Source organism: Carettochelys insculpta, chromosome 1 (assembly GCF_033958435.1).
Source record: "Carettochelys insculpta isolate YL-2023 chromosome 1, ASM3395843v1, whole genome shotgun sequence".
In the NCBI taxonomy this organism is placed as follows: domain Eukaryota; kingdom Metazoa; phylum Chordata; order Testudines; family Carettochelyidae; genus Carettochelys; species Carettochelys insculpta.
The window spans coordinates 64731313-64875491 of NC_134137.1; the positions used below are offsets into that span (position 1 = coordinate 64731313).

The following is a 144179-nucleotide window of genomic DNA, read 5'->3' on the forward strand; positions in this document are numbered from 1 at the left end:
AAGTTGGTTCTAGAGAGGCAATTGCTGCAGCTGGAATTGCATATCTGCAATTGTCTTTAAGGTCTGGTGTAGACCTGACTTGTGTCACATCACCAGAGTGGTACTAAGGTTGCTCTTCATTGATATTGTCCCAATGCGGATATGTGGGCAGTAGCCAGAGCAGGCTGGCTTGCCAAGTATCACAGCTGGTGCACATATACCACACATTTCTCTGCTGTACTGAGGGACCAGATCACCTGCTTGTTTCTTCCTTCACAGGAGGGAAATCTTTAATATCCTGGTATTAATATCCTCGTATTATAAGTCAGTGTTTGTATCTGTAGAGCACTGTCTGTGATCCATCAAAGCAGAGTAAGAATTTTGGTTAGAGCTCCATAGCCTGAGTGTGAGGGCAGCGAATTGGGAAGGGCGTATTGTCAATAGCCCCTGCACATCATGGGAAATCCCAGCGTCATTCAGAACCCTTCATTATTTCAGAAGCATTGCCTGGGTCAGCATCACTTGCTTCATTCTAATGGCCACATCCAATATATCTCAGGCTGATGCTACAAACTCCGCTCTGTTCTCAGGCCTCACCATTCAGAAAATGGAAGATGAAGCCCCCTAAAAGGCTGGTAAAGTTTCAGTGGTGCAAAATAGCCACTATAGCCCTTGAGTACTATTAGTTATTTAACATTGTCATTGTGGTAACACCTAGGCTGCATCTAAACAGCAGCGTTATTTCAAAATAAGCTATCGTGGAAGGGATTGTGTGGAAGTGCTTATTTCAAAATAACACTGCTGCACACAAAACGCATTTCAAAATCGCCGAGTTCTATTTCAAAATAAAGCCTCTAGACACATGGAGCCTATTTCGAAATACAGCCATTGGAGGCACTATGGCTTATTTCGAAATAGTCCCTATTCCTTGTCTACACAGCCCCTATTTCAACACAGCTATTTGCTCTGTAGACACACCTCTAGAGGCCTCATTTAGGGTGAGGAGGGGTTATACAGCTACACAGTAAAATAGCTGACTTTGGAAGCGGAAGATTATAAATTTCCTCTAAGCAGTCCCACCTGAAGAAGGAACTGCAAAAATACCAGTAGTCCTTGCATTGGCAGTTGCTACTGTGCCCAGCAGAATAGCTGTCCAGAATATAGTCTTAAATAATATGATTTAGGCAAAGAGCGAGGTGTTGAAGCAAAAGCATATTTATGATGGCATAAAAGCTGGTGTGTTGACACCAATGAAATCCTGTAACCTGTTGCAGGAAAACTGGCCACATGCCTAACCGGTTATAAAAACTTGGCTTTCACTTTCATATGACTTTGGATTTATACCCATATTGTAGTCACACAAATCATAAGGCCTGGCTGTGTTTAAAAACCTATAAAACAGTGTTCCCCAGAACTGGCCATGCCACCCTCAGGGGCACACCAAGAGACTCTTTTCATTTCATTTTGCTTTGGTGACATGCAATGGTGGTGTGTCTCTTTAAGATTACCTCTTAAACTGCCAACCCAAGCACTGCTGGAAGGATCAATCACCAGGGCTTTTAGAAGATTATGAAGCAGGCTGCTGGAGCTCTGCTAATAAAACACTGCTGCGCACATGCCTTTGTGTAGGTGTTTGTGTGAAGACTTACTTCCCACAAGACTATACATTATGTAACTAATCAGCAAAGAAACACCAGCTGGATGTTTTAATTTACACCTTGTACTGCCATGTTGTCAAATAATATCTTCATGTGAGCATGACTCTAATACTACTGAGTGCTTTACTCATTCAAGCCTCCAACTGGTATTACCTAATCATCTCATTTCTGCTGGGTACTAAACTATTACTATCCTTCTTTTACATTTAGCTAAACTATTTAAGGACTGGGACAATATATGTCAGGGATAGTGCTTGGTCCTGCCAAGAGGGCAGGGGGCTGGACTCGGTGACCTCCTGAGGTCCCTTCCAGTTCTAGGAGATGTGTATCTCCAATTTTAAGGGGAAGGTAGCTCAGTGGTTTGAGCATTGCCCTGCTAAACCCTAAGTTGTGAGTTCAATCCTTAAGGAGGTTGTTTAGGGATCTGAGAGAAAGAAGAGGGGTGGTTGGTCCTGCCAAGAGGGCACGTGACAGGACTGAATGACCTCCTAAGGTCCTCTCTAGCTCTATGAGATGTGTGTCTCTGTATATGTTATGGGTGGGAGGGATAGCTCAGTGGATGAGCATTGGTCTGCTAATTGCAGGGTTGTGAGCTCAATCCTTGAGGAGGCCATTTAGGGATTGAGGCAAATAGATGCCAAGGATGTTGCTTGGTCCTGCCAAGAGGGCAGAAGACTGGACTAGATGGACCTCCCCAGGTCCCTTCCAGTTCTAGGGTATGTATGTGTAAAGCACAGAAAGGTGAAGAGATTTGCTAGCAGCTGCATAAAAAGTTGGTGGCAAAACTAGGATTAGAACTTGAAAACTCTTAACTCCACACACACAGTGCTTCTTCTGCTAAAGGCTGCTGCCTTTCACTTGAGACATACAGTAAGCCTTTGAGAAGCACAAGTTAAGTGCAAATCAAACCTGCTCCCCCAGCTGGGAGAGCCCTGCAGGCACACAGCTGCTTGCAGAGCAGTTTCTCCCAGCTGGGAGAAGCCAGGGAGCAGCAGAACTCTGCAGAGGCTCCAGCCAGCTGCCTGCTCCCCCCAGGCAGGGGAAGTCTGGGGATCTCCCCCTGAGTTTATGTAAGATTTGATTTGTGTGGAGGTTGACCAGGATGCAACCTCCACGTACGTCAAGGGGTTACTGTACACAAAGGCTACATCTACACTATAGCGATCTATCGACAGAAGTTACTGTCAGAAGAGATCTTCCAGCAAAACTTCTGTCAACAGATCACGTCCACACACAAAAGTGGTTCGAAAGAGCAATCCACTTAATTGACAGAGAGTGCCCAGACTGCCTGGCCGCTTTCTTGACTGAGCGGCCAACTGGAAGCTCAGCAAACAGGGCTGCCCAGGGAACTGGAAGCCCTGTCTGTCAACAGACACCTCCCCGCCCCCCCGGGACAGCTACACGGCCTTTTTTGTTGAAAAAAACTGTCATCAAAGGCATTCATCTTCATCACAGCAGAAGTGCCGAGTTTTGTCAACCGACTGTTGACAAAACGCGTTTTGTGTGTAGATGCTATGCAAATTTTGTCAACAAAACCCCTGTTTTGTCGACAAAACTCTCTAGTGCAGAGGTAGCCAAACTGTTTAAATTTGTGCCTCATTTTAAATCAAACAGGGCTGTTATTTTTCTATTTTACTAGCTAGTTCATTACATTTTTTATTGTTCATATAATCTACTTTGTATTTTTTTTGTCATGAACAGTAATGCAATGACTACATTAAATGAACAACAGAGTCTATGGGTTTTTTTTAGTTGGAAACAGTGTGCATGAAAGATGTACACTACATTTATGAAAGCAAAGAAAGAAATAATTAAACTAAATACATCACAGCCACCTTTTCAAACCACTTGAACTGTGATGTTATGCACATAAAATGCTGATAGTCCTTCTGGCAAACTTTTAATACAATCATCTGGCTTGCACTTTAAATGTGGGGCATATTTCAACCTTGGAGGTAAATTAATCTCAGTGGGATTGCTGAATAATTAAGACAAAAAAGTGTCTTTAATGGCCTGGCTTCATGGGTGGTTGGGGATAACACCAGGTTATTCAGATGATAATCCAACATCCTTGCATTTAAAAAAAAATTGCAAACCTCAAGGCATGTCACTATTATACTACGTAGCATGCACTGGATTTAAAATAACTCAGTATTTCAGTGTTACCCATTTCATGATTTTATGAATTTCCCGTAAAATACAGTAAATTCTCAGATTAACTCTCTAGCTATCCACAGAGCCCAAGTTTGATGGCCTACAGACTGCAGGTCAAAACTCATCTGTTTCATCTGTTTTTTTGTGAATTGAGGTCAATAGCTGGATGGGGATATCTTGATGGCTGTGGGTAACCATGATGAGAAGTTTATTCTGTAGCCAGCTGTTGCCAATAGATATTGATGGGTTTAATTTTTTTTAAGATGGGCTCAGATATTATCACAATGAGCTGGATATAAATTATTGAAGTAGTTTATAAAATTGTCTATAAATGATAGTTCACTACATACTGGTTGGCCAGGGACTATGGGGATGAACCTCATATAAAAACGAAATAGATAACCAGGAAAAAACAAACAAACAAAGAAACATATTAATTTCAGCAAGAATGACTACTTTATGTGGTAATGTCAGTTTCTCTGCAGTTTAAACCTAGCTGTGGCTTAACTGCTCTGGAACCCAAGCTACTAAACTAGTGAGATTAAAGCTAGCTTGGGTTTGTCATCTCAAGCAGCAGTCACACCCTGTGACTGCATTGTAGACTTTTTTTTTTTTTGCAGTGAAGATGAGAGTATTTATACACCAAAATAGCTATCTCAAATTAACTATCTTGATTTAAAATCCTAGGAGAGGCCCGGTAGTTTTTACCTTATTGGAGCTAATTGAGTTAAACCCCACACAGGTGGCATAGTGTTGACCTCAACTAGCTACATCAAGGCAAAAATTAGAGTACAGTACCATGTTTCCATTAGGATTTTAACTCACAATATACCTCGTTTAGCAGTGCAGACACAGCTTGTAGCAATGGGATGCCAGAGCATTAAATAAAGGTCTGGATATTCCACGACCAACACAGTCATATCACAGAGACAGAATAGGTCACACTTTCAAGAGCAGTCAGTCATTTTCTGGGGCACAAACCTTTGATTGAGAGTTTAACAACACATTAGAATTCCCTTGCCTTTAAATGACTATTTTAAACTACTCCAGCTATTGTTGGGCAAAGGATGAGTACAGGAGTGGCTGATTGTATATCAAGTATTTTAAAGAACTGTCAAGAGCTAAAGATAGAAGTTCCTTTTTACTGGTAGGATATTGTCACTCCCCCCCCCCACCGCCACTCCCAACCCCAAGCTTTAGGTAAATTAGCATATGAACATGTTAACTTGAAGATGCTTTATGCAAAACAGGTCTTGTAACCTATCATTCAAGAGCCTGTGATCCCCTGAATCTGTATACACTATTTTTATTCATGTATCATTCTTATACGTAAAGTTAGAAATATTGGGGAAACCTGTTTTATTAGCTCATGTATTATAGTAAAAGCCATTAGTGATACTTTAGAAGCTTAATGGCTAGGTGATCAAGTCAACAAATGCTTTTTTTCCCTATAACCCCAAACTGTGGTTGGCCCTACAAAGACATGTGGCCAGGCCACCTGCTGCTGGGACCCATTTTGGATCTGGTGAGAGAAATCTGAATGGAATACAAAGAATTCCTAAGTTGGGCAAAAGAGATATAAAGGAGGGAAACCAAACAATAGGGGAAGTGGCCAGACACCAAAAGCCCTCTGACTTCCCACCCCAGAGGCCTGCTGGAAACATCCAAGACTGAATGGGGGAAGATTGGACCCCATCTAGGAGGCTGCCCAGCTTGTGAAAGAGATAATTAAAGCAACTAATATAGCAAGAATGTTTCTTCGTGTATTAGCTGGAGTGTTTTGTTCATTTTGGCTTAGTCTGCTTGTTTTCACTTATACTCAGTCACTTAAATCCTACTTCTTATACTTCATAAGGGCAATTTTGTTTGCAAAAAGCCCACTGTAAATAATTGTTACCGGGAAGGGATGGGAAGGGGAGAGCAATCAAGCGCCTATCTCTCTTTCATTGATGAAGAGGATGAACTGATAAGCTTTCTCCTTGTAAAACTTTTACGCGGAGTGAGATGGAGTTATCTGAGGGATTCAGCCCTCTTTGGGCTATGTTCCTGGGTGCTGTCATTTACTTTAGAGCTGACCCCTCCCAGAGGTGAACTGAGTCTGTGTCTGTGTTGCTGTGCTGGGGGGTGATTATGCCAACTCTGTGTGTTGGTTGAGGGTGACCAGAACATCTGGCCCAGGAGGACAGGATAGTGGGGAGCCTGAGACAGCAGGAAGGTGGACATCGATGGCTTGATCAGCACACTGGTGACAGTCCCATGGGGATTTCTGTGACCCTACCTGTCACTGGGAGAGAGGGAAAAGCAACAGAGTTTTTCCCATAGCCCTGCACCAGGCAAAGTCTCTATCATACCATCCAAACAGATCTCCTCTGTGAAATCCAGGCCATAATATGGTGTTAAGTGATTATTCTTATGTTATCACCTGTAACACATTATATTTTGAATGTATCAAAGCTAGTTTCAACAAGCCTTATGTTAGTGAGCAGATACCTGCATGAACAGTTCTACTGAGTTACGTGTTCAACAAGGCAAGTAAAGATTATGCAGTCTGGCCCTTAGGCCATATTGAGTGAGTGAAAACAAGGGGCTTATAACTCAGGTTTGCAAAGCAAAGAACTTAAAGACAGGGCAGGATCCGTTGTATTAATTTAGCTAGAATAGAAGGGTCAAAGGTGTCAGCATAATCCAGTCACTATGCAACATTGAACAGTTAACCAAGGCCTGCAGCTGGTATACAGAGACCTCAGCATGCTAACTACTGCAAACACACCATTAAAAATCCTTTAACCTCTTATTAATGGCTCAGAAAAGAAAAAAGCAAAACAAAATTGGCTAACGTGTGAAATGTGAAGTATTGAGTCAGGCTTTCATTTGAACAATGTCCCTTCTTCCCTTTCCCTATAGCTGGAAAGACATTTAGAAGAAAAACCCTTTTGTAGACAGTCTTCTAGGTGAATTCAAAGAATGGCAGTAATCTTCTTTTTGAGGAAAAGAGAAGTGACCTGAGATAAGCTGGAGCTGTTGTTGCTGCTGTTACAGGTTCGATCACATTTCATCTCAGGTGCTGTTTGGGATTCATCTGGAACTGGTGGGGGGGTGGTGTCATCATCTGAGTCCCACTTTCAGCTTGATTTGGTCAGGACATCTGCTCAGATTAGGACAAAGGCCTACTGTCCTAGGAGATGGTAGAGGTGGTAGGTGTGATGGTGAGGCTCACTTCAGTAGCTTCCATCTGCTCTTCTGTATTTCCTCATAAATCTCTTTCTTTAGGGACCCAAAAAGGGAATTCTGGTAGAATAACCTCATTATTTTATCCACCAGTCAGGCCAAACATCCCACATAGCAACTTTAGATCATTAATTTCCAGTTCCATAACTTCTATTTTTACCAACCCTGATTTTAACCCAGTCCTGGAGTTACATCAGGAGACTTTTTTGTTTAGACCAATTTAGTTTTTCTTTCTCCCTTTCCCACCTTTCTCCATCAACCTTTGTTCTTATAAGTTACTGTGACATTTTATGAACCTTTATTATACATTTCACAGTTGATCCCACAGTGAAGGTAAATTTGTAGGCCCAGTTATTACGACAGCTCTTGTGGATTCCTCAGAGGCAATCTTTGCTTTTTCTCTGTCCCTTACCTAACACGTCCAGATCCTTGCCTCATGATTCCTCCGCTATAGCTTCTCAGAAAGCCTACTGTCCACACAGCTAAAACTCACGGTCAGACCTTCTCCTCCTCCTGTCATGATTACTACATCCTCCTTCCCTCTGGCCTCCCTGACATCTACATCATTTCTCACCACCCAAGTTCATGCAACACTCAGCTGCTAAGATTCTTTGCTGCTCTGATAATATGTGAAGCCTTGTTTTTTTCCATTTAAAATGCAAAGACAGTGTAAACAGACTGGAGCAGAGATAACACTAAGACCACCCTCTATCGATTGTCTGACCTTGGCATTTGTGCACTAAGCTGGCTGTGGCAAAATATCTAAAATATCTAGGCATCATGACCTATTTCTAGGACACAAGAAACCAGATGTCAAGAGACCAGTTCTCACATGGAGCTAACAAAGCAGGGTAGGTGCAGGGCATAAGGCTGAGCAAGCTAAACATCCTTCTCTAAAATTGGCAGGCCTGTGAATGCAGTATCAATCAGTTTCCTCCATACCAACATCAACATAAGGTAGATCAGTGTAAAACAAAGCCCACAAATTAATTTTGCAATGTACTGGTCTTGTCTCCTTTCATGATCTTCATCAGGTGAAATAAGAGCTTTGGTGTCAAACTCTGGCACCAGAAACCTGTGTACAAATCCCATTGACCTAAAGGGAAGCTGCACATGTGTGCCTGAGAGCTCTTAAAGCAGCGCCATCCAGCTCAGTTTCTGTGTGGAAGCCATGCCACATGGTTACAGCAGAAATACAGCTAACAGTTAACAATGAGCAGTGATGAGCAACAAGTCACTGAGAAAACTGAGGGAAAAATAATACCACTTCAAGCTTAAATAGCCTCATTCTCGTTTAATCGATAACGTGTTTATGCCACTGTGACTCCATTGACTTCCGTGGACAGAGTTCCGATTGTTATTGTATAACTGAGATCAGAATCAGGCTCTGTGTCAAAGAGTCATGGGAATATAAACTGAGTCAGAGGAGCATGAATGTCCTGGAGGAGGAAGGGGATTGGTGCTTTGATTACAAGTTATCTTTTCTCATGGACAAGAATTGCTTTTGTGTTGTTTCTGGCATAGCTGTGATTAACTTGAACTTGCTGGAGGATTAATTATTTGAAAAATACCATTGGCAGCTAACCTGCATTTGGTGCATATTGATGGAAAGGGGAACAATCAATCAACTGGTGCAGCTTTGGCTATCTGGAGGCCTCTGGTACTACTGAAAGACATGTTAATTATGATAACACTTGGCACAGCAATAATGCCTCCGATTCAAGAGTCTGATTGCTTGGCAGTAATTTATTAATTAAGCTTCAACAACACCTCTGCAAAATAGATATTATGTCCATTTTGCAAATGGGTAAATTGAGGCACAGAAAAAGGGTAAATGACTTACTCCAGCTCAGCAGCAGAGACTAGAACCTAGGAGTCCTGATCATAATATAATATAATCCGGAGAGTTCTTCACATGCAGAATAAATGCAGAGGGGTGTAAATTTCTTCCGACAGCACTAGTGGGGCTGCTGGACCTACAAGCATGTGTTGCCACTCAGATACACCTAGTGGTGTTCGCAGCCAGGCCCACCAACAGGGGAGGCAAATGGGGCAACTGCCCTGGAGCACTGGTGATTCAAAGGCACTAGGAGCTCCCAGCTGCCACCGCCACTACCGCAGGAGCAGCAGCGGCTAGAGCCCCAGGCCCTTTAAATCACCGCGCGAGCGCCATGTGGCGTGCTCCAGGAGGCTCTGAGGGCTAGCCGGGGAGAGGGGCTGCAGTGCCACCAGCCCCACCCCTTCAGCCCAAGGCCCGCCTCTTCCAATGGCTCAGAGCTATCCCCTCGGACCTTGCCCAGGGGCCCAGCAAGTCTGTTGGCCCCTCTGCTTGGCATCAGTGCCCTTTCCTGGGGCTTCAGCCAGGGAAGAATTGCTCCAAGGGGCCTTTCTGGCAGAGGTGCCCTGGGCTTTGTGCTGAACCAGTGCAAGAGCCATCCGAGCTCTCCTTGCCCACAGCAGCCCATTCTGCAGCTGTGCTAACTGGTTGTGGGCCCCACGGCAGAGGGGTTGCAGACACCTGGCTCTATTGGAGTCTCCCAGCCCCTTAGAATTTCTGCCCTCCAATGGGATTCACCCACAGAAGCCAGGGTAACTCAGGGCTTACGCTGGCTCAGGTGTTTTGACCCAAGAAAGCTAAGGACAAGGAGGAGTGCAGCTGCAGAACAGTGTCGTCTTTGGCCCAGCAATGTCCTTGAGTGCATCCTATAAAGCAGAAAGCTCCTGGGATGCATTCACAGCCGATGAGTACTTCCTCCCTACAGCAGTGGAGGGCCTTGCCAAATACTGTCCTTGCATGTGCTTTAGTTTTTCCCCAAGAGGTTCAGCTTCTTGCATACTAGGGAACTTATACTTCACACCAGTGGGGTGGACGCAGACTACTTACAGCACAGCACCTAGACATCACGCCCTGAAACATTCATCGCAGCTCCCTGTGGCAACCCTGTTAAGGACATCACCTCTGTGCGCTGGAGAAAGGAGCGACGTGGTCAGATACAGTCACTGCTTAGTTTGTAATGAAAGCACAAAACCACAGCTCAAGCAGTTGTTTACATTCATAACTGATGCAGCAAGGCCCGAGGTGCCACGGCTGTGAACTGCCACCTCTAGGGGCGTGGGGGCACAGATTAAACACCAGATGTAGTGCTGACTGCTAGTGCTTCCTGAATCTGCTTAGGCTTTGCCGTCATCAGGCCGCGTTTGCTTCTGAAAGTCATGCACGGTTCCTCCAGGGTTTATGGTTTTTCTGCCCGCTGCCATAGTGACAGACAACCATCGGTCAGTTTGGGGTGGTCTTCGTGCTTGTTAGGTGAGAGAACTCAAGTCTGAGAACAAGTCACACTGGGGAGAAAAGCACAGTCCTAAAATTACACGGTGACACTAGTGCTGTCTCCAGTTTGCCATGCTGGCTGTTGTTTACTCAGGCTAAGTATAGCACTCGGTACCAAATGCCAGAGCACGAACAAAAAGGAGAGGCAGCCTTTCAAAATGAGGTGTGCTGTCAATTGAAGCAACTCAGCCCCTAAAACCTGTTAAAAATTAGAGCGACGCTGCATTGCACAAGCTACAGGTCATGCAGAAACAACCTGATTTTGAGGTACTTTCTTTCCCTCTGACCCCAGGTGATATGTGCTAATAGGTTACATTAGCTTTCTGAGCTGATGGAGCCCACTGCAGCATGACACAGATGTGGGCACTATATTACAGTGGCAATTTAACTAGGCAGTTACCACAAAGAGGAAATCATGGCGGTTACTTTACCTAATACCAGCATGAAAGTGTGATGTGTCTTTATCAAGCTGACACTCTCTCTCTAGCATAACATTCCCAGGTAGAAGAGGCATGCGATATTGCCATAATCTGCCCTGTTAATAAACCTGCAGCAGGTCATAAAGAATGGAGCAGTTTGATGGGAACAAATTAAGAAGATGGAGGCAACTGCTTTCCCTGGGCACCAGACATCCCTCAAGGAGAAATGCAGAATTTCCCTCTTGACCTAGTGGCTAGAATAGGCCTTACTAATAACGATCACATTGGAGAGGTGAATTTTTTAATGCCTGATAGCATTAATGTCCTTCCGTGCCAGAGGGAGGTGTACATTTCTGCTGAATGAAGGTTAACAAGAAAAGTCCTGCTCAGCAGGTCTGTATGGAGTAAGTTGCACAGGCAGCCACAATGACTTTCACCATGTGACTGAGGAGACAGCCATGAGCCAAGTTAATGGATGGTGTGTGAGGAGGGGTTAGTTACACTTTGAGAAGAGGGACCCTTAAAGGATGGTGTTGGTAGCCTGCAGTGGTAAAAACTCCCTGCTATGAAGGTGACTAACCAGCCTTATATAGTAAATCAGGGGAGGAGGCATTCTTTATTATTGATATGATCATAGTGCTTAGGAACCCAGGCACAGCCCAGAACCTCATTGTGCTAACTGCTGTCCAACCACAGACCAGTAAGACCCTTCTCACCCAAAGAGCTCACAACCTAAGTACAAGACAAGACACAGAGATCCATATGGACTGACCAGGAAGTACAAGGGAACAGAGATACAAAACGGTCCTCTTGGTAGGCTGTGGTTTAAGCCCACTAGCATCCTAGCCATTGTCAACGTTTGTGTTGTCCTCACAATAAAGAAAAGTTGTTTGGAGTGTTCTGAAGCAGTGGCAGCCCTTGCTCAGGAGTGGTGGTTGGTAGGGAAATGTTGCCTAGTGGTTAGGGCCAGGGCCCCATAACTGGCAAAGGGATTACTGGTAGGGGAACCTGGGCCTCCCACTTCACTGGGTTGCCACCCAGGGCCTGCTGATCGCTACCAGTAATCTGACAACCAGGGTGCTTGAGGCTGTGCTCCCTCAGCTGCTTCATACCACCTCCTTGCAGTGGTCCCAGGGTTGGCTTCTGGTTTAAAGCATCATGAAGGTAGTGCACACATCACGAGGCACCAGCTGGTGGCTGTGCATAGCATAATAGCTCCCTTTGTCACAGGGCAGCAACTGCCTCTTCTCTGGCTGGCATGGCTCCATCCCCAGGCCAGGACATCTCCAAGACTTTCTCCTGATGGGTAGTCAAAACAAAACAGAGGGAGTTAATGAAGCCCAGAGTTCACGTGAGAGAGGGAGAGGGGAAAGCTTCCCTCTCAGGCTGTGTCTGTGGCAGGTCCTCCCTTCCCACAAAGAGAGGCCTTTGGGCAGTTGTTTAGGAAGAGATTCTGCCTTTCTTTCAGCTCTTCTTGCCTGGAGCTGTAGCAGGATGCAGGTCTGCCCCTCCCGGGGTCTGTCAGCAAAAGAGCCACTCCCCTGCCTTTTAACTCCTTCTCCAGATGATGCATTCACTGCAGGTGGTGGCAAGGTGGGGATGGCTGAGACCAGTGCAGATCCTTAACCCCTGGTTATCCAGTAACAGAGAGGTAGCCGTGTTAGTCTGTACTCCAACAAAAGAAAGCAGCAGAAATGTAGCACTTTAAAGACCAGCAAAAAGATTTATTCGGTGATGAGCTTTCGTGGGACAGACCCACGAAATCTGAAGAAGTGGGTCTGTCCCATGAAAGCTCATTACCAAATAAATCATTTTGTTCGCCTTTAAAGTGCTATGTTTCTGCTGCTTTGTTTCCCTGGTTGTCCACTGTGATGTATGCACACTCCATCCCAGAAGAGAATGAATGACTTTTGCAGGTGTTTATAGGGTGCTTTCTTCAGGCATGAGGAGCGGCATGGGGGGAAAGCATGAAGGTGCTTGTTTGAAAATTTACCAAGTGGATGACTGAGGTTGGCATGACAGGCTGAATGGAGGTGGAAGTCAACCTTTTGATAATGCATGGAGTTAAAGGTCTGACAGTGATAGGCTGTGAAGGGCCTTGTAAGTGAAGACAAGTAGCATTTGATATGCTAGAGAAGAGGGACCCAGTGAAAGGATTCAAAGAGAAAGATGACATGGTTAAAGTCACAGGCTAGGAAAAGATCTTGGCAGCAGGATGCTGAATGCTCGCGAGTGGGGCAAGACTGCATTTGTTAGGGCCAGAGGAAAGAATGATTCAAAAACTTAATAAGCAGCACATTTAAAACTAACCAATGAAATTGTTTCTTCACACATCATCAATCTGTGGAAGTCCTAGCCAGAGGATTTTGTGAAGGCCGAGAGAGTAACACAGTTCAAAAGAGAACTAGATACACTAATGGGTGATAGGCCCATGGGTGATAGCTCCATTACCAAGAAGGACTGGGATGGTGTCCCTAGCCTTTGTTTGCCAGAAGCAGAGAACTGGATCACTTGATGTTTACTCATTCTGTTCATTCCCTCTGGGGCACCTGGCATTGATCGCTGTCACAGGATACAGGGTTAGATGGCTCTTTGTTCTGACCGAGTATAACCATTCTTACGTTCTTATGATTTAACAGGGCTGTCTCTTAGTGATATTATGCAGAAAGAATTGGCTAGATTTAGATACAGACTCAAAGTGAGAAGAGATGGCTGGCTCAAAGATGATTGGTAGACTGGTCCAGACCTGTGCTGTTATGCAGATTTGGCCACTAGACTGCTCTAGGATGCAACCAGAAGCCCCATTAAGACAGGAGCAAGCAGAGCACAGTTGGTATAGTCCCTGCGTAGATCCCAGAAGCGAATGGAATGTTTCATAAAAATGACATAGCTAAGGCAACTTAACTTATGTTTGGTGTGTGCACGGCTCGGGTAGGTATGATGCACATTGGCCTGTACAATCTCTGAGGAACAGGAGCCAGGGGCCAAGAAAACATTTGCTGAGCTCGGTATGGCCACAGATATTGCTTTCACGTAGACAGCCAGGAAGCAGATGTCCAGAGCTAAGATCTGAGCAGAGAAGGCCAAGGTATGCCGTTCTCATACCAGAGGAACTTTAAGAAGACAGGCACACAGAGAAACACAAAGCCACAGTAGTTTTGAATTCCCATCAACGCAAGCACAGCTAGTTCAGTCAGTAACACCACACTCCTCCACTGGCAGTCCACGCTCCAGGCCTCTAAGAACCTACTTCAGACAGCAGAAAGAGTGACATCAGTGGGGTTACTTTGGCATAAAATTGGAGTAAAGAGTGGAGAACTGGGCTCCATGTTTCCAGAGATTGACACTGGAAACTGATTTTAACAGCAGATCATCAAAATTTACTCTGATGCAATATTGTTCCTTGTAACGCACTCTTCAAACGCTTCACTGGAGCATCACTGAAAAGCAGCCACCTCTGAAATAGAGGCTAGCACTTGGGCAGCTCCCAGGGGTTTACTTCTGCTTCCATAAAGTGAGTGGGATTCATTCTATTCTCCCTTTCACATCTATATGCTTATAGTGTCAGGTGTTTGTCTCAGAACTGCACAATACTCTAACTGCAACATTAACATGATAGAAAATTAAACTGTCTAACTTATAGGTTCCGGAATGTAATTACATTAATGGGAAATTATCAAGTGGAGATTGTTCTGAGCAACTGGTTCTCAACACACTTTCCCGTATCATCATTCATGATCTGAAAGAAAATGTGAAACCACTTCTAATAAAGTCAGAAGAGAGAAATAAATATTGGAGTGCTAAATAATGGTGGGGACAGGTTACTGGTACTAAGCAATATGCCTGTGGTCATACTTGATAAACTGGGTGCAATCAAGCAATGCATATTTGAATACAACCAAAGATAAGCATATGTGCCTGGGAACAAAGCATTTAGACTACCTTTAAAGGTTGGAGGTCTATATTATGCAAAGCAGTGACTCGGGCTCTCAAAAAGTTGGGGGCAAGGATGGAGACAGCTGAAAAAAGGATTAACAACTCCTTTGGAAAATTTCAGACTTTTTTCCCCATTTCACAGTATTAATTTTTCCCCATTTTTGTAATATTTTCCATGCCATTTTCACTTTATATTTTATCGATATTTTATCTAAATCATCTTCCAAATGGTTAATGACTTTTTTTTTGTTGCTGAAAACTGGTTTTTTAGAGATGAAAAAATGCTGAGCTATTTTTAAAAAATCTGAGTAACTATTCAGTAAAATATTGGTTAAAATGGGGAGAATTTAATGAAAAATGGAACATTTTGGGACCAATAATTTTCCACAATAAGTTATTTTTAAAAAATATTCTTTTTTTTAAAAAAATAGGTTCTGCGTGGAAAAATCTTAACTAACTTTTATCATGGTAGCCAGTGAAATGAACATGACCTTCCACCTGTGATGCTCTGGACAAAAGAGCTAACATGCTATGTGTACATACATAATCTGGGAAATATCAGCTAGTAAGCAGGTCATTTTATTTCTGCATGCACCATCGGTGATACCACATTTCTGGTGCCCACCTTTTTAAAAAAAGATTTTGGAGAATTGAAGAGAGTGCACAAATAAGCTACTAATACGAGGCAAGATCAGACAATGTGCCTCACAATGACTGGCTCTACACTTGCCCCCAACTTAGAAGGTGAATATGCAGCACTTCATTAGGTTAATTCTTCCCTGCAGCAACTTCAAAGTGCTGGCATGCGCATCAAAGTTCTAAGTGCCAGTATGTGTGTAGCTGCGGGCATGTCATTAGTATTCACCGCAGCACTTCATTAGTAATCTCCCGTCGCCCTGATTAACATGCCCCCTTTGAAGTTGGGAGCAAGTGTAGACAAACCCAATGAGATTCTAAAGGAGATTAGTGTATTTAGTTGATTGAAGAGAATGTTAGGATGTGACTTGGTCATGGTCTATAGCTACCTACATGGGGAGAACATACTTGATACTACAGGGTTTTTAATTTAGCTGACAAAGGTATGAGATTCACTGGCTCGAAGCTGAAGATAGGCAAGTAGTTGGAAACTGAAAATAAGGTGTACTTTTTGGATAGGAAGGCCAGGTCTACATACTAGGTGATATGTTTGAATTAAGATATGCAACTCCAGCTACATTTATTGCCTACCTGGAATCAACATACATTGATTTAGGGGAATAAGTATAACCCAGGAAACTGCAGGCCAGTCAGCTTAATTTCTGTGCCAGGAAAGATAAAGGAGCAGGTAATTAAAGAAATCATCTGCAAGCACTTGGAAGGTGATAAGCTGATAGGGAACAGCCAGCATGGATTTGTAAAGAACAAATCATGTCAAACTAATCTGATAGCTTTCTTTGACAGAATAACGAGCCTTGTGGATAGGGGAGAAGCAGTAGATGTGGTATACCTAGACTTTAGTAAAGCATTTGATACGGTCTTAGATGATATTCTTACCAAAAAACTAGGCAACTACAATTTAGATGAGGCTACTATAAGGTGGGTGCATAACTGGCTGGATAACCATACTCAGAGTGTAGTTCTTAATGGTTCTCAATCCTGCTGGAAAAGTATAACACATGGGGTTCCACAGGGATCTGTTTTAGGACCGGTTCTGTTCAATATCTTCATCAAGGATTTAGATATTGGCATAGGAAGTGCGTTTATTATGTTTGCAGATGATACCACCTGGGAGGGGTTGCAACTGCTTTGGAGGATAGGGTCATAATTCAAAATGATCTGGCTGAATTGGAGAAGTGGTGTGAGGTAAACAAGATGATGTTTAATAAGGACAAATGCAAAGTGCTCCACTTGGGAAGGAACAATCAGTTTCACACATACAGAATGGGGAGAGACTGTCCAGGAATGACTACAGGAGAAAGGGATCTAGGGGTTCTAGCGGACCACAAGCTAAATATGAGTCAACAGTGTGATGCTGTTGCAAAAAAAGACAAACATGATTCTAGGATGCATTAACAGGTGTGTTGTGAACAAGATACAAGAAGTCATTCTTCTGCTCTGCTCTGTGCTAGTTAGGCCTCACTGGAGCATTATGTCCAGTTCTGGGCACCGCAGTTCAAGAAAGATGTGGAAAAATTAGAGAGGGTCCAGAAAAGAGCAACAAGAATGATTAAAGGACTAGAGAATGTGACTATGAAGAAAGGCTGCAAGAATTGGGCTTGTTTAGTTTGGAAAAGAGAAGATTGAGGGGTGACATGATAGTGGTTTTCAGGTATCTAAAAAGGCATCATAAGGAGGAGGGAGAAATCTTGTTCTCTTTGGTCTCTGAGGATAGAACAAGAGACATTGGACTTAAACTGCAGCAAGGGAGGTTTAGGTTGGATATTAGGAAAAAGTTGCTAACTGTCAGGGTAGTCAAACAGTGGAATAAATTGCCAAGGGAGGTTGTGGAATCTCCATTGCTGGAGATATTTAAGAACAGGTTAGGCAGATGTTTATCAGGGATGATTTAGACAATACTTGGTCCTGCCATTAGTGCAGGGGGCTGGACTCGATGGCCTCTCGAGGTCCCTTCCAGTCCTAGTATTCTGTGATTCTCTAATTCTATGATTTGTACTTTGATGCCATCCCCTTGGCGGGAGGTCAACAGGAAGAACGATCCCGATGACTTCCCTTACTCCTTGAAAGCAAGGAGTACTGGGGTTGATGGGGATGCTCTGAATATTCAATTTAGTGCATCCCTACTAGACACATTAAATTGAACCCTGGAAGATCAACCTCCACAGCATAAATTTGCACTTAAATATAGATGTGCCCTGAGGATAAATAACCATTGGGACAATTAGCCAAGAAATGTGATAGATAGTCTATCATTTAAAGTCTTTAAGCCAAGATTTTCTAAAAATAAATGCTCTAATTCAGTGGTTTTCAGCCAGAGGTAAAAGTACAAAGAGGTCTTCCAGAGGGTACGTGAACTCATCCAGGTATTTACCTAGCTTTATGGCTACACAAAAAGCACTAGCAAAGTCAGCAAAACTAAAATTTTGTAAGGCAATGACTTGTTTATACTGCCAGCTCTCTGTACTGTACACTGAAATCTACGTACATTTATATTCCAATTGATTTATTTTATAATTATATGGTAAAAATGAGGAAGTAAGCATTGTTTAAAGTAATAATGCTCTGTGACACTTTTGTGTTATGTCTGATTTCATAAGCAAATAGGTTTTAACTGAGGTGAATCTTGGGGGATACACAAGACAAATCAGACTCCTGAAAGGCGTACAGCAGTCTGGGAGGGTTGAGAATCAGTGCTGTAATTTAGTCATATATTATTTGGATTGATGCAGTAATTATTGAATGCTAATAAATTACTATGTTATGCAGGAGATCACGATATATGACCCTAATAGTCCATCTGGATTTAATATCTATGGACCTGATTCTCCTCTCCCTTATACTGCTTTTACGCTTCATTGACTTCAGTGGCATTACTTCTGATTTATGCTGAGAGTGAGCAGAAAAATCTGGCCTAGTGATTGTTTTGCCTCTGACATCAATGAGAACAGGTTCTGTGTGTACAGTGTGGTGCCCTGTAAAAGGGGAGAGTGACAATTTTGACTAAGGACATAGGCACAAATCCTCATCCTCATAAAATAGGACATGAAATCTTTAAATTCCAGATATAGGGCCACAGGTTTGATGACTGCATTCCAAAGACACAGGCATGACACCTATCCTTGGAAAAAGTTAGGGATAAGTAAAACCTGACAGGTTTAGGCATCTGAAACCTGCAGGTTAGATTAATTAACCAAACCACTGACTGAGCCATCTCCTACCTTTCTAGTTTATTGCTATTTTCTGCAGTCTGTACTGCTTGATTTCTGTATCTGGTGCCTTCCAAATTACTTGGTGATTGGACAAATGATGCCTCTTGCCAGGCAAAAAAGGGAAGCACAGCTTGGCATAGGTAGTGATGTTGCAATGCATTAGAACCAGTGTCAGGATAAAGAACAAATTGGTGGCTATAAAGGTCAGTGCAGAGAATCTACAAGGGGTCATTCCCCAAAGTAGAATGTAGAATACCCTAATTCAGACTGTACCTGCCAGAGGGTAACAGCATAGCTGATTGACCTGTGTATTTCAAAGTACCATAAATCTGCAGTTCCTGGGCCATATGTATCTTGGTGGTCACTCAAGAACAAGTAGGACGTCTTCATGTCACCCTTTTATTTGTGAGTCCATTGATAGCTGATCAGCCCAGTTCTGGAGCCATAGGTCTTATCACAGAAGGAGCAGGTGTTGATAGCTGTTGGAGGGACATGGTGCAGTTTTTGACACTGTTTTTCTTCTTCTCCACCTCTCCTCCTCTGCACTTCAGCAGAACCTCTCAGAATGTGTCACCCTCTCACAGATTACTGTTCTCCACTGGGAATGGTCTTGGGCAAGGTTCTCCCAGGTGTCAACACCAATGTTGCACTTTTTCATGTGTGCCTTCAGCATGTCCTTATATTGCTTCCACTGGCCCCCAACGCTCCTCTGTCCTTCCTCCAATTTGGAAAACAGAAGCTGTTCTGGGAGGTGCTGATCAGGTATCTGAACCGTAGGACTGGACCAATGAAGTTGCTGATGAATGATAATGGCTTCAGTGCCGGTCATGTTCAGCTCTTCCAGGATGCTAGTGTCCATCCACCTATCCTCCCATGGGATATTTAGGATTCACCTGAGGCAATGTTTATGATATTTTTCAAGTACCTTCAAATCACACTTGTATGTTGTCCAGGTTTCACACGCGTACAGTAGCACTGGAACAACCACTGCATGGCATACAAGGACTTTGTCTTGGGATAGATGTCCTGGTTCTTCGAGATCCTTTGTCTCAGGTGGGAGAAAGCAGAGCTTGTACGGCTCAGACGATGCTGGATTTCCACGTTAATGTTGACTTTAGCAGAAAGATGACTTTCAAGGTGTGGGAAGTGCTCCACATTTTCCAGCAGTTCTCCATGGACTTCAATAGAAGGTATAGGAGATTGTGCCATCGGTGAGGGTTGGTGGAGCACCTTGGTCTTTTTGATGTTCAGTGTGAGGCTGAGATTCTCGTATGCATCACTGAAGGTATTTAAGATAGTCTGAAGGGCTGCAGGAGAAAGAGCAACAACAATGTTGTTGTCCATGTACTAGAAGGCCCATGTCCAATGGCATGAGATCAATGACAACTGGGAGTCTCCTGTCCATTGCAGCCTTCATAGCCATTGTAGCATTACCTTTGCTATCCTCCACCTGTTCTGCCGTTGAAGACTTTTAGGATCATCTGGATCCTCTCCCTTGACCATGCCCTCATGGGTGACCCTGCTAGGAGTACAGACTCCCTATGGCATTGCTCTTGGGTTCCTTGGAACACACAAGCCCATTCACCGCAACAAGGTGACGATCTGGAGAGTGAGCCGTATGCATATGGGGATGTCCTATGTCAAGCAGCCTTGCCTGTAGTATTACAGGGACTCAGCAACACGGTCATGCAAACAGGCTAATAAACCACCTGAATAGATACTAATAAAGCCCTGGATCCTTCAGTCAGTTTCTGCCTCATCTTTCCTCAGGATACAGACTCTCACATATGCTGTCTAAAACACATTTAATTCTCTCCCGCCAGAGCTTAATGGGACAGATTCCAATCTCAGTTACACAGAAGTAAATCTAGAGCAGTTGATGTGACTACAACAGAGTTAATGCAGATTTACAGAGAGATAAGTGAGAACAGAATTTGGACCCACTGACTGACAGCCTGTTACCTTTTCGAGTGATGCCGAGTGAGAAAGGCTATGGAAAGGAAGAAGAGAAGGCAGAATTTAAATAAGGTCATCCCAAAGGAGTCTAAGAAAAAAATCAAACTGAAACCTTTCAATTTAACATTTTGCAATCTTTCTTCCTCCTGCCTGGACACCTGCAGTTCTCAAATAGAGTCTCAATTTCACCTCAGAAACTCCAGCTAAAAACAAAGCAAGCAAAATGGATATCTAGCCTCAGGAGCTTAGCCACCGAAGTGATGAGCATGTTAGTAGTAACTAGATAGCTCCAGGGTCCCAGACTCTTTGCAGCCTCATCTAATGGCTGCCAAAATTCTGACTCCTCCGCTGCTTTGTTCTCTGCCCTGTTCATATCCATAATTTATGTGGACACTTTGCAAAAATGTGGTACCTGTGGGAGACTTTAAAAATATCCATGCAGATATACCTCTCTAGGAACCTAAGTCTTGTGCTGGTCCATGCAAGTCCAGGGAAATCTGACGGAAGCTCCTAACTTTGAAGGTCCAATATTCACAGTGTGACATCCTCTCAAATATCCTGACACTTCTATGTCACCTGGATTGCCAACTGCCAGTAAATTAATGGATAGTCCACCAAAAAATCAGCCAAAATTGGACATGTCTGTAAAGGCTGTAAAAAAAAAAAATCGGTGTCTGTAAATTTTGCAAAAATGCAGTAAAATTTCAAAAAACAGCAGTTATTCTATAGCAATTACATTCCTTCTGTGCTGCTTCAGCCTCTTTACTGCAGAGCAGTGAAAACTGGATATTTTAGTTATTTATCTCAATGGTTGAGGTGACGTAATGTGAATCGTGATCCACGTGATGTCATCATCTACATTATCCTGCTGAGTTAGCGTCAGCACATTGGCAACATAACTAACTCCATGAAAGTGAGTTAAGTAGCATATTGTGATGTACGAATGACAATGATTACTTTTCACTTTTGGCCATTTATATTGTCTTAATATAGTATGAAAATGATGTCCATAAAAAAATTTGTCTGTAAATTTTTCCCATTTTGTCCATACATTAAATTTCTGTGGGTTGGTAACCCTGTATGTCACACAAAATGGGGTTGGTTTGGAGTTCCCTGGGAGCACATGCCTTGGACGTGACTCATCTCTGCCTTCCGCTTTGCACGGTCACATGGGCACAGTGATAGCCTTTGACACCACCTGCATTCACCATGCACAGGTGTAAGTGATTACACAGTGGGCCACAGCTGTGGAGAAACAGGTCTTCTAACTCCCTGGGGGCTCTATCTCTCCGCAGAGCTCTTGGCCAGCAGGTACTCCACATGACTCAGCGTAGGGACACCAGACACAAAACCTCACATTAGTGTTTTCATCTGCCTCAGATGGCATCAGACCTGTGGGACTCCTGCAGCGGCAGTGCCTGAACCATCCCAGTCAAGTTCTGACAGCGTCATCGTTTGCTTCCCCCTGCAGGCAATGGGGATGGATGTTGACAAATTACCAAGTGTTCGCAGCTTGTACATGAATTTTAGAAGTAGCAAATCAAGAGGCGAGGGAAATAAAGGTCCAGCAGAGACACAAGAAACATTTTACCTCTTCCATTACAGACCCGTTGTGGTTTTTTCACACGATTAACCCTTTAATCACATTATGGCCTTGCAGCAAAAGCATGATGTCACAAATTATGCAATTCTAAACACACGCCTACTGCTCTGATGTCACTGGAGCTGTGGTCACTTACCAGATCCCGATTCCACTGAGGATCTAGCCTATGGTCAGATTATGTGGAATTAAATTACATTTGGCTTTAGTGCTCATGAGATATAAAAACATGGAATTCATAATTAAATTGGATTGATCAAGAACATTCAGTGTCTGGGCTGGATTCTCCTCTCACTTACACTGGTGTGAATTGAATGCGATGAAGTTATACCGCTGTAAAGCCTATGTGAAAGGAGAATCAGGCCCTTTACTGTTAACACAGAAATAAAGGGTATGGGAATTACAAGGTACTTATGCCATATAATTTACAGCCAGGTCCAATTCTGACAAAAGGCTATGGATGAAAATGAATACAGGTTGAACCTCTCTAGTATGGCAACCCTCAGGACCTGACCAGTTCCAAATAAGAGAATTTGCCAGACCACAGGAGATGAATATTGTCTAGCAGCATTACAAGCACTTCCACTGCTTACTGGGCTCTTAGAAGACATTGGCCGTGTCTACATGAGCCCCAAACTTTGAAATGGCCACGCAAATGGCCATTTCGAAGTTTACTAATGAAGTGCTGAAATGCATATTCGGTGCTTCATTAGCATGCGGGCGGACACGGCACTTCGAAATTGACGTGCCTCGCCGCCACGCGTCTCATCCCGACGGGGCTCCTTTTTGAAAGGACCCCGCCTACTTCGAAGTCGCCTTATTCCCATCTGCTCATAAGAATAAGGGGACTTTGAAGTAGGTGGGGTCCTTTCGAAAAGGAGCCCCGTCGGGACGAGACGTGCAGCGGCGAGGCATGTCAATTTCGAAGTGCCTCGGCCGCCCGCATGCTAATGAAGTGCTGAATATGCATTTCAGCACTTCATTAGTAAACTTCGAAATGGCCATTTGCGTGGCCATTTCGAAGTTTGGCGCTCGTGTAGACATAGCCATTTAGGGGTAAATTCGACCTAAATAACAGCACAGAACACTGAGAGCCAGGACTGGTGGCTGTAAACAAACTGTACGGGACCACAGAAAACTTGACCACACCTATGGTAAGTGGTCATCCAGCTAATTAAAATCATGCTGCACTATGGATGTTGCCAGATGAGAGAGTACCAGACTAGAGAAGTTCCACCTGTACAAATAACAGCAAGAAATCCTGTGGCACCTTATAGATATAGACTAACAGATATTTTGGAGCATAAGCTTTTGTGGATAAAGACCCACTTCATGCATCTGACGAAGAGGGTGTTTGCCCACAAAAGCTTATGCTCCAAAATATCTGTTAGTCTATAAGGTGCCACCAGACTTCTTCTTGTTTTTGAAGATACAGACTAACTCAGCTACCCCTCTGATACTTGCACAAATAATGACCACACGACACCTTCAGTTGTATTCACACACTTTGGCACTGGCAGGTCCTTGAAAGTGAATAGTTATTTGGAAAATTACTTGTGCAACATGAAAGAATCACGAAAATGTCAGTATATTGCTCTCATGAAATATCTTTGATTGTCCATTTACAGCCAACTTTAGTCACCACGGCTCTTTTGAAAATTCCACGACTCCCCCCCGACTCATCTGCAATTTTAATCACCTAATACATTCAAAAATCTGGTCCCTACTGTTTATAAACATTTCAGCCATACAATCACAGAAACAGAAATAATTCCATGTAATTTGAGTGATAAATCACACTTCACAAGTAATGAGCAACAGTCATTAGTACAAGACATTATTTGTGAAATATGTACTTCAACAACTCCTAGGTTGAAATATGTTCACATAAAGAGTGTGAACAATTTCAAATAACAAATACATTTAAAAAGTTAGTCTGAAGATAATTCATATGGAGGAAAAAGGCTAAACATGTCACCATATAATTTAATTATAATATTTGCTCAGGTCTCCTTCACATTTACTTGAAAAATATTCTCAAGACATATTCCCAGGACTGCAAGGAATATCTTTTATTCTAATTTTAAAGCAAACTTTTTCTCTTTACATCACCTTCTGTACCAGAAAGTCACAATTGCCCACACATTTATTTATTCAAGTTTTTTGCAAAGGTTCTCTGCAGCCTGTCAGAGACCGTATTGATTTAGGAACTGGCAGTTGTGACAATTCTGTCACAGATTGGAGCTGTCTCCATATGTGGGCTTATCTGTCCTGAGAAGAATTCTGATCCAAGCTGGTCTCACATTAAAACAACAACAGCAGCAGAGAGCTACTTTTATCTGTTACGGTCTTAAGGGAAAAGGATTACAAAGGCTAACTAAGCCATCTGAGTACTTAGCCAACAATCCTAAACAGCACCCTCATAGGAAGTACTAGCAGCCAGCTAATTAAATTAGCCCTCTTTGATTTATTAACAAGCAGAGCCACATATCACGCAGGATTGTCCCACAAAATGAATGAGCATTTTGAGCCTCACATTGGCTGTGGAACTTCCACCCCTATAAACGTATGGCAGCTGGCTCAGGTTTAACAAGTTTTGATGGTTTGGGCAATGTCCCTTCCTAACCCCAAGCATTACTATCTTGGCAATAATATAGAAAAGCATTATTTTGCATGCATGATCTTAATCCCATTTTTAATGTCTAGGACAATCTAGTGGTTAATTAGCAATTTGCTGCCCGCCAGTATGCAAATGTATAACAAGTGAAAGCCTTCTGCATCTGTAATTATTCCATTGATTTACAAGCCACTTTTCCTTCAGCTTTAGTTTCTCTGTGTGGGTGCATTCATGCATCATGTATTTCATTATTTTTAGAAGCACATTCTGTGCCTTTTTGTGCTCTCCTAGTTCCAGCATACAATAATTACTATGTTTTGGACTCCCTGGAACCAATCCTCAGCATGGTGTAAATCAAAATAGCTCCACTGACTTTAATGGAGTTGTGCCAATGGACGCCAGCTAAAGACCTGGTCTTACATTTTTAAGAAAGATGTGTTAGGGCAGTTGGAATTTTGTTGCTGAAAAGTAGTTGAAAATAAGATTCAGAAAATGTCAGACTGCTATCTGAATCCTAATTGCAGCTTGCAAACACAAACAGAGAGAAATCTGCTTCTGCTTAATCCTTGCAAGGAAGTGTAATACTCCCCTAATATGTGATTTTTCTCCCAAGCTGTTTTGCAAGTAAACCACGAGTATACTTCGTCCATTTGGCTTCTTTTAGTTTTAGTGGGTTTTTTTAAATGTTTTACATTAACCTTGGTATTAGAGAGCTCTTGTATTAAATTAAGCCAATTAATAAATGGAGACATTAAACAATCAATTTTGTCTGCATATCTCCACAGTATTATGTATGGCTGGCTGTAATCACAAGATAAATGCAATGTGCTGATGTATGGTAATGTTCAATAATGCATTCTCCACCAGGCTCAATTCATCAGGGAGGTTTTTTTCATTTTTTTCTTCTTCTTCTTTTTTTTTTTTTTTTTTTTTTTTTTTTGAAGGGGGGGTATTTGTTATTGGCTGTCTCTGTACCTCAAGGATAACATTCCGGTCTTTTTGATTGGCTGACCCACTGCTGCAAGATTCTAACCGTCTTATTTTGATGATGAATATGAAGGCATGCTAAGCCGTGCAGTTCTCACAGGCTGCACTCTTTCCCCAGTCTCAAGGACTGCCAGTCTCCTTCGCGGCTTTCCGCACCAAACAACAACAAAAGTTGTGATGCTTTTCTTCACCCAGTGCTTTGGGGCTGTTTTAGATCTTATTCACCTGAGATTTCAACATTACAAGGCAAAGAGGGTTTTTTCAGCTGCTGGGCAACTTGTCTGTGTTGTGAACCCAACACACAACCTAAAGGTGAGTTAAAAATATGTTTCTATTTCAGTGGCTTATGCTTCTCAGTTGTTTCTCAATAGGCAGTGAAACAAGGCTACCGCACAATGGGACAGACCGCTGTTAACACATTCCTAGCAAAGAGGCTGTGTCATGTGGTCTTTTGGATTGGTTTACTTTAAAGCTAAAGGCAAGCAATCAGCGTCTACAGGAAATAGTGTGAAGTTGTTGCTTCTCTCTCTAGAAGCCCTGCTTCCTCCGTTTTTTCTTTTGTGTGTCAAGTATTCAAGAGGCAAATGTTTGGCAAAATTATTGGAAAAGTTAGTGTAATGAAAATCTGTTTCCTTTTGTGAAACGTTGCTAACACAGATCCTAGAAATCCTTCCGGACTGTCTGATACTAAAGGGCAACATGCTGCTGATTGTCAGGCTGAACAAGGAGACAGGGAAGAGAGAGAGACAGAAGTTTTCTTTGAGTGTTTGTCCATGTCGTCTAAAGGGAATTTGAGCAATTTCATGTGGCATATGAAGTGCCAATCGTCATTTTTGTTAGTGCTGAGTTTAAATTTACCTTAATAAAGTAAAACTATTTATAGTCACCATAAAAATGACTCTATGTGGACCAAGTAAGTTTCTAGATTTCCATTGACGACGTGGCAATAGCTGAGCCTATGCCAAAACCTACTAGTTGTGATCTCTCTCACCAAGCGAGGATGCAAGCAGCTAGGGAGGCAAACAGACTTGTGGGAGTCTTTAATTGGTTTATTATGGTAACAAATTAGCAGTCTTTATCAGTGCCCCTGTTGGCTTGCTGAGGGTCCTTGCCAGGGACCTCACTTGAACAGAAAGTCCAGTCTGGACATGCACTCTCCTTATTGAAAATCACAGATGGGCATTTCAGGTGGACTCTTCTTGGGCAGGTCCAAAGTCCTAGTCAAGAACTCAAAAGGAACCTCCTCCCAGTGTAAGCCTTTTGGGGATCCTTTGACAGAGTGGGTCCCACCTCAGAATTTGGAGCCAATGGGACTTAGGCACCTTAATGCCATTAAAAATGCCACTGGTTATTGCCACATGGCTCTTGTCTTTCATTACACCGGGAAGTAGCACTCCAAAAACGTAGGCTGCTGGGCTTGCTCTTGGCAGGGAGGGATAGCTCAGTGGCTTGAGCATTGCTCTGCTAAATATAGAGTTGTGGGTTCAATCCTCAAGGAGGCCATTCAGGGATGGGGGTAAATAGATGGCAGGGATGGTGCTTAAGCTCATCAAGAAGGCAAGGGGACTGGACTAGATGACCTCCTAAGGTCCCTTCCAGCTCTAGGAGATGTGCATCTGCAATTATAAATATACATGCATCTACTTACAGCATCAGACAATGCTAACTTAGCACCTCACACTGATGGGAAAAGGTTGCTTTTAGAAGTAAAGCCTCCACTGGAGGGTATGTTTCTAAGCATGCTGCAAGCACATTGGATGCCCCCAGCAGTGAGGATGAAGTAGGGCAGGCATGCCAGCACCGCATCACACAGAAAATGACCCATCCCCCCACAAATATAACCTATTTTTTAAAAAATACCTACTTATCTTAAGGTATCATGTGACTGTTCAGAATAGGAAGAAATTACATAGAAATATTCAGACACTAAAAGTGGCTTGAAAATATTTTAACAAAATGGATAATTCTATCCTAACCCTGTTGATGTATCACAGTAAGCAGGAGACCATCAAGCTACTACCATCTACTCATAATAAGAAGCAAGAAGTGAGGGACCTAGGCTACTTCCAGTTCAGGCAAGGTGAAGCCTAGACAGGTGCCGATCCTGTGGCATGTAGATGGCCCACTGAAGGCAGAAGAAGTTCAGGGTGCTCAGCAGATTGGGCCTGCAGTGAATCAGAGCAGTTTCTGTCAGATTAGGGCTGCAGTTTGCATGTTGTAACTTTTTGGTGCTTCTCTTCTTTATCCCTGGAAATAAATATTGTCTCACTATTTGAATCCATAGTGGCTGAGCCCTGATCCAAAGCCTTTTACCATCAGGTGTCTTTCCAGTGACTTCGCTGGGCTTTGGATCCAGCAACACAGGCAGAAGTCCCACTGAAGCAAATCGGTGTTTCAGATGTGGTGGAATGGTAGGATTGGACCTATAATGAAAACTGCCCTCTTTTCAACAGAGCAGCTCATATGGGCCATGTCCACACAGCCCCAGAGCACAGTGCTGCTGCTGGCAGTGCTATCAAATGAGGTTTTTAGAAATTCCAAATGGTTCTCCATCTGCATACTCATGCAGCTAATTAGCATAGCCAAGCAAGATTTAGCTGTCAGCAGAGGGGGCTGCTGACAGTAAAGAGGCCGTGTGGACGTGTCTTATCAGGGCCTGGTGACAGAGGTGGGGGTTTAGCCGGCAGAGGCACAGCCACTCAGCCTCTTTACTGCTGGCAGCCACCTCTGCCGAGTGCAAAATCTCACGCGGTTATGCTAATTAGCCACATGAGTATGCAAATGAGGAACCATTTGCAATTTCTAGAAACCTCATTAGCATAGTGCTGCTGGCAGCAGCACTGTGCTCGGGGGTCTTGTGGACATGGCCGTGGAGGGCTGGCAGGCTCAGGCCCAATGAGCATGCTTCCCTGCATATGATCTAACGCTAAGGGCACCTGAGAGTGCTTAAGAAAGCATTTCAATATGAAAAAAACCAGTGATCTGTAAAGTGAAGTGTGCTACAAAGTTATTAATGTTGAAATTATTTCTCTCTTACTCGAAGCTGGACACAGAGCGCTCTGTTGGAAATCTTTGAAAATATTTCACCCTATTTAGTAATAAGAACAATAATAACCCTTGCAGTGCTAGCACCCATAGCAGTAGCATCCAAAAGAAATTCCACAGTCGCCACAGCCCTCGTCCAGCCTCATGCTGCCCCCCAGCCAGGTGCCTGTCCCCTCACCAAGTGCTGCTCCCCCTCCAAAGCCAGGCACCCACCCCAGAGCTTATTCACCAGAGCCACACCGCCGTGAGCCGCCATCGGAGCTGCCACCACACATGTGCAAGAGTGAGCTGCAGCTGGAGTTGCTGCCACGTGCACAAGTGAGATGCACCCGGAGCTGTGCAGTGGCCTGCTGGGGCCAGAGCAGCCTGCGGCTCAGAGCTGCAGGAGGAGCCACTTCTGCCGCTACTGCCACATGTTTGTCCCACCAAGCGGTGGGGCGAGGAGTGGGTGGAGGGCGCTCCATTTCCCTACACCACGATTTCCTGTTCGCCACATGTAGCAAATAGGAAGCATATCGGACACTGCGGACCTATAGACTACAAACAGATTGGGACGCGCATGGTACTAGGCGCTGTACGAATGTATACTAACTTTAGACAAATTAGGAAGTTTAGAAATGTCTCAATATATTAAAATACAGGTGACGTAATACTTCAAAACAAAAAGCCAAGTGTGTTCCTCAGGTGACTTACAGTATTATGACAAACTTTGATGCCCCCTATTTTACTACCTATGATTTAGTTATTACAACCATATATTTCTGGAGAACCCTAAAATATAAATCAAGTCAAAGTAGCGATGAAATGCCAGAGATAACAATAACAGTCGAAATCTGACAGAGAGCAAGGGCCACGAGCACGGACACTTCCTGAGCTCAAATGGTGAAGACTGGTGCTTACAATAAACTTGTAATCTTTTTGGTTAGGGGTTGCTGTCACAGGAGCAACCAGATCTCTGCATCACCAAGTGCCATGCAGCAATGATCTGATGGCTACTGGAATATGAATAATAAATGGAAGACTTACTGCGTTTCTTTATACAACTAATAATCTTGACACATCCCATATGGGCAGAGACTCTGTCGGTCTACAGCTCTGCAAGTCACTTTGCCACCCGGGCCCTCGTCCTGCACCGTTAAAGTCAATGGGGACTTTCAATGCAGGTAGGATCAAGCCCAGTCTTGGTTATACATCATGTACATTTTACATGCTGCAGTGATCTCGTATTTAGCAAGCTGTTTACTGACCAATGTGACGCAGGGAAATGCTATTATTTTACACAGATGGTGCTCAGTCTTTCTAACACTGTGGTAAATCCGGAGGAATTCCAGTGAAGTCAATGCAGTTGCTCCAGATTCATTCCAGTGTACTGTGACTGAGATCAGAATTCATGGGAGTGCTACTTACCAGTTCCTTTAGTGCTAGTCTCTATGTTGGCAGTAAAATACACACTTACACTTTTATTCTTCCTCAGGCAGAAAATATTTCACTAGGGAGGCTTATGACCAATTTAGTGTATTTAAAAAAAGTTAAAATATCACTTCAGATAGCTGTATTGATCCACTGTTATTTTCTCTTCGCACGACAGACTAACAGAGGCAGCTGCAAACAAGGACAGACAAGATTGCCACAATCGCCCTCAATTTTCTTTATTTGATGTGGGTATAAATAGGTTTTTTGAAGCCTATTTCTGTTTCTAGCAGCTCTTTGTACTTTCTCCTTCCATCAGGTCTCACAAGAATGCCACAAGCATCTTAAAACCATAGGCATGTGCTGAGTTGTAATCAAAATTCACTTGCTGAGCAGAGAAAATCATGTATTTACCATGCTTCTATAGGTCACCTTCATTCTCAATCATATTATATCCATTACTTAGCAACCTGGGATTCCTTCAAGCATGCAGACAATGTGATGCCTTCCTTTTGAAATAAAAGGCTAAAGCATTATTATCTGGCTAGGCACTCTAGCTAAATGACTGCACTCTTTAAGACCATGACAATTAAAGGGCGTTGCTTAAAGAAGCAATGCTGGTAGTGCCTGGATAAAGGCCGTTTACCTTACTGTGAAGTTTGAAGTATGCTCGCTGTGTGAAATATAGGGATGTATGCTGGTTCATGTGTAAGGAAGGTTCAGTGGATTTCCTTTTTTTCATTAATGATAATTCCACATGGCATAGCTTCATCAGCCCCTCTTATACCTTCTTTCCAAATCCTGCTAATCGGACCACAAGCAAGGTACTGAAACTATTGTGTCTCCAATTGAGCATAGGAAGGCAGGATACTATAGGGCTGCCAAAAGAACAGTGAACTCAAAAGTGTCTGCTTCTTAGCTTTTGCTTCAGCAGTTCTTGCACTGTAACAATTACTATTATTTACAGTTGTGCTTACAGGCCCTGATGAAGAATTGGGGTTGTTTTTCACTAGGCACTGTACACACACATAATAATAAAAAAAGACCCCTAAAAGCTTACAATCTATGGCCTGATGCCGAAATATAACTCTAACTTGCTGTGACTTCCCTTGTTTATCTATGTTCATTCTTTTCTCAGGGCAAAGAAATGTGTTGTTCTTATAAGACCATCTTTCCTCCTTCCTTTAGGACCTTTAATCTCTCGTGACATTATAAGGACCAGAGGTGCCTAAGTACAGTTTCATCTTGTAGCCAAACAACGTATAGCATGGCTCGCAGGGTCTTAAACCCCTGTCCCCTGGAAAAAAAATCTGCTTTACCTGAAGGAGGGTAGGGATTTTAATCCTGTTATAATACTTTGTCTCCACACACACTGGTCAGCCAGGCCATGCTGTAATCCACTTTATCCCCAGCTGACTTTGAACCAGGATTAAGTGCCATGCTGTAATGTACACACGTGGGATTTATTTATTTAGTGTAAGGTAAGAGACAGTTTAAAATATGCTGCTAATGATCTACTCTGCTATCTTTTCCCACTTCCCCTCACGCAGATGCCCTTCATTTCTGCCTCAGGATTCTGCCTACTTTAGTTCATCAGACAATTTCCCATATGAGGTAGTAGTATAGTAATAATAACCACTAGAGGGCATGCAGAATACAATGTGTACACACCTACTACATGATAAACATAGTCTGATAATATAAATCTGTCCTTATTAGCTTTAGGTTATCCTTCAATTAGTATGTGGCACAGTGTAATTGGAAGACGAGGTAAAAGCTTTAGTTAAAGCCTCTGGTGTCATCACAGTGTCTCCAAGTTGACTTGCTGCATCCCTAACCACTGCCTTGGCCGAACAGTGTAAATCTGGAAATCAGCTTTAAAGGCAAATAGTCAAGAAATTTCCACAGTTTACTCCATCCCTGTGCAAACCCAACCATTAGGATTCACGCACAGCCCTTTTCCTGCATCAAAGGCCAGTGGGCGTACGCTTCATCGACTCTCCCTGAGGAGAGACCATCTAGTAATGCCTCTATCTGTCTAATCCCAGAAGTTCTTCTCTATTGTAATCCATTAACCTTGAGTTTATAGAGACACGTGCATGCACACGCACACCCCACAGAGACTTAGCACAGGTTAACGAGGATTTCATTTTAAATGCCTAACACAGACGTTACAGTTTAAAATTAGGACAGCTCAGGGTTGAAATGTAATCACACAGAACAGCCACTGTGATCTCTCCTTAGAGAAAATGTAGCAAAAGAAATGGAGGGAGAGAGAGTTTCTGATTCATTGTTCTTAAACATCCCACCTCTTGTGGGAGACTAACTGTTGCTGTTGTCTGTCATGATATAGCGCTGGGGGCAGGAGCAGGGCAGGTGCATCTTATGTTTGGTGTTGAGAGAAATGTGTTGTATTAAAATGAAAAAGCTCCTCACAAGAAGTTTCAAGTCAGGCATTTTCAACCTAAGACGGTGCAGGTATTATATAACATTAGTGAAATACCCATCTTCTCAGCAGGGGATGTGATAGCACGTGTTTATTGTTAGCTATTGAATAGGGTTCCCCATGCTGCCACATCAGGCCACCCACAGCACACTGTACCCATCATCCCTCAATAGAGTCCTTAAATTCTCTTGTACATCATGGACCAAATACATCTCCTGAGGAGTATAATCCCAGATGGTGCCCATTACTAACACAGGGTTGCAAAGAAAAGAGACATGTGAATGAAAGGCCTGACAATGTGAGATGAGTTGAAAGGTCTTGGACCTGTTTCCAGGGGACACGTAGCCCAAAAATATAATCACAACAGGTGCTATGTGTTGGTACTAAGCAGTACTGCTAACCTGAGCTATTCACAAATTGCACATGTAGCCCCTGCCCCATCAGGAATGTGGCTCAAAAATCATGAGATTTAAATAAGAATAAATGTTGAGCTCTTTTTGTTTGTCTTTTGGTGTTGGGGACTTTCAGGTCTATGTTTTGATTTTTCTCTATGCCCAGGAGGTCTAAAAACTTACTTTTCTTCCTTAAATGAAAGCTGAGGTGCTCAGGTTCCAGCATGTGGTTAACACAAAACCTTCAAAATTGCTAGCTTCATACTCAGATTGTCCCAGTTGGCAACACTGATGTTTATGGGGACTGACTTACCTTCCACCCTCCTTACAGATCAGGGTTAAGACACATTCCCAGTACTGCGAGGGGAAGCTTTACAAGGACACTGCCTGTGCTGAATGCTGATCCTCTTCTGTAAATAAACAGAAGCGGTAATAAATGCAAGAGGCACAGGCATCCTTAAAAGCGACTGGACTTTATTGCCTCGTCCTGCTGGTCTGACCTGGGTCAGAGTGACAAAGGTTAATACTCCTGCCACATGACAGGGATCAATAATCACAGGAGTCAGTTTACACAGAGGGTGCCAGAGCTGTCAATCGGGCACTTCTCCTGTGGACTACATGCGCGCATGCGCGCGCGCACACACAAACACAAGAAGAGCCCCTTCATTTATCTTCAGAGGTGTTGCCCCCAGGCCTGTGCCTGGGAGGTGGGCAGGGAAGGAATGAAGTTTCACTTGGCTTGGATGAGACGTTCTTTAGAAAATCAGAAGGAATCTAAGTTGTGTTTTGCTCCCATTATGCTCAGTTTTTAGAATAGATGCTGTCATGCGAGTAGAGAGGAGCTGCCACACTCAGCTGACCAGGCTCCAGATCCAAACCCTGCTGGTTTGTCTGTGCTCAGAGCTGAGGTTTTTTGTCTGGACCCAGCTGTAAATGTGAGCAGTTTCCAAGCATGCCTTTTTTTTTCCGTGAGAGGTGTTTGATTTGGGAACCGAATGCTCGACTGTCAAGGCATTAAACGCTTTATCGGATTGCTTCATTTGTATTTCTTTTCTTAGCCCATCTCTTTCTGTTGTTCCTCAGGCTGGCAGTTGCCTGCTGTTAGAAACGGTTATGCAAAAGATTTTTCTGTCTGGTTTTTAGTAACCCGACCCCAGCCTGTTCCTCTTTCCACTGAAGTAAAACTGTACTAACTTCAGTGCAGTTTTGGGTTCCTTACTTGCAGTTCCACTAATTGCAACAAAATTACAGTCGTTCAGTCAAGCAGTTGTTCTGTGCAATCTGTTCGGCTTTCGGTAGACTATCCCAGGAAAACAATCAGCAGTCAGACAATGCTGTGGAACTGCAAAAATGGAGAGTTAGCTGTCACTCACTCTGCCCCCTACTTTGATTTGAATGGAATCATGGGGCTAACTTTGAGTTCATCCTGTCCCTGCAGATGTTCGGCAATGTCTCTATTTATTGGAACTAGTTTCTAGAGATATATGAGCTCAGTGGCAGCAATCGGTATAGCAGCACCAGAGGTAGAATTTCTGTGGGGCAGGGAGAAAGTCCACTTAAGATAAGCAACTCCAGATACCTGAATAACATAGCTGGAGTCTACGTACCTTAAGCAGAATTTCTTCTGCCTCGCTATAATAAGAGGTTGACAGAAGAAACTCTCCTGTTGACTTCCCTCACTCCTCACAAGCCCGTGGAGTACCAGAGTTGACGGGAGAGCGACAAGCAGACGATTTAACACATCCCTACTAGACCTGCCACATTGACACATCTCTCTTCTCCCCCCCGCCCCCAGCCCTGGGAGATTGATCGGAGAGTTGATCTCTCCTTACATGGTGACGAGCCCTCAGTGTGAGCTGCCCAGCTAATAATCACATGCAATATTTCTGCCTGATGCGCAAAACATGTTCAGCCCAACTGTTCTATTTTAAAGTGGATAGGGAATATGTTGGCATTTAAGATAGTGTGAAGATTGTACCACCTGGAGACAAGTGAAGATAAGTGAAGACAGTGTGCTACTTGAATCATGAAGCAGCTAACTTATTCGGAGGCATTTCTAAGAGCCTGGCCAACATTAAGGGGTTCATCCTCACAGCAGCCCTGTGAAATAGCAACATATTATTATCCCTATTTTACTGATGGTATATTTGAGCTATAGAGAAGTTAGGTGACTTGCCAAACTCTCAAAGGAAACTTTTGGCACTGACAGGAACAAAATCTAGATACCCTGATTCCCAGGCCTGGAGCTTACCCGGACTGTCCTGTCTCTGACACCATCTGTCAATTGAAACAAAGAGCAAAGCCTGGAAAAATGGAGCACAAATGTGACAGGAAACAAATCAGCTCATGGCTTCAACACAGAGCATCACCCCATCGGAAAAGAAATACAAGCTTATCATGTTAGAGGCAGCCCTGTGGAGTAAGCGTGAAAACCTAGTAAACAAACACAAAGTGGGTTTTGTATCCTGGCTGGGGCAAGCAGAAGGTTTCGGTCACTTGGAGGCTTTGCTGAAATGGCAGTTTGTGACAGTAACTGCAGGATGATGTTGTAGATGGTGTCAGAATATTTAGAATTGCAGGACCATATCCTACAAACAAATTTGTACTGAGATTTAAGCACAGGAATAGGGCCATCAGTTTAAAGGGATTATTTATATACTTAGGCTGGGCCTACAGGGAGCTCTGCTCAATGCTGCTGCTGGCAGAGTTATGCAAAGTGAGCTTCTCAGGAGTGCTAATGGCTGTTTATTTGCATACTCCCGAAGCTCATTACTAGGCATAAGAGACTGGTGACAGAGGGGGATTCAGCTGGCAGCAGCACGTCCACACGGCCTTTGCAGTGCCGGCACCCCCTTCTGCCAGCACCAAACTCTAGGGTGGCTATGGTAATGAACTTTGGGACTATGCAAATAAGCAGCCATTTGCAATCTCGAGAGGCTCACTTTGCAGAGCTGTGCCAGCAGAAGAGCTCCATGTAGACCCAGCCTCAGAATTTAGCATGTAGATTTTTGGAGGCTTTGATCCTTAGTCATCTGTCTTCATGTTAGAGGCATCCAGATTTCATTTAGTTGAAGGCTGTAGTAGGAACTTACCAGGAGCCTAAGGGCTGCACTTAATTTATATAAAGCAGAGTAGAATTCAGGCTTCCTCTCCTTTTAATAGGAAGGTACATGCTGCAAAAACTATTGGGCCCAGTGCTTCAGTGCTAATCTGTTCCAATCAAGATGCAGGGTTACATACTGGGATCTGTGGCCTCTACTGGCTGCATCCTTCTGATAATGCTAAGGATGCTTGTAAACTGCATTTTAAAGTTATGTAAGCCAGTTTTGGCTTGTGGGATACATGTAAGTTTCTCCTTCCCAGAAGTAGTAAAAGGTTACACAAAGTTGGCTCGGATTATAAGTAGCTATCATCTAACAACTAGTAAACCTGGCGATGGCACTTCCACATCAGAGGCCACAGCTTACAACAGTGGTTCCTTTGATTTGTCCAAAACAAAATCCAGCCATGATTGCCGTGCTTCTTTAGGCTAAAAATAGGTAACATGAATAGGAGCACAAATTCCAAGAAACATTACATGCAATGCTATCTCATAAGAGTCTGCAAGGTACCTCAGGGCATGCCTTCGCTTCCAGGAAGATCGACTTCATGTGTCTGGTAGAGTTTGGTAGAGATGCGTGAAATGGATCTGTCCGGGGTTGGCAGTCAAGGCCTGTACTCCTCACTATCATGAGGAGTAAGGGAAGTCGATGGTAGAAATGCTGTTGTCGACATCCCTCAGTGAAGACAGTCAGGTAAATTGATTTTACAGATATACTGATTCTAGCTAAGTAGTTGCTATAGCTTGAATTGCATTTCTGAAATTGGCTTATTTCCCTAGTGGAGACCTGACCTCAGATAAGACAACATGTTTCTTCTACCAAAGGGCATATATTCTAACTGCCGATAATGTCAAAAAGTGGAGTTGGGCTTGCCACAAAACGCCAAGGTGAGGGCAGAGGAGAGAGGTGTGGACTGCGACACTGAGGTCAGGTGGTGACTCAGTGAAGAGGCAGAAGATACTCTGCAATGTGGAACTGTCATTTAATTAAAACGGGAGTCAGTACGAAAATAAATACACATTGACTGATTCCTTTCTTCTAGCAGTCCTGGAAGATGAAGATTTTCAGAGATGTGAAGAATGGCTTTTCTGACTCGTTCAGGAAGGGCTTTCTGCCTGTAGGGAGGGTAGTTGAAGCAGGTAAATGCGGCACTGAGAATGTCACCACTGGATCAGGAGAGGGAGACAGTACTTGGCTAGGGTGGGTAAGCAGGCAGGGGCAGAGTTGTACAGGGCCTTGAGTCCATGTACAAGAAGTTTAAACCTGCAGTGAAGATGGGGAGTCAAGAGAATAATTATATGAAGGAAGTAGAAGTGACGTGGACAAGTCAGTCAGGCCAGGAATATCATTTTAGCCACTGTGTTTAATACGCACTGTAAAGCGGGGCACTATGCATGTAAGGGAGACCAGAGATGAGAAGAATTACTCCTACTTATGCTTCTGGGGATGACAGTCACTCACTGATACCTACAGCCAATGTGTATTATTAAATGGCAAAGGCAGAACGCTCTACATCCAGCTGTCTGCAGTAAACCAAATTTTAAGTAGAGCTGAATGACTAATTTGCTCAATGACTTTAGCCTCCTTCTCCGTGTGGAATGTCTGCCACCAGATCAAGGTTTCCTTGCCTGTATTAAATTAATGTTATAGTTATTTTTATCTCTATGACTTGATCACAAACTATTCTCTGGCAATTAAGAGAGAGGTTGTGAGCAGTCATGTTAAGGGAATTTTAGAAAATATCTTTTCCTCTCTGGCCCCACAGTTGTCCAAGGTGTCATTCCTAAAAATAATTATGCTCTTCATGTTATTTCTTGGCTGGACTCCGGAGTTGAAATTTAATTTTCTGTCACCTCATTACCACCAAGCAATTGTGTTTGGTCTTGGTCCTGCTTGAAAATGGTGTGGTCAGGTCCAGGTTTGATTCTACTTTCCTCTGAGCCAGGACTCCAGTGAGGCCTTTGAGGACCTGCTGTCATGGTCCCATCCCCTTTTAAATATGCCCCTTCCAGCGTGCACCTGTGAGCTTAATACTCTTTATGTATAAAATATTGAGAGTGAACTCTTTTTAAATAGTTTTCCTTATCCTTTTCAATGTTTGTAGGCTGTGAACACAAATAAGGCAACCAGATGGCTGAATCGAATTCATTTCAAAGTGGAAGGACTCTTTAAAAGCAGTTTTTCATAGTCTTCTTCATCCAGCTCAAGATTTAAGGGGTCTTGAGGAAAATAGATAGAAGCACTTGTAGTAGCTCTAAATCATTTCACCCAATTCCCTGCTTTCGGCCTTACTTGAATCTTCCTTCCAATTGTAATTTTTGCCTGGAATCTGAAAAGAGTGTAAATCAGTCACAAAGTAAAAAAGCTTTAAAATAAATGAAACTTTTACTGGATTTTTTTAGTGTAACAGAAAATATTTCAAAATGAGACTCAAAGCTAAGGTCATGTGAGGTTGTACAAACACAGCCACAGGCTTGTAAATAACTGAAAGTCCTGATTAGAAAGCCTGAATTTTTCTTTCAGGCTGTCAGTACAAGATGAAGGCACTATCAGAAAACAGATCTGAAACTTGCTTAATCTTTCCACTGGCCTCGCAGGGCAATTGTGGATAATTTAACATTTCATTTAAACTGAAAATGTTGGCATGACTTGCAAAGTATCTCAATATTTTTTCCACCCTTTAATGTATTTTTAATGGTGAGCCAATGATTAGAAAGAATCTTCCTAGATTCACAGATAAATCCAGTGGCAAGAGTATGTTAAGAATAGTGACGTCAAGGCACTGTGCCTGATTATTGCTTAAGCTAAAGTGACTTTGATTTGCCAATCTGCCCCCTTTATCAAGAGAACTCAGACTGAAAAAGCAGATATTAATAGGGATGGAAAGACCTTTTCTTGACTCACTATCAGGGAAAAATAAATGATGCTGAAACAAGCCTCTCAAACAACTCAGCCACTTATAAAACCATCTTTATTGTTCTTGACTTCTGCAACTTACATAAAAGTTGCAGATGAAATAACATAATGACCGTGTCTACACTAGCCCCAAACTTCAAAATGGCTAGGCAAATGGCCATTTCGATGTTTATTAATGAAGCGCTGAAATGCATATTCAGCGCTTCATTAGCATGTGGGTGGCCGCGGCACTTCAAAATTGATGCACCTTGCCGCCACGCGGCTCATCCCGATGGGGCTCCTTTTCAAAAGGACCCCACCTACTTCGAAGTCCCCTTATTCCCATGAGCTGATGGGAATAAGGGGACTTCGAAGTAGGTGGGGTCCTTTCGAAAAGGAGCCCCGTCGTGACGAGCTGTGTGGCGGCGAGACACGTCAATTTTTAAGTGCTGCGGCCACCCGCATGCTAATGAAGCACTGAATATGCATTTCAGCGCTTCATTAGTAAACTTCGAAATGGCCATTTCGAAGTTTGGGGCTCGTGTAGACGTAGCCAATGTGTGCAGTCCTGTTCATTCAGAAGGATGCCAGTGTACTAAAACACATCCCGCTCTCTGCTACAGCTCACCTAACTGATGTACAGGTTGTAGCTTTGTGGTCCTGCACCCTTGGGACCTGACAAGGGATTTGTCAGACTAAGGGAGGTCAGACCTCTGGGTTTACCTGGGAGGCCACCAGCCTGCTGGCTGGGCTCTCTTCCAGGCCTCTTCTTGCTCTCTGGCCCCAGGTTGCCTGGAGGGCTCCACCCCTGCCGGGGCTGCTGGCAAAGCTCCCCAGCCCCAGCTCGACTCACTGGTGGGGCTCCCTGCACCAGTAGGGCTTACCATGCCCCAGCTCCCCACCACAGAGCTGCAAGCAGGGCTGTCGCTTGAGGCTGGTCCACCAATGTTGTAAAGCCCAAATCTACGACAGGGTTGAAATTAGAATTAGATAAATTTGTGGAGGACAGGTCCATCAGTGACTATTAGTCAAGATGGGCAGAGATACAACCCCATGCTCCAGCTGTCCCCAGGCTTAGACTGCCAAGCAGGGAGGGGATGCCAGACGATGGATCACTCAACAATTGACTGTTCTCTTCATTCTACCTGAAGCAGCTGGCATTGCCCATTGACAGGAGACAGGTCATTGGGCAAGATGGCGCATTGATCTTGTACAGTGTGGTTGTTCCTATGCGCTTATGTCAAGGAGTGATCTCTGTCCGGGGGCAGCACAGTTCAAGGAGATCTTAGTTTGCCCGGCCAAACTTGTCTTTTGAGTGCCAACATCTTACCTGGTGGTTGCAATTGTGTATGAAATGTGTGTGACTACAGGTTTCTCATTGTGGCTTTAAAAAAATAAATAACTAAAATAAGACAATTTTGAAAGAAAGATAGAAGTCTCAAGTGCCCAAAGAAATGCATCTCTCCATTAGTGAGAGAGGATCTGCTCATGCAGCAAATACCATCCAAATCACTGCTGTGCTTTACTGTAAAACAAAAACCATACAGGGAGCAGAAATTCAAGTAGAAATTGAGCCAGTCTACTGTCTTGTGAGCATCTGAGAAGCACAGGGCTGGAAGGAACCTATGGAGATAATCTAGTCCTTCCCTGGGCAGGATTAAGTAAATAGGTTATCCCTGACAGATGCTTGTTTAATTTATTCTTAACCCCTCCAGAGGCAGGGATTCCACAGCCTCCTTAGGTAACCTATTGCAGTTTTTAACTGCTCTTATACTTAGGAAGTTCTCCTTAAAATCTAATCTAAAACTCCCTTGATGCATATTAAGTAGATTACTTCCTGTTATGCTGTGATGTTCTGTTGGGGTATTCAGAGCTGTAAATCACTTTGTTACCCTTTGTCTCAGTGAGTATGGATTTTGAAGCTTAATTGTAGGTATCCCGATTTTCATATTTGTGGCTCTAATGATTTCTTGCTGAGCAATTTGGCTGGCCAGGATAAGGAGTAGTAACCTTCCTCATGTGAAAAGCACTCTTGCCTCATTCATACACAGTGTCATGCATCTTGCATTGCACCTTTACTTTTTCCCAAAGTGAAGTACTTTCCTTCCCTGGCTGGGAAATCTAGATGCCCCCACTTCTCTGCAGCATCCAGCCCCTATCATTGGTAGTCACAGAAATGACCAAGTCTACTCTCTCCAGAGACATAGTACACACTAGTCAACTGGCTCAGGAGAGGACCCATGCTGCACTTTGATAGAACAGCACTGAAATGAATTATAATAAAACAGAAGCAGAAAATGGCAACAAAATCACGATCATCCTTTCCAGTGATTAATGCTTAGTGGTTTACATTCCCTAAGATCCATTTCTCATCTACAGCTACCTTCCAGCATCACCCACATACATGGACAGGGATCCACAGTTCATACAAAGAGCCCTTTCTCTTTGTTCCCTAGGTGGTGGGTATCTAAAGGGTTCTCTCTCTTTCTATTTATAGCCCAGTCACCCTTAGAAACGTGTACTTCTGAAGTGTATCCACGGATAAAGCTTCTCCCCCCGCTGGTGGTGCTTCAGGAGCTGACACCAAGTTATTGCCTCACGCTTCTGGCAACCTGCTCATCCATTGACTTAAAAGGCAAATGAAGCATCCTCTGTGCTGGTTTCACTGTACTACATTCACAACAGATTCCAAGGCTGACCAGTAAATCCACATTCCTTTGTCCAGCACACACTTGTTTAAAAACTCTGCTACAACGATGTACTTTAGGAACACATTTTCAGTACACCAGGTTTAATTCCTCACACACCATTTGTACATACATCACACAAATGTATCAGTGACTGCTGTGTCACCAGCTTTCATTTGATTTGTCACATGACCCTCTTTTCAGATAAATACTGTGACATGTTAGGTGATCTGATTTAGTCAAGCCTGACCGGTTACATGGCAATGAATCCTTTGTATGTGGGCATTAAGGGGCTCTGAGGGGCACCCCTACCCTCCATGGAGAGAGAATAAATGACCAATATCCTCTTTATAGCAGTCTTCTAGATATCTGAAGACTGTTATCATGTTGTCTCCTCAGCCTCATCTTTTCCACAGTAAAAATACCCAAGACTCTAGCTAAGGTTGCACCAGTGCCAGGTAGAATGGAACAGGTGCCTCCCATGTTATACATACGACATTCTTGTTAGAACACCCAGCAAATGGGAGGCAAAACTGTTAAGAGAAAAGCATGAGTGACCCTTGTGGGATAAATCCTTCCCCAGGCCGGGGCCTGAACCACAGGGCTGTCAGTTGGAGCATTCCATAGGGGTGAGGCAGAAGAAAGCGTTCCCAGTTGCTGAGCTATAGAAGAGACACGACCAGTCCATTGAGAGCAATGGCTGGCAGATTCATTTAGCAGTGACTCTCCTGTCCTTGGCCTGCTCCTCTTCCAGTAACCTCTCAAATGACCTCTCATGATAACAGCCGCTAGTCCCTAAGTATTTTGCTGGCAGTCAAGAGTGTGTACATAGGGTCGTCATGGCAGAGATATGAGCACGTTGGGACTATCCCACTGTATTGGGAGGCCTCAGCACTGCTAGGTCAGGTTTCCTCCAAACTCTGAGGAAAAAGTCAGACGTTATGGATCTCACCCTGTGAAAAGACTGTTATACATTGTACAATGCAAGGGAGCACTGTGAAGCCCTTGAAGGATGCTCCAGATATTTATCCCAGTATTTAGAAATAACTTTGAGATGCAGAGGGTCCTCTTTGTCATGCATGGATGACAGGGGTCTGGAGAACCTTTGCGATGTGACCCTGGTGGACCAGTGCCAAGGTCTCCAGGAAACCACGTGGAAACCGGTCTGGCTCACTCGTGTGTTTGTACAGTAAATCCTCAGAATATGCAGCTTCAGGTTGTGAGTAACTTGCTTAAACATGAGTTGAGTACAACTTGAAGCTGCTCTGTGGCTGTCAGTCTGCCTACCTGCCTGCAGCTGCGAGCAGCTAGACAAGCTAAGAACCCCTTCTCCCTGCCTTCCTCCACTTGTGCGGCTGTCAGCCTGACAGCAGACCCACTGGGGGAAGGCAGGGAGAAGGCTTTTTAGCCTGCCTAGCTGGCTGCAAGTGCGGGAAGCTAGGCAAGCTAAGAACTCCTCCCTGCTTTCCCCCAGCTGCATGGCTGACAGCCGTGTGGCTGGGGGAAGGCAGGGAGAGGCAGCTGGTCAGTTTCCTGGCTCCAAGGAGTGGAGGGGAGCCAGGAAGCTGACCAAGGCTGCTGCCCTGTTCGGTTTCCCAGCTCTGCAACAGGAGGGGAGCTGGGAGCCAGGCTATTCAGTTTCCCAGGTCTCCCAAGTGGCAGGGAGCTGGGAACCAAGGGGCAGCCTGGTTCCTGGCTGCACTGCACTGGCGGGACCTGGGAGACTGACCAGCTATGAGTGAAAGCAAAAAATAAACTGGGCAGGAGTTGGTGTAGGCTAGGGGTAGGGGTCTGGCAGGAGGCAGATGCAGGAGGAGGCTGGGGGTGTGGGGTCTGAATAGAATGAACGGTGCAAGTGGGTTTAGCGTGCAGGGTCTGGAAGGGAAGGGTCAGGACGGGGTAAGAGGTTGGGGGCAGGGTGGGGTGGAGAGTTGGGGGGAGGGACAGTGCAGGATGGGGGTGAGGGTGGGGGTTGGGCAGGAGCGGGTGCAGGAGGTGTCTGGCATCATACTGGAAGCACATCGCTCTGCACTTTCCCTCCCACTCCCAGACGTAGCTCTCCATGGCTTTGATTGGTCAGAATTCTGGCCAGTCAGAGCAATGGAAAAAGCCTCTGGGCAGTGCAGTGGAGGCTGCTGCTGCTCCCTTCCCCAGGCTGAGGGAACAGCAGCAGGTGGCGGCAGCACCACGCCACGCCACTTTCTGCCACCCCAACCCCAGCAGAGCCCATGGTCTGGATCTGGTCCCCGCATGCCCATGAGGCTTGGGATCCACACCGCCACCCCCTGACAGCGTTTGCACACTAGTGTAAGAACGTCCACACTAAATCAGAATAAAGATCCATCTAGCCCAGTATCCCGTTTTCTGACGGTGGTCAGTGCCAGATACCCTAGAGGGAATGGGCAGAACAGGTGATCATCAAGTGATCCATTCCTTTTCTCTCTGTCCCGGCTTCTGGCAAATAGAAGCTGGGGATGCCGTCTCGGTCCAACCTGGCCAATAGCCACAGATGGACCTATTCTCCATCAATTTACCTGCTCTTCCTGAGCCCTGTTACAGTCTTGGCTTTTACACTTTCCTCTGGCAAAGAGTTCCACATGTTGACTGTACATTGTGTGGAAAAAATACTTCCTTTTGTTTGTTTTATACCTGCTGCCTATTACTTTCACTTGGTAACTCCTAGTTCTTCTATAATGAAAAGGGGTAAATAGCACTTCCTTATTTACTTTCTCCACATCAGTCATGATTTTATAAACCTTGACTATATTCCCTCATCAGTCATATGTTCTAAGATGAACAGTCCCAATCTTATTAATCTTTCTTCATACAGAAGCTTTTCCATACCCTAATAATTTTCTTGCCCTTTTCTGAACCTTTCCAATTCCAATCTATCTTTTTTGTGAAGAGGTGAGAACATCTGCAGCAGCATTCAAGACTTAGGCAGACCAGGCATTAATATAGAGGCAATATGACATTTTCTGTTTTCATATCTATCCTTTTCTTAATCACTCCTAACATTTTGTTTGCTTTTTTGACTGCCACTGCACACTGAGTAGATGTTTTCAGAGGACTATCCACAATGACTCCAAGTCCTCTCTCTTGAGTAGTAACAGCTAATTTAGAGACCATTAATTTATAGGTGTAGTTGGGATGATTTTCGATATGCGTTAGTTTGCATTAAATTTCATCTGACATTTTGTGGCCCAGTCACCCAGTTCTGAGAGATTCTTTTGCAGCTCTTCACATTCTGCCTGGGGTTTAACTATCTTGAGAAGTTTTATGTCATCTTCAGATTTTGTCACCTCACTATTAAACCCCCTTTTCCAGATCATTTGTGAATATGCTAAATAGGACTCGTCCAAATACAGACCCCTGGGTGGCACCACTATTTACCTCTCTTCATTTTGAAAATTGACCAATTTTTCCTGTGTTTTATTTCCTGTCTTTTAACTAGTTACACATCCATGAGAGGAGCTTCCCCCTTATCCCATGACAGGTTACTTTGCTTAAGAACCTTTGGTGAGGGACCTTGTCAAAGGCTTTCTGGAAAATCTAAATGCACTGTAGCCACTGAATCCTCCTTGTCCACATGTTTATTGACCCCTGAAAGAATTCTGTTAGATTGGTGAGCCGTGATTTAACTTTACAAGCCCCCAACAAATTAAGTGCATTTGTGTTTGGCAATTCTGTTCTTTACTATAGTTTAAACTAATTTGCCTGTACTGAAGTCAGGTTTATTAGCCTGTCACATCTGGAGTCCCTTTTTAAAAATTAGTGTTGCACTGGCAGTCCTCCAGTCACTTGGTACAGAAGCTGATTTAAAGGATGGGTTACAAACAACAGTTAGTGGTTCTACACTTTCACATTTGAGTTTCTTCAGAGCTCTCGGGTTAATGCTGTCGAGTCCTGGTGACTTGTAGCTGTTCAGCTTATGAAACTGTTCCAAAATCCCCTCTAGTCAAACTTCAGTCTTGAACAGTTCCTCAGATTTGTCATCTAAAAAAAGATTGGTTTAGATTTGGGACTCTTCCTCACATCCTCATCCATGAAAACTGATGCAAATAATTTATTTAGTTTCTCCACAATGGACTTATCATCCTTGAATGCTCATATCTTGATCGTCCAGTTGCCCTACTGGCTTCTTAAGCCGCCTTCCTGCTTCTACCATAATTCAACCTTTTTTGCTGCTGCTTTTGAGTCTTTGGTTAGCTATTCTTCATGTTCTTTTTGGGCCTTGATAATTATATTTTTACACTTTGTTTGCCAGAACTTTTGGCAAATGAAGTGTAAAAATATAATTTTAGCTTCTATTAGCTCTTGGAATCTAAGACTATAACTCATTGCTGTGTATGTTTACCTGCTTTAACCTTGTAAACAACTCCCATTTCCTTTCCTTAGCCAATCTTTAATTGGTTTATTATTGGACTGGCTAGAGGTGTTGTCTTTGGTGTGTGATCTGAAGTGCAAGAGAAAACAGTGGCACAAGTACATGGTCCAGTCCAGTACGCTGTACTAGTAAGCCATGTATAAGTGGTTCACCATGTCAGTGAGGTATTTATAGCCAGTACAGCATGCCATAAAGATACAGGAGGAGCAGAAGATGGAGTGTATGTATGGACCCATACTGACAGCTCCTTCAGTATGACTGTACCACACCCAGCCCTTCCACACCGCCGTGTGCCTGTGTCCCCTTTCTAGGGGCCGCAAAGCAGCCCCACCAGAGTAATGGACAAGATAGGGCATGAATGCCAGCTTGTCTGAAAACAATAGTCTCAGCTGCCAGAAAAAAATGAAAAGTTAAATACACAATTCTGCTTTTGCATTTGCAAAGCACAGACTAGGATTCCAAACAACATTCTGTTAAACACAAGATTTATGGTGTAATCAGTCTCTTCCCTTTCAAGACTGCAAGCAAGTATAGAAATTTAAAGAGACAGCCCTCTCCAGTGGAAAGAAAACCTGACAAGACAGTAATAGAGACCTTGCTTCTGCCTTTTCCTTGCCTGCTATTTTTCAATGCTGTCAACCCTGAGAAGCCTTAATAACTGAATGAGCTTGAGACAGCCTAGAAGAAAGGTCTGTGGAGCCAATAAATTCCATCCCTGAGAAGTGAGGCTCCTGATCTTTGAAGGTTTGAATCCAAATACAATCAGTTGATATTTAATTGCCATAAAGCTGTCTGATTGTATCTACAAACTGATCCATTAGCCTTTATTTTACACTATGGTAATTAAATACCAGTTTCTTATTAAAAATATTTTTAGAGGAAGAGATGGATTGCTTCTTCATGCTCAGTAAATACGCCTACAAAAACCAACTGGCATTTAATCAGCTCACTTATGTTTGCTGCTGAAAAAAGCTGTTCAGAAGAAACAGGAAAGTGTGACACAGAAGTAGATCATCCAATAAGGACACACCAGCGGCCAATCAGCAACAATCTCTTGCTGTTATTACTGTCTTTACAGTTCATGCAGGCTACTGTCATCCTATACTTTAAGTTAGACAATTAGCCACAGCAAAAATGAATTTATAATAGAACAAGGTGCAATAAATGAACCATAAATCAGTCTCTAGATATAGTGCTTGTTTACACTCTGACTGTGGTGGCATTGTTCTTCATCTATCTTCCACAGCTTGATTCAGCATGTCAAGTAGGAATGCTCTAAATTGAACTCGGAGGGTGTGCCCGTCAATACCAGTATTCCTGCATTTCATGAGGAGTAAGGGAAGTTGGCGGGAGTGTTCATTTCTGTGAATCTCGTGTAGGAGAGGCTGCGCAGAAGTGCACATTAAGTAATTATGTAATTAACGTAATTGGAGTTTCATGTCTTAATTTGATCTGCCCCATAAGTGTAGGCCTGGCCATAGTAAGTGTAGGGAATGTGGCAGAAGGAATGCAGTGCTGCTGAAGGGTGGGAGGAATGAGTCCCCCAGAGGTCATCTGCATGAGAATGCAAAAGGTGTGCATGTGTGATACCTTTTCAGGCAAAGCCTAATGGGTAGCAAGTAAGCCATGAGATTTGGTCTATTGTAAACATGTAGTTGTAAAATCACAATTTAAGCTGACACTTAAGGTGGGAGTTGTGAGATCTCACCGATGCTCTGGGTTGTTGTGGGGGACAGGGCAGTCGCCTTAGCTGCGTAAGACATTGATTACACAGGGCTCCCTGGTTTAAAGCATTGTGAGAGAGCAAGGGGAGGGTATGGGTTGAGCCAGCTTGCTGAGTGCCTTGGCCCTGCCTATGCCTTGGCCATATAGCTATAAGCCTGGCTTAACTAACCCTCCCCACCTGTTAAAAGATAGAGCTGGATACTAGGGTGTTTGTGAAACCCCACACTAGAGATACCAAGAGCTGAAATCACAGAGTGGCAGCTGAGGCCACAGAGAGCTGAAATCACTAGGTTCTGCCTTAGGGCAATCCCAAGCAGTGGGGTTAGGACCGGTGGACAACAGCAGGACCAGCGGATGGCTGGTAGGAGCGGTGGCAGCGTCGGTAGACCACGGCGACTGGCGGGCGGCCGGTAGGAGCGGCAACGGCGACCGGCGGGCGGCTGGTAGGAGCGGCGACGGTGGTGGTAGACGACGGCGGGCGGCCGGTAGGGGCGGCGGCGGCGGTAGACGACGGCGACTGGCGGGCGGCTGGTAGGAGCGGCGGCGGCGGCGGCGGTAGATGACGGCGACCGGCAGACGGCTGGTGACAGCAAGGGGAGGCTACAGACAAGTGGACAGCTAGTCTTGCCCTGGTGATGTATCTGTGGGCTTTGAGTTTGGGACTGCACCGCAGAGGGTACACCCTGTAACTGTGCGTGTGTGGAAAAGGGCCAAGAGCCCCAGCAAGAGACTGGGTTCTACTGCATATGGGGATGGTATCTGGGTAAAAGGGGTTTTGTCTCTTCTGTGCTGAGATATACTGCATCTGTCGCTGTAACCTTGGGGTAGCTTATGGTCATTAAACAAGCCAGTTCTATCTCAGACTCTGTGCTTGCGAGGGGGGGGAGAACCGCCTTACAGGCACCCAGCACGGGGGTGAAATTGTCCCAGGCCACTGGGTGGGGGCTCGAGCCGGTTGATTGTATCCTTGATAGGAAAACCCCACAAGAGTTAAACCCGGCCCTTCTGGCAGGCATCTGGCGTTAACAGAAGGGTTACATAAGTATCTAGAGGTTTCTATAATGTAACTAGCCTACAACAGCCCAGGTGAAAACCAAACTTGTTGCTTGCAAACCTTGATGAGTGCCTTGTGTTGTCAAATATAATTTAATAAGATATAAATACCAATGGGTCAGGGTGCCTATTTCTGTCAAGATCTGATAAAGCAAAAAATAAATAATTATAACCCTAGAAAATGATGTTCGGTTTTAGATTGTGTTAAATATTAATCTGGAGTTTGTCTTAAGACCAAAACAATTTGGCTATGGCTACACTGTGGTTTCTATTTCTAAACACCACCCTCAAAATAGTGGTATTTCGAGCATGGTGTTTTGTTCCCATTACCTCTCACAACAAGGGGTAATGGGAAGTTCAAAGTAGGCACTTATTTTGAACTTTGGTGCCATTGGATGGCACTGGGTTCGAAATAAGTTACCTCGAAATAACTTACACAATTTTTGTTTTACCAGTTGCGTAAGTTATTTTGGGTTACAGCTACAGTGTAGCCCTAGCCTTTGAGTTTAGGTTTGAGAGTGGTGATAGAATTCTGAGTTTTTATAAGATTTCACTCACAACTGAAACAAAATTGGAGTAGCAGGCTCTAACCAAACAAAGAAAAAGGGTAGATTGAGATCTAACTTCAAAGGGTTGGTTCTGAGAACTTGTTTATGGTCCATCTTTTGATTACTAGACAATTTTCTGAGGTTTTCATAGAGCAAATCATTCCCCTTTGAAATATATTTTTCCTCGAAACTTTCAAAGTTGGTTTACAAACAAATTGCTCTATTTCCTGAACATGCATAGAATACTTAGGCAAGAGAGCAAGATTCTCTCCCCACTCATCAAAAGTGATATCACCACTCATTTCATGTAGGGTTGTGGTTAACATCTTTCCAGAAGCAATGACTTTGTGTCTGTAGGTTGTGTTTGTGACATCCAGTGGCATCTGCCCCGCTACAGCTTTCGCTAAAAGCCATATGGTTTTTCTGCTAACAGGAGAGGCTTATTATATACCTAGGCTACATCTGTACTAGACCAAGAAACTCAACCACAGATACACAATTTTAGTTATGCCAGGTGCATAGCTAACATCAGTGTGTTTGTGCTCAGCTAACTTGTCTGTCTATACAGGGGAAGGTTGATGGGAGAATTTCCCTTTGACCTCCCTTACTCCTTGCATCTCCTAAGTAGTACAGGGGTCGGCTGTGACCCCTGAGATCTCAATTTCATGTGTCCAGACTAGACACACGATATTGAACCCCATAAGATTGACCTTGAGCAGGTCAGTCTTCTGTGGTAGTGTAGATAAGCCCTAAGCTTCAGAGGTCCCAAGTTTGATCACTCGCTTCTGCAGCCATTACAGTCCTAAATGGGGATGGAAGATTTTTTTTCTGTCCATGATCCTATAACATTAGCGGGTCTGGTGTAAGCCTGCTGAAGTAAATGAGATTATACCTGGGATGAATTTGGCCCCTTTGGTCCTTCCCTACATATTAGAAGACCTCCTCTGAGAAGTATCTTTTGACCCCAACATGATAGCCACAGGTCCAAAGTTAATTAGTGTTCTTTGGTTGGGCAATAATTCTCCCATGGTAAGGGGCTCAATATACATGCCTTAGGCAGCCTAAATCTACAGGCTGCAGTTACACTACAGTGCTCTGTCACAGAAATCACTGTTGGAAGAGATTTCCTGACAAAACTTTTGTTGACAGAGAATGGCCACACACAAAAGTCAATCAGAAGAGTACTCCGCTCTGTCAACAGAGCAGCCGGACTGCCCGGCTACTCTCTCCACAAAACAGGCACCTGGAAGCATGGCAACGGGGCAGCCCACTGTTGTGGGTGCCCTGTCTGTCAAGAGAAGTCCCCACCTTCCCTCCCCGAAACATCTACACAGCTTTTTAGTCGACAGATTCTGTCGACAACAGCATTATGTCTCGTGGCTTTGAGGCAGAACACGGCCAGCAAAAGTGCTGAGTTTTGTCGACAGACTCAACAAAATGCACTTTGCATGTGGTTGTTCCATCAGTTTTGTCAACTAGTAGGCATCCTTCAGTCTGCATAGACTATGGATCGCGCCCTTTAAAGTTTCAATTGAGGACTTCATTTACAGCGTCTATTGTGACTATAAAGACCCACACGAGAGTGACAGTCCTTGCAGCATCTCTTGCAGATGTAGTGGGTGTCTGGCAAGTCTTTATTGTGCTTTCTGTGCGCTCGCTTCTCCTCTGCTAGCTGTCTGATCTTCAGCTCGCCCTTCTGAAGGCCCTTGTGTAACCCCTGTCTCCATCTGCTGCGGTCGTCTGCTAGTTCTTCCCAGTTGTCCAGCTCGACGTCTACCTCTCTGAGATCTCTCTTGCAGACATTTTGTAACGCAACTGGGGGCATCCGGGAGGTCTTTTGCCAGAGGCTAGCTCACCATACAGGATGTCTTTTGGAATCCTTCCATCGTTCATCCTGTGGACGTGGCCAAGCCAGCGGAGTCGACGCTGCCTGAGGAGGGTGTGCATGGTTGGGATTCCAGCTTGCTCAAGGACAGCAGTGTTGGTAACTCTGTCCTTCCATGATATTCCAAGGATGCGCCTGAGGCAGTGCAAGTGGAAGACGTTCAGCCTCTTTTCCTGGCGGGCATACAGGGTCCAAGTCTCGCTGCCATAAAGGAGGGTGGTGAGGGTGCAGGCTCTGTAGACTTGCATTTTGGTGTGAGTGTACAGCTTGTTGTTATTCCACACTCTCTTGCTGAGTCTGGACAGAGTTGTGGCCGCTTTTCCGATCCTCCTATTTAGCTCAGTGTCCAACGACAGGATGTCAGTGATGGTGGACCCGAGGTAAACAAACTCATGGACAACCTCTAACGTATAGTTGTCAATGCTGATTGATGGGGATTCAGGAACATCCTGACCGAATACGTTCGTCTTCTTTAGGCTGATGGTACGCCCAAAGTCCTTGCACGCTTTGGAGAACCGATCCAGCAGTTTTTGAAGCTGGTCTTCTGTGTGAGACACTACAGCAGCATCGTCTGCAAACGGCATGTCTCTGATGAGGACTTCTCGCACGTTAGACTTAGCTTTCAGCCTTGCAAGGTTAAACAGCTTCCCATCAGATCTTGTGTGCAGCAGGATGCCCTCTGTTGAAGATCCAAAGGCATGCTTCAGGAGGAGTGCGAAGAAGATCCTGAACAATGTCGGAGCAAGCACGCATCCTTGTTTGACGCCGCTCCTGATTCTGAAAGCATCCGATAATGCGCCATCATATTGGATGGTTCCTCTCATGTTTTCGTGGAATGACTGGATCGTCTTGAGTAACCGTGGAGGACAGCCTATCTTGTGGAGCAGTTTGAACAGACCATCCCTGCTGATCAAGTCAAAGGCCTTGGTCAGGTCGATGAAGGCTATGTAGAGTGGCTTTCTCTGCTCCCTGCACTTCTCCTGCAGCTGCCTTAGAGAGAAGACCATGTCAACGGTAGACTTCTCTGCATGGAATCCGCACTGCGATTCGGGGTACACCCTCTCAGCAATCTTCTGGAGTCTGCCAAGGATGACGCGAGCGAACAGTTTACCAGTGACTCTTAGAAGGGAGATTCCACGGTAGTTGTTGCAGTCGCTTCTGTCTCCTTTGTTCTTATACAACGTTACAATGTTAGCGTCGTGCATATCCTGTGGAACCTCACCCTCTTTCCAGCACAGGCACAGTAGCTCATGTAGGGGTTCCAGGAGTGTGTCCGCGGCACACTTGATTACCTCTGGTGGTATACCATCCTGACCAGGGGCCTTTCCTGCTGCAATGCTGTCGATGGCTGTCTTCAGTTCATCCAGTCGGCTCTTGGTCCAGTTCGTCCATTACTGGTAGGAGCTCGACGGCATCGAGGGCTGCGTCAACCACAACGTTCCCGCGTGAGTACAGCTCAGAGTAGTGCTCAACCCAGTGCTCCATCTGTTTGGCTTTGTCAGCGATGACTTCACCAGATTTGGATTTCAGAGGTGCCATCTTGTTCTGGGTGGGTCCTAATGCCTTCTTCATACCCTCGTACATTCCTCTGCGGTTACCCAAGTTGGCACAGGTCTGGATGCTGCTGCATAGCTGGAGCCAGTGGTTGTTGGCACAGCGCCTGGCTGTCTGCTGTACTGTTCTTCTGGCCTCTCTAAGCGCTTGCTGGGTACTCTGGCTCGGTGAGTGTTTGTACTCCAGGAGTGCAGCGCGCTTCTTTTCAATGACTGGAATCATCTCATCAGAGTTAGCTTCGAACCAGTCGTTCGTGTTTCTAGCTCTTCTTCCAAACACCGACAAGGCCGTGTTGTAAACTGTATCCCTCAGATGTTGCCATTTGGATGTTGCATTGACGCCCCCAGGGCCGCTGCGCAGATTTTCCTGCAGGGTCTCTCTGAACTTTTCAGCTTTCTCCGAGTTTGCCGTCTTTCTGGTGTCAATGCGGGGCCTTCCAGCAGGTTTAGAGTGGTACAGCTTCTTGGGTCTCAGCTTAAGCTTGGAGCAAACTAGCGAGTGATCTGTATCACGGTCAGCACTATGTTAACTGCGTGTCAGAAGGACGTTTTTGAGGTTATTACGCCTAGTGATGACCACATCTAGTTGATGCCAGTGCTTCGAGCGTGGGCGTCTCCACGACACTCTGTGCTGTGGCTTCGTTTGGAAGAATGTGTTTGTGATGCACAGATTGTGGTATGTGCACAGTTCAAGGAGACGCTGTCCATTGTCATTCATTTTTCCCACACCGAAGTGTCCTAAGCAGGAAGGCCATGAGGCCCAATCAGCTCCAACTCTTGCATTGAAGTCACCCAAGATGTACAGTTGTTCACGAGCAGGTATTTGCACTACAGCAGCACTAAGCACATCGTAGAACTTGTCTTTTACTTCTGGTGTGGCGTACAGGGTTGGGGCATAAGCGCTGATCAGGTGGGCAGGACCGGCGCAAGTTTGAAGCATGATCCGAAGAAGTCTTTCTGATCCGCCCATGACTAAATCCACCATTTGTAGAAAGGTGTTTCTGACAGCAAAGCCAACACCATGCTCTCTGGGTTCTTCTTGGGCTTTACCCTGCCAGAAAAAGGTGTAGTCCTTTTCCTTTAGAGATCCCGAATCTGCGAGTCGCGTCTCTTGCAGTGCAGCGATATCAACTCGGAGCCTCTTCAGTTCCTCGTTGATGACAGTGGTCTTTCGGGTGTCACTGATGGCCTGAAGATCTTCAGTAAAGCCGGTCAGCATGGTCCACACATTCCAGCAAGCAAGCTTGAATTGTTGATGTTTGCCTGGTGCCCAAATTTCAGTCACTTGTCAGGTTCAGGAACCTTAAGCCTCACGCACCCAGTGAGGCAGGTGAACTGTGGCGGGACAGTACCCTATTGGCTGGGGGCTGCCCAGCTTGAGGCGGGCGGTGACTGTCCAGTGAGATGCGAGGATCTCTCCCACCGTCGAAGGCAACCCCTGGCGCGCGTTCTCTACGCCAATCGAGCAAGAGCTTATAACCGGTAACTGTTGACTCCCATGTTGATGCAATGCTGTTCAGCGATGCCGGAGTACCTCTCCGGGCACGAGCCTGGGCATTTGTTATGGAGACTCTGGGCTGCCCAGACACCAGTGTCCCCCTCTCGGCTTTACTGATATAATCCAAAGGAGAGGATAACCTCCACGTCTGGTACCAGCTCAGCTGCAGGAGTTGCCGGGACAGTGCCAGAAGTTGACACCGAACCGCCTTCGGACTCCACTCCGGATTTTCTGTCAGGGTTTACTCCCTTAGCCTTTCTCCTTCCCAGGATAACCCACAAGGCAGTGGGGTGTGGAGAATGTGGTTAAGGATCCCACTACTTCATACCTCAATGTCACCACGAGTCACCATAGCTCCCTGTGGAGCCATGACCCTTTGTAGTTTTGTACTTGCTAGTGTAACTGTAGCCACAGTGTGCACCAGTGTGCACTTCTCTTGTGTCCGTTTGCTGTAACCTGCCGTTTTGTTCATGATCTCTAGCAAAATGTTCCTATTCTGATAGCTAATGAACACACCACAAGCTGCTGGACACAGCTTGTTTAATAACAAAACCTGGAAATGCTTATTTCAGGCTTCTACTAAGCAAACCTGTTGTAGTGTCCTCAGGGAACGTCCTCAGTCTTCACGGACAAAGTCAACTCCCAGACGACAGTCCTAGACAAAGCAGTATGGGAAAATGGAGGACAGCCATCTGTGGGGAAGGAACAAGTTCTGAGCTATCTAGAAAAACTAGATGTACACAGATCCATGGGTCTGGAATTAATGCACCCAAGGGTACTGAGGGAATTGCCAAAGGTTCAGCAATGACCTCTGCCCATTATCTTTGAAGACTCTTGGAGATCAGGGGAGATACTGGATGACTGGAAAAAAGCAAATGAAGTGCCCATCTTTTAAAAAAAAAAAAAAAATGGGGGAAAGAAGGACAATCTAGGGAACTATAGACCGGTCAGCCTTGCCTCAGTCCCTGGGAAAATAATGGAGGGGATCCTCAAAGAATCCAGTTTGGAGCAGTTGAAGAGGGGAAAGTGATCAAAAGTAGACAACATGGATTCACCAGGGACAAGTCCTGCCTGACCAATCCGATCAGCTTCTATGATGAGGTAACAGGCTCTGTGGACGTGGGGAAGTCAGTGGATGTGATATACCTTGACTTCAGCAAAGCTTTTGATATGGTTTCCCACAACAGTCTTGTCCATAAGTTAAGGAAATATGGATTGGATCCTTGGACTATAAGATGGATAGAAAGCTGGCTTGATGGTCGGGCCCAACAGGTAGTGGTCAATGGCTCAATATCTGGATGGCGGTCAGTTTCACGTGGAGTGCCGCAAGGCTCGGTTCTGGGGCCGGTGTTATTCAACATCTTTATTAATGACCTGGATGAGGGACTGGTTTGCACCCTCAGCAAGTTTACAGGTGACACAAAACTAGGGGGAGAGGTAGGTACATCGGAGGGTAGGGAGAGAATCCATAGTGACCTGGATAAATTGGGGATTGGTCCAAAAGAAATCTGATGTGGTTCAACAAGGAGAAGTGTAGAGTCCTGCACCTGGGGCAGAAGAATCCCAAGCATTGTTATAGGCTGAGGACCGACTGGCTCAGCAGCAGTATGATGGAAAGGGACCTAGGGGTTGTGGTGAATGAAAGGCTGGATATGAATAAACAGTGTGCCCTTGTAGCCAAGAAGGCCAACGGCATACTGGGGTGCATTAAGAGGAGCATTTTGAGCAGATCTACAGAAGTAGTTGTTCCCCTCTATTCGGCACTGGTGAGGCCACATCTGGAATATTGTGTCCAGTCTTGTGCCCCCCAGTATAAAAAGGATGTGGATGTACTGGAGCAGATTCAGCAGAGAGCAACAAAAATTATTAAGGGGCTGGAGCACAAAACCTATGAGGATAGGCTGAGGGATTTGGGCTTGTTTAGTTTACAGAAGAGAAGACTTCGGGGTGATTTAATAGCAGCCTTCAACTTACTGAAGGGGAGCTCTAAGGAGGAGGGTGAGCAACTGTTCTCAGTGTTGTCAGATGGCAGAACAAGGAGCAATGGTCTGAAGTTGAAGAGGGAGAGGTGTAGGTTAGATATTAGGAAAAACTACTTCACCGGGAGGGTGGTGAAGCACTGGAATGTGTTGTCTAGAGAGGTGGTGGATTCTCCTTCCCTCGAGGTTTTTAAGTCCCGGCTTGATCCTGCTTGAAGCGGGGGCGGGGGACTGATCCTGCTTGAAGCAGGGGGCTGGACTAGATGACCTCCTGAGGTCCCTTCCAGCCCTATGATTCTGTGAAATTGTCACTAAATAGTTTAGTGTTTATTGGCTACGACAGTACAAACTAATGGGGCTGGAAGCCAGTTTGCAATTCAGAAGCACAGACTTCCAAGAATCCCTATCAGATCAGAATAGAGGATGTGTGTAAGAATTGGGGGTTACTTTTTAGTTTTCAGGAAATAAGTCATTGTGCAAGAAAGATGTATAACTCTGATACAGCTTAAAAAAGACATGGCCAAGAAGAGAAACTTCAGATTCCAAGATTCCCTGGCAGATGGAAAACATCTACATTGGGATGTAAACTATGTATTGTGGGACAATCTCCAGTGAAAACCCAAGGTGGGCAAATTGGGTTGGAAAAATAGAAATCTTTTCCTGCCCAATCCCAGTCTTTTCATGCCTTTCCCTTTATTCCTCCAGACCTGTTACCCACTTGTACAGCTGATCTCTATGCAGATTATGAAAGATTCAGTTCAACTCCTCTCCTACCAACCTCTGTAATATTTTCACCCCCCACTGCCATCATACTTCGGAAATCCAGTCAGGAGCAAAAGTGCCAAAAAACATGGGCAAAACCATTCTTGTGACATGCTCTCTTTCATGACAGTACAGAACAGCTTTTGATGGAGCTACTGCAAGGGGATTTGGGAGATGTGAGAGCAGGTCCCAGCTCAGTCACAGAATTTGTGAGAGATCTTGTGCATATCTAATGGGATACAATTTCCCTACCTCACAAGAGCGCTGTCAGGATACACCCATCAATGATGGTGAGTTGCTCAGATCCCGTTGTTGGAGGCCACATTAGATTCCTTGTATGACTAGAAGGAAGTCTTGCCAGACATTTCTTGAAAGAGCCTGTTGGGAATGCATAATTTCTAGCTAAGTTTTACAGGCTCAGGTAGCTCTCATGTATTCACAATGGTCACACAGATGTTTGGGTTGTTATCTGGAAAGGGCTTGGCAAAGGGCAAATCGTGATTTCATATTCAATGTGCCAAGACACATTTTTTTGTTCTTACCTAATTCTTCTCTTCTCTCCCCTTCTATCCCTGTGTCATTCACCTCTCACAGTCCTAGACGGTTGTCACCTAGGTTGAAGGCTCTTTGGGACAGAGATTATCTCCTTCCTTTTATATAGCACCCTAGTACTATTGAGACTCATTTGTATTATTGCAAAACAGAACAAATCAAACACATTCCCCGGCCTTTTGAAGTTTGGCCATCAATACCCCAAATTGTAAAGAGGTGAAATCCCTAACGACAAAATATCACAACTTCTGAAGCCTGAAATTACATTTTTGTTTTGAACTTTCTGGCTCATTCTTGCCTCTATTTGATATTCTGGGGCTTGCTTCTGATCTTATCTGTATTAGTGGAAATTGGGAGTAAGTCCATTGTAGTTAACTGAGTCACACCTATGTATGAGGGGAGTAAGACTAGATTCAGTCCCTTCAAAATCATAATTCAACTAAATGGAGAAATTACTACATAGTTATTGTGTTTGCTACATGTTTTTGTGCTAGATTGAGCTGTTTTGAGCTCTCCTTGTTAGCAAACTAGATCAGTTTCTTCTGTTCTCAAATGTTAGAGAAAGAAAATAAAAATATGTTTAGTTTTAAACCTAAGTGTTTGGAACACAGAATAAAAATAGGTCATTGAAGAAAAGCCATGTTTGATATGGCAGATATCATTTGAGGAAAGCTATCATGGATGTGGACCTTGCTAGTGTTATTCCTGTTGTCCCAAATTGCTAGCCAATATTTGGGGGTGTTACCAGGTCTCTTTGACTACAAACTGTGACAGCCAGAGCCCCCCCCGCCCCCAACTGGCCCCACAACCCCAAACTGTAGCAGCCTAACTGGCCTCATGGCCCCAAACCGAGGTAGCCTGAACCCCCACACTGATTTCCCCCTGCCCTCCACGGATCCAACCTGCCACTAGATGTTCACCCTCCTTCCCACTCATGGCCCCAAACTGCTCCCAGTCTTTAGCCCTCCCCAACCCAAGGTTCACTTACCTTTCAAAAGCAGCACCACCTGCTGCCACTCGTTCCCCGAGTTAGGAGCGCTAGGAACCTATCAGAGACTTTTATGTGTATTTTAATGGTAATTTAATGTCCCTCTTACGAGTTTTTGCCTGCAAGCGGACAGTTGGGAGCCAATTGTTCTCGTAAAGCGAGGGATGAGTGTATTGCGTACAGTTCTGTTAGTTTACAAAGAGTGTACACAGTGTCCTGTTTCCCTGAACGCCAAGCAGGAGACAATTTCTTTGCTCTCCGTTCCAAGCCTCTTTCCAGCCAGTACTTTGCCCCAAAGCTCTGCTTCTTTTCAAACATATGGCAAGTGAGGTTTTTTTCCTAGCTGTTTCTGGTACTCCCCTGCTCCTTCCTCTGTCTGCTTCTGTGTTATTTTTGCTGCTGTTACTTTCTCTCTAATGCTCACACACATGTGTAGCCGGTCCACACTAAAAAATTAGATCAATCCAAGGATGTCATTCAGGGATGCAAAAAAAAAAAAAAAAAAAATCCACCGCCCCAGGCACCGTAATTAAGCCAACCTCAGTCTTTGTGGAGGCAATGACAGGTCAACAGACACCATCAGCCTAGCTACTGTCTCAGGGAGAAGTGGAGAAGGTATATCAACAGGAAGACCTGACAAAATTATCAGCATAGCGTGTTTACACTTGAAGCATTACAACAGGATGGCTGCAGCGCTGCCGCTATGCCTCTGTCGCATTTCATGTATAGACAAGCCCTGCTGTGCATGTGCATACACCTGCAGACTAACACGGCTACCCCCCACCACCACAGCCCCCCAATACTTGTCAGCTTTATGTATGTGTCCTGTGTTTTGGGTGGTGACTTCCAGCAGTTGAACTGTTCTTTAGATTTCTCCTGAATGCAGAGCGGCTGTTGTCCCCACCGCTTTTAGTGATGTTTTACCCAACGCTCAGCATCATGCAATGTATAAGCCTGTTTTGCAATATCTTGAATCTGCTCCTGTGTTCTGCTAATTCATTTCAGCTTTTATGTAGTGTTCAGACTTCTCTTTGAGTCCAACAACCCTGTCAGTTCAGTCATATGTGAAAGTACAGACGTCTCTACTTGATTACGTATGGGTTTATGTTACCTGGCTTAGGGAGCCCAGGAAAAGATCTGAGGGATAGAAAATCATTTATAAAAAAAAAAAAATCACAGTGTAATCATTCTAGAGTAATTCTTTGCCTCTGTGTGACCTTTGATGGCTTTCCCTCTGCCTTAGGTTAGCTTTCCTTTATTTATTCTGTTACTTAATGCTGTAATGAGATCAGTAGAAACCCTTCTCCCTCCTTTGCAGTCTGGCTTCCCTTGGATCATGCAGATGTTTGTGGAGAAGGGATAATGGTTTAAAAGCTCTAATTTTGTTATGTGCTGAAGCCTGTCATCTAAGCTGATTGTAATGTGATTTGGAAAAGAGTTTTACTTAGACAGGGTCAATTTATCTTAGAGAGAGGGAGTGGTAGGAACCACTGGCCTTGATGCTTAGAACGTAGAGATCTGTTAACACAGTGCTTCTTGCTATGTCATAAATATGTGGTATAAATAAATCTTATTTTTCCTGCCATCTTCATATTTATCTGGTGCCTCATAAGAGGGCACACCCATGTTTGGATGTTGAAACTGAGAGTGCCCTAGGGCTATGGGGAAGGCATGGACCTGATTTGTCAAGCAGCCCAATGTTGGTGCTGTGGGGAGCAGCACAAAACCAAGAGCATTAGGAAGATACTTGAGACACGTCTCTGTCAGGGGATAGCAGAACCACACCATGTCATGTACCCATACAGCTACATGATGGGATGCTGATGATGCTTCATGGATCCTGAGGTCAGAAGGGACCCATATGATCCAGTCAGATGTCATGTACAACACAGGCCACAGCACTTCTACCCCTGTGGGACTTTGCTATTAAATATCCTGGGCACAATTTTAAGACTCTCTGCATATTTTCTTTGTCAGAACACTACCTAATCATGCCAATTTCAGATTCATTTGTTAATCTATTTCAAAATACCTGCCTGCAACTCTATCTGTCACAACAGAGACAAAAAAATTATCTCTGGGAGTAGAGTGAAAGAACCTCCTACGACACCCCAGGTCCTCTTTCTCTCCACCCCACCCCACTCTTCAGAGCCCAGGTGCAGCATGCCCCTCCCTCTCACACATACCTCCCCACCAGCCCCACCACAAGAGGAGCTGACAAGTCCAGACAGCCATGCCCCCTACCCTCTCCCCCTGAACCCAAAGGGAGAAACAGCTTGCAGGTGGGTCATGGAGTTTCCTGCACCCTGCCTCCTTGCAGGGCATTCTAGGAACTGAGGCACACAGGTGCAAAACACTCATGCTAAAGGAACTCATATTCCGAAATAATTGGATGCATTTAGCAAAATCACTCACACACACTACTCCATCAGGCAGAGGAGACCATGCAGAAAGTGCATCTGAATGTCCATGCTCACACCAGCCCTTGCAGAACAACCTGATACATTAGCCAGTGTCTTCTGTTCACCATCACCTACCTCATCTTCCCCAATGGCCATCATTCTGCCTCCTTCCCATCCGAAAAGGCTGCATCTCTACTACTGCCCTGGGATATGACACTGTTATTACCATGTCAAATGCATAGGTCCGTAGGGGTTTCTCCCCTCTTCTTTATTTGCATCTTCTTCCACCAAAGTTAAGGTGTCTGTCTGTAGCTTACTGTATTTATGATTTCACCCCATTATCATACACATTACTTTATAGCCATGGCCCCTTGCAATCAGATGTTCCATCCAAAACCTTCCGGAAGTTGATGTTCATGTTTCTGTGGGTGGCTGATGTCATGATGGACAAAATTCCCACACCCTACATTCTACTTCCAGTTCTCCAAAACTTACGGGTTGTCTAAGTTTATCTGCACCAAAGTTTGTAGGCCTCAAGCCTCATGCTAACTGCTGAAGTCAATGTTTTAAAGGGCACACACCTGTAGGTGCCGTGCATTATTGTAAGCCCTCGTGGAGTTCCCGGCTCCCCTGGGCCTGTAGGAGCTGGGAATCTGAGCAGCCCACCAGAGCTGGTCAGTTTCCTGGCTCCCAGAGTGGTGGGTTCCTGGCTCCCCATCTCTTGCAGGACCTGGGAAACTGACCAGCTCTGGCTAAGAGCCTTTTCCCTTCCTTCCCCCAGCCATGTGTCTCCACCCCCAAGTCAGGGACCCAGCAGCTGGCTCTGCTGTCAGCCAACTGCCCAGCCAGCTTCCAGGCGTGGGGCTGTGGGTCTCCCCACCCCCCAGCCGGGGACCCCGTGGCTAGCTCTGCCGGCTTTCACTGCCCCCTCACTCCCCGCCCCCCGCATTCCTCTTGCATAAAAGCAAGATACGTACATGTTGAATGAGCATATCTCGAGGCATTACTGTATTGCTGAATATAATAGAGCAGAGGCTATAGAGGCAAGTCACTCAGATTGAGGTGCCCCATGATCTCAGTTCTCCTCCAACCTTCTCAGCACATTATAGCTAAGTGCTTAAGGTTGTTAATAAAGAGCCTGACACAGCTTCATACAGCCTTAAATTAACAAGCTCTAAGACTCTGTCAGGTTCCAGGAAGCTTCTGTAAAATAATAATTTAGATAAAAAAAAATCCTCGAAGAAGAATCACGGTGATGTTTAGCTAAAGGATGTGGCTTAATTACTGATACCACCAACAGGGAACTGCAACTGCAGTGAGTGGCAAAATGAACTGATCATAGCATGCTATCCACTGAAAAATGGTTCTCCTAAGCCATCTCTTACTGAAGAGGGGGAATAATTGGGAGGGAGAAACATGAAGAGGGGCTTTGTATTCCAGAGCTAGGGGAGAGGTGGCACTGGAAGAATGGTCACATAGCTGAACACACATTTGATGCAGTCACAGCTGAGGAAGATTCCAGGTGGCTGGCACCCACATGGGATAGGAAAAGGGTGAGACAAATGTAAAAAGTGAGCAGGAGGAAATGAAGGGAGGTGGTGGTGGTGGTAGGGAGGAGCAATGCCTAACAGCCAGAGTCTGCCACCCTAAGCTGAATAATATCTTACTCCAGAAGCATTTGGTGATTTCAGGGCACTGCTCAGCATGAGTAAGGGCACTAGAAGCTGCGTCCACCTAATGGTGGTTAAGACCTTAGAGATTCTTATCTAAAGGGTTTTCTGGAGGTGTAAAGAATAAAATTCAGCTCACCTCAATTTAAGCAAAACACATTTACTCTGATGGAAACCCCCAGGTCTGATTCTCAGTGCCTTGTGTCTGTTTAATGGGTTTAAAATGCAGCCATTTTGGTCTGGCAGTCTTTTACACTCACTTTGCACCCATTACGCAGCTACTTACCCCTGTGCAAAAGTCAGGTGAATAGGAGTCCTTTGACTAATGCACTTTCTGTATTTTTGCACTAGTATGACCTGAGATAAGACTCTGAGCTAAGGCACTTGTGGTGGCAGAATGCACACCAGAGACATTTCCCTCTCAGCACTTCATTGGCTTATTAACCTGATTTCCCAGCCAGAACACTGCAGAAAATTCTAAGGATCACTTCGTTTTTACTTTAAATACACATTTTAGAAGTGAGACATTACAGCAATATTTTAGTAACTGATAGTAAGAGTGGGCCAGATTCTGCAACTCATATAGAATAGTACCTCAGCCTGAGTAAGGATCACATAAACTAAAGCTGCATTAGGAGGCGGAAGAGCATGTACCAGTTCAGTGTGGGGTTTGCGAACATAAGAACAGCCATACTGGGTCAGACCAAAGGTCCATCTAGCCCAGTGTCCTGTCTGCCGACAGTAGCCAATGCCTGGTGCCCCAGAGGACATGAACTGAAGACAATGATCAAGAGATTTGTCTCCTGCCATCCATCTCCCGCCTTCGACAAAAGGCTAGGCACCATTCCTTACCCCTTGCTAATAGCCATCTATGGACCTAACCTCAAATATTTATCGAGCTCTTTTTTAAACTCTGTTAGAGTCCTGGCCTTCACAGCATCCTCTGGTAAGAAGTTCCACAGGTTGACTGTGCGCTGTGTAAAGAAAAACTTCCTTTATTAATTTTGAACCTGCTACCCATTAATTTAATTTGGTGTCTTCTAGTTCTAATATTATGGGAACAAGTAAATAACTTTCCTGTATTCACTTTCTCCACACCATTCATGATTTTATATACCTCTATCATATCACCCCTCAGTCTCCTCTTTTCTAGACTGAAAAGTCCCAGTCTCTCTAGCCTCTCCTCATATGGGACCCGTTCCAAACCCTTAATCATTTTAGTTGCCCTTTTCTGAACCTTTTCTAACGCCAATATATCTTTTTTCAGGTGAGGAGACCACATCCGCATGCAGTACTCAAGATGTGGGCGTACCATAGTTTTATATAGGGGAAGTAAGATATTCTTTGTCTTATTTTCTATCCCTTTTTTGATAATTCCTAACATCCTATTTGCTTTACTGGCTGCCGCTGCACACTGCGTGGATGTTTTCAGAGAACTATCCACTATAATTCCAGAATCCCTTTCCTGATCTGTTGTAGCTAAATTTGCCCCCATCATCTTATATGTATAATTAGGGTTATTTTTCCCAATGTGCATTACCTTACACTTACCCACATTAAATTTCATTTGCCATTTTGCTGACCAATCGCTCAGTTTGCTGAGATCTTTTTGAAGTTCTTCACAGTCTGCTTTGGTTTTGACTGTCCTGAACAGTATAGTGTCATCTGCAAACTTTGCCACCCCACTGTTTCCCCCTTTCTCTAGATCATTGACGAATAAGTTGAACAAGATTGGTCCCAGGACTGACCCTTGGGGAATGCCACTAGTTACCCACTTCCATTGTGAAAATTTACCATTTATTCCTACCCTTTGTTTCCTGTCTTTTAACCAGTTCCCAATCCATGAAAGGATCTTTCCTCCTATCCCATGGCCACCTAATTTACATAAGAGCCTTTGTTGAGGGAACGTGTCAAAGGCTTTCTGGAAATCTAAGTATACTATGTCTACTGGATCCCCTCTGTCCGCATGCTTGTTAACCCCTTCACAGAACTCTAATAGATTAGTAAGACACGACTTCCCTGTACAGAAACCATGTTGACTTTTGCTCAACAAATCATGTTCCTCTACGTGTCTGACAATTTTATACTTTACTATTGTTTCTACTAATTTGGCCGGTACTGACGTTAGACTTACCGGTCTATAATTGCTAGGGTCTCCTTTAGAGGCCTTTTTAAATATTGGTGTTATATTAGCTGTCTTCCAATCACTGGGTACCGAAGCTGATTTAAAGGATAGGTTACAAACCACCATCAATAGTTCTGCAATTTCACATTTGAGTTCTTTCAGAACCCTTGGGTGAATACCATCTGGTCCCGGAGACTTGTGACTGTTTAGCTTATCAATTAGTTCCAAAACCTCCTCTAATGATACTTCAATCTGGGACAGTTCCTCAGATTTGTCACCCATAAAGGACGGCTCAGATTTGGGAATCTCTCTCACATCCTCAGCCGTGAAAACTGAAGCAAAGAAATCATTTGGTTTTTCCGCAATGGCATTATCTTCCTTGATTGCTCCTTTTATGTCTCTATCATCCAGGGGCCCCACTGATTTTTTAGCAGGCTTCCTGCTTCTAATGTACTTAAAAAACATTTTACTATTGTTTTTTGAATTTATGGCTAACTGTTCCTCAAAATCTTTTTTTGGCTTTTCTTATTACATTTTTACATTTAATTTGGCAGTGTTTATGTTTCTTTCTATTTTGATCACAAGGATTCGACTTCCACTTTTTAAAAGATGCCTTTTTACCTCTCACTGCCTCTTTTACATGGTTGTTAAGCCATGGTGGCTGTTTCTTAGGTCTCTTACTGTGTTTCTTAATTTGGGGTATACATTTAAGTTGGGCCCCTAATATGGTATCTTTGAAAAGTTTCCACACAGCTTGCAGGGATTTTACTCTAGTTACTCTACCTTTTAATTTCTGCTTAACTAACCTCCTCATTTTTGTGTAATTCCACTTTTTATTTAGCGTCAAATGCCCTGTGGCCCTGCAAGGCCAAAAACAGTAGAAGTGTCTCATAGTGACTGCATGGGATAGGAGCAGGCGGTGGAGAACTAGAACAAGGGGACCGATCACCTGCGGGCTATGCTGGCCTTCCCGAATGCAGGGAGCAGGTGGATGTGCCCATGCGTCGCATGATGCCTTAGGTAGACTAAAACAGAGGAGAAGAAAGAGGCCTTGTCTAGCTCTCCTATCCCCACGCTGCTCCTGATCTGTATGAACAGCTCTAGCCTGGCTGCAGCTGAGTTATGGCAGGCTACGGCTGCGGAGTCCAACCAGAGAGTGCCGGTTTTAGGGGGTGCAACCTGTACTGGCAAGTTACTGTCCTTTCATTTCTGCCCTGTTGTTATAAATCAATTGCAATATAAACAACTTAGTTGGATATCAGTGTAAAATATATGAAATAGCACAAACAAATTGTTATCTGCATGAAATTTTAGTTTGTACTGATTCCCCAGTGCCTTTTACGGTAGCCTGTTGTATAACTAGGTAACCATCTAGATGCGTTGATGTACCCCCAGTGATACACAAAACCCTGGTTGAGAACCTGGGATGCAAAGACACATGCACAGGCCTTTTGAAGAAACAAAGTGTCTTGTGTTCTGAACTGAGCTAGTTCTAATACCTTGTGGTTAGAGCTGGACTGAGTCAACAACCCCCAAAAAGGCAAACGAGAAACAGGAGAAGGGAAATCAGCCTATAGGAAAGGCAGAAAGAGCAGCCCGCATCATGCTGGATCGGCACAGAAACGCATTGTATTGTACGTAACCCCAGGCTAGAAAAATATGGATGTAGGAGTCCCCCTGCCCCACTAACATGGACTCGGCCTGTAGAACCTTGCAGCATGAGGCCATGGCCCACCCAGTGACATTTAATCTGAGCCCTGTTTAATATTTCTGTCTTGCTTTCCCTAATAAGCTCGCTTTTCTTTAAGATGACCTGACTTTGGAAATTAGTGAGTTGCCTTTGTGGCTTTTCATTCTCGGGCATCATAGGAGAGACCAGGAGATAAACATTTTAAATATCAATGTGTGACCGTGTGTGCTACGCATCCCATGTATGCAACCTCCTCCTGGTAATTCTGGGGGAACAGCTCACAAGGTTAGTTCCTTTCCTACAGTCACACATGCTGCCTCTATACATCTCTTAGAGGGTCCGCAGCACTTCTCTGCCTGCACGAGCTGCTGCTGTCACCACTGCCTGGAGCTCCAGCCAGGTCACGACATATGTTTCCCCCTGCCAGGAGACCACCATTTCCCTTCGGCAGACCTGTGCAGTCTTCTCATTCGCTGCCCTGCAGCGCCCCTCCCTCAGTGACTGACAGGGGAACTCGGGCTCATCCTCTGTTCCAGGTTCTAGCTCAGCAGCAGCCAACATTCAGGGTCTCTTCATTTCTACGCTTTGCTGCCTTTCCCAGAGCTCTGGTTTAACTTCCTAGCTGCCTCCTTCTGAGCTTGCCACCCATAACACATGTTCATTTTTCCAGAGAGTGACTGGAAATTTTCCCCAGAGCCCCTCTGCTGCCTTTATTGTCCCTGTCCAGCTCCTTTGACCTCAGCTGGGCTTCCTCTTTCAATTAATTGTTTAGCCACCTGGCTCCTCTCAGCTGTGGCCTGCTGGGTTAATTAACCCCCTTCCTGGTCTGCATTAACCCTTTCAGGGCAAGTATGAGGTGAACACCTTATTTCACTGTTTCAAAAATGAGGTGACTCCTCTCTGAGAAATTCTGTGACAGTGCTGTGGTCACACTGAGACCTTTGAAGGTAGTCGGCTTCACTTAAAATCATAGGAAGCAAAAGGATTTTAGAGTAGATTCCTGCCTGCTGGATACTGGTTGTAGTCACTTTAGTGACTTTCATCAGCTGTCCATTTGCTCAATATTTATATTTCAAACTCTCTGCTATGTCTGTAGTTGGATTTCTTTTAAGCAACATGGTCACAGAATGAATATACAGTTCCAGCAAATAATTATGGTTCAGGCTTTTTAGCTTCAGACTTCTTTCCTCAATTCAGTTTTTTTTTTTAAATTTGTAGAAGAAATTGGAGATAATACCCTAGTAAAATACTATGTCACATACGCCCAGTTGGGTGTACTTACAGCTGCTGAATCGGAACTTTCACGTGTCTGTACTTGTGCAGTTCAGATTTGGACAGACAACTATGTGCCAAATTTACTAGAGATACCTGTGATCTGCAGTGCCACTTGGTATCAGGGGACAAATGACATATAAGAAAAGTAATTCAGTCCAATGCCAGATTCATTTCCTGTAACTAAAACTGATTTTTCACATAAATCTTACTCTGCTTTTAAGCTAGGACATAACCTCATCTTAATGGCTATTTCGTGCTTGAAGGCAAAGGCAAAGAAATCAATTTGTCACATATAAGGCCTCGTTAGGTTTTCCATAATGAGTTGTTTTTAAGTGGATGAGCTTTTTTTAAAAACTCTTGACCTGGCCAATCATATCCATCTGCCATTTTTTTTTCCAAGTTTTGGTGCAAGTAGCTGTAATACATCAGGAATTCTCTCTTGGAGACAATGGCAGGCTAAGCTGAGTTCCGTTGCTTTGTCTCCTCAAATGCAGGAAATTGCATCACCTATTTTGAAATATGCAGACATAGGATTCCCCCCTCCCAATTTCTGTGTGATGGTGGCACAGATTCTCCATGCCAATCTCAAATGGTGGCATGTACAGAAAGAGGCTTAAGAGAAACAGCAAAGTGCCTGTGTGCAGGTGCTAATATTGTATGATTTTGTGTGGTGGAATACAAGCCTGCTTTTGCAGATGAATTCCTTTCAGATCCTCCCCTCTTATGGCCTTTTCAGCCCTCGAGCAACAAGGGGATGAAAACAATAAAAACATAAATCGCCCATAGATAATTACCCATTTCTTCTTGCTGTGGTGCATCACCGTGAGATAATCACCACTTAAGATCAACACTTTTGATGATAGACATGAAAACCGATGAGCTTTTCCACTCTTCTTTTGATCTATAGCCACTGTCCCCAGTGGTGGTCTTTTAAAGCTGGAGCTGAGGCCCCTAGGTTCAGAAAGAAGCTTACCCTACCACTGGATCTCAACTGGAGGTACGTTTTCATAAAACTATATAATGCAGTGCAGCAGTAGGCCCTGGTTTGGACTTCTGTCCCTAGTATTGTCAACCGAGAGCTCTCACAAATACTATGATTAGATAATTCAGCATTTTTACTATGAGAGAGAGATTCATGTTGAGGCTTGGCGTGCTTGTGCTGAAGGTTTAGTGTCGACTTAACATGCTTTATAATACACATTGATCCTTCTTTCTACAATTTATGTGTATAGTATTTCAAGGGTGCTTTGCATAGTGTTATAACTGTTCCATTGACAGTGAAATCAAATACCCAGTGGTCTTTTATGTCAACAAAAGGGGGTAAAATGCAATTTATTATTTGAAATGTTCCAGAAAAGCTGCCAACAAAATTTACAATAACAGGAGGAGAGTTTGTTTTTATTTTTGTTTTGTTTTGTTTTAAATAAAGAAGACAAATATAACAATATATGTCAAGGTAACCCACCAGAAGACAGGGCGTTCCTAGGAAAGACATTATTTTCCCTTATACATTAACTTAATATGTAGGAAAAGTGCCTGACTGACAGCCCTCGTGTCTGAAGATCTTTTTTATCCACTGGGGTTGTACTGTACGGGCAACCAGAGTCAAGTTGCACTGTTTCACCCATCTGTACCAACGCTGACCTGCATCGAACTCCAGAAAGAGTGAGCGGGTAGAATAGGACCCATGCAGACCTGGTCCTCTCTAGACTATCAGCAAGAGCATAAATTAGGATGGTTGCTTTTGTCGTGTGAATTCTCATGCACTGTCAATGGGGGTGTGGAACTGCCAGATTCATGACACACAGGCTAGTCAGATGGGAACAACCTCTGGCCACTACTGACCCAAGCAGATTTGCACTGGTAAGCAAGAAGTGAATGGCTGTGTGTCTGTGATTGCCGGCTTCTGAGTCCTCCAGGATGTGCCTCCTCCCCACGCATCCCAAAGGTTTCCTTATAACTCACCACTGTGTTTCAGTACCCTAAGACAAGTAATATGTAAAACCAGCTGCTGTTGAGAGATCACTACAACACCACCCCAAGCATGAGCCTGACTGAAAGATTTAGGAAGGAAGTTGCTGTGGCTTAATCTTTAGATCAGTTGCTCTGGGTGTTGTTCCACCCTCATGTTCTGATCTACAGCTGCTCCTATTTTTGCATCCAATGTTCCTGTAACTAAACCCACCTGTCTAGTACCAGCAGCCCTGAGCTCACACAGAAGTGTCCTTGCAAGGTAAAACATGTTGTTGTGTTGGATGATATGGGCATGTGTAGCTGCCTCCAGGAAGACTTAAACCTGGGACCTCTGGAGTTTAGTGTAAGCAGTACTACAGCTTGAGCTAAAGGCCAGCTGCCAATCAGCCTAGACGGTAGAGGACACTTATTCATTCTCTGTGAAGTGGTCTAGGTACCACTACATGGGACTGTTAGCCACACATAGGTGTGTGGGTTACATATGCACTGACATGTTTTCATTTCCTAATATTATGGGGAAATTGGGGTCTTGTCTTGTACTCACTCCACCCAATACACTGCCTTTCAGTGTTACTCTAGAATTGTTGCTTGAAAGCCCTAGCTTGCCTTTTGGACTTTGATTTCTCAGCCTGGCGCATTCACTCTTCCTTAGTCTTCTGCCAATACCATTTCAGCATCTAGGAACGGGAGGGTATTTTTCTCCTCACCCCTTTTCTGCCCTTTATATTTTATCATCCAGGTTACATCACTTTGCCCAGCCCTCATAGTGCAGCAGGTTTGAGTTAAAGAGAGAAATGGATTTCTCCTGCTTGGTTTTGACGTTGCGTAGCTGAGAGTAAAGAGGAAAACAATACATGGGAAAAGGTGTGGTGTGATATGACTGATGACTTCAAAATTCAGAGACCCCACATTTTTAAAAGGCTCAGGGCTTGGTTTATTTACACACCTGCAATATCACTGATGCCTGTTACACCTCATTTGCCTCTGTGCAACTGAGTTCATTATCACACCCAAAGCATTTAACATAGCACCTCTGCAAGTTGTTATTTTGAATTATCTATGGCCAGTTTAGAACTTGGCTGATTCAGCTCCTGCATATCTTTTCTGCTGCTGCAGGATGTTGTTATGATAAATGCCCTGGAGAGAAAGGAATAGGGAGATGCGAGCCTGATATTTTCCATTTACTTGGTATGTCCTCAGTTTCAGTGTCTATGAAATATCTGTTACCGATCAATACCTAGAAAATTTCAGAGAATTGGAGGAAGACCAAAGGCTACAGCAAAGCTCCCCTTTGCGGGCCTCCATGTAACTAGGAACCTGAAACAAAGGACAGGCAGGCTCACAAAAGATTCAAAATGGTAATACAAGTCCCCTGTGAGTTGCATGTCCAGCTTGGCAAAGCTGCTTTCATAGCCTTGGGTCAGGAGAGGTTAAATCCCATAAAAGAACCAAAGAGAACCAAAGAACTGAAAGGCAGCCTGTGTGATGAAGAGGTATGATGGAAAGTAAGTGTGTGTGTGTGTGTGGGCAGGGGGGTCTTCTTCACAACTTCATTAATGACAACAATATCAAAAGACTGAGCTCTCTCCTTCCCTCTATTCAGTCATTACACTCACACAAAAGGGGTGCAAAGCAGGTGGAAAAAAAATCTCGTGAGCCAGATTTTAAACTTAAGTGAATCAGTATTAATGGAACTTCCCCGATTTACACTGGCTGAGCATCTAGCCCAATAATTCTGATTTGGTAACATTTTATACTCACATTGCACTCCCTTTCCATTGGTGTAAATGGCTACACAAGTAACAGAGAGGAAGCCGTGCTAGTCTATACACTATCAAAACAAAAAGCAGTTAAGTAGCACTTTAAAGACTAGCAAAATAGTTTATTAGGTGAGCTTTTGTGGGACAGACCCACTTCTTCAGACCATAGCCAGACCAGAACAGACTCAATATTTAAGACACAGAGAACCAAAAACAGTAAGCAAGGAAAATCTGATTTGTCCTCCTTGCTTACTGTTTTTGGTTCTCTGTGTCTTAAATATTGAGTCTGTTCTGGTCTGGCTATGGTCTGAAGAAGTGGGTCTGTCCCACGAAAGCTCACCTAATAAACTATTTTGCTAGTCTTTAAAGTGCTACTTGACTGCTTTTTGTTTTGGCTACACAAGAAGCAGGATAGATTTATAGACACCTCTTGGTTTGGAGGCTCTAAATCCAAAACCAGATTGGCTGCTGGGGCCTACACTGTAGCCAGCTTTGTATGGAGGTATATTCCCACTTTGCCTAACCCTACTTGGGCAGAGGGCATCTTGTTGGTCTTCTCTGAGCACGAAGGAGCATTAATGGGGTCAGTGGTGGAATACATTACAGAGGAGACAAAGCCATGGCTCTGCCATCCTTCCGCACCATGGGGAGGATGGTGTGGGGGGTGAGGGAGTAGAGTACTGATCCAAGGAGGTATCATAAAAGCCAATTGAGTGCACTTGTCCTGTCTACATGTAGGCTCCATACACAAACAGGCTGGGTGCCTCTAAAACTGCTGGCAGTGTGGTGGGCCTCTCCCTGTCACTTGGAAGCAAGCAGCTGCCTTTCAGAAATCAGCTCTGTCTTAAAATATTAAGGCTAGATTCTGCCACCCTCAGATGTGTGGTTATACCTTGGTTTGTAAGTGGTCCCATAGATGCTGGCAGAGTAAAGTACTAACTCAGCCTAAGTAAAGGGCTGCAGTGATTTGTGGTCCATGGATAAATTAGCTATGAAGTGCTTCAATCATTTTAAAGCTGTAAGAAATGTTTCTTTTTTTTGGTCCCAAGAATGCCTTTTAAAGTGCAATTTTGTCACTGGGCAGCAGAGACCTGGTTTGCAATCAGACTCAGGCAATGTGCACAGGAGTCCAACTAGACAGCTGTTGCTGGAAATGAATTGCCCTATCAGATTAAGGTCTTTTGATTCAGAAACACCTCAGTGTGCAATTTAGTTGTGTGCAGTCATGTAGGAGAATGGTGAAGCAATAGACAAGAGCACTTACCTGAACCTATGAAGACTAATTCTAGTGCTGAAATGCATCATTGTTATATTACACTTCCAGGTAGCAATGCAGGAACACCAGAGTGAGGGGTGAGGCCTCCCCCATGTGACTAAGTCTCAAGGTCTTGTTCTTAGTTTTCCTGTGTGTTGTGCTAGAATAAGTCTCTCATAAAGACGATCTCTCATTATCAATTCACTTCTTGGGACAGCCTTGTTGGGATCTTAATTTATTGTGTTAAACCAACAGATGCGGCAACCCACAAGTGTTATCTCTAATAGGTAGCAGGGGTCAATAATTATTCAGTTGTTCTAGTTCTGTTCACATGAAGGACTGAGATGAGAATTTGTCCTGATAATGACGACTGGCAAATTAGTTTGATTGCACAATTAAATCTGGAGGTTAGAGAACTGGTACGACCAACCCAATGCCTCACCGGGTGCTCCCCAGTGCAGGCTCAAGGAATTCCGTGAAGAGGCAAATTGACAATAGCTGCCCTGTCCAATCCATAGTCTTATGTGAAATCTATTTAGAGGCATTGGTAGTAAAGTGGGGCGCATCGCTGCTGTCTAAGCAGTTGATGTGGGTTTGATTCCTGGCCAGTACAGCTGTGCCTTTTGGAGGAGGGATAGCTCAGTGGTTAGAGCACAGACTTTGTAAAGCAAGTGTTTTGAGTCCAATCCTTGAGGTGGCCTTTCAAGGGATGGGGGCAGGTTAGTTTTAAAGGAAAAAGAAAACCTTCAGGGATGATAAGTCCTGCTGTCAGGGCAGTGGACTGGACATGGTGACCTCTCAAATTCCCTTCCAGTTCTCTGATTAGAAGAGACAGTTATTAAGGACAATATTCTGCCCCCTGTCACTCTGTTAAGTCATGCCTTACTCTACAGACCTCTGTACTCTGTGGAAATACTCAAGACTACAGTACTACTCAGTCTGGGTAGGGATGTCAAAAATATTGCTATAATGTACCTAATTGTTTGTTGTCCAGTTCTGATTGTTTAGTAGAGCTGCCCTTGAACTTCAGATCTCTGGCTGCTGAAGCTCAGAGGATCTGAATGAGACCATGTCCCATTCCTGTGATTTTAGAAGCTGCAGGCTAAGATATTCTTGTACATGAGACCCAAGACCACTGGAAGGCTTCTGTGAGAGTCAGCCACAGCTTATTAGTTTAGGAAAAATTCTCCTTTTCTCCACAAAGGCAACTCCCCTGAAAGATGCAGTCACCCACCCAACAGGGACAGAAATGGATAAGAAGTGTGTCAGATTTTCAAAAATAGCTCAGGGGTGGAGCACCTAACTCCCAGTGACAGGCAGTGGAAATTAGAAGCCAAATTTCCTTAGGGAGTTTTGAAAATCTCATTCTTCAAATATAAACACTCCTCGATAAAACTTTCCTCTAGGTCTCCCAGCAGATCTACTTAGAAGTAAACTCCTCTGGGTATAAGCTGCGTCTTCCTTTGTGTGTGTCTCACGTACTGTTGGCACTTCATAAAAATTTATACACAGTAATAGGAAAATTTCATTTAAACAAAGAGGTTCCATGATGCTTTTATTCTCGAAAGATGGAAGCAGTGGATCCTGTCCATGGAGTAGCTGAACTTTATTTTCAGCAAGGTAAATGCATCTAAATATAAAAAACCCCAACACTATACAAGCCTAGTTATGTGAATGGTTCTGAGGAGTGATAATGGGGACTGGGATGGAGTCTTTCCCCTGTGGGTTACCAGCTAGAATCCAGCCTTGGCTAGCAACGATCAACCATTATTGCTATTGGGTCCTATTTATTTTTCCTCTGATAAACAAAGGCTTGCCCACGATCACCTGTAAATCACTGGAGGCAGGGGAGCAGTAAATTGAGCCAAGGGGACACACTCTTATTCCAATGTGAAAGGCCAAATTCCAGTTCTTGGTGGAAACTCCTCATGACAAATGTGCCTTTGCCAATTGGCACAATGGCTGAGCAGGAGCCCCTGGTTTTCCCAGTTTAGGTGTGAGGCACCTTGAGTGGACAGTGAAAGCAGACATTACAGAGGCTGTCTGGGCTGCACTTCTGCAAACAGCTCCTCAGCCTCCAGAGCTGGTAGCTTTCATAATTGTACTGCTTAATGTACAACACTATTTTAAATAAAATCCCTTAAATATTCACTTTATTAATAGGCATAATTTGCTTGGTGTAGGAGGAATACTGCCTTCTCTGACTAAATTCAGCCTTTTTTTTCCTCTCCGCTTGAACTTCTCTGCCTGGGAACAAGTTGATTTCATGAAGATTTATATGCGGAGTTCAAGGGGAGCGGGGAGGTGAGAAGAGGATCAGATTATTATTTGAAGCCAATAAAAATATTTGTGGCTTATCTCACTACTGTTCCCATGGAAATTGCCTCTTCCCCACTACAAAGGCGTTACTGATGATACAGCAGCATAATTTACGCGGCGTGAGTGAAATTTCCACAAACCTTTGTTTTTTGTATCTAGAACCTAAAGATATTTATAGGGAGGAATGTTTGTTGTTCTCCTTTTAAAAGGCTGAATACTTAAACTCAAGTCATGCTTTCAGTTGCCAGCTAAGTGATTAATTATGGTCAGTCTCGGACTATAGAGAATTTATTCATTCAAATCTGGCCCCTCGCTAAAAATATAAATATCATGTAAATTAAAAAACACTCAAACAGTTGAACAGGAGACGGTTTTGTTATTATTTGTGCACCTACAGCAGAGACTGAGGTCATATAGTAACAGCATTCGCAGGGGACCGTCTTTCCCCTGAAAAACATCTAAATAGATAACCTAGACAAAGGGTGGGAGGAAGAAATGTTATCCTCAATTAACAGATGGGGAATTGAGAAAAGCTCACTCACACAAGTTCTGTGGAACCTCTAAGAATTAACTTCACTCTTCTGAGTCCCACGTGGCTGTTTTAAGCAGACGACCAACCTCCTTTCACAATTGTTCTTTATTTTTATCCTGTCCCAAATCAAGTTAGTTTTCTAGAAATTTTGGCCCAGATCCGGCATGAGAGTTGGGTACCTTTTGAGGATCTGGGGCTTCGGGCATCACCCAGTCCCCAGGGACTCATGGAAATTTTGCTATTGTCATCAGTGGGATTTTGGCCAGGCTCTAAAAGAACAAGCCCACTGATGTGGGGGGAAAAGGGGCAATCGACCCCAGGCCTGTCATTTCAAAAGGGCCTGCCTGGAGCAATGGCCGCTGGCAGCAGCAGTGGCTGAGCGCTGGACCCCTTTGACGTGCTATGGCAGCACTGCTCCAGCTGTGTGTGGCTGTGAGGGGGCACAGAGATCTGACTGTCCTTGGCCACACCCCTTCTGCTCTTGGCTCCACCCGTTTTGGAGCACAGAGCTAGGCGCCCTTCCCACCTTGCCCCAGGGCTCGCGGTGGCTATCAGTGCTACTGAGGGCATCAGGTGGAGGAAAGAAAAGACTTCCAGCTGTGAGATCCCAGACACACACTTGCTGGGTTTAGGTATATGTACATCTTGAAAATGCAATTAAGATTTTTTTAAAAAAGATAATCTACTTGATTCACTTCTTAGGAACACCCTGATGTTTTAACAGGGGATTTGAATGAAGAGCACTTAATGAAACAGAGCTTGGAGGTTCTTTTCATGCATGGGCACTGACTCCCTAGGTGCTCTGGGACGAACGCCTCAGCTTTGCCAAGTGGCTGTACTGTACGCTCTCTAATCTGTGTTTCTCCCAGTCGTGGGCCAGATGCACAGCTGTGCTGGAGCTTTGGGAGCAGAGGTGGTTTTAAGCCACTCTTCACTCTCCAATCCCACAGCTACAGCCCCTGGCATAAATGGAGCAATCACAAAGCTGTTACATTGCCCAGGGATCAGCATACAGCTACGTGCTCCAGCTAGGAGATGCTGACCGCTAGCCAAGTTCCCTAATCATGGGTGGTTAGGTAGAGAGTTAGTGGCATCAACTCCCCATCAGGGATTCTCCGTCTTGGGCAGATGCATCCTCAGCTGCTCTGTTAAGGTAGATTTCTGCCCCCTTTGCACTCATAGAACAAGACAAAGATGCTGGAACAGGGACCAAGTTTGGCTTTATGACTTCAAATTGTGACTCGAGATGGACCTGAAACCCATTTTCAGAAATACTTCCTCCGGGAATGCTGGAGAATTACAGACTTCAGTCTGGAATTCACAGCTCAGGCCTGTCGTAATGGAATGGAACCATACTGGTCCCCCTCCTGAGGTTCTTCCCCCCTCCCCATATCCTGAGAAAATTTGAGCTCAGGTCTGGATCTGACACAAGGGCTTAAACTTATCCACATGAATTTAATGTGCCGAACAGGAATACCAAAGCTGGACTGCTCTAGACTTTAGTGGATTAGGAATTAAATAAATCCCAGGTCACATACACACTTCATGGCTTGGACTCAGCTGCTCGACTGCGGGAGAGTTACAAAACAGGAGTTTGGATAAGGTGCCCACCTTTCCCATATTTGTCAGGATGGTCCCATATTTGGGACACCAAAAAAGTGTCCCTACTTATTTTTTAAAAGGGACTAAATGTCCCATATTTGGGCCCTCTCCCCACTGACCTTTTCCATCAGCAGCTGCAGCTGCTGGCCGGAAACCACATAGGTCACTTCTGGGAAGTGGGGGGAGCATAGGCAGCTGATGTGTCCCTGCCTCTTCCCTTGGACTCCGTATTTGGGACAGGGAGATATGGTCACCCTAAGTTTGGAGCAGCCTGTGCTGTTTTGACAACTAAAAGTCCTGTGGCACCTTACAGACTAACAGATTTTTTGTAGCATAAGCTTTCGTGGGCAAAGACCCGCTTCATCAGATGCATGTGACATGCATTTGATGAAGCAGGTCTTTGCCCACAAAAGCCTATGCTCCAAAATAATCTGCTAATTTATAAGATACCACCGGACTCCTTGTTTTTGCAGGCACAGACTAACATAGCTACCCTTCTGATACTGGTCACTGTGTGTGTGTGATCCTCCTTTTGAGATCTGTTAGTAGATTTTTATGTCCTTTTTGGAGATATGTATTTTAAATTTTTTACTATGTATGTTTATATTTAAAAAAAAAACAAATCGGTAAGTGGCCTTGAATCTTTGAAATAGAGAGGTGGGGTAAAAGTATTTTAAATAATAATAATGCTTTTTGGAACCTTCAGGTCTAGCATATTTCTGTGCTTCAGAACCTAGGACACCAGTTAAAGAAGCTTGACATTCAATAATATCTCTAGCAATGAAGGGACTTGAGAGCCCCGTGTTTCTTGTCTTCCAGTAGAAATGAATTTTCTGTCATAGTCCTGCATGTTCAGGACATGTTACTGAAAGAGTGTTATATTATGTTTAAATTGCCTTATTGTGAAAAGCTGGACAGTGTCTGATTTAAGGACAGAATTTCTATTGTCTTTGACTGGATTGAGTCTAATTGTCTCAGATGACACCAGTAAATCTGCTCTCCTCTCAGGCATGCAGTTACTGTAGTAACTTGTAAATGAATATTGGATGATGAGTTATTAGAGCCAGTCTGAACTGGTAAGTTTAAAAGCACAGCAGGGAACTAGTTCTTCCTTTTCTTTTCCTTTCCATATTAATGTTTTTCCTGTGTGACTGTAAAGCAGAAACCATCAGGTCAGGTCCAGGGCCCCCCTGAACCCTTCATGCCCCCATTTAAAAGGGAGAACTACTTTATCACTTTGCTTTCAATTAAAGCCCCTAATAGCTTTGCACATTGTAACAAGGTTTGTATGAAATATAGATTGAATAAAAGATTAAATAAATTGTCGCTACATCCTAATTTTTGTACTAGTATTCTTTGCAGTCCAGCCCAAGTCAGAGGCAGCACGTGGCTGCACCACCAAGGAACAGAGCAGGGACCATATGGTGACTCAGGAGTTATTTGCAGCTGGTTAAGGTCACGAGCATATTATTTCCCTCTGGAGCAAGAAGGGAAATCAGAGGAGGAATTGTGATCTGAGTCACAGTTCTTTCCTTGCACTGCTGCTGGGGCAAGATAGCTGTATATCACCCCTTACTCAAGACAGGCCAGAAAATCAAAATCGAGTCCAAAGGAAGACCATAAGTAAAGGCTAGCTGAATGCATAGATAGCAGCATGACAGCATAAAGTAACCTGTACTAAAGGTTATACTCAATCCGTTGTCCTACTCCCAGTCCATCATCATTGTGAGTTCATGTGCCTACGCTGTTTCTAATTTCGACATTACTTTGACTGCTGACTGCACTAACCATTTCAAACTACTCTCCAGCTGTGAATCAGGCTGTCTGGGCACTCCTGTGAACACTGCTCCTTTGCTTTCCTGAATGTTATGCACTCACCGAGGCCTGTTGCCTTCACTATCTTGCGTTCAAGCTCCTGAATGCACATTGCAGCCTGTACCTGCTGAGAGCATACCTGAACCTGCATCTCTGGATGTCTGTGGAGTCAGTTATGAGAAGGTTTCATTGACTGGAATAAAGGAAGGTAGGCAGAGACCCCGAGAATTACACCGTGATAAAAACTCCACTGCTTCTTTCCAGGGTAGAAGGGAAAGAAGGGGAATCCTTTGCAACCAGGTCCAAACTAACCCTTCTGGGGCCCCAGGCTCTGGAGTGGGGCCAAAATGAGGGGTTCAGAGTGTGGGAGGGAGCTGTGGCTTGAGGCAGAGGGTTGGGTGTGGGCTCAGGGTTGGGGCAGAGGGTGGGCTTCATGGTGCATACCTGGTGCTGGACCCCTTTGGTGGCACAGGCCCTGGGGAGGGAAGGGGCAGAGGGCTCTGTGCATTGGTCCGTGCTAACTTGCAGCACCTGCCACCTGCTGCAGCCATTGGCCAGGATTCCCAATTAGTGGGAGCTGTGGGGGTGGAACCTGCAGAGGAAGGAAACTCCATCTGCACACTTCCTGGGCTTACAGCTCCAGCCCTGTGATGGGTGAGAGGGAAAGGCAGTGCACAGAGCTGTCTTTCTGCCTCTACCGCCAGGCTGAGCAGGAATGCAGGGGCTTTAGTGGCTGCAACACAGCGGCTGAAAAAAAGAGCTGCACTTTTGTGGGCCTGAAGATCTTTTGGTGAGGTCCTCCTTAGCTGGGGCCCTGGGCTGCAGCCCTGAAAGCCCCTTGCTCAATCCAGCTCTGTCAGCAACTCCACTCCCCAACCTAGGGCCTGAGAGGTGGGTGAAGAGTCCCCAGGGCTGCAGGAGGGGCAGAGATGGGGTTGGAAGAAATTATCTGGGGGCAGAGTGGATGGGACAAGATTAATTAAAGGTTTGGGGAGCAGAATTACCTGCTGTAGGGGTGGGAACACCTGCAATGGGAGCCAAAAAAGTCACCTAATAAGTCTGGGAACACTGGCCACATGCTCTTTCCCTCTGTGCACGTCTCTCTGAGGTGCACACATGCTGGATAGGCAAGGGAAAATTCAAAGAACCAGCCAACTCCCCACCCCTCTGCACAATGCGATAGACTTGTGGAAATAAAGCAGAGTATGTAGGTCTGTAAAGCAGGTCTATGGATTCAGAGATTATAAGGCCAGAAGAGACTATTATGATAACCTCATCTGACCTTCTGCACATCGCAGGCCATAGAACCTCACTAATCTACTCTTGCAGTAGGCCCAGAACTTCTGGTCGAGTCACTGACGTCCTCAGATCATGGTTTAAAAAGACTTCAAATTAGGAAGAATCCACCATTTTTTTTTCTAGTTCAAACTAGCAAGTGACCCGGGTCCCATGCTGCACAGGAAGGCAGAAACCTCTCATGGTCTCCACCCATCTGACCTCGGGGAAATTCTTTCTTGACTCCAAATATGGCAGTCAGCTCAACCTTGAGCATGTGGTTGAGTCCCACCAGCCAGACACTTGGGAAACAATTCCATGTAGTAACTCAAGGCTAGTGTTCCATCTTTGGCTGTTGGAGATTTTTCCTTATTATGGATGCAGATGGACCACCATACCATTCCCTCCATAAGCACATCAAGTTCAGTCATGAAGCTAGTTAGGTTTCACGCAGCAGGGCTCTCCTTGGAAAGCTGATCCAAAACTCTGCAGCTCTGGCTGGTTAGACACCTTTGCAGGATTTTCCATTGAATTGAAATTAGAAGGGGAGTGTTCGGATTTACAGAGGTGTGTGGACTGTGGGTGGGAGGTGAGACAGTGAGGGCAAAGTTTACACCTAAATGCTCTTCAATCTCCACTTAGCCTCAGTGATTAGTGTGTCTTCTTTTCTTACTTTCTTTACAAAGCCGAATAACCTTTTCTATTGGTTTTAATTTCCTTTGCAAGATCTGGTTGTTTGGGCTTTGGCAGTTTTCCCTCCATTTCCTGACCTCCAAGAGGTAGCTTTCCTTGGTGACCCACAAAGCACCAGACTTGAGAAGGCAGGTAGGGAGTGTAGATTGTAAGAAGGCCTTAGAGAAGAGGATCAGGACTGAAATTTGGTGGAAACTGGATGACTAGATGTCATGACTGGGATATGAGCAATCTGACCTCGTGGTCAGAATGGATGTTGTTCATCTTTCTTACTTTTGATTGGTTGCCTACACTGAGGGGAGCTCTCCTTGTGGTCAGACGCTCTTTCTCATCACATAGGCACAGAACAGTTTCCATATCCTGATGTCAGACAGTCACTGCAGTTCATCTCAGGTCTCAAAAATGACCCAGTCTCACCTGCTTGTAATCGTAGGGCACCCCCAAAAGCTACACTTTTTTGCCCACTGAAGATCAACTGCAAGTAGAAGTGGTAGATGCAAGATCACTGTTCCCCCCAGAATCAGACATGCTGGTCTTGGTCTCTGGTTTTCTGCAGGTGCTGACAAAAATATCCTTCACGTGCTTTCCCACCTCCTCTTCAGCTGTCTCACATACGCTTTTCAAAACCCTCATCAGACATCTTTCTTGCTGAGGAAGGACAGAGCTGAACATCCACTCTGGCATCCTTTTTGAGAAAAGAATGATGAAATGGTGAAAGCCAGTGGATGACTTCCCGGATTTTCCCTGAGGAACTATGAGAATTTAACCTCTTCCACCACTGGTCCTCATAGCTCCCAAGAGGCCTATGGAAATGTCCCAGAAGCCCCTATGTCCACAAGCTAGGCTAGGGGCTGATGGATAGGCACCTGGAAGACAACATGGCATCCTGGAAATGTCCCAGAAGCCCTTATGTCCACAAGCTGGGCCAGGAACTGATGGATAGGCACCTGGAAGACAACATGGCATCGTGCTACCAGGGCATAGGGAAAACTGCACCTGACCTGCATCAGAAACAGCTTGACTTGTATGGACACACACCACTGATGGAGCCTACCTCTGTGTGATCCTACTGACTCATTTATCAATTGTACAAAACTCCAGCCTAGACAAGTCTTATAACAACAATTTCTCTCCATGTACAGTGGTGCTTCCTTAGAAATGTTAACACATTCCAGCATCTTATGCTTGATTGCTGCAAGCTGAGATGAGCCACATGAGTTTGAGGTTGTCCTCTCAGCACCACTTCATAGTGGCAAAAATAGTACCTTCCACTGCCAAACCTATTCAGTACTTAAGATATTCTACTGAGGCATTCATCATTAATAGGATTTCATATAATTAAAATTTTAAATAAATCTCTAACTCAGGCCCTGCTTTTGGACTTCTTAATTCAGCTATGGAGATTTGGCTTTTGACAGAGTGGGTTTTATTCCTCTATTTTCTTTCATCCAACAGATTTATAAAATCTCATTAGCATAGTAAAAAGAGCAAAAAAGAAATTAAATGAAGCCCAGAATTAAAAGGATCACTAGTTTCTTCATGTTAACTTCAGTGGTTAATTCTCCACATGGTAGGTGTAAATAGCATGTGGGTGTGTAATAGTGGGTGGCAAAGCTTTTATGAGTCAAGTGAGAACAAAGAATTAGAGAACTAGCAGAGATAGTTTCTCTATAGCTGGGGAGACAGGGTGGGATACATATAATCAGAGAAAAGGAAGATTCCAGGAAGAAAATAGAATAAAGTAGCACAGTTCAGAGACCACAGCACAAGTCATTAGATCAGGTCCCTTTAAGAAATTTGGATTTTTTTGATAGACTATAATAACCTCTCTATAGATACTGTAGAGCTCTGTCCCTTAAGCTGCCTGCATCAGCTACAGAAATGAGGGTTTGTTCAAGGCCTTCCAACCTGACCTTTCTCTCCACTGCATCCACAAGGGACTTCCTGGGCCCCAGGCCTCCCCATGTAGTGGAGCAGAAGGTAGATATTGGACTGTAGTAATCTTCAAATCTTTGTGACTCTTTTTTTCTCCAATGCAGACAGCAACAGATAAGGTCAAGAATGCATTATGCATGTCAAGAACACCTTGCCCCGCCTGGGTCTCAGAGTTGCCCAAGCAGCCTTAATTTGGCTCTCTGGCTTGTACACATAAGGTAGTGTCTTCTCCATCGGCAATATCCCTTTGTGTCAGGGAGTGATTCTGAAAGACAGTCTCATCTCTGGTACCTCTTGCAGGCCATTGGCCTCTCAGCAGGTCTTTTGCGACTCAGCCCTCCAGCCTAGTCACAAGAAGTTTAGCCACCTTCTGGGGCTTCCAGAAGGTCCAAACAAAGACTTACAATAAGTATCAGCACAAAAGGCCACGTGCCCCCTCCTACTGTGCTATTCCTTGACCTGTCCTTTGGACTCAGTCTTCAGCTGCACCCTGGACTCAATGTCAATATTCCATCTGTTGGGCTTGTCTGCCTCTTTCTTAAGGGCTGGTTGAGGGATAGAGCCCCACCCGATTCTCATGTTCAGTTCTTCATCCATGGATAGGTTTGTGGTGACAGTAGATCCAAGGTAACAACTTGCAGGCTCTGGACAGAGAATCCATCAGTGACTGTAGTGTGTCTTCATTATGAGCGACAAGAGTTGCATCATCTGCAAAGAGGAGCTCCTTAATGAGGACTTTCTTGACCTTAGTTTTGTTCTTGAGTCTTACCAGGTTGTAGAGAGAGACATTAATCTTGTGTGCAGAAATACATTGCTGCGTGAGTTTTGAAATGTGCACTTTAGTAGAACTGAGAAGATTATGCCGAGGAGAGTAGGAGCAAGAACACACCCTTGTTTGACTCCGCTGTTCATTGCAAATGGTTCCAATGTAGATCCATCATATTGCAGTGTTGCTTTCATGTTTTCGTGAAGGGATGTTATGAGCCTGAGTAGGGTCAGTAGGCAGCCAATCTTGGCTAATACTCTGGATGGTCCTGATCTACTAACTGTGTCAAATGCCTTTGTTAAGCCACAAATGCTATGAATAATAGCTCTCCCTGTTCTCTGCTTTTTTCCTGTAGTTGTTGAAAAGAGACAATCATGTCCGTTCTTAACCTGCCAGCCCTGAAGCCACACTGTGTTTCTGGATAGACTCACTCTGTGAGTTTTTGCTGGTGTTTCAGAATGACACAGGGAAATGCTTTTCCTGTGATGCCCAGTTATGAGGTGCCTCTGTAGTTTTAGCAGTCACCCTTTTCACCTTTGTTTTTATAAATATTGATGATGTTTGCACCCTTCATGTCGTGTGGGAGTAAATTATAGAGGAAGGGGAGGAGCACAGTCTTGTTTGCCTTTGGGACTTCAGCTGGGATTCTGTCGTTTCCTGGCACTTTTCCATTGGGGAGATCATCAAGAGCTTGAGAATGTTCCTCCTCCCTAGGCTCTGCGTCGAGCTCAGACATTTCTGGAAAGGTTGTCAGGTTGAGATTGTATTGTACGCTGATGGGAATAAAGACTTGAGTAGTGTTCCACCCATCTGGACATCTGCAGCTTTTTGTCTGTGATCACCTGTCCATTTAAATGCTTCAGTGTGGTGACTCTGGTAACCTGTGCTCCAAGTGCTGTCTTCAGTCCATCATACGTAGTTTTCAGGTTGCCCAAATCAGACACCTTTTAAATATTACAACATAGGCCTTGCATTGACGCCAGAAAGACGGCAAACTCGGGGAAAGCTGAAAAGTTCAGAGAGACCCTCCAGAAAAATCTGCGCAGCGGCCCTGGGGGCGTCAATGCAACATCCAAATGGCAACATCTGAGGGATACAGTTTACAACACGGCCTTGTCGGTGTTTGGAAGAAGAGCTAGAAACACGAAAGACTGGTTCGAAGTTAACTCTGATGAGATGATTCCAGTCATTGAAAAGAAGCGCGCTGCACTCCTGGAGTACAAACGCTCACCGAGCCAGAGTACCCAGCAAGCGCTTAGAGAGGCCAGAAGAACAGTACAGCAGACAGCCAGGCGCTGTGCCAACAACCACTGGCTCCAGCTATGCAGCAGCATTCAGACCTGTGCCGACTTTGGTAATCTCAGAGGAATGTACGAAGGTATGAAGAAGGTATTAGGACCCACCCAGAACAAGATGGCACCTCTGAAATCCAAATCTGGTGAAGTCATCGCTGACAAAGCTAAACAGACGGAGCGCTGGGTTGAGCACTACTCCGAGCTGTACTCACGCGAGAATGTTGTGGTTGACGCAGCCCTCGATGCCGTCGAGCTCCTACCAGTAATGGACGAACTGGACCAAGAGCCGACTGTGGATGAACTGAAGACAGCCATCGACAGCATTGCAGCTGGAAAGGCCCCTGGTCAGGATGGTATACCACCAGAGGTAATCAAATGTGCCGCGGACACACTCCTGGAACCCCACATGAGCTACTGTGCCTGTGCTGGAAAGAGGGTGAGGTTCCAAAGGATATGCGTGACGCTAACATTGTAACGTTGTATAAGAACAAAGGAGACAGAAGAGACTGCAACAACTACCGTGGAATCTCCCTCCTAAGCGTGACTGGTAAACTGTTCGCTCGCGTCATCCTTGGCAGACTCCAGAAGATTGCTGAGAGGGTGTACCCCGAATCGCAGTGCAGATTCCGTGCAGAGAGGTCTACCGTTGATATGGTCTTCTCTCTAAGGCAGCTGCAGGAGAAGTGCAGGGAGCAGAGAAAGCCACTCTACATAGCCTTCATCGACTTGACCAAGGCTTTTGACTTGGTCAGCAGGGATGGTCTGTTCAAACTGCTCCACAAGATAGGCTGTCCTCCACGGTTGCTGAAGATGATCCAGTCGTTCCACGAAAACATGAGAGGAACCATCCAATATGACGGCACATTATCGGATGCTTTCAGAATCAGGAGCGGTGTCAAACAAGGATGCGTGCTTGCTCTGACATTGTTCGGGATCTTCTTCGCACTCCTCCTGAAGCATGCCTTTGGATCTTCAACAGAGGGCATCTTGCTGCACACAAGATCCGATGGGAAACTGTTTAACCTTGCAAGGCTGAAAGCTAAGTCTAAGGTGCGAGAAGTCCTCATCAGAGACATGCTGTTCGCAGACGATGCTGCTGTAGTGTCTCACACAGAAGACCAGCTTCAAAAACTGCTGGATCAGTTCTCCAAAGCGTGCAAGGACTTTGGGCTTACCATCAGCCTAAAGGAGACGAATGTACTCGGTCAGGATGTTCCTGAATCCCCATCAATCAGTATTGACAACTATACGTTAGAGGTTGTCCACGCGTTCGTTTACCTCGGGCCCACCATCACTGACACCCTGTCATTGGACACTGAGCTAAATAGGAGGATCGGAAAAGCGGCCACAACTCTGTCCAGACTCAGCAAGAGAGTGTGGAATAACAACAAGCTGTACACTCACACCAAAATGCAAGTCTACAGAGCCTGCATCCTCAGCACCCTTCTTTATGGCAGCGAGACTTGGACCCTGTATGCCCGCCAGGAAAAGAGGCTGAACGTCTTCCACGTGCACTGCCTCAGGCGCATCCTTGGAATATCATGGAAGGACAGAGTGACCAACACTGCCGTCCTCGAGCAAGCTGGAATCCCAACCATGCACACCCTCCTCAGGCAGCGTCGACTCCGCTGGCTTGGCCACGTCCACAGGATGAACGATGGAATGATTCCAAAAGACATCCTGTATGGTGAGCTAGCCTCTGGCAAAAGACCTCCCAGACGCCCCCAGTTGCGTTACAAAGATGTCTGCAAGAGAGACCTCAGAGAGGTAGGCATCGAGCTGGACAACTGGGAAGATCTAGCAGACGACCACAGCAGATGGAGGCAGGGGTTACACAAGGGCCTTCAGAAGGGCGAGTTGAAGATCAGACAGCTAGCAGAGAAGAAGCGAGTGCACAGAAAGCACAATAAGGACTTGCCAGACACCCACTACATCTGCAAGAGATGCAGCAAGGACTGTCACTCTCGTGTGGGTCTTTATAGTCACAACAGACGTTGTAAATGAAGTCCTCAATTGAAACTTTAAAGGGCGCTATCCATAGTCTATGCAGACTGAAGGATGCCTACAGCTACACAGATCAGACCAATACTTGTTCACCCACTGCCTGGATTCTCTCTGAAGAACAGATCTTGCATGTTGATCTCTTGTGCTTTGAAATGGGTTCTTTATGTTAGTTAAGTGTGCCTTGTATTTTAATTTGAGAAGAGGCCTAAGAATGTCAGCATTTTCATCAGTCCAGTCTTCGTTAGAGAATTTACATGTTCAAAGGCAGATTTGGCACTATCGTGTATTACATCTTTCAGCACGGACCATGTTTCATCAATGGTTTGTTGGTTAGGTTTGTGTTGCATTTTGTAAGCGAGATCATCTGCGAAGACAGAGCATTTCAGCGCATCTCTGGTATTGAGGATATTGGTATTTGGCTTACTGCATTCCTTTGTCATACAGAGTTTCTTTGGGATGATTGTTAGTCTCCTGATGATAAAGGAGTGATCAGTGCCGCAATCTGCACTGTGGTACGTGCATATAAATTTGATGGCATTGAGGTGTTTCCTGCATACCAGTAGAAGGTCAAGTTGATGCCTGTGACCGGGTCTGGGATGACACCATGAAATCTTGTGACACTCTTTCATGTTAAAGAATTAGTGATGCAAAGCTGATTCTCAGAGCTGAATTCAAGGAGCGTGTGACCATTTTCAGTCATTTTCCCAATACCGTGATGAGTGAAGCAGACAAGGAGTTCAAATAAAGGGTTCCTGGGAAATCCTCATTCTGTATTGCCTGACTTTGGAGAGCTTGGCTTTGAAGCCTTGATAATATTATTTTAAAAAAGGAAATTACACCGAACAATTTATGATTTTTTAAAAGCAAAACCAGAATTTGCTCATTCCTTTTGTCTGTGTGGCTTAGTTAGTCATCCTTCTTTGATTTCTCATCCACGCTTAGAATTCCTGTTTTCCCATTGTTCTTATTTCCTTTCTCTATGTCAGGGAGTTTCTTTTCCATTTTCTTTGTCTAGCCATCCCTGATTTTCCAACGTATCTCTGTCAGTATCTCTCCTAACGTTAGGGAGTAGGGGATCATGAACACTGGTCTACAGGTCTCTTAGGCTGCATCTATACAGCAAAATTATTCTGAAAGAACATCTCTTATTTCGAAATAACTTTTTGAGCATGTACACTACACACACTCTATTTTGAAATACATTTGAAATAGCAGGCTCAGTATTTCAAATTTCATCAGCCTCATTACAAGAGGACTAGGTCCAGATGTGCTATTTCAAAATCACTGGGTGCTATTTTGAAACACATTCTTGTGTGTAATTGTGTTATTTTGAAATCAGCTATTTCAGAATAGATATTCTGGAACGGCTTATTTTGAAATAACGCTGCTGTGTAGACGTGTAGCCTTTGCCACTAATTTGTGCTGTTCTGCCACCTAGTGACCCCCCAGTGGGTGCTAGAACTAGAATCTGAACTCTGATTAAGGACTCTGGGATCTAACTGGCAGAGCTCTAGGGGTCCCACTGGGCTCTTTGCTTGTATTTAACCTGAGAACAAGAACAGGAATTTGTCCATGCAAACAGTTTTCTTTATACTACCTGCTCTTGCTGCCTGACTGGGATCTCCTGGTAACTTGATCCCACCACCTCTTGACACCTGCTTCCTGGTTTGCCCTCTGGCTTCTCTCCGCCTCTGATTGTTTAGCCTTAGCCCCAACCTGGCACCTAACAACCACTCTGACCACCAGATCAGGTTGGTCACATCTAATAAAGGCAGCTAGCTAGTCCCAGTTTTCCCCAATTTCCAGTCCCAATTCTGGCTCCCGTCCTCCCCCTCTTCAAGTGTGGATCATGTTCAATCTGCATGCCCATCAGGCAGCTTCCTCATCAAACTGCATGGTCTCAACAGGGAGGGGGTGGGAGCAAACAAAGGACAGGTTCCCTGTTCTTATTATTGGTGCCCATTCCCAGTTGGGCCCATAGCCGACTTTGGAGGGAAAGTCCTTGGGCTGCTCAGTGAGATGGAATCATTGGGGGATTTATCTGTTCAAATTTCTTCTGAGGATGGTGCGTCTCATTTATCAGTGGTTATGATAACGTGGGCAGATTTTCACAGGAATGGCAAAAGGCACATCTGTGATGCGAAGGCTACCCTGATGCCAAATTTCAAGTCCCTGCTCCAAAGCAAGGAGGGGGTGGACATTATATTGGTCTGATGGTCTCCACCCACCACTTCAAGATTAAAACAGGCTTATACCTTTTACCAGAGCTACATTCACTTAAAATTTTGTGGAATTTTATTTAATAGCTGTATGATAAATATTTGTTGAAGTTTGAGAACTGTTAGAGGTCTGTCATTTTTATATTGTGGCGATTGAACCTCAGTAAATAGTTATCTGGCATTTAATTAAACACTGAAAGTGCCATTTTAACTCATTGACTGCGGCTGAATGTCCCAAGTTCCATGTGTGGTGCAGAATGCACATACTAATCTCTGCTGGGATGTACCAAGAATAATTTGATGTTTCATTGATTTTAAATGGAACATCAATAGGATTCTGCACCACAGCAAATGGAGTTGAGTATAAGCAGCAAATTGTTTACATTTAATCAATTTCTCATTTGAAATACTTCATTTAAAGTGTGGCTCTCCGATTATATGAATGAACCTCAAAAACCCATGAGGGAAAAACATTCAGGCATGGTGAACTTTAGGGCTTGAAATCAGCCATTAACTGGGAAGAAGTATATGAGTAAGATTTGTGTCATAGATGAGATGTGCAGGAGCTGGGGAATGGTATGGGAGTCTAATTCACAGAGAACTTCATCTACCTTAATGTGCACATAGAAATATGGGAATAAGGATCTACCAAGCCTGACGTAATTCAGCACAAAATTTAAGCACTAGAGGAAGCAAGTCATCATTTATGTCCATAAAAGTAACAGTGTCTGATTCTCAGCTGCACTATGTATAAATTCCAGTTTATCAAGGTTCACTGGGCAGACCTATCAATGGTGGGGACAGGAAAGGGGGCAGTTGTCCCAGGGACCCTTTGAAGTTCTGTGGCAGCGTAGCTATGAGGGAATGGGGCGGAGCCCAGTGCCATAGTCTGCACGGCACTGACGCCTGTTAGGCCCCACCCCTTATGTCCTTGGCCCTGCCCCTTCTGGGGATTCCCCCCACTCCCTTGCCCCGGAGCCTGCAGTGGCTGTTGGCCTTGCTGGTACCAGGCTGTCATTCAACCTATGTTTTCACAATAAATGAGAAATGTCGGGCTGTGAGTGGCTTTAAGGAGTCATCAATCCAGCTTCCTGTGCCAGAGTTGGAACAAATAAACCTGTATGTCTTTGACAGGTGTAACGGGATTCCACAACCTTCCTGGGAAATCTTTCCCAGTTTTTAACTATTCTTACAGTTAGAAAGCTTTTTCCCAGTATCTAACCTAAATTTCCCTGACAGCAGATTAAGCCTGTTATTTTTTGACCTAGCATTAGTGATATGGACAACAATTGATCACCATCCTCTTTATAACAGCCCTGCACCTATTTAAACCTATAAGGTCCCCCACTCAGTCTTCTCAAAACGAAGCATGCTCACGGGTTTACGTTTCTTCATAGGTCAGGATTTCTAAACCTCTTGTCATATTGGTGGTGATCCTCTAGACACTCTCCAATTTTTCCACATCTTTCTTCAAGTGTAATGCGGTATTTTTCAAAAAGTGGTACGCATACACTTAGGGGTACGTGAGAGAAGTCTGGGGGGTATGTGGCTCTTTGCTCCCAGCTATGCACCGGGAATGCTTACCGCTGCTCTGTGCAAACACCCCAGCGCTTGGAGCGAGAACCGCAGGGATGCTGATGGCGGTGGCTGTGGCTCCGGTGAGTCCCAGGCATTGGGTTAGAGTGTGGGAGTGGAGTCCTGGGATGCCTGGCTCTGGGGGAGAGAGTGGGGGAACTGGGTTAGAGTGGGGGGGCTGGGGGTGCCTGGCTTTGGGGGAGGGGAGGGCATTGAGCCATGTATTATATATTTATTTTATTTCTCTCTATATATAGATGTATCAAATATATAGATATATAACATATAATTTATCAGTTCATATATGTCTGAAAATTGTAGGTACTAGGGGTACTTACCTTTTAAAAAAGGGGTACCTTATAAAAAAGGCTGAGAAACACTGATGACATGCTCCAGACTGGACACAATCCTCCAGCTGAGGCATCACCAGTTACTTCCTGTGTCTTACATACATCACTCCTTTTAATGTGCCCCACATTGATATAAGCCTGTTTGTTTGTTTGCTTTTTGCAGCCACATCACATTTTGGCTTATATTTAGGGTGACCCTATTTCCCTAGGCCAAATGTGGGACACCTGGCGGGGGCGGGGGGGTGGGCAGCGGCAACTCCCGGCCACCCCACACCTCCAGTTGCCGGGAATGGGGCTGATGCTGCCTGTACTCGCCGGTCAGTATGCGCTGCATGTGTTGTCTGGCCAGCTCCTGACTGATTTTACCTGCAGCTGCACTGACCTGGGGAGAGGGCATCTCAGTGGGGTGTGCGTGTGAGAGAGAATATATGGGACAATTGACTTTTTTGTGGAAAAAAAAAATGGCAGGATGCCTGCCTAAAATACATCGCGGTGCAAATGGGATGGATGGTCACCCTACTCATATTCAGTTTATCCGCTGTCATTTCATATCCTTTTACAATGGTATCACTGCCAGTTACAAAAGGGTGCAAATGGATCAACAGCCTCAGGGCCTGACAATTCAAAAGGGCTCCCGGCTCCCAGCTACCACAGCTGTTACCATGGCAATGGCGGCACCTGGAGCTCCAGGCGGCATGTTCTGAGGGGTGCTAAGGACTGGCTGAGACCAAGAGGTGCAAAATGGTCTGAGGGGCGCTCTGGGCTGGCTGCCTCCAGCCCCGCCTCTTCCATCTGAAGTGCCATTGTGTTAGGAGATGTCACCACAAGCATGTACAATCTCTGCTTCAAATAACTTACCTTCTAGACAGTCCCAACAGGCAAATGGTGGGGAAAAGAGGATGCTTCACAGCTGGAAAAGAGAGTCACTAAGGGAGATTAAGTGATTTGCCCAGGTTCAAAGAGAAAATGAGTGAAAGAGCTAAAAGCTGAACCTGGATTATTTTCATCTTAACCACAAGAAGCCTAAACTTCCTCTCTTTTGTTTTGTAATTCAGCGGAATTTGCTGTATCATTATAAATAAGCCTTTCGCCAAAGGGGTCAGTTAGGCATTGCACTTTTAAAGAGAACTACAGTCCAGTAAGTCAGACCTTGAAAAAATGACAGGACGGAGCTCTCTGACTGGTTCAAACATGGAAAAAAGTTTGTGTTTATTTGAAGATTTAAACTAATATACTATTGTTTTGTTCATGCCTCTTTTTGTGTGTGTGGTACAATTATGGGTACGATTCATGCCTGTGCAGAAAACTAGTAAAAGGCTGATCTCCTACTTAAATCTCAAGGGTTTTAGGAAAGTCTAGCAAAGGAGTGTTCTGACAGGAATGTTCATTGAGACCATAGATTTTAAACAAATCTTGCAAAATATTTGCAGAAGTGAATTTTGAATTCGTACATGTTAAGTATTCATGTCAGAACTCAGCGCCCAGGGTCGCTCTTTCCAGTCGGAGAATAGAAACATAATCGTGTGACCTTCATGTAAGCAACCCATCTTGAAGTTCCAGTATTTCACAATGATCTGACCTGAAATGTGATCCCAGCCTGACATTCCTCACTTAAATGATTCAACAAATCCTGTCCAATATGGAATAGATTTGAGAAATTCGCAATTTGTTTGTGTAAAATTCACAAAGCTCAGAAGACAAAGTTCAACCAAAAAATTATTCATTACAAATTATTTACCCAGTTCCTGAGCCTGTAAAGAATGATTATCATAGCATGATATTTGCAGAGACATGTCTTTTTTTACCTTGGCTACGATTCAGATGGATGAACTACCATTGTGCACCATGCTAGTGTAACTTATCAAATTAGAATACATTTTTAAATTCAATTACACCCTCAATGGAAATGATTTCTCTGACGCTGGTAATCTTTGGAGAGAAATTATACACAGTTAATAAAGCTTTACATTTCAAAACCCAATTTTGAATGTTATTCCAGAGGTTAATTTAAGATCCATCTTCCAAAAGGGAAGTTAAATAAAACTGATAGACATTTGGAATTTGTTGAGTGGTTTATCAGCATGTGAGTAAGAGTTCATTAGTTTTAATTAGTGTAATCACTAATGCTGCATTAACAGTTTGCTGAGTGAAAGTAATTGCTCACACCCATTGTATTAGATGGGGAGATTAGAAGTCATTTTATGAAGCAATTAGAATTTCAGAGATTTAAAAAGGGGCCTTTTATGATCTGCTGTTGCAATAACCCCCCTTCACCAAAAGATGGCTTAAATTAACCATAACTTTCACCCGCATAGGAAGATGGAAGAAATGTGGGATAAAGTGTGAACTTGGCATCTCCAGCATTCCCTCTATGATAAGCAGGCAGCTAACAGCAGACACCTTGATTAGTTTATAATGAACTATTTTATTTTCCAGGCAATGTTGATTGTTCATCAGTCTTTGGTTCAGTGTCTTGTGGGAAATTATAAATTCTTGGATTTTTAACACAACAAAATACATGAAAGAGAATTAAAAAGAACACAACGTAATAATTTGGAGTAATAATTCCCCAAAGCAAATACTAGATGGCTCAGCACACATTTAAATTATCCATGGCTTTTTGCATCAAATGTCAAAGAAAGGGGTCTCAGTGTCACCTATTACACACCAGTACATTTAACGTTGTCCTCTGGTCACTAGTACCAGAGAGGTAGTCCTGTAAGTCTGTTTTCTAACAAAACAAACAAGCAGTCATGTAGCACCTTAGAGACTAACAAAATAATTTATCATATGACCCTGTGGTCACTGTAGCATTAAAGGTCACATATCAAAATCCAATTGCCTAAAAAGCCAGGACTTTCGAGTGAATACTGACCATTTAAGTAGTGGGGCAATTTACATGAGTGGATTTCCTTCCCCACCCTTCCCCAGGATGTCTCAGGTGACTAAATTCATGTGACTTTGAAAATAATTTTTCAAGTAAGAATTTCTGAATGTTTACTCACAATTCAGTGCTTCTAGTCTTACCAAAATGCACCCAGACAAAAACAGGGCAACCCACAATTGGTAACAGATTTGGATCTGGTCAAGCCTGTACAAAATGGAAGGAGACTTCAATCCAGAATGTAGTGCAGGGTAGGATAGCTAGGGCTCAGCATGTTGACATTCACAAGCAAATGCCAAATGGCCTGATAAATTCCCAGTTCTAATAGCGATGTAATCAGGAGCGGGATTGGTGACAGATGTGCTGACACACACTGTTGTTTCCTATGCCAGGTGAAATGAATTAAAATGAATAGTATTGCTGGACAAAGTATCAGAGCATTTGTTTCAGCACGTGGATTTGTTCTGCAGCAACATGCTCATTGTCTTTCATTGCTTTTGCTAGAGCACAGGCACCTCCTATAGCTGACAAGGAATAGAGAGACTTTGTTTTCAAGTAGAAAACTGCCCTGAATTAAGAGCAAACTTTGAGTAATCCACTGCATTCTTCTCCCTCTGTCACTCACGTAATCCTGTGCTGAGGAGATGTTGGCAGTGTGCCTTAGATCAGTAGGTCACGGAGTTAGCTCCACAATGAGATTTATGGGACAATTCACATCACCCAGAGCTATGTTTTCAGGATGCCTGCAGAAGGAGGCAGAGGTCACCACATCAGTTGAACTCTTACATAAACTGAGTGTTTCTTCGCAATCAAATTAGAAAACTAAATTTTTGTGACAAAAGCTGAAATTTTGACACAATCATTAGGCACCTTACAGACCAACATAAGTCACAAAATCTTATGCTCCAAAAATCTGTTAGTCTATAAGGTGCCACAGGACTTTTTTGGGAATACAAACAAACTCGGATACTTTGACACAATCATTGGACTCCAAGGGCAGGTGGCTCTGTGCATGGGCTACTATGCTGCTGCTTTAATCTGTCATGTGTCTACTTTTTGATCTATAAGGAATAAAAAAGCATGACTTAGACACATATTTTTATTCATAAAGAGAAATACAGAGGCAATCATACACAATGAAAATGGATTTTGGTTCGCAAATGATGTATAATAAAACACGTTATTTCGGGTGGAGGGGGATGTACATGTTTGCCAGAGTGTCTCATTAAAGGGTAATAAAGCTATAAATATTGCATTCCTGGTTAGGAGCTCTAAGAGCCATAACTGCATAAAATGCCCTATGCTCGCCAGGTTTTTTACAAAATACAGATTTGTTTCCTTGGAACTAATGTGATTGCTTTTTAAAACACATACATCACTTTCATTTACGATGATTTATTGCTGTCCTGCTGGTTTCTCTTTTCCCTTGCAGAAAGAGACAGCTGCTGGCACCTTTTGCTGTCTGTAAAGTCCACATCTTACTCACAGTGGACCTGTCCAATCTCAGACATCCTGAGTTCCTTCAACTTCCATTGATAGCAAAGGGATTTGCAGGTGCTCAGACCATCTAAGTATATTCCAAGTCAGTGCCCAGAATAGTACCCTCAGCTTTCTTCATGGTTTTTTCTCTCTCTTCTTCCTGCAGTATGTATCAAACAGACATGCAGTCGGTCAAACCTCCCCGGAGCAAAGCAGCCACCACTCTCACCATCCCCATGAGACAGTGCATGACCCGCAACTGATTCCTTGCACATGCCCTCTGTTTTCTTGTCAATGGGAAGGCCATGTAGAAGTGGTGGTGTCGCACCTGAAACAGATGCACCGGATCAACATCCTTCATGGGGCAGAGATTGTTTTCCTGGCCACAGACATGCACCTCCCTGCACCAACTGATTGGATAATAATGCACTCCTGCCTGGGCCACCATTTTTTGCTCGTGCTCAGGAAGCAGGAAAAATATGCAGGTCAGCCCCAGTTCTTTGCCACCATGATGCTGATTGGCACCCCCACGCAAGCCGATAACTTCACCTACAGGCTTGAGCTTAACCGGAACCAGAGGCGCCTGAAGTGGGAAGCTACCCCAAGGTCAGTACTGGAGTGTGTGGACTCTGTCATATCAGATGGTGATTGCCTCGTCCTTAACACCTCACTGGCCCAGCTCTTCTCTGATAATGGGAGCCTGGCTATCGGAATTGCAATAACGGCAAGCAAAGTTCACGTGGCTGAAACAGAAATGTAAGGCAGAAAACACTCTGCTTCAGCAACTTGAGGAAACCAGAACTCATGGACTTTTTGGGGGTCTCAGGTCTTTTGTGGTCTTTAGTACTTGTCCGCAGTGGGGCATTATGTAAACCTCCTGTGATTATGGCCTTTGTGTAACGTATTCACTGTTTTGTTAATACAATTTTATGACACATTTTAAAGGTGATAATCATGTTGTCTCCATCCAAATAAGCCCCTGAGCAGAGACTGACACCATGGGAAGGACCCGGAGGGTGGCTTCCAGAATCTGTGGTTTGGATGCTCCATAAAAAAGCTTTTCCTTTAGGTTCTGTCTAATGTCCAGGAACTAATGAACTTTCTGTTCCTGGTAGTAAGGTTAAATATTTCCTATGAGACCAACGCTCCCGCTTTGCCCATTTGTGGTCTTCACTCGCTAGCAGCATCATAGCAAGTGGAGGACTGAAATTAGTTTGCTTAAAATGGAGCAAATTGCAGCTATTCATAGCTTTAAGGCACTAGTACTCAACAAATTGGGCTGCTTTGGCCCTCAGCAGATGATTTGCATAAATATTACATCATATGACCACTCCCCCCAACCCACACACCCCTTGGAGTCACCTTCTAGGCAAGTGGGGGAATGACAAACTGAATATCAAATGGCAGACCGTATTTATCTCCCAGTTAATGTTTACTGATGGCAATAACAGCCAGGATCATTTAACACTGATAATGAGGTGGAGATTAAAGCCCACCATCAAGTTAGGCCACAGTGTACTAGGCACTATACTATGCAAATATATAAGTAACAGTCCTTTCCCCCAAAAGCTTGTAGTCTAAGGAAACGTCAGAACTGCAGTTGAGTGCTTGCCTGGATGAACAAACCCGCACTATGGTCACTGAAGCCAGCACACTAAAAATAGCAGTGTGCATATTGTAGCATGGAAGGGTGTATGTGTTAGCCACCTGAGTATAGGCCCACTGGGTTAGGGGACTTGTGAAGACCAGAACTTTAACAGGGTTCAAAAAAGAACAAGATAAATTAATGGAAAATAGGTCCATCCCAGGATGGGTAGGAATGGTGTCCCTGGCCTCGGTTTGTCAGAAGCTGGGAATGGATGACAGGGGAGGAATCACTTTATGACTAGCTGTCCTGTTCATTCCTCTGAGACACTGGCATTTGGCCACTGTTGGAAGACATGGTACTGGGCTAGATGGACCTTTGATCTGACCCAATATGGCCATTCTTATGTTCTAGGGCATCTCCATGCTGCTGTTTTAGTGTGTTAGCTCAAGTATGTATCTGTCTATCTGGGTTGGTTGGCATGTCAACATTGCAGTTGGCCATATGCCTAAGAGTGTCTGTTCAGGTCTCATTGTATTAGCACCAGCACTGGTGATCCATTTAGCCCTAAGATTACTCCATCCACTGAAGAAAAATCCTCTTCGTCTACAGAGTATTCACTCCTCACTGATCCAGAGCCTGAAAATCTTAACCCCTATAGGAGATAACACCACCCAACTTGATGTCATATTGAACCAAATTAAGTTATACGCTCATATCACTGTCTGGTGTGACTACTTGCTAGCGCAAAAGTATTTGATTTCTGAAACCAAGGAATCCATAACCTATAATTAGGGTTTTCACTGTTTAATATTTATTTTCTCCAATATGCAAAGGATATGCTTCAGAAAAATAAATCAAATGCCCAGAAAAGTTTCCAGGATGAGTGTTGCAGCTAGATTGTGCTGTTCTATACCTGGCCTTCGATTTTGTGGCTTTCACTGATCAACACAGATTTTAAACTGACAGCTGAACTATCCACCTTAATATGGACTGTTAGGGGATAAAAATAATGTTTTTATAATCATTTAACATTTCCCCCTCATCCCTTTTCATGGTTTTATTTTTTCCACTTTTTTAAAGTACATCCTCCTGCTCAAAACTGGTCATAGGACACTAATGAGAGTAGTGTCATGGAAATGTGTGGGATTTTCATAAGAGCTATTTATTTTGTGATAGCAATTGGGGCTGATTTAGTAGGGGAAATGGGTCAATCAATCCACGAGATCTGAATAGTGCCACATTTAAGGCAAGTTCAGGTCCAGATGTGGAGCTGAACACTGTGCCTGAACATTGTTTATAGGAGGATAATCTAAAGGTGCATCTTCACTTGAAAAAATAAAAGGTGTACCCTTTACTTGAGTTCACCAACATGAGGTAAAAATCTCAGTGAAGACAAGGCAATTTTCACATATATTCACAGGTTGAGAGGGAGAATCTAGGGTTCACCTTGACTTGCAAACTCACAGAAAAACTATAAACTGCCTTGTCTTCACTAGTATTTTACCTCCTCTTCATTACCATGGATCAGCTAACTCAGATTAAGAACACATCTTGTTTCCTAGTACAAACAAGGTCAAAATCTCCAGATCCACATGCCCCTCTATGCATGGGGAAGTCTGGCTCTGAACATGGTGGCTTGGATCAAATTCTACTCACCTGTAAAAATAAATGGTGAAACCCTGACTTTAAATGTTCCCCTTTTCCGAGGTGAATACCAGGAAGACAATACGTTCTGAAGTACAGTCACTGATTCTATACCTAGGCTTCTACGCCAACTGGTGACACTGAATATCAAAGCGATGTTAAGATTTCCTGAACAGGTTCCAACCTGCCTTTCATAAGTGGATAGAAATGGAGTATGACTTCTAAAAAGGAAGTGTCACTCTCCATAATGGGATCACAGTGCCGCGGCGTAAGCTAGCTAGCATGGTTCTCTGCTCTGAGTGAAATCTGGTTGGAATGCACTGGTTATATTAATGCACTAAAATGAAAGACTTTTCAGAGAAGCTTATTTTTTCTATAGACCATTAAATATTCAGAACTGGAAACTGCTGCACATTTCCCTAAATATCAGTTTTAACTAACTCACTGGCATCTTGTGGACTTTAAACTGGAGTCTGCAGCTCTTCAGATAAGTGAGCTTTTACTGAACTTAAAACAAAAACTCCACCAGCTTTAACCAGCCCAGGCCTTTGTATGCTAAGGAAAAAACATACGAACCAAATACAGGTTGAACCTCTCTAGTTCAGCACTCCTATCCGCCAACATCCATAATTTGGCATGATTTTGGCCAAGTTTCCTGTGGTCCCATAAAGTCTGCTTACAGTCAGCAGTCCTGGCTCCCGGTGTTCTGTGCTGTTATTTAGCTTTAATTTACCCCTAAATGTCTTCCAAGTACCCCAGTAAGCAGTGGAAGTGTTGGTAACATGCTAGACAATATTGACCTCCTGTGGTTTGGCAAATTCTGTCATTTGGCACCAGTCAGGCCCCGAGGGTGCCAGACTAGAGAGGTTCAATCTGTGGTTTTCTATTCTGGAGAAGACAGAACTGAGGACAATAGAGGAATAGATGCTCCCCAAATTAATTTTGGTAAATCTAGATGGCTCCTTTTATGTGGTTTCTTTTGGAGTATCCGGCGCAACCGTAAGTATTTTGCTGCACTTGCTGGGGTGGCTCATCACCTCTCTTCCCTGCAAGCATCCCAATGTAAAACTCAGATGTTTTCAGATTTGTGTGATATCTCCTGACACAGAAGTCATTAGAACTCCTTCATTGTTCAAAATGCCTGACCAGCAATTTGCTGCCATAAAGTGAAGGGTAAAGGACTATTTCAGTGGCTACAGCAATCAGACAATGCCAGCACACAGAATCATAGAAATTTGATTTGCATGTGTCCTTGAAATGACCTTACTATAGGTTTTTTTTTTTTCATCTCTCTTGTCACAGATGAAAGGTAACCATGGCTTGGATTTTTCACTTCTGGAACTATTATTATACTAGAACATATAGTGCTTCTAGCATCCATTCCATCCAATGATCTCAAAGCTCTTTGGAAATGATGAATTAAGCCTCACATACCTGTGAGGTAGATGAGTACCCTTCTTTTAGTAATGAGGAAATTGAACTAAATCAGCCTTGTAAAATTCTATTTCCCACTTGCCAAGGGTAAGAATATTTTTTGACAAATGAGAACAACATTAGGTTTTTTGCATTATCATCAGCTTTTGTTTTGAAGGGGGTGTGAATAGATTTTGGGCCTAGGCTAGTAAATTTCCATGATACTCTTGAAAGGCTAGGCCAAGTGAATTGCCTGCAGTCATATTAGAAAATTTGACTTCCTTCTCATGCTCTGACTAACAGAATTCTACCTTCGGGTCTTCAGTAAGAGGACACTAGTTCTTTTTGCCCAGATGCCAATCCAGAAGTAAACCCAAACCATACACCTATTCCTCTTTATAAGTCAATTATCTCTCAGCCAGAGTTTTCTGCTCATCTTGCCTTCAGATAGGGACACTTGCTCTGGGTAACAAGAGGGAGGGTGATTGTCTTCCTGTCAGCACATTACTTCACTTCAATAGAAATAAACAGAGAGCAAATAAGTAAGTTAAAAAAAACACACAGCAGAAAATATGAACTCTGGAATAGAATTTACTCATAGCCTCTGAGAAGTGAAGCCTGGAGGCCAGTGCTGCAGCACTGGTTACGATAGGTGACTCGTGGTAGCACTTAGTAGGTGCGCCACCCATTATGCCCCTACCAAAATTTTAACTGCTAAATGGAGCGCCCTCATATGCCCCTTCTCTGTCCCTCTGGGTGGCCCTCCCTACACACCCTTCCTTCCCCATAGGCACCAGGCACCCCCTCTCTGTTCCTGTCACCCACACCACTCATGCTACCACACTTATACCATAAGAACTTGTGTCAGCACCTGTGTTCATGTGTGTTCTACCCCCAAAAGCGACACAAGAGAGCCGCCTATGTGTTTTCAGAAACAGAACTTTGTGTATAAAATAAACAGATGTTTTCACTTCATACCCGCCACAGCAAGGAGAGAGCTGGTTTGCATTCTGTCCCGTACCTCAGCAACAGCATTGTTAGGGCAAATTATCATTGAAGACAATGGAATGCCACAGATGTAGAGACAAAATCTGAAGTCATTAGGGATGCACACGTTCTGAAAGTCATAATTTGTCCTTCAGAATGCAAAGGTTACATAACATTAACTGTTCCAACTACATTTCCTTCTTCAGAAACCGTGTCACATTGTATTAATTTTGATGGAATACACAGGATACCAAAGAATCACAGCCATTATCATGACCCAGTTACTGTCGAACCTTGAGGAGTTATAAACAAGGTTCAGGATTTGGTGTACAGAGCCCCCACCTGCTCTGTACCATGGCACACCCACCACAAACTTTTAACCCCTTTTATAAAAGATACAAAAGAGAAAACATATATAGCATTGGAAATGCCAAGTAGTAAACATGGCTGCCTCCTTGGTCACATAATTACAGCAGTGCAGCCAGATATATTCTCCTGACCACCTAAGCTTGACTCTCATCAAAGCAAAGGCAAGTGTGGGGGGCGGGGGCGGGAGAGAGAGAGAGGGAGAGAGAGAGAGGAAAGAGGAGAAATAAAATGGGGCAGGGAAACAACACACAAGGGGCAGGGACTGACAAGTCTCACTTCCAAGGTGATGGTCAGGATTTACCCAGAGCCAGTGGAGATGAAGGTGGCAGCCTTGATCATAAAGCTCACACCTTCCAGTTTACCCATCTCTTAGCCAATAACTGTTTCAGAGAGCCCTCAGGTTGTTCCCCTGACAGCCTTTTTTTGAAGGCCCCTATGCTGGAGCATATGAGAAGATTAATGTGCATGTGACAGGCCAATTAACATACTGGCCTGCACCTGCATGGCACACCAGTCTTAAATGCAGATGAAGCCCAGCTGGGAAGGGAAGGGACAGGAAGAGGATGATAAGAAAGGGGAGAGCAGCAAGAGGCTTCAGGGAGAAAGTCTATGGTCACTCTCTGGGACTAGAGAGTAAGGATATCAGGAGGATTAAGGATGAACTCTGGGGGGAAGAGTTAGCTCTGGTTTCCGCTCCTGAATGGAGACATCTGTTAGGAAGCCAGGAGAAAGCAGGTTCCAGCTCTGATGAATGGGCACTAGCCACACTTTCAAGGAGAGCACCCCTGTTTCATTGAAGAGACAACAAGGGGAATTTTAAGAGGGACAAAATGCTGGCCCTGGAAAGGTGGAAGTAAGCTTGAGTTTGTACCTTTGATTTGGGGTTGTGATTGCATTCAGAGACCCTGAAAGACGGCTGATCCTGGAGAGGCTGTGGAGAAAAAAACTTCAGAAAGGCTGACTAAGAACAGCAAGGGACTAGATGAAGGAGTCATTGGCTACTAGTTGCAGAGTCCCTGGGGTACAGCCCAGTATAGTGGGAAGGTCCAGGGTCCCCTACCAGCCACTGAAGAAGGTGGAGTAAAGAGAACTGACAGTCCTGGGAGAAGGGTGTGAAATGCACAGCCTCCAGACTTGCAACCGAAGATCAAATATTTTGGACTTCAGTTTGCTGGATTGTGTTACCCTGGAAGGGTGGACTTAATCTGTGACCTGGATGAGTCAACAAAAGAGATGGACCATAGGAAGAACAAAGCCTCTGTTAGAAGGAAGCCAATGGGGAAAGAGTCACTCTGCTAACCCTGTACACAAAGTGGGTGTCTCCAAAAGTGAGCCCACCTCTTCACAGACCCCAAAAAAGAGTGATAGGTGGAATAGCCCAGCCCACATTATTTTTTTTTAAAGTTGCATCTAATTTCTGGCCCATCAGTGTTGGTTCATAGATACCTGGCCCCACACTTTTCTTCTTCACGCAGGATATTCTCAGTACAGTCCTTGAGTAATGTCAGTAGGCCTTTTTGTGTAGCTTTTAAATATTTCTTTTATTTTGTTTGGGCTTCCTAAACTGTGTTTTCCTATCCAGAGCAGGGTTTCCTCTAATTTTTTTCATCCATGGGCAGAATAATTGTTGCGCATACCAAGGCATATGGCGATATGCACCACCAGTAGAAACATATGCTGCTGGCTGTAGGTACTCTGCTAATCAGCTGGGAAGCACCTCAGTCCCTTCTGGGTGGCCGCCTGAGCATTCAGCTTACAGGGAACACTGATCCAGAGCATAATGAACATCTCATTTCACATCCAAGTAATGCAGCCTGGTAAATAACAAGATTTTAGTTGAGAAAAACACTGACAAATAAATTCATCAAAATGGAAATGCAAGAAGAACCTAGTCAAAAATTGTGCCTGTGCTTGAAAAACCACCATTGTTATGCACAATTCCCACCAACTGGACTGCTTGTTGGCATGGCACAAGAGATTGATATGGTGTTCAGATAATACACTTACACTGCACTGACTGACCAAACCCTATTGCTCTTATTTCTAGGGGTATGTGTACATTTCAAGATGTTGGTGTAGATTCCATATTAGACTCAGCATGGGTACCTTTCTTCAGAGTCTGACCTGGGTACATATGAGGTATGAGATCCTGCCATTCATGCTGCTGTGACCACACTATTTTTAGCACACCTAGGTTGGTTAATGCTGGCGTGGGTATGTTTCCTCCACCTGGAATCTGCAGCTCCAGCTTAAGGTGGACGCATACCCTAAGAGCTTTCTGTACGTTCAGAGTGGTGTGGGCTTCTCAATGCTGTCTGCCGGTACGATCCAAAATAAACTCACCTGCAAAGTAAAGCAACTATGACTTTCACAATGCGTGGAACTGGGGGTGAAAGAGTCATTCCCTTTAGCATGAGATATCTTGAACAGTGGACTGTAATGGGATGAAATATGCCCCTTGCTGTCACCAGCTGCGTCGTTCTGCATGTGCACCTTGCTCAGTCTGTGGTGACACCTGTCAGTGGTTTCTTGAGCAGTTTCAGTGATGCAGCCTCCCATCCAAATCATACACACAGGCTGTGTATTCCCAGCCAAACAAAACCCCTGCTGGGATAACAGTAAAGTCTCAGTCTGCAGTCTTTAAACTGCCTGTCTTGGTGAGGGGTCCTACCTCCAGGTTCCCTCCCCAGACTTTGCCCTCTCTGGACCTTCCTGACTCCAGCTCAGCCATTGAGCAATGCAGTTCCCTTTCTGGGATATATATTACATGTCAATATTCAGCTTACTGACTCTATGGCTAATGGAAAGGGACAACTCAAGTCCACCCATTGCTCTGGGTCCCAACCCAGGCACTCTGTAAACAGCAGCCACATGATGCTGTTTCTCTTTATCTCTCCACTGTTCTGCTACAGGTACCTGAACTACTTTCCCATGGCCCCAGAACCTACAAATCCTTCACTCTTACCGTAGGGCTGAAGACTTGTATTCAGGCCCATCAGCCACCTAAGAGCTCCTTCTTGCTCCCCTGTCCCTGCCCTCAAATGCTCTGCCTGTGGTCCTGTAGCTCTCTAAGCCAGCCAGGAACACCATTTATGCTGCTCCAGCTGTAGGCAGCAGCAAACTGTCTCTGAGGCTTGTTTTATGAAGCTCCCTGCATCCTTTCTGACTGGCTGCTTTTCCCCCACAGCTAATCCAGGCAGACTGGAGGACTTCTCTGTTGTGCTTTTCTAGGGTCTCAAAACCACCATCATTATGCTGCCAGACTTAGATTTGTAGAGCATTAGTCACCTTTCATGTGAGCCACCTGCCTAGATACGGTTGTGTTTGTAGGCTTTGATGATGAAAATGAACTGCCATCCTTGCCAGCTAGTTGTACAGCAGCTATGTAGTGGTGCTGTAGCCCACTCCAGCAGGGAGAGGGGTACAGACAAGCCAGGAGAGGCTTGAGAAACCCTGCACAATCAGGGTGAGGAGTGGTCAGCCAATCAGGGCCCGGCTGGGCTCTATGTAAGGTTGCGGTCTAATAGGAGCTCACATTTGCTTTGGCTAGGAAAGGAGTAGGATCATCTGGAGAAAGTAGTGCTGGGCAGGCTCAGGGGAGCTAGAGAGACACTAGCTTGTTACCTCCCAGGCTTTGGCCTCAATACAGGGGTCAAGAAGGTGTAAGAATCATGAGGAAGTGACCCAAGGAATGGATGCAGCACAGGGGCGAGAAGAGTGGCAGGATCCAGAGTAGTGGGAAGGCCTGAGGTTCCCACTTCCTCTTTGCACTACACCTAGCCTGTCTAGCACCTAGGCTATACAAACTGCAGCTTGCCCCTGAGGCAAGGGACTAGACCTTGGGGTTGCAATTGGCTGCTCATGCAGTGTTTAGGGTGGAGGACTGCTGATGTACCTCTGGAAGGGTGGGCCGTGTCCTGAAAGGACATCGTAATCTGGGGAGTGATGTGGGTCCACAAAGTGGAAACCTGAGACTGGAAAGCAATGATGAGTAAGACACTATCCAGAAGAAGGCACCCTGCTGAGAAACAGAGCTAATTCCTAGAGTGACTAGCAGGAGTCACTGTGGCAACTCTGTTACAGGCCCTAAGCCATGAACGAGGTCTCTGAACACTCTTGCAATATAAGTAAATAAAACAACAATAATTAATATAACAATAATAATAAAATATACTTTCAGAGCTGCAGTCATCCCAAAAATAGAGCACTGTACCGGTAGTGATCATTGTTTAGCTTTAAACACAAATTATTGTCCATAATTTTGCGTTACTAAGTTGTGGAAGAGACATCCTTAAGATTAAGGGTCTCAAATCTATTCTAAATATGTAGGGAACCACTGATGTTCCCTAGATGGGCCAGACACTATTTTTTCCCTGAAATACTTGTTTGAAGTCTTAAAATTGGACATAACCCTCCTTTTTTCATTGGACTGAGAATTCACAGACTTTTAAAAATGGCCTTATTAGGTCTCTGGCCTAGATTCCATAGATCATAGATCTGAAAGAAATGCTTTCTGCCATAGTAGTCTCATGATGAATATCCTTGAAAAGAAACATGGAATGGAGGGCAAGTGTTGGTATGTCTTCAAGCCTGAGGGGTGTGCCAACTATTCAGTCAACACTAGACTCAATTGATCCTCAGAAATATTTAGTTAGACCAACAAAAATTAGGACATGTAGCCTCCAAAAGGAGTAAAAAGAACTGGGGCTTCAGATGGGCCTGCTTCAGGATAGTTTAGCAAATCCTCAAAGGCCCTTCACTTGTGGATCTAGAGCTGAGGATGATATCCTTAGCGCTGAGGAAGATTACGTAGCTGCATTCCTGTCCCTAAATTCTTACTATTTAACAACAAGAATATTGCTAAAAGTCAACCAGATTTGGGCCCCCTTGTGCTGATGTACAATTAGATAGTCATTTACTATCTGACTTCCCAGACTTCCTAGAAAGGTCTTTCTAAGGAGGAAAAGGGATAATGGGACTGACTGTTTTGATACCAAGAAGTAGACTATCCTTTTCTAAGTGAAGGCTGACTCTGGCCTAGAGACCAAGATGTTCCTCTGGCTGCCTGTAACTCCTCTATAGTTCCATCAGTAGCTGAGTGGAAAGGCTTAATCACCTCAATCATTGTCACCTGAACTTTGGCTTAAAGACCAAATTTCATAACCAAAAGCACACCTAACTAGTGGCAGCTGTAGTCAAGGAGTGAACTCCAGGTCCAGCATATGATAGAAAGTCCTTCAGAAGGCTCATGCTACATCCCATCTCAAGAATTCTGACCTCTTCTTTGTACCCAAGACAAGGAGACACCTGTGTCCATAAAGAACTATTGCATCTAATGCAAACTCTTATTTTGCCATACTGACAGTAAAAGCCACTGAGCAATATGCCTTCCTTCAAAAGATGCCAAATAGTCAAATATGTTTGGACAGATTATCCCTGCACCGAAGCTCCACTCAGCACAGAATGGGAGATTATAGGGTGAGAGCAGCCATGAGGCTGTTCTAACTTATGCCACCTAAGACATCCCTCAGATGCTCTTACCGGTGCCCTCCATATGCTTGGAGATGACTGGCCATGTCCAAGTGTAACCTTGTTGGAGTATATTTGTGAATCTGGTCTTTTAGTGGTGGAAGCATATGAAAAGTCCTTCCTTGAGTAAGACACTTAATAGAGCCATCATCACCCCTGTATAGCCAATTCTTTTTCTTTTTAATGGGAACATTTAAATAGCTCTGAGGAACATTCCAGCCCCATAGAGCCGGTCTTCAGCTCATTCACAGTGCCAGGGACCACATCATAATAAAGGGATTATATCTGGCACAACTGCCCTCACCTCCCATTCATGAGCACATAACAATCCTGCAGTCACTACATGTTACTGCATCTAACAAGCTGCCATTTTGGCCAATATTAGAGATTGAATCTGGGTCCCTCAGACCTGAAAGTCTGATTTTCTACAACTGGAAACATAAACCTGGCTCTGTGGCTGGAGAATGTAGCAGATTCACATCTTCTGTCCATCGGAAGCAGAGGAAGATGCACAACTTACACTGGCCATTTATACACAGTGTGGATTCACCTTCAGTCCTGGGCCCTAGCCCTTGTTCTGCTCACAGTTCTGCAGGTAGCTCATGTGATGGGGTTCAGGGGTCCCCATGCACTGCACCCCGTCCGCAGGCAGGAGGACTCACTCAGCAGGTAGAACAGGAAGTTCATTAGGCAACAGAGGCCCAGTTTCTCACAGAAGAGTCAGTGCAGCAGTCAGAGGCAGTCATTCCAACCCATCCTGGGGAGAGGAGCCTGAGGGATGTCCCTCTGGGGTGTAGCTTCCCCCTTCGCCAGGCTGGCTGACTTCCAGCTCCCTCTCCCCCAGCTTCTAACTGCCGCCTCTGAATCAACTCCAGCTCGGCTGCTCCCTCCTCTTTGTTCAGGGCAGAGGTGTTACCTGCCAGCCTAGGTTATAGCCCCAGGGTCATCCTTAGCTGCTGAGAGCTGCCCTGCTTGTCTCACACACATCCAGCCTGAGTCTCACACATGCACTCCCCCAACTCCATCACAGCTCAGACCCCATGTGCTGTAGCCATGGTTGGCCCCATGTCCCCGGGCTGAAGGGGACTGTGGTAGAGCCACTCCCAGTCACCTTGTAGGAGAGGGAAGTCCAATCGCTCCTTATGGGAACTCTTTACCTCCCCTGCTGTCTCTGGCAATGCTGGCGCTCTTTCTCAGCTCTCTGCTCTCCAACTTTACTCTGCCCTTCTCTGTTCTCACCATTCCAACTTCCTCTTCCACTCTCCTCCACTTCTCCCAGCTTGGGCGGCCTTTTCAACAGTCTCGTGCCAGCCTAAAGTGAGCTTAGCTGGCCCTAACTGATTTGTAGCAGCCCTTTCTCAGCTGCTTCCCCAGGTAAGCTGCTTCTTGCTGCCCTGAGATATCCCACTGTTCATTAGCCAGCTGTTGCCTCTCTCCTTTTCTGAGCTAGTCCTCTGGCCTGACTCTGTCACAGTAGTTAACTATCTTTAACATAGTAAGTGCAAACTGTTGATCACAGAGTTCATTTCTGTATTGCATGACACCATCCCCTCCTGCTTGTTGTGTTTCTCTCAGTTGCAGGCCAGGAGGAGTATATCTACACAGCAATTAGACACATGCAGTTGACCAATGACTGCTGGCTTGCACTGGTAAGGCTCAGGGTAAACAGTTGTTTAACTGTGATGTAGACATTCAAGTTCAGGCTAGCCTGAGTCCCACAAGCCAGAGTCAGGGAGCCCAGGCCAGGCGTAGATGCCTAACTGCAGAGCAGACATACCGAAGGAAGCCAGGACCATGTGATCAGTTCTGTACCACCAGGAAACCCACAGCCCACCAGGAGTGTTACAGACTCCCTAGACAATAGTTTGGTGACTTCTACTCTAGAGGTCTCAACGGCTTACCTCAGTGAAGAAGAATCTAAAAAACTTGGACCTATAGACTTAGGAGCCCTTGAACTTGAACCCGAAATCCATGCCTCCATGAGCCTTCCTTCCCTGAGGTCAGATGGCTTGTTTACAATGGGCTTGCTTTCACTGCAAAGCTAAGTTGACGTAAGACTTTGGTGTTATCCCTATCTTGAGTCTTGTTCACACATACAAATTCTTCACTTAAGTGTGGTGATGTTTCTAACTCAGGTTAATTGGCCCATTAGGGAATACAAACTGTAGCCTGAGGTAGCACAGCTTGTCAGCTAACATGACCATTCTGGAGAGTGGATGGAGGCTAGTACCACTAGTACTCCAATGCCTTCTCATCCGTGTGTCCTGCAGGGACAGACAATTTATCTCACAATTTACTGAGAAAATTCACTCAGGGGCTCAACTTAAAGCAGTGTAAAAAAACCCGGGAACCCATCCCAAGATATCAAAGTGCAACTCACGAGTTCATGTAGATCCAGTGTGAACATAGCAATTTGGATGTTGTTTGGCAGTGTGGCTGGTCTCACTTCAGGTAGGCTAGCTAGAAAGAAACAACTGCAGCATATATAATTTGAGGCAGTGAGGACATAGCTATAGAAGAATTTCAGCACTGTTCCTATGTAACGTGGATCCTGGATGGATGCCAAAGGAAAGCTCCATTTGCACTTTCAGTTCTCCCAAAGCTTCTTTATTAATGGGCTTGACTTCCTGACTCCTTTCTTTGGTCTTGGACATAAAAGCACAACCCTTAGATGACGGATTGCCCTTTAACCAAGCACTTCAAGCATTGGGGAAGTTAGTCTGAAATAGACATTACACAGATTGAACCTCTAGTCCAGCACCCTTGGGACCTGACAAGTGCCAAATGAAAGAATTTGCCAGCCCACAGGAGGTCAGTATTGTCTATCAGCATTACCAACACTTTCACTGTTTACCAGTCTCTTAAAAGACATATACAGCTAAATAACAGCTCAGACCTTTGAGAGCCAGGACTCGTGGCTGTAAACAAACTTTATGGGACCATAAGAAACTTGGCCACACCCTTGATAAATGGTTGTCCAGTTAACTAAAATCATGCCCGATTATGGATGTTCCCAGATGAGAGAGGGCCAGACTAGAGAGGTTCAACCTGTAGTGGGATTAGAGGAACACATATTAGACCTTTTTAATCTATGTTCTCTTTCAATCATGTTATGGGCTCGCTGCTGCAATCACCCAGTGAAATTCTGTGCCCAAAGTCAGATTAGTTCATCATAATGATCCCTTTTGGCCTTAAAATCTATGAACTTATGAGTCTTTATTTTTTCTCCACATCCTTCAAAATAAATAAGATCATAATCTCTAAACATATAAATACGCTCCATGATGAAGTTAAGGACTACACAACACATTTAAAAGGCAACATATTTTAGCAGAAAAAGCTGAAAAAACAACTCACCTTAGCTAAACAGTAAACTGACACAGGGACCGGTTTGGTTGTGTGGCTGGCTGACGGAAGAAGGGGAAATGAAGATACCGAGCTGCAAGACGTTTTTTAAGCCTTCATTTCCAGAATCTGGTTTCCCAGGGAGATGTGTGCGCACACACTACAACCTATTTGCAACTTTCTATGTGTCACTGTGACCACCCCTAGTGTGGGGCTCCAGATAGGCAACATCTAAATTCTTCATTACTGGTAGTAATGCACAAACAGGAACAAACACAGCAGGACTTTCAGCTCCCAGTGGGAGTTTGCAGGGCTGGCAGTCAGGCACATCATCTTTTTAGTGCTTATAAACTGAGCAAACTGACTAATGAAAACATCAATAAATAAGGAACCCCAGAGTGCCATGTTTATAGCGTCACCTTTCACTTTAAATGATACAGCATGGTGGTGTCTGATGAGAGAGTCACAAACTGAGCCTGCTTTGGTACTTCATTGTTTGGAAGCAGAAATGCTTCCTAAAAATATCTTGTTGGCTCCCATGGGAAAGGTTACAGTTACCTCGCAGCTGGCCTGTAGATAAAAACAAGGCTTCTGACCCCTCAGCTACAAAAATGTTTGTCCGAAACTCCTCTCAGAAAAGACAGAATTCATAGTGGGGAATGAAGCATGTGGTCATTTTCCTTACCGCTAACATGCCTGTTACTTGTTGCCCTGCTGTGTGTTGATATAATCAAGACTGCGTTATTAGTCCTTCACTGAGGCATCTGTTTTATTTCTATTTTTATTGTGGGAGGTTGCAGCTTGAAAAGTGTCCTGGTGCTTCAACAATTTTTACTTTAACCCAGAGCACTTTTATTTGAAGTCGTCTCCTCCAAGTACCTGTCGATGTAAGGGTGATGTCTGCCATGGGGGGGTTTAATTGACTCGTGAGCCCTGTTTGTGTCCCACAAAAGGGACAGGTGTAATGTCAGAGACGACATGGTTATTGGCTGGACTGCTGAGCCCTTTCTTTCCTCCTTTGTTGCTTCTCTGTTTCATCAGCATGTCTGTTCTGCTCAAAGGGAACTGTGATGTGGTGTATTTTAAGTGCCTTCTAATTATTAAGCCTCCAAACCTAGCTCAAAAACCTAGATTTCCATTTCTTTATTATAAGGGATGGCTGAGCTCTATTGAAGAAGCAGCCCTGAATGTTCCCCATTCTTTCAACCTATTCATCTAGCCTATGTTCAAATCTGAGCACAGATGCTCTCTTTTTTGCACCTCTCTATGACCATGTCCATGCCTTGAATCCAATGTCCACTCCCATTTTACCTGCATCCAATCCCTGGCCCGCTCCCCATATGTCACAACCCTCTTCAGACTCCATAGCTAAAATACGAGGGTACCCCAGTAACCCCATATCAGCTGTCGACAATCGCCTCATTGTTCCATGACAAGCAACTCTGGCCTCCAGCCTAAGTCAATCCCAGCTGTCAACCCAAACTCTTCTAATTTTTCTATGGAAAACACCCATTGGGCTTCCCTGACAAGCACTCCCAGCCTCCTTTCTTCTCCCAGTGTCTGAAACCTGCTTGATTCAATCGCACTAAGAAACAGGTAGTCCGATGTCCTCTCAGCTGCCAAAGCTCTCCCCGCATCTAGCTGAGTGCACACTGGGTCTCTGACAATGAGGAAGCCTCAGAAGGCTTTTCTCTACAGTAGAATATGACACTGTGTTATAAATCATGGTAATTAACATGATATTAAACATGTTCCCACTTCCTAAAAACAAAGGCTGCTGAATTTAAAATTAGGTGATTGTGTTTAACCCTAGACTCTACTTTAGAAACAGCCCTTGTCTACACTAAGTGGCAATGTATGTTTAATAACATCTCCTTTTCCACTGGGCGTACTAGTGCCGGGAATTCAAAAGCATGTGGCAATCTGGAAACCTACAAAGTGGTAATGAGGTATGCTACAACCTTCTTCTAGTTCTACAAGCATAGAATGAAAAGAGCTTTTAATAGCAGTAACAAAGGGTGTTTGGGCCAGGATCTGCAACAGGCCTGGGGATCGCTGGATCCCAGCTGGCAAGTTAACATGAAAGGGAATGGCTGTAGAACAGTCACAAAGGATTCTGCAGTTTGCTTGTGGGTCATAAAATAGCTCACATGCTTAGTTCAGCCTCCAGATCTTTTGACAGTTATCCCTCAGTAATTTTAATGAAGATATTTTCTGCACTCTACATTTTTTCCTTTCCAAGTGGTGCTTTTATAGCTATAAGAAAATGGTCAGCTAAAAACTCGTTTTCTCTTTACACCATCAATGGGCATATTGCCAAAGGACTTTCTGCAGCAAAGCACTTAAACACCCTAAAATATGCTTAAGAATTATTGATTTTAGTGGCACTTTAATAAGATTTAAGCAGATGCTTACGCACTTTGCTGAACAGAGATGGACTTAATCACGTGCTTATAGTGAAGAATGAGCTTAACCGACCCCATAAGTTAGGAGTTCTGGATCAGATCCTGAATTAAAAAAATAACATAGGAAAACACAAGCAATTTATCTAAATAAATGGCAGTAGGTATAAGCAAACAAAAGGAAGTATTTCTCCACACAGTGCACTGTCAACCTGTGGAACTCTTTGCCAGAGGATGTTGCAAAGGGCAAGACTGTAACAGAGTTCAAAACAGAACTAGATACGTTTATAGAGGATAGGTCCATCAATGGCTATTAGCCTGGATGGGTAAGTGTGGTGTCCCTAGCCTGTCTGTCAGAGGCTGGGAATGGGTAACAATGTGGCCTCACTTCATGATTACCTGTTCTATTCATTCACTCTGAAGCGTGTGGCATTGAGGTGAACATTTGGTCTGCTCAGCATGGCTGTTCTTATGTTCCTACATACTGTTTTCTCTCAAGCAATGTCTGAAGTCTGCTTTCATTGGTTTGAATTAGTTTGCTACCACCATCTTAGTATATTTTGTATTAATCTAATGTATTGCGCTGTGGAAAACACACTTTTTAAGGATGCGATGGTATTTCAGAGAGAGAATTGCTTAATCTGAACTGGGGTATATAATTTTCTAGAAATCTTTGTGATGATGTCTTACATGTAGGAGCAGAGAGGTAGCTGTGTTAGTCTGTATTCTAACAAAACAAAACTGCAGCAATGTAGCACTTTAAAGACTAACAAAATGATTCATTCAGTGATGAGCTGATTGATCTGATGAAGTGGGTCTGTCCCACAAAAGCTCATCACTGAATAAATCATTTTGTTAGTCATTAAGGTGCTACATTATTGCTGTTTTGTTACGTAAGAGTAGTAATAAACCTGACTATATGTATCTGTAAGACCTTTCACAATATCTGCCAGAAAAAAATGCCATTAAACCCTATTTGGTACTCTTTCCTTATAACATCCGCTTGCATTGGAGGGTTATTTTTATGAACAGGGCACTGCACTGTGAGATGGTGGGAATGAACTACGGTGACAGAACAACTGCAACCTTTAATCTTCCCCTCATTTACAATCACAATTGATCTAAAGGGTCACGATCACCACCCCAATAGACACAAACCAAACCCAGGTCCAACCACTTCCGAACTTTGTCTGATCCCTATTGCTCTCTCTCTCTCCAGCTGAACCAAGGCTTCTGATCTAACACCATATTCCCCACTTTGGTGGAGGCGATCTCAAATTCCAATTTGAGACCTCAGCTTTGCAGAGCTTGTGCCCTTTGGGAGCCAGATGCTAATTTTGGCTGAATGCACAGAAACAAAGGGGATGACACTATAATTTCTAAGTATTGCAGAGCTTTCCTCCCATTTCATTATGAAAAAAAAAAAAGAGGCTGGTCATCACTGCTTGCTTGTCTCTCCAGGGCTGACAGGAGAATGCCCCTGGAATAGACTTCTGGAGCTATCAAATCAGCTGTCAAGAAAACCTCCATGGCTTAATTCTTTAATTTCAGGCTACTGTTAGTTATTTGCAAGATCAGGATTGGGCAGGAGTTCTAATCCTATTGCCTGTCAATTCACTTTAACCTCAATCTTTTTCTTTACTTTCTTACTCCCAGAACCTGTTTCCTGCTTTCATGTTGCCTGATAGAAATTGTCGTGAATAACCCTGAATGATCAAAACTGATTGGATGTGCAGTGTGAATATTCATGATTTAGTGGAGCAGCATCAGCTTTCTCATTAACACAGGGTCCATGCTATAGTACTATCAGCCACATGTATTACCTGGCCATCACAACTTAACCCTAATAGAGATTCAACAGATGTATTTCACATAATTCAGCAAACCAGACAAAGACAACGTATTTGCTCTGGTCTGGAGAGATCTCTAATTCACTCTCTCACACACTCATGAGAATGGCCCTAAAAAAGGGCCACATTTTTTCTGAGCACGTACATGAAGCACTGAAGTGGTTAACTGAGGGTGGAACTGATTGTTGTATAACAGAGGTTCTCAAACTGTGTGTTCCGCGAACTCCATTCAGATGGTCAGTGGCATCCCTGGGGCCCCACAACAAACTGGGAAGCCTGGAAGTGTCCTTGGGCAGAAAGGGTAGGCCTAGGGCTGTCAGCCCTTAACACCACCTGGACCATGGCACTGCTACCCCTCCCACCCCCTGCCAGCCTTCCTCACAGCTGCCTGGAATCGTGTTGCTGCAGCTGTTCACCGCGGCCTGGAGTTCAGGAAACCATTGCTGCCAGGGTAGCAAAGGCAGTGACCAGAGCTCTGAGCCCCTTTGAAATATGGGCCCATATGCAACTGCCCTCCTTGCCCTCCCCCCACCCACATTGCTGGGCCTGGTCCATGTATCGTTCTCTCTAAAATGCATACCCGGGCAGCAATGCATGAGAGAATTAAAGGTGACCCACGTGGCATGGGCTCCACTAATTAGGTGCCTGGAACCTGGGGGAGATACACATATAAGGTGGGCTGGGGACCTTAGGAGGAATAGGGAGTAAGTGAGAGGGGGCAGTGGCATGAGGCGGGGGAAATATAATTTAGGAGGGGGTGGTATGGTTAGAAGAGGTGGTGAAGGAAAAGTGGGATGGATAACCAGAGCAGGAGGTGACTTTCCCCAGCACCAGGGCTGTGACTTCTGGGGAGATACCCCTCTTCTTCTCAGACCCAGCATGGGAACTGCCATTTAGGGCTTCTGACTTTTGGTTTTAACCATTAAACTAACTAGGTTTTTTTAGCCAATAAACATCAGCAAAAGTTACTTATACCTAAGGAACTGTCCACATGGAGCAGTAATGCAGACTATATGAGTGTGATTTATGAAGCTCACTAATGAGTTGTACAATAACTGGTCTGTGTAGATTCTGTGGGTTTGTGCTAAAGTTTTCCTAGCTCACGTTAAAATTTATGACAGTATATTCAAAGCTCCCTAAAAACCTGAATTTTGGACATGTACATAAAATTCAAAAATTGCTAGAAAGTACCCTTCCCCGAATAAAACTCATAACCCCCAAGAGACAAAAGCCTGATCTATAGTGTAACAAAACAGTGACAAACTAGGACTTCACAGACTAGACTGAGTGAAAACAGACATGGATGTGGAATCCTCCCAGTTACAAAGCACAGTGTCCTAGCATTTGAGACTCTGTGTTAACTATGGAACCCCGTCAGTGGAGGTTTATAAGAACACATCAGACAACTACCTGTTAAGTAAGGATAGTCTAGATTTACTCAGCCCTGCCTCAGTACAGGGGGTGAAACTAATGATTTTTAAGGGCCTTAACGGGTCTACATATTTGTAATTTTTATGATTAACAGTACAAGCAGTTGTAAGATTTATGACACAATTGGTTTCTAAGAACTGCATGAACAGTCAAAACACTGTACACATATGGAGATACATATCTCACAGAACCAGAAGAGACCTTGGGAGGTCATCAGGTCCAGTCCCCTGCCCTCTTGGCAGCACCAAGCACCATCCCTTTTTTTCCTTTTTTTAATCTATTTGCCCCAGATCCCTAACTGACCCCCACAAGGATTGAGCTTACTACCCTGGGTTTAGCAGGCCAATGCTCAAACCACTGAGCTCTCCTGCTCCATAAATCAGAACCACAGTCCATTCCACTGGCAAACCAAGCATCATAAAGTCCAAACACTGTCATAAGTTGGATCCCGGTGTCAGTTCAAAAGTGTCTTAAGTGCTTTTTAGCCCAAGTTGAACATCGTAAAGTTGAGGGCTGCTTGTATGTGGCCAGTACCACACATGCAAACTAGCCAGTTTCTAGCTATAATAATGAAAGATGCAGCACATTACAGGGTGGTTGTAGGCTGCATTATTGGACTTTTTGATCTGTTTTCCATAAATCAGGGAGTTAAGAGTTAAACTCAAGAGTTGTCATGATAGATGATGTGGACATCGTAAGGGGAATGGAGGCTAATATGGGGTGCAAAAAGAAATGCACTGAACCTCAGCTCTATGATAGCAATGCAAATCTCTAGGGAAAAACCATATAAAACTCTAACCCCAAACTTATCAAAGATAAAGTTGGTATTTCCTGGTGCTTATGCAAGAGTTTCATGATAAGGCAAATAACCTCTCACTGGAGAACAAGGGGATTCATGGCTGTAACAGCTGACATTGATGGAGGAGTTACCATGTGAACTCCTTGTGCAGCATTGCTGGGAGTTAGTACAAACCTCCCATGAATCACTAGATGGAGGATTTCACATGGAGGTCCTTGTTTTGGTTTTCTAGCATAAACTTACGGTTCAACAAGGTCCCAAGGCAGGTACTCAGCACTTTGCAGGATCGATCAATTCTGTAATGGCAAGTGGGAAGAATGAATTGATTTTTGTTGGTTGGTTCACTGGTTTCCCCCCAGTTCCCCCTCTAATTAATTAACACACAGATGGCTGTAGAGCATTTGTCAGTTTGCAAATTAAAATGTAGTGCCACAGAATGCTGAGGCAGTCCTAAAAATGTACTTTGTAGATTGAAATGCTGCCAGGGGACTAAAAGACAGCATGCACTTACTATAATACAGTCTCCCTGGCTGCACAGTGAGACCGTGGGCTAAAAATAACCCAGGAGGCCAATGAAAGTAGCTACAAAGGCCCTGTGTGGACCACTTTTAGAATTGCTTTTTTCTAAAAATACTCTGATGGTTTAAAAGGTAGGTTAATTTTGTTTTGGTTTGTTTTCTAGTGGTTCTTTTAGGAAAAAGTGTTGATCAAAATGAGGAAAGTATCTACAAACAAGAAGGGTTTTTTTTGTTACTGCATTTATGTGATTGGTGGCATCTGGCTCTCTGCTTATGATACTTAGATAGCGCATCATAAATATTATGGGTGAAATTTCAACACCGCCAAAGACTAGGGCTCTGGAGAACCATTTCCTATTAAAAATGAATGGGAATGAGCTGTCCAAGTCCCCCAGGCAATGTTCCCACCCAACTAATCCTCAAACTATGAGGTAAGTATTACATTGTTATGCTTTACATATGTGAGTACTGAGGACATTGTGGGAGTTCTCCTGTATCTACAGGGTAATTTGCCCAGGCTACAGCCACACACAAGAATGGCCATACTGGGTCAGACCAAAGGTCCATCCAGCCCAGCATCCCATCTGCCGACGGTGGCCAATGCCAGGTGCCCCAGGGAAGGAGAACAGAAGACAATGATCAAGTGATTTATCTCCTGCCATCCATCTCTTGCCCTTGTTCTGAAGGCTAGGGGCACCATACTTTATCCCTGGCTAATAGCCATTTATGGACCTAACCTGCAAAAATTTATCAAGCTCTTTTTTAAACCCTAACAGAGTCCTGGCCTTCACAGCCTCCTCGGGCAAGGAGTTCCACAGGTTGACTGTGCTCTGTGTGAAGAAAAATTTCCTTTTATTAGTTTTGAACCTACTACCCATCAATTTCATTTGGTGTCCCCTAGTTCTTGTATTATGGGAAAAGGTAAATAATTTTTCTATATTCACTTTCTCCACACCATTCATGATTTTATATACCTCTATCATATCGCCCCTCAATCGCCTCTTTTCCAAACTGAAAAGTCCCAGTCTCTCTAGCCTCTCCCCATATGGGACCCGTTCCAAGCCCCTAATCATCTTAGTCGCCCTTTTCTGAACCTTTTCTAATGCCAATATATCTTTTTTGAGGTGAGGAGACCACATCTGCACGCAGTACTCAAGATGTGGGCGTACCATAGTTTTATATAGGGGAAGTATGATATCTTTTGTCTTATTATTGATCCCTTTTTTAATAATTCCTAACATCCTATTTGCCTTACTAACTGCCGCTGCACACTGCGTGGATGTCTTCAGAGAACTATCCACTATAACTCCAAGATCCCTTTCCTGATCTGTCGTAGCTAAATTTGACCCCATCATGTAGTACGTGTAATTTGGGTTATTTTTTCCAACATGCATTACCTTACACTTACCCACATTAAATTTCATTTGCCATTTTGCTGCCCAATCACTCAGTTTGCTGAGATCTTTTTGTTGTTCTTCACAATCCCTTTTGGTTTTGACTGTCCTGAACAACTTGGTGTCATCTGCAAACTTTGCCACCTCACTGCTTACCTCATTTTCTAGATCATTGATGAACAAGTTGAACAGGATCGGTCCCAGGACTGAGCCCTGGGGAACACCACTAGTTACCCTCCTCCATTGTGAAAATTTACCATTTATTCCCACCCTTTGTTTTCTGTCTTTTAACCAATTCCCGATCCATGAAAGGATCTTTCCTCCTATCCCATGACCACATAATTTACGTAAAAGCCTTTGGTGTGGGACCGTGTCAAAGGCTTTCTGGAAATCTAGGTATATTATGTCCACTGGGTGCCCCTTGTCCGCATGTTTATTAACCCCTTCAAAGAATTCTAATAGATTAGTTAGACACGACTTCCCTCTGCAGAAACCATGCTGACTTTTGCCCAACAATTCGTGCTCTTCTACGTGCCTTGCAATTTTATTCTTTACTAGTGTTTCTACTAATTTGCCTGGTACTGATGTTAAACTTATCGGTCTATAATTGCCAGGGTCTCCTCTAGAGCCTTTTTTAAATATTGGTGTTATATTGGCCATCTTCCAGTCATTTGGTACCAAAGTGGATTTAAAGGATAGGTTACAAACCACTGTTAATAACTCCGCAATTTCACATTTGAGTTCTTTCAGAACCCTTGGATGAATGCCATCTGGTCCTGGAGACTTGTTACTATTCAGCTTATCAATTAACTCCAAAACCTCCTGTAATGTCACTTCAATCTGAGTGAGTTCCTCAGATTTGTCACCTAAAAAGGCTGGCTCAAATTTAGGAACCTCTGTAACATCCTCAGCCGTGAAGACTGAAGCAAAGAAATCATTTAATTGCTCCGCAATGGCACTGTCTTCCTTGATCGCTCCTTTTATATCTTTATCGTCCAAGGGCCCCACTTCTTTTTTAGCTGGCTTCCTGCTTCTAATGTATTTAAAAAACATTTTACTATCATTTTTTGAATTTTTGGCTAGCTGTTCCTCAAAATCTTTTTTGGCTTTTCTTACTACATTATGACACTTAATTTGGGAGTGTTTATGTTCCTTTCTATTTTCCTCACTAGGATTTGACTTCCACTTTTTAAAAGCTGCCCTTTTCTCTCTCACTGCCTTTTTAACATGGCTGTTTAGCCATGGTGGTTCTTTGTTAGGTCTCTTACTGTGTTTTTTTATTTGGGGTATACATTTAAGTTGGGCCTCTAGTATGGTGTCTTTAAACAGTTTCCATGCAGCTTCCAGGGATTTTAGTTTAATTACTCTACCTTTTAGTTTCTGTTTAACTAGCTTCCTCATTTTAGTGTAATTCCCCTTTTTGAAATTAAATGCCAGAGTGTTTGACCGCTGCGGTGTTCTTCCCAACACAGGAATATTAAAAGTTATTATATTGTGGTCACTATTTCCAAGCGGTCCAGTAACAGTTACCTCTTGGACCAGATCCTGCGCTCCAGTCAAAACTAGATCGAGAATTGACTCTCCCCTTTTGGGTTCCTGTACTAGCTGCTCCAAGAAGCAGTCATTTAAGGCATCAAGAAATTTAATCTCTGAATCCCGTCCTGAGGTGACATGCACCCAATCAATATGGGGATAATTGAAATCTCCTATTATTACTGTGTTTTTTTATTTTGATAGCCTCTCTAATCTCCCTTAACATTTCAGCATCACTATCACTGTCCTGGTTAGGTGGTCGGTAATATATTCCTAATGCCATATTCATATTAGAGGAATGAATTGTTATCCATAATGATTCTATGGAACATTTTGATTCCTTTAGGATTTTTACTTCATTTGATTCTATATTATCCTTCACATATAGTACCACTCCGCCACCTGCACGACCTGTTCTGTCTTTCCGATATAATTTATATCCCGGTATGATAGTGTCCCACTGATTGTCCTCATTCCACCATGTTTCTGAGATGCCTATTATGTCAACTTCCTCCTTTGATATGAGGTACTCCAGTTCACCCATCTTATTAGACAGACTCCTAGCATTAGTGTAAAAGCACGTTAAAAAACTACCACTATTTATATGTCCGCCTTTCACAGACGCGTTGGATTTTTTTATATGAGATTGTTTCACATCTGATCTTGCCCATATATTATTTCCCACGTTCCCTATCTGACTAACTTCTAGGGAATCCCTATCTATGGAGCCTCGTGTAAGAGAAGTCTCCGTCCGATCCAGGTGCTCCCCCGCACCAATCGGCTTTCCCCCACCTCTTAGTTTAAAAACTGCTCTACGACCTTATTTCGAGATAACAGCCATTATCTCAAGATAACTTTGCGAGCATCTACACTATGCACACACTACTTAGAAATAAATTGGAAATGGTGGGCACATTATTTTGAATTGTGTAAACCTCATTGCAGCAGGACTAATGCCTAATTCAAAATAGCTGTTTCAAAATAGGCACAGTAAAGACATGGAATAGTGCGATTTTGAAATGAGCCATATGGTGTCCAGTGGCACTACTTTGAAATAGGCTCTATGGCAGTGGCTACACTAGCCCTGATTTTCAAAAGGGGAAATTCTGAATAACCGTTTTGAAATTTCTTATATCAAAAGAGAGCAACTGCACGCAAAAAGTGGAGCAACGTTGCGATCTGCTCTTTTGAAAGATATCCCTGTCCTTTCAAAAGGGAGCAACTATACAGTGCAGAGCATCCTTTCAAAATCTATGTTCGTGGCCCATTTTTGTCGTAAGAGAGATGGTGGTTAGCAGCAGCAGTGAGGATCTATGGGCAGTGTTTGAGTCTGCAGCTTCTCTCATGGCTTATCTGTCCAGTATTGGATTTGCACTGTCTATTGCAATAACCTCCTGTCAGTCTATTTCTGAATTTTTGAGTCTGAGAGTTTTTCCTTCTAAGATGAAGGTCTTTTGCGTGGCTTGCACATATACTATCGAAGGATGATGTGCCCTGTCTTAGCAATTATTGCTAGGTATTTTGATCTGATGATGTAGATTTCCAGGATTTTGAATCGATGTTGAATTTTTTCATGGCTTTTTTGCATGTGTCCTTGAATCTTAGCTTTAGTCTTCCTCTTGTTTTCAACCCACAAGACACTTCACTGAAGAAGATTTCTTTGGAAAGATGTTCATCACCCATTCTTCTGACATGACCAAGCCATCGTAATCTTCTGTTGTTGAGGATTGCTATGAGGCTGGTTATGCCAGATCTTGATTGGACATCTGCATTTGAAATGTTATCTTGCCAGTTGATATTCATAATTCTGCGAAGGCAGTGAATATGAAAGATGTTTAGCTTTTTCTTCTGGTTCAAGTAGGTTTTCCATGCCTCAGGATCATATACCAAGATACTCAATACACATGCCTGGTAGATTAGTATCTTTGTTTTCACTGTCAGTTTAGGATAGTCCCATGCTTGTTTTGTAAGTCTGCCTTCCCAATTCTGATGTTCAGTTCTTCATCCGTGGATAGGTTTGTGTTGACAGTAGATACAAGGTAATAGAATTGTTGAACCACATTTAATGGGTTGTTATCCAGAATGACATAGGGTCACTGAGGTATGCCTTGAGTGAATACAACAGTTTTCTTCATGCTTATGTCACAGGAAAACAACTTGCAGGCTCTGGAGAGAGAATCCATCAGTGACTGTAGCATGTTTTCATTAAGAGCGACGAGCTGCATCATCTGTGAAGAAGAGTTCCCTCATGAGGACTTTCTTAACCTTAGTTTTGGCCTTGAGTCTTACCAGGTTGTAGAGAAAGCCATCTAATCTTGCGTGGAGAAATATACTGCTGCATGAGTTTCGAAACGTGCAATTTAGTAGAACTGAAAAGAATATGCTGAAGAGGGTAGGGGCAAGAGCACATTCTTTTTTAACTCCACTGTTCACCACAAATGGTTCCAATGTAGATCCATCATATTGCACTGTTGTTTTCATGTTTTTGTGAAAGGATATTATGAGCTTGAATAGAGTCGATGGGCAGCCAGTCTTGGTAAATACTCTGTGTAGTCCTAATCTACTAACTGTGTCAAATGCCTTTGTTAAGTCCACAAATGCTATGAATAATAGCTTTCCTTGTTCTTTGCATTTTTCTGTAGCTGTCGAAGAGAGAAAAGTGTGTCCATTTTTGATCTGCCAGCCCTGTAGCCACTTTGAGTCTATCCAGAAACACAATCTGCAAGTTTTTGTAGGCATTTGAGAATGACATGGGCAAATACTTTACCCGTGATGTTCAGTAACAAGATGCCTCTGTAGTTGTTGCAGTCACCCTTGTTGCCTTTGTTTTTACAGAGCATGATGATGTTTGCATCCTTCATGTCATGTGGGACATCTCCTACTCTCCAACATTTTAGGAGTAAATCAATCATACAGGAAAGGGCTTGTTGAGTGCAGCCTTGTTTGCCTTCAGGACTTCAGCTGGGATTCTGTCATTTCTTGGTGCTATTCCATTGGAGAAAGCATTAAGAACTTGAGAAAGTTCCTCCTCCATAGGCTCTGCATCTAGCTCAGACATTTCTGGAAGGGTTGGGATGAGGTTGTCAGGCTGAGATTGTATTGTATGCTCATGGGAATAAAGACTTGAGCAGTGTTCCACACATCTGGACATCTGCAGCTTTTTGTCTGTGATCAACTGTCCTTTTAAATGCTTCAGTGGGGTGACTTTGGTAATGTTTGGTACAAGTGCCTTCTTCAACCCATCATACATGGTTTTCAAGTGGCCCAAATTGATGCCTTTTGAATATTAGAACAAAGATCAACCCAATATGTGTTCGTACACTGCCTGGATTCTCTCTGAAGAACAGATTTTGCATGTTAAAGTTGATGTCTTGTGCTTTGAGATGGGTTCTTTATGTTATTCAGATGTGCCTTGTGTTTTTCTTTGAGAAGAGGCCTAAGAATGTCAGCATTTTCATCAATCCAGTCTTTGTTAGAGAATTTACATGTTCCAAACCCAGATTTGGCACAATCGTATATTGCATTTCTTAGCACGGACCGTTTGTTGGTCAGGTTTGTGCTCCATTTTACAGTGAGATCTGTGAAGACAGAGCATTTCAGTGCATCTCTGATATTGAGAGTATTGATCTTTGGCTTACTGCATTCCTTTGTCATACAGAGTTTCTTTGGTATTATTTTCACTCTGCCGATGATCCAGGAGTGATCACTGTTGGAATCTGTGCTGTGGTACGTACATGTAAATTTGATGGCATTGAGATGTTTCCTGCATACCAGTACAAGGTTAAGTTGATGCCAGTGACCAGCTCTGGGGTGGCACCATGAAACCTTGTGGTACTCTTTCACGTTAAAGAAAATATTGGTGATGCAAAGCTGATTCTGAGAGCTGAATTCAAGAAGACTTTGACCATTTTCTTTCATTTTCTCAATATCGTGATGACCATGGAAGATGGGCCAAGACTAATGGTTGCATCTTCGTCTTACACTGAAGTTGCCAAGGAAGTATAGTTGTTCGCCAGTTGGAAAAAAGTCGATAACTTTCTGAAGATTATAATAAAAGTGGTCCTGGTCTTTGGTGCACTTTGCCAATATGGGGGCATAAGCACTGATGATGTTGACATATCCTGACTTGGTGCAGAGCTTTAAGGATATAATGAGTTCTTATTCAGCTGTGGGCATATTGTTAGATTTCAGCAGATTGTTCCAAACAGCAAATCCAACTCCATAGCAATGCTCTTCCTCTGAAACTCAAGCCCTTTCAGAAGAAAGTGTAGTTGGTTCCTTTCACTGACCCAGCATCTGCCAGCCTGGTTTCCTGGAGAGCAGTAGTGACAATGTTCAGTTTGTGTAGGTGTTGATGTATGACTGCTCTTTTGTGTATTGAGTCTGTGTTTGTAAGGTCATGGGCAGATTCAAATCCCGGACACATGGTCTGCACATTCCAGATAGCGAGCCAGAGGCAAGTTGATTTATTATTTTGTTTTATGGCAGGTATGTCATGTACATCTACTTTCCGATTTTTGGTCAATGTTGTGACATGGCGTACGTGGCCTGCCATCAAATGAGGCTACTGCCCCCTCATTCGGCATGAGATGAGGGTCTGGGATACTTTGGTTCCCTGAATTATTTTGGATAATCCAAATGGTGTGTGAACCATGATTTGCAGCATGCAAGGGAGTGTGACTCCTTATGTCACCCCAGGGAAGACAATTCTGTCAGTAAATTCCTCACTGTCTTGCGGGTTGGTTTGGGAGATCCAAAGACTATGGGAGTAAACCCAGACAGAAAATCCTGAGTGGAGGCCCTAAGGCGATTAGCTGTTAGGTTTTGTCAAACCTGTTTTCCAGCATCTCCTTGCAGTCACCTCAGTTCGAAATGTTCTGACTGCTGTCTTTCCTTTGGATTCAACTGGGGCGACTGATGGAGGACAGTACCACTTGGGCACTTTTGCCCTCCATCCCATGCAGGTCATCACTGCCATCAACAGCATCCTTCTGCACCAGCTTGTCTGCATGGAGGATCTGGATGCCACCATGGCTGGCTTTGCAGAACTGGGGTTCCCCAACTGTTTTGGTGCCTTGGATGACACCCATATCACTATTCAGGCTGCACCACACAGTGGCAGAAGGTACATTAACTGGAAAGGGTACCATGCCGTCATGCTCCAAGCCCTTGTGGACACCAGTGGGTGATTTATGAATATTTTTGTGGGCTGGCTTGGCAGGGCCCATGATGCCCACATCTTCAGAAACTCCTGGCTCAGGTGCAGGATGGAGGGTGGGACATACCTCGCCCCATGGGAGCTCCCAGTGGGGGACACAACTATGCCTCCCTGCTTATTTGCTGATGCTGCCTACCCCCTTCAGGCCTGGCATATGTGGCTCTACATGGGCCACACAAATGTGAGCCAGGACTGCTTCAATGCCTGGCTCAACCAGGGCTGCAACACCATTGAGTGGGCAGTTGGGCACCTGAAGATGCACTTCAAGTGTTTATTGACATGCCTGGAGGTCGGCCTCCCCAGCATGCCCACCATTGTGGGTGCATGTTGTGCTGTCCACAACCAAGTGGAGAGCAAGCACGAGCTGTTTGTGGCACAGTGGGTGGCCAAGGCCGTACCACACTATGAACAGCTGGGTGCGGCCCATGCTACCAGGCATACCGGGATGGAGTACATGTTAGGGACACCCTCTGGGAGGTCTTTGCCCGGGGGCCCAGTGACCTGTCACCAGCCTACACCCCACAACCCTCCCTACACACCCATCCCTCACCGCTGCCCTACCATCACCCCCGCCTACCCACACATACCTCACCCTGCATCCAATGCATGACAGATACCACATAGTTTACTTGTAGAAATAAAATAACAGTTGGTTTACTTAAATGTAACTGACTCTAATTGACTCCTTTCACCAATTATGTACAAGGCGGTGCATGGGGAGAACTATACACAGGAGGGGGTGGGGGAGCCTTAGTCATCTGCTGGGGTAGAGGGATGGGAGCCAAGGAGCCCACAGGAGCTACAACTGCCCCATGTCCGGGGGCCCTGCGGGGCTGGGATGGGGCTGGGACCACAGGGAGGTTGGGGCATGGTGGGGGTGCAGAGACCTCAGCCTCAAGGCGGGGTTGGGAGGAGCCAGGCCTGTTGTGGGCACACCCGCCTGCAGCCACTTCACCAGTTCCTCCCATTCAGTTAGGGAGAGGTGGGGTGGGAGCAGGGCAGCAAGGGTAGGGCAGCTGGAGGGGGGCCTGGAGGGGTGGCTGCAGGGGGGCCTGCAGGGGTGGCTACAAGGAGGTCTGGCAGGGTGGCTACAGGGGGGCCTGGAGGGATGGCTGCAGGGGGCCTGGAGAGGTGGCTACAGGGGATATGGGGGGGCAGCTGCAGGGGCTGTGGAAGGGGCTGCGAGAGGGGATGTCAGTGGAGTGGGAAGCTAGGCCAGCCTGGTGGTGATGGCCTGGGTGAGGGCATCAAGGCACTTGGCCACCTGGTTCCGGCCATCCGCTCCATCAAGAGTCACTCTCACAGGAGAGGGTTCTGCTCCCACCAAGCAGGTGTGTGTGCCGCTGCAACGTCCTCCTGGTGGGTGCGACATTGTGCTCTGCTAGTACAGCACACAGTCCTCAAGGGTGTCACCCCATCCCCCTCACCAGCTGCAGCAGGGCTCCCCGGGACTTTGAGGGGGCTGGACTGCCTCACAGACATCGAGGCTATGAAGATAAAAGGGAAGAGGAGGGGCACCTCCCTCAGTCGAGCAACCGGGCCATGTGGGGAAGTGACTCCATCCCTGTCAGCCATCCCTCCCTGCCTGTGGGAGTGGAGGCCCTGGGGCATCCCGGGAGTGGAAGGCAGCCCTCTGTGCCCTGGGATGCCCAAAACACCCAGGTCCTACCTGAGGGTGCCTTGGGAAGCTCAGGGGAGGCCCAGGCAGAGGTGGCCCAGCTTGTGGACTCTGAGGGCATGGCAATCAGGAGGGTCCCCTTGCTGCAGCGTTCCCCAACACTGTCCCCTTCCTCCCGTTTGGGCTCCAGGTGAGTGGTACCATGAGGGTCCTGGCTGTAGCGCCTCGACCTTCTCCTCTGGCTCCACAGTGTCCAGAGCTTCTTCTGGGGGACCTGACTCCCTCACCCCAAGGAGCTGGTTGAGTTTGTGATAGTAGGGGCAGTGCCCGCTGTGTCCTTTGCCTTGAAATGGGCCTAACGTAGCTCCTTGAACCTTGAGTGTGCCTGCTTTGGGGGCCTGGGAGGGATGCACCTGCAGGGGCAGAGTCGGGACGAGGCAGGTAAAGACAGCTGCATTCCACTTGTGCCCCTCAGTCTGCAGAAGGTTCTCCCTATCCTACCACATGGCCAGGAGTATAGGGAGCTCAGACTCCATCCAGATTGGGTCCCTTTTCTTTGCTGGCTGGCTGGAGTCCTGGGAGCCCTGTCGCCCGGTGCCCTGGGATCCCTGAGAGTCGTGGAGTCCTGGCTGCTGGCCAGGGCTCTGAGGGGTGCGCAGCTGCAGGCACATGTTCTTGTGGCTGCCGGAATACTCATAAGAACATAAGAACATAAGAATGGCCATACTGGGTCAGACCAAAGGTCCATCAAGCCCAGCATCCCATCTGCCGACGGTGGCCAATGCCAGGTGCCCCAGAGAAGGAGAACAGAAGACAAGTGATTTATCTCCTGCCATCCATCTCCTGCCCTTGTTATGAAGGCTAGGGCACCATACTTTATCCCTGGCTAATAGCCATTTATGGACCTGACCTGCAAAAATTTATCAAGCTCTTTTTTAAACCCTAATAGAGTCCTGGCCTTCACAGCCTCCTCGGGCAAGGAGTTCCACAGGTTGACTGTGCGCTGTGTGAAGAAAAATTTCCTTTTATTAGTTTTGAACCTACTACCCATCAATTTCATTTGGTGTCCCCTAGTTCTTGTATTATGGGAAAAGGTAAATAATTTTTCTATATTCACTTTCTCCACACCATTCATGATTTTATATACCTCTATCATATCGCCCCTCAATCGCCTCTTTTCCAAACTGAAAAGTCCCAGTCTCTCTAGCCTCTCCCCATATGGGACCCTTTCCAAGCCCCTAATCATCTTAGTCGCCCTTTTCTGAACCTTTTCTAATGCCAATATATCTTTTTTGAGGTGAGGAGACCACATCTGCACGCAGTACTCGAGATGTGGGCGTACCATAGTTTTATATAGGGGAAGTATGATATCTTTTGTCTTATTATCGATCCCTTTTTTAATAATTCCTAACATCCTATTTGCCTTACTAACTGCCGCTGCACACTGCGTGGATGTCTTCAGAGAACTATCCACTATAACTCCAAGATCCCTTTCCTGATCTGTCGTAGCTAAATTTGACCCCATCATGTAGTATGTGTAATTTGGGTTATTTTTTCCAACATGCATTACCTTACACTTACCCACATTAAATTTCATTTGCCATTTTGCTGCCCAATCACTCAGTTTGCTGAGATCTTTTTGTAGTTCTTCACAATCCCTTTTGGTTTTGACTGTCCTGAACAAACTCTCAGCTTCCTGCACAGGGTTTCTGGGTCCCTTCAGCTTTAAAAGCAGCCAGAGCTGGTAGCCATAGAGCTGTGCTGGTGCTGGCCAGTGTGTCTCTGTGCTCCAGGTGGCCAGTGCCATGGAGGACTTGTTATTTCAAAATAGCAGCCAGCAGAGCAACTACACACATTTTCTTTTTAAATTAATTTCAAAATGAGGTGCTGTTCCCAATATGGGAATGGAACAATACTTGCGAAACGTCTGCCTCGTTATTTCAAAATTAATTTTGAAAGGAGCTATTTGTGTGTAGTCGCTCGGCCGCAAACTTCGAAATGTCCCCTCCTTTCAAAATTAATTTTGAACTTAAATACTAGCGTGGGCACAGCCTATGTGGCCGGACATGCAATTTCAAAATACCTGGGTGAGACTTTGAAATGCATTCTTGTGTGCAGCTGTGTGACTTCAAAATAAGATACTTCAGAAGAATTATTCTGGAATGGCTTAATTCAAAATAACGCTGATGTGTAGGCGTAGCCCCATTGACGTAGTACTGTCTCCACTAGGAGGCAGGTCAGCACAGCTATGTCTGTCAGAGTTGAGAGTTTTTTCACACCACTGAGGCCGTGTCTACACTAGCCAAAAACTTCGAAATTTCCATGCAAATGGCCATTTCGAAGTTTTACTAATGAAGCACTGAAATACATATTCAGCGCCTCATTAGCATGCGGGCGGCCACGACACTTTGAAATTGACGCTGCTCACCGCCATGCGGCTCGTCCAGACGGGGCTCCTTTTCGAAAGGACCCCACCTACTTCGAAGTCCCCTTATTCTCATCTGCTTATAGGAATAAGGGGACTTCGAAGTAGGCGGGGTCCTTTTGAAAAGGAGCCCTGTCTGGACAAGCCGTGCGGTGGCGAGCCATGTCAATTTTGAAGTGCCACGGCCGCCTGCATGCTAATGAGGCGCTGATGTGTATTTCAACGCTTCTTTAGTAAACTTCAAAATGGCCATTTGCATGGCCATTTCTAAGTTTTTGGCTAGTGTAGACATAGCCTGAGTGACATATAGGTAGGCCAATGTAAGTGTAACCTAGAGGGATTGACGTGGCTGGTGTGAGAGAGTGAAGTCTGTTCCATAGTCTTAGCTGAGCTTGTGTTGGCTTTTAGCTCATGGCTTTAGCCCCTAAGGTTTCATGTTCACTCCCACCTGCTGACAACCAGAGTCCACCAGCTTTACATAAAGGCTATGTCTAGACAGCAGCATTATTTCAGCACAAGCTATTCTAGAAGAGATTTTCTGGAATAGCTTATTTCAAAATAGCACCTCTGCACACAGAAGCTGTGTCTTCACTTGCATTCCTCTTTTGAAAGAGGCATGCAAATGAAGGAGATCAAAAATGCAAATGAGTCACTGATTTATGTATCTGCTTCTCATTTGCACATTCTCCTTTCAAAAGAAGAACAGCAGTGTAGACGGGATCCTTTCAAAAATAAACCCCATCTTCGAAAGAACCCTTCTTTCTGAAACAAAATAGGAAGTAGGGTTCTTTCGAAGATGGGACTTATTTTTGAAAGACCCCCCATCTACACTGCTTTTTTATTTTGGAAAGGAGAATATGCAAATGAGCTACACGATATGTAAAACCGTGCCTCATTTGCATTTTTGATTTCCTTCATTTGCGTTCCTCTTTTGAAAAAGGAATGCAAGTGTAGACACAGCTAGAATGTGTACAGAAATAGTGTTCAGCTATTTCAAGATAGAGCATCCACACTGATGCCTGGACTGAGCCATCAATCAACAGATATCATCTTCTATGATGCCGTTGGTGAGCAACTAAACCAATCCTTGCTTACAGATGTCGCATAAAAAAACCTACTATCTGCAGGCCTTGAATGTTCTTTTCAGATGCTATGATTTTCCTGTAGTGCCTGGATTCACTGACTCTCAATGCAATTAAGAGCCTGTCTAGTGGTTTGCCACCAGGACAATTTGTCCTAAATTAGAATTTCCAGCTCATTGGGAGATATGCCACATGACTTCATGTTAGCCTTTAAGATGTCTTTATAGTGCTTATACTGACCACTGATAGAGTGCTTTCCATGTGCAAGCTGGCCATAGAAGACCATCTTTGGTATTTTAGAGGAAAAACAGAACGCATCTCTGCTATGGCAAAACGATCAGTCTTCAATCTCCAAATACGATCATTTCAAACACCGTCACAGCGAGATGCAAACTGCACTTCACAAAATGCAAGATGAGTGGTGGGAGAGTAAAGCTGATGAAGTCCAATACTACACTGACACCAAGAACTCCAAGATGTTCTTCAGTGCTACCAAAGCTATATATGGACCTTCAAAGCCAAGTACTTCATCTCTCCTGTGTGCAGATAGCATGACCCTTCTGAGGAAGAAGAACAGCACCAACAATAGGTGGAGACAGCACTTCAGCAACCTTCTCAACAGACCTTCCATTGTCGACCCTGTGGCCCTACACCAGATCCCTCAGAAACCCACAATAGACAGTCTTGACCTCCCCCCCTACAATGGATGAGGTAAAAAAGACAATCACCCAGACCACCTCTGGCAAAGCCCCTGGGATGGACGGTATCCCTGCTGAAATTTTCAAAGCGGCAGGCCCAGTGTCACTTTCACAACATCTTGATCAGCATCTGGGAAGAAGAAGACATGCCCAAAGACTTTAAGGATGCCACAATCATGTCGCTCTTCAAGAACAAGGGCAACAAAGCTGACTGTGGAAATTACTGGGGCATCTCCCTTCACTGTACTGCTGGGAAGATCTTGGCTCGAGTCATCCTCAACCATCCGATCTCCAGCATCTCAGAGGAGAACCTACCAGAGGCACAGTGTGGTTTTCGCCCAGGCCACAGCACCATTGACATGATCTTTGCTGTTCGTCAGGTCCAGGAAAAGTGCATAGAGCAGAACTTGAATCTGTACACTGTCTTTATAGACCTGACCAAGGCATTTGATACCGTCAACAGAGAAGCCCTGTGGATTATCCTGCCAAAACTTGGCTGCCCAAGAAGATTTGTTAACCTCATAAGCCTGTTCCACGATGACATGACTGGCTTTGTTCCTTCAAAGGGTGAGTCCTCAGTTGCATTTGAGATACCCAATGATGTGAAGCAAGGGTGTATTCTGGCCCCAGTGTTATTCAACCTCTTTCACATGCATCCTCAGCCACACAGTTAGGGACCTGGACCATGGAGTCTACATAAAATACAGACTTGATGGGTCACGTTTCGACCTTCATTGCCTGAATGCTGAAACCAAGATGCTTGAGAGGCTCATCCTTGAAGCCCTTTTTGCTGACGATTGTGCACATATGGCACACGAGGAATCTGATCTCCAGCTCATTGTCAATAAGTTTGCTGATGCCACTCGCCTCTTTGGTTTGACCATCAGCCTAGGAAAGACTAAGGTACTTTTTCAACCTGCTCCAGGTTCTGCTGTTCTCCCTGCTTCAATCTTTATTGAAGGAACAGAGTTAAAAACAGTAGAGGAATTCAAGTACCTTGGCAGTGTGATAGCCAATGATGGCTCCCTTGACAAAGAAATTAATGCCAGAATCTGTCAGGCCAGCCGGGCACTAGGACGTCTGAGAGTGCGAGTGTTGAATCAGGACAATATCCGACAGTCCACTAAACTGAAAGTGCACAAGGCTGTAGTCCTGACCAGTCTCCTGTATGGTTGTGAAACCTGGACTTGTACAGAAAACATATAAAACTGCTGGAGAACTTCCACACACACAGCCTGAGGTCAATACTGCACATTCAATGGCAGGACAGAGGTACAAACCTGGAAGTCCTGGACAGAGCAGGAACCACGAACATTGAGGCCATGATTCTGAAAGCCCAGCTTCAATGGACAGAGCACGTCATATGAATGGAGGAGTCAAGAATCCCTAAGCAACTCCTCTACAGTGAACTCTCCCAGGGCAAAAGGAATCAAGGTAGACCTCGCAAGAGATATAAGGACTACGTGAAGGCCAACATTGCTCATGCTGGTTTAAAACTAGATCAGCTAGAGCAGCATGCAAAAGACCGAACAGGCTGGCATGCTCTCGTATGACATGCATATGACAACTTTAAAGAGCAGTGATGCGTACGCCTCATTGATGCTTGTGAGAAGAAGAAAGCAATAACAGCAGCTGCACCAACAGAGCCAGGACAATTCCCTTGCCCCCACTGTGAATGCCCATGCCGTTCAAAGCTTGAACTCCTCAGCCACATGCGAGTTCACAACCGAAGAGCCTGTGCAAGCTCAAGACATCGTGGACATGACAGACTACCTACAATACAATTGACCACTGATAGAGCACTTTCCGGCCGTGTCTACACGTGCCCCAAACTTCGAAATGGCCATGCAAATGGCCATTTCGAAGTTTACTAATGAAGCGCTGAAATGCATATTCAGCGCTTCATTAGCATGCGGGCGGCAGCGGCGCTTCGAAATTGCCGCGCCTTGCCGCCGCGCGGCGCGTCCAGACGGGGCTCCTTTTCGAAAGGGCCCTGCCTGCTTCGAAGTCCCGTTATTCCCGTGAGCTCATGGGAATAAGGGGACTTCGAAGTAGGCGGGTCCCTTTCAAAAAGGAGCCCCGTCTGGACGCGCCGCGCGGTGGCAAGGCACGTCAATTTCGAAGCGCCGCTGCTGCCCGCATGCTAATGAAGCGCTGAATATGCATTTCAGCGCTTCATTAGTAAACTTCGAAATGGCCATTTGCATGGCCATTTCGAAGTTTGGGGCACGTGTAGACGTAGCCTCCATGTGCAAGCTGGCCACAGAAGGCCATCTTTGGTATCTGCGTATCATCCATCCCCATAACATGACCAGTCCAGTGAAACTGTTTGTTCATAAGCGTTGCTTCCATGCCCATAACACCACACAGCTTAACAACCCCCATGTTAGAAATTTTGTCTGGCCAATTCATGTGGGCAATTTCCTCAGAGAGCCCATATGGAACTGATCAGGTTTCAAAACATAGTGTTGATATATTGTCCATGACTTCAAGCCCTATAGCAGGATAGTCAGGACAACTGCCCAATAAACTGCTACCTTGGTAAGGCTTTAATACCATGATCTTTCCATAGGCATTTGGGCAATTTGGCTTTGGCTAATTGAGCAGATACTCCACGATCCATGTTTATGCTAGAGGACAGTACACTGCTGAGGCAGCAGAGCTTGTCAACAACCATAAGGCCTATACCAGCAGCAGTGACCACTGGAGTTCTGGGCTCTTTATAACAGACTGACGTCAGAGTTCTTGAGGTTCATTGTGAGTCCAAAGCAGTGAGCAGAAGTAACAAAGCGATCAAAAAGCTCCTGTGCACCCTTCCCTGAAGAAGCCAACAATGCACAGTAATCAGCAAACAGAAGGTCATGGATAGTTGTATTAAGCACATTAGTGTGAGCCTGAAGTATCCAAGGATTAGAAATACTGCTATCTATTCAGAACTGACTAGGTATGCCCAACGTGCAGTCCTTAAAAGCAACTAACAGAATAATTGAAAAGTAGATGTTGAACAGGAGAGGATCAAGGACACATCCTTGCTTTGTACCGTTTGATATTTCAAAAGACACTGATGCCTCTCCATTCTTAAAGGACGCAGCCAAGCATGACATCATGAAAAGACGGAACAATATTGATACATTTTTCAGGACAGCCAATTTGCCTGAATATTTTCCAGAGACCATTTCTGCTGACAATGTCAAACGCCTTGGTTAAGTTGATGAAAATCACATAGAAATCCTGATGATGCTCCTTACATTTCTCTTGTATCTGTCTATAAATATTATATAAGCAGTACCTCAACCAGCGCGAAATCTGCACCAGCTTTCATGAATAATGCCATTTTTGAATACATGTAGCAAAAGCCCGTTGTAAAGGATGTGGACCAGGATCTTACCAGCTATGGACAGCAGAGAGTTGCTCCAATAGTCATCATAACATGCATGGTCACTCACACTGATATGGCACCCTGAGTAGGACGAGGCCCCCTGTTTCAAAATAGCTCCTATTCCCTGTCTATACAGCACCTATTCCAAAATATCTGTTTTGGAATAGGTGCTATTCCTCCTAGAATATGGTTTACGGAACTCAAAATAAGCCGGATGCTATTTTGAAATTATTTTGAAATAGCAGTTTTGCTGTGAAGAGACTTGAAAATTTATTTCAGAATAGCAGCCATTATGCTGAAATAACTCTGCTGTGTAGACACATCCAAATTGTCAGCACAGACTGGCCCTGAGATAGTAAGGAATTATGTCTGCAAGCTCAGATTACTAAAGTTGGTGTCTTGTGCAAATGGGATCAGGCACTGGTCAATATTTTATCAAATATGTAAAAAATAAAAAAAATTTCCTCTTCTTTGCCTTTCCATAGAAATCAGAGGCAAAACTGCCATCGGCTTCAGTGGTACAAGAGGGGGTCTTTCTCATGACAGTGATGAAATATGCAGATTCTACTAGGATAGGACTGGCAAAACCTTAGCTATAAAATATAGATGTTAGCGTTTCCTATCAACATTTTTCCCTCTGCTCTAAATAGCATGTATGAAAAAATAGATTTTCTCCTTTAAAAGCCAGCCCGCTACCTGCCTATTAGCAGCTTATCGCTCTGGAGCTTAAAGGATATCACAAATCAGAAACTGTATTTCTCACACGTGTACTTGTGTCCTGGAAATACTACTCAAAGATAGAAGGAACCAAGTATTGTCTTCTAATACTCTCACAAACAAAAGAAAAGCCCTTCAACAGAAGCAGCAAGCATTGGATTTGTGTTCACTTTGGCTGTGGCCACACTTGGGCAAACCTTCGAAATGGCCATGCAAATGGCCATTTTGAAGATTACTAATGAGGCGCTGAACTGAATATTCAGCGCCTCATTAGCATTAGGACACTTTTGGCCTCAGCACTTTGAAAGCGCTGCTTTCGAACCTTTGTGGCTCAGCGCAGCTACACAGGGGTCCTTTTTGAAAGGACCCCGCACATTTCGAAATCCCCTTATTCCCCTCAGCTGAGAGGAATAAGGGGATTTCGAAATGTGTGGGGTCCTTATGAAAAGGACCCCCGTGTAGTCTCGCCAAGCCACAAGGGTTCGAAAGCGGCGCTTTCAAAGCTCCGTGGCTAGAAGCATCCTAATGCTAATGAGGCGCTGAATATTCAATTCAGCGCCTCATTAGTAACCTTCAAAATGGCCATTTGCATGGCTATTTCGAAGTTTTGGCCAAGTGTGGCCACAGCCTTTGAGATCAACCTTTTTTTTGTTTTCCTCATTGTTGGCATAAGACAGGGGTCTGTAACCTGTGGCTCTGGATTCACATGCGACTGTTTAAGGACTTCTCTGTGGCTCCCAACACCATAATTGCAAAGTAAGAAAAAAAAGAAAAACCCCTCCTGATTATTTTTGATAAACAGTGAACATCTAAAATCCCAGAAATAAACCGCTCCTATCTAAATACAAAATATGTGGTCAAAATGTTGTATAACTCCCCCTTTAATATCTGCAGTGTATTGTGGGATATGATACTGTATCTGTGTTTTGATCAAGTTGCTAATCAAGTCTTGATCTGGAAAAGTAAAAGAAAAGTTGTATCATTCCTGCCGTGAAGGGCAGTAAACATTTTAAGAAAGAAAACTGAAATGTAACATAAAGTAAAATTGGCAGAATTAACGTGGCTTCGGGAGTGAAAGTCAGGAAGACAGTGATACAAACACACTCATATAAAGCATGATGAGATAGAATATGTAAAAAGTTTGTGAACCTCCTGAAGTACACAAGTATCACATTACAAATCATTGTGCATACACTGTTCTTAAAATAGGGATTAAAAAGTATGGTTTGGCACTATTTATTAAAGACCATCTCGTATTCACATGAGTTTTTTACTAAATTAAAAAAAATGGTTCTTCTTCCTATTTTGGTTGCTGACCCTTGGCCTAAGAGCCAGAGACCAACTATTCCACTCTATAAAAGATTTATTTGCCTCCATTCCTTAGTTTCAGGTCATAATGGAGCTTTGTTATCTTTAACAGATTGATGTAGTCCTTCCCCAGTGCCTTGTCACATAATAATACATACAAAGCAATAAAAGAGAATAAAAGGGAAAAAGACCAAACGCAAATATCTAATAAGTCCAGATAGGAGTAGATGTGTGGAGAGGGAATGTGTTAAATGCATTTTCGGGGGGGGAGCATGAAATAATTTATGTACCATCTACATGCAAATGCATTTTTCATTTAGGTAATAAACTGCATCCCTGTATAATTTAACCAAACAATGGAGCTGGAAGGACAACACCGCTAATCTTCAAAAAAATCAACTGTGCCTTTTCAAAAGGGATTTTGTCTTTCTGCGAATTGATCAAACTTGACAAGTAATTTCAACCTAATGTTCACGGCCACCCTCCTCCCTCTTTGCCATCTGTAGGTGAGAAATCCTATTTTCTGGTAGTGACAAGGTAATGGAGGAGGCTGTAGACGTCTGTAAAAGCTGCAAGAAGTGGTTTGCTCTGTGCTACAGACAAAAACAAAATGTATTCAGCAGGAAATGAGTGGGTTTCTTTTAAAAGGAATGATAAACCCCCTCTTCCTGTGTCTGTCCATTTGGTCTCTGACTTTTGAAGCTGTCAGGCTAATGAAAAGTTGTAAGAAATTAAAATGTCTTTGGTGTTAAAATACAATGGTGGAAATGTTCATGATATTTCCTTGTTCTCATTAACAAATACAGTAAAGGTCCTCAGAATGCATCCATTCTACTAACTTATTGCATCAGTGGAAACTGAACTACAGGCAAAGAGACTGAATCTACACTCAATTTGCTTCAAGATTTATTATAAAAACAGCTAAGGCTGAATGGGATTCTGTCCTATACCAAAAAATGGCAGAGAAATTGGAAAAAGGTGAGTTATCACCTTGCATCCAGGGTCACAAACATGAGTGAGATTAAGTAAAAGCAATTGCATGGTTCCAAGGCTGTCTCGTGAATTCTGTTTTCTTTGAGAAAGTGTGATGCTAACATTTTAGGTCCCAGAAACACCCACCACTCTTAGGCTGCTGTAGACTACTTTAGTGATGCAAAGCAGCCTATGAATCTTGTTCCTAACATCCACTGTTTGGGGTTCTGCCTTATTCAATTACTACAATCAACATAAATAGGCAAATCCTGACATCCTTACTCTATTTTTACATTAATTTTCTTCCCCCCCCCCACCCGTGGACACTGTGGACTCTTCCTTGCCCACACTCATTTCTGCTTTCCAGAGATTGGGCACAGGAATTTTTTCAGTGGGAAGTAGTGGAGGCACAAACTGACCACCAGGACCACCAGAGATGAAAGATTAGTTTAGTCTCCTATGTCCATTCTGTGCACGGAATGTGGCAGGACTGGAATCTGCGCCATCAATTAGGCTCCATTGGTCTTAAAGCTTGTATTTTTGTGTTGTTTTAGCCCCTTTAGATTTCACAGTCTCACGATTTATTATTGTTTAATATTATTGATCTGAAAGTGCCAATGGCTTCCACATCAAGTCACCTGATGGAATGCACCCTAGAATACTCAAGGAGTTGCGTGAAGAGTTATCAGAGCCATTAGTGATTATCTTTAAAAATTCATGGAAAATGGGAGAGATTCCAGAGGAGTGAAAGATGGCAAATATAGTGCCCATCTATAAAAAGGGAAATAAGGACAATCCAGGGAATTACAGGGGAGTCAGTTTACCTTTAGTCCAGGAAAAGACAATAAAGCATATAGTTCAGCAATCAATTTGCAAAAAAAAAAAAAAAGATAATAAGGTTATAAGTAACAGTCAGCCTAGATTAGTAAAGATCAAGTCATGTCAAACCATCCTACCAGGAACCTCTTAGGTTCCAAAACTGCTACTGCTTGGCAAAGGGTCAACAATGCATATGCTACAATAGCTCCTCCAGAGCTAGGCTCAAACTCAGGGCTTCACTGTGTTAGCTGCCACACAAACACATAGGAAAACACAATTCCTTCATGTCAGGTTACAGCTTTCAGTGCATTTCAACATACCCTCAGGTACACAGCAGGGATGGATTCCTGCCCTGGCACTATTCTGTCAAGCTATCAACTAGCTGTTAGGACTCGTCACTTCACTCGTTGGAACCAAGGGTGGTCAAGAAGCATTTACCAAACAAGACTACTCTGATGACACTGTCCTGTTTGTGGAGAATTCAGAAAAATTCAGCCCCACTCTCCAAGAGACTGGGGTTGAACATCTTGTATCAGAAGTCCAAGGTCCAGAACTTCAGAGATGGGTTACGAGAATTCTCGTTGCAGGTGGCTCATGTTGTATCATGGAAACCACTGGCAAGTTCATCTACCTATCCTACGAGCAGAATTCAAATGGTCACAGCAAATGACACATTCTTTGATGGTCTCACACCCTCCTGCATGAGTCCCACCAACATGGGGACACATTGTAAATTGCAGGCTAAGGGCCTAAGAAATGAATGGCAAGTCCATATTTTGGGGTTGGAGCCTCCGAAGTGTTGAGCATGCATAATTCTCACTGGGATGACTGGGAGTACTTTGTTATAAAACAAAATAAAAATGCAAGAGAAATGACTAGAAATACATTTCTACCTTATAAGGTACCCCCTTTTCCTCAGTTTGTGATGCTCCAGGCCTGTGGAGGTTTTATTGCTAAAAATTGGCTGCTAGTGCTATCTGAGGATAGCTGGTTTCGGTGAAATCTTGTTCAGGCTTGTAGCTGAGGCCTGGCCAGACGTGAGTAATTAACACATGGAGAGAGGTTTATGTGTGGAAGACAGAACTGGGGACGTAAATGAATCATGAGATTGAAAACAGAACGTTTGTGCTCAATAAGCACATAGGTCAGCAGGCTAAGATGACAGAATGTCTGAGCCAACTAAGACATGAGGGAGAACGTGCAGGGTACTATTTACTATGAACTAGATCAGTGTGCAGCAACCTTTATCTCCTTGTGGCACACTTCAGCACTCCTTATAATTTCACAGCTCACCTGATATATGTAACCCAATATTCTGCCTCTCCCCCAGAGCCAGGCACCCCAGTCCCCCACTCAACTCTGACACCAGCAACTCACCGGAGCTGCCTCTGCCACTGCTGCCACCACGTGCTTCCCCCACCAAGCACAGAGCGGCAGGTGGCATCCTGGAGTGCAGTTCTGAGGCATACTTAGCACTGCTTCGTGGCACACCACTGTGCTCTGGCACACCAGTTGTGGGGCTCTGAACTAGATGGCAAGGAGTAAACTACCTTAGGAATGTAGAGATGAGGTAAAGAGGAAGTCCAGCCACGGTCAGTGCATGGACAGCACATGCTGCACAGGGATTGGTTCCTGCAAAATACCCAAGCCAATCCAAAACTGTGTGATGCAATATACGGTGAAAGCAATGAGATCGTTAATATATATAAAGAGAGGGGGGTTTCTGTGAAGCTATGGAGCCATGAAGTACCCTGCCTCCATCTCCACTGTGTTTGAATCAGATCAACTCACGTATGCCAAATAAAGCTACCCGAGTGATGAAGGCTGGAGTCAAACGAAGTTCTCGGGAAACTGAGTGGAAAGAGGTCTTGGAGGAAATCCCAAGAAGGCATTCATCCTGGGCCCAGAGGGATGGAAATGTTTTGATATTATAAAGTCCATAGACAAGACTGTTCCATGCCATTTGCTGCTCAAGTAGAAAAGGAATTGATCCAAGAGTCCAATCTTTATTATTTAGATCAGATTAGAGTGGAACAGTGTCCCAATGGTCCATAGAAAATATTCCTTCATTAAATCCCCAAATCCTCTAGTATATCATCAGGGAAACTACACAATCCTTTCTCATGTTCAAAGCTGAGGGATAGCATCTGAAACTACTGCAAATTTTCATGAAGTCATAAAAACCTGGAAGTATCAGTGAGATGGTATTCGATCGAATGCTCAACATTATTCTGAGGGATAGGATACATGGAATGGCCAGAATAATTCAAAATAGATGATGAAATTCTCAGTGGCTCCTCTGATTAAAACTGCAAATCCATAATTCTAACCCTAATCCCTCTGTGCAAAGTACAGATTAGGTGGGAGCCTCAGAATGGACAGCTCTGTCTTCCTCTCAGGTTACATATTAAATTTTTGGCTCCTCCCAGGAGGCAGAACACATGGACATTGCTTTAGCCCTCACACTATTCAGGAAATATGACTGATTGCATATTAGTGTGAATAATACAGCAGGCTTCCTTTGTGTTCCTGGCATACTGCCTTAGTTTACTGGATGCACTTACATATCTTGAAAGGATGGATGAACGAGGCTATTTCAGGTCCTCAAGGTGACTCTATTTTTCCATTATATTAAGGTAGCGGAGGAAGTCCTGATATCATTTACACCCATGTAGGTCTCCATGGAGCGCCACTGACCACACTAGATTAACTCCAGATTTGCCTCAGTGTTGATGCAAATCTTTTCTCCTTGGGAGCATGTTTAAAATGGAATTACTTCTCGCTTGAGTGACACTTTGAGCTGTTTCTGATGCGGTTCCAGCCCTGATGTAGCAAGACACTTAAGCACATAAGAGAAGCCTGCTGGTTTCAGAGTGAGTACGTACATGCTTAAAATTAAGTACATGTTTAAATGCCTTGCTTGAGTGGCGTCTTAGAGTGGTTTTACTCTGGCATAATGCCACTAAACCTCCAATGACATTAATTCCGGTTTGCACTGGACTGAGCTCCTAATCAAGCCTGTCAGGTTTCTTTAGGCATCCAACAACATAATTGAACAATTATATTAACCCAAAAAGCAGGGGCCTGACTCAATTTACATTGATGTCAATGAGTTTTTCCATAGACTTCAACAGGAGTTGGATCATCTCCTTTAAGCTATGTCCAGATTAGAGCGCTTTGTCAGCAGAAGTTTGTGTCGGAAGATACCTCGCGACAAAACCTCTGTCTACAGATCATGGCAAGGCCACAAAAGTGGATTAAAAAAAGCCACCTGCCCTGTCAACAGGGAGCAGACGGACAGCCTGGCCACTGTATCGGCAAAATGACCACCTGGAAGCAAAGCAGACAGGGTTGTGTGGTGTCCCAGAAGTCTTTTCCGTTAGCAGAGTCCCCCGGATTGTCCAGAATGCCATTTTATAGGCAGCGGAGTTCTTCCTTGTGGCAAGCAGGGTATGGCTGGCAACAAAAGTGCTGCGTTCTGTTGACTTACTGTTGACAGAATGCCCGTGAGAATCTGGACGCTCCTCAGGCTTTGTCGACAAAATGACCGTTTTGCCAACAAATCCCTCTAATCAAGACATAGCCTTAAATGTGTACAGAGGGTACATTTCTCTCTTTCACATTTCAAACGGTTTCATTTACTCTCAGGTGCAGCAGGAAGGGGCTGTTATTATGAAGAGTGAGATGGAGTTTCAGAGGGGTATACTGGGATTTGGGAGGAAGCCTGTTCATCAAGCAGAGGATTACATGTCACAGAGTTGATGTAATCAATGTCTAGGGGCAGAGGGTCTTATCTGCATCGCCTTTGCAGAAATCTCTGCCGACAGGCCTACCAAACAAGTTCCAAAGAGAGAGACTCGCATGAATGCCTGTCCTCTCAGCCGATGAAAGGGTATTGAAATGGGGCAGCTCCCAGTGGAACTGGGAGAAGATGAGAAAACAGAGAAGTGCGAAGGAAACAGCCATTTGACAGCATCCACGTAACACACTTTTTGTCCAGCCAGATACTGATTGTGCTCAATAATAATATCTTAGTGCCATTTTATTTCTGAACAAGTGAGAACTTTGAAAACAGGTTGGAACGCTGGCAATGTCTTTACAGTATATTTATGGGAAGAATGCAAAGCATACTAATGCTTACTTAGTTTGCACAGCAGAGCTGTGTTTCTGGATTTTTTTCTCATTAACAGCGCAGACGTACTAGTGCGTATTGCAGAGCTATTAATATGATGGGTAATGTTAATGGAAATATAATAGAGTGAGATGCTTTTAAAAATACCAGATTTAGCAGCATCAGAAAAAAGATATTAATGAAATTTTAATGAGAAAGTCAGCTTGCAGGAATTTTACAAGTCCTGTTTATTTTCTTTCTATATTCTGCCTGAATAACTTTGTCACTAGTGTTTTTATGTTTGCCAGGTGTTTATTAATAGGATGAGCAATACACTAGAGGCTACAGCATGATTTTCCTGAAGGAGAAACAAAAATTGTGGACTATTAAACATCTACTTTGACTAAGATATTACACACATACGCACGCATGGGCACACCAGTACCCATAAGCACCATTTAGTAGGTTCCTGGTTTGCCATTAAATGATCTGTACCTTTTCTATTAAATCTTTGACAGGCTGACACAAGCTACGTGGATTCTCACAGCTTTTAAAATAAGGGATTCAGCTACAATAATAACTCTCACTTGGAGTTCTTCAAGGTGTTTTACAGATGTTATCTAACAAATTCTCACAACAGCCCTATGAGGCAGGGAAGTATTGTAATGAACCAGCTCAGCGTGTGTATATATAACTTTTCTTAATGGAAATAGGATCCTATGCTGTCAAGCTCACCTTTAATTCAACTAATAAAAGAAGGTGGTTTTAGAATAGGAGGATCTGAGTTCTGTTCCTACAGCTGCTGTGGAGTTCTCAGTGTCCATCCATGCAGCATAATGAAAAGGTAAATGATTTGCCATCATATTATTACCTGCTTGTTCTATGGGGAAACAGAAGAACAAGGGATTCACTGACCTAAGAACAAAGAGGGAGCCACTGTCAGGCTCTGGTTACAATAGTGAGTTTTGCTGACAAACCCGCAATTTTGTTAACAAAACTGGTGGACTGTCCAAATACAAAATGCATTTTGTCAACTGTGTGTCGATAAAACTCAGCACTGTCACCAGCAGCGTTCTGTCTCTTAGCCATGAGGCATAACGCTACTGTAGATAGATTCTGTCAACAAAAAAGCTATGTGCATGTGCTGGCGGAGGGGAGCCTTCTTTCAACAGACAGGGCATCTACAACATCTGCTGTGCTTCTGGGTGCCTGTTTTGTTGAGAGAGCAGCATGGCAGTCCAGCTGCTCTGTCGACAGAGCTGAGGGCTCTTCCAATTGGCTTTTGTGTGCGGCCACACTCTGACAAGAGAAGTTTTGTCAGGAAATCTCTTCCAACTGTGACTTCTGTCAACAGATCACTGTTGCGTAGCTGTAGCTGAACTGTGTGGGATTTCAGTTCCAAAGTTCCTGTCTGCCAATCCTCTGTCAGACCACGCTTCCCTCTAGCCCACTATACTGCTTTTTAAATATGTAATGCATTGATCAAAACACTGCATTACGAT

General features: G+C 44.3%; 1 protein-coding gene across 1 annotated transcript; it reads left to right on the forward strand.

The window, feature by feature from the left end:
• The first annotated feature begins 25824 nt into the window (after nt 1-25824).
• SIAH3 (siah E3 ubiquitin protein ligase family member 3) lies at nt 25825-96448 on the forward strand. Its single transcript, XM_074982785.1, has 2 exons — nt 25825-26040; nt 95695-96448. Exons 1-2 carry the CDS (start codon nt 25906-25908, stop codon nt 96286-96288), a joined length of 729 nt encoding a protein of 242 aa, XP_074838886.1. The 5' UTR covers nt 25825-25905; the 3' UTR covers nt 96289-96448.
• Nucleotides 96449-144179: the final 47731 nt, after the last annotated feature.

Coding starts and splice junctions, on each gene's coding strand:
- SIAH3 (XM_074982785.1), top strand. CDS start 25,906: ATGCTTTTCTTCACCCAGTGCTTTGGGGCTGTTTTAGATCTTATTCAC. Junction 26,041..95,694: donor ACCCAACACACAACCTAAAG/GTGAGTTAAAAA, acceptor TTCTTCCTGCAG/TATGTATCAAACAGACATGC.